The sequence below is a fragment of the Mytilus californianus genome, unplaced genomic scaffold, assembly GCF_021869535.1.
Source record: "Mytilus californianus isolate M0D057914Y unplaced genomic scaffold, xbMytCali1.0.p SCAF_9, whole genome shotgun sequence".
In the NCBI taxonomy this organism is placed as follows: domain Eukaryota; kingdom Metazoa; phylum Mollusca; class Bivalvia; order Mytilida; family Mytilidae; genus Mytilus; species Mytilus californianus.
Window position 1 is genome coordinate 3,298,502 of NW_026262745.1, and position 139,620 is coordinate 3,438,121.

The window sequence follows — 139,620 nt, forward strand, 5'->3', positions numbered from 1 at the left end:
TTTACTCTTTGGTCGGGTTGTTGTCTATTTGACACATTCCCCATTTCCATTCTTAATTTTATTTTTAAAAAAAGTATTTGAGAATCACAATTCATTACTTAAATGTGGCCTCGTAAAGATTACAGCTAAAAGATGCTGCTTCAAAAGTTCATCCATGCACTTTTCAGATGCCTACTTTTGACAATATACGATTTAGTCTTTAACATGTAAAAATTGACTATAGCATCAAATGTTACTACAGAACACAAATATCTGTTTGATTTCACATAATAGGTTAAAAATATTTGTTAGCATATCGTATTTACCTGTATAAGAACGAGTTGTTTTGGGTCGAATCCGTCAATCAAAAAGTTTACGCTTGTTTCACATTCAATGTTGATTTTTTTACCCTTTTAATAACTAAACAAACTTAATTCGTGAGTAACCTATCTCTAGCTAAGGGGTTAAATTGAAGTTCACATGAATACGGATGCAATGAGGTCAAATTATTCACTTGCAAGTGAATTATTCATAAGTGATGTTTCTTAGCTTTTTTGACAAAATTGAACCAAACTGGCTTCTAAAAGCGAATTATCATTTGACTATTTCACTTTCATTAATGATTCAATAAGCCCCTTTAAACTACAAGGTTTACAAATTATATAACACAAAATCAGTTCCTCAGTTTAATTTAAACTGTGTTAAGAAAGGGTTATCCTGATTCTGGTTCAATAGTATATGTTCTTATAAGATAGTTACTCAGCCGGTGTCAAATCAAATGTGTCATGCAAAGGACAATTCGTGTATATAGTGTATTCATTTCCTGAATATCAACAATTCTGTAAAAGGGCACCAATAAGAATCTCATTAATATTTTTTCCCCTTTAATATCAAAACATAATATAATAGTATAACAAAAAGAGAAAAACTGACAAATTAGAGAAAAAATACTCAACAATTTTTGTTAAATTATTTTCCCTGAAATATAACTTTTCCAAGTTTTGCATTTTTGTTGTTATTCGAAAACCGGTAAGAACTAGGTTAAAAGTGTAAACTGCATTTACAAATAATTACTATATTTATGGGCAAGGGACGTTTGCGCTTTTTTCCAGTAACACGATAGGACATTTGCGCATTAAATTGTGATACACCTGTATTAACTTGACCGGTCATTGGCGCTTTTTATCTATAGTCGTCTATCTGTAACCTTAATTAGTTATAATAATTACTTAATAAATTCAAATTATAAATTGTAGTTAGTTAGTTCACATTGACAAAGTCTTAAATGGTACAAAAAAGTATATTTCACGATGGTGTTTTTGTCTTTGAACAACAGTCGGCTATTTAAATTAGAATTCGTTATATTGTTGAAAAGGAACCTCAGTCAAGAATAGAGAAAAAGAAACTGAAATTGTATTTGAAATACCAGTCAGGACAGATTACAAAAGCTTAATTTGTTCATTCAAATATCAAGTAAAAACTGATCAGTGCTATGGAATGACTTTTAACCATAACGAAAAAATTCGACTTTAATTCTTCCGGGTCAAACGTACCGTGCCAAAGACAGAATAAAAAAGGAGAGAAGTCATTAGCAGTAAATATTGTAAATCGCGTATGTCGTAAATAAAAAGCATAATGTCCTATGAATTAAAGCGCACATGTCCTATGTAAAAGCGCAAACGTCCCGCGCCGATATTTATTAATCGGATAGTGTGACAAACAAGAAAACAACTAAAACATAAATATTACAACAAAAAGAGAACGAGAAGATCCCAACACGGTTATTTACTGGAAAGGCAATTCTACATATCTCTTCGATAGCCATTCTTTTGTCAAATAATAAAAAATAATCAGCAAGATATACAAGATATAACTACTCTGAAAATTTGACAACTTGTTTTGGAGTTATAGTCCCTTGAATGTTGATTTTTACTGTTGTTTTTTTAGCTTGCACTGTCTTCTCAAAAATTATGAATATATAGATATATTTTGAATTAGTGAACACTTAAGCTTGATTTTCAAACAACGGCTGTTCATGTTGATATTGAAGAAAATAGTCGAGGTTGTTATATATGAGTTTATTTTCTTCCGCCCTATTTGAAGGTTATCTTTTAACGTTAGGTTTTAAATAAGTTAGGACTTTTTAGTGAATACAACGATTTCCACAAATAATATGGGCTAAGCAGCCATCAAACAGAAAACAAACAATAAATAATCAGAATCATTTCATAGTGTTATAATAAACAATTTGACAAATAATCCTGCAATTTTGTCTTTTATGAAGAGTATCCTTCAACAGCAAACCGTCAACTAGTTGAAAATTTGATATATCAAATGTTCTGTTGATAGACCACAAACGTTTGGTAGCAAAAAGCGCAAATGTCTTGTAGGAAAAGCAAAAATTGCTTATCTTAAAAGAGCGTATTTCTACTTAAAGAAAGATTCAATGTTCAATTAAATAGAGCAAACGTCCCGCGCTGATATTTTTTAATAGAATTTGATGTATTTTATAGAACATTGCAATTGACAAACAACTCTCTAAACAGAACACAAAGACATGGTGGTCTTTTACAATGACAAGAACTTACTGTATATACATTAAATGCCAACCAAATATTTAAGAAAAATCAGTGTTTATTTTGCTTCAAATCATAACTTGTTAATTGGTGTTAATTCCAAATACAAACAAATAAACGGTATAATTATTGATAAAAGAGCGATTTGTTAACAATCATTGATTTGTGAATTACGCCAAGAAATTGTCAGTGTTTGAAATATTATAGAATAAAATACCACTTTTTATTAATTTCTCTTGGTGAAATCATACTTACAAAATAAATCTCAATGACTGCTATTATTTAGTAAAAACAAATATTTATTTGTATGTATGTATATCCTTAAAATGTTGTAGTTCACCGATAGAAAAAAAGGAAAACGGCGTATTAAAGTTGAAGGATCTTAAACTAAAAAAAATGTATTCAATATCATAACTGTATAAAATGATATGGAAGTATAGCATGATTATAATAAAATTCCAAGTGAAAGTTTCTGTACTGAAACCTATTTTAATTTCAATTATTGCGACCTAACAATGGATTAATAAATACCAATTTGGTGATGAAAATTAAGCCAGACAAAAAGATGATTGATTGAATAAATATGACATTAATATTTTAGTTAATCAGTAGAATATATCTATAAAAAAACTGCAAACAAAATTCGAACAAATAAAATTAAAATTGACACGGAAACTGATAAAGTCGGTGAAGATTTTAAGTGCGTTGGAATATCAGAAATGCACAAGTATGGAAGAAATAAGCACACTCAAATACAATTATATATTTACCTATAAATAGAAGAAAAAGCGTCGACAGCATAGCCATATCTACCAGCCAAAGGCAGTTCAGCTAAGTTTTAGCATTTAAATATCTTCATATTATTAATAAAATTGAGAATGGAAATGGGGAATGTGTCAAAGAGACAACAACCCGACCATAGAACAGACAACAGCAGAAGGTCACCAACAGGTCTTCAATGCAGCGAGAAATTCCCGCACCCGGAGGCGTCCTTCAGCTGGCCCCTAAACAAATATATATATATACTAGTTCAGTGATAATGAACGCCATACTAAACTCCAAATTGTACACAAGAAACTAAAATTAAAAATAATACAAGACTAACAAAGGCTAGAGGATCCTGACTTGGGACAGGCGCAAAAATGCGGCGGGGTTAAACATGTTTATGAGATCTCAACCCTCCCCCTATACTTCTAGCCAATGTAGAAAAGTAAACGCATAACAATACGCACATTAAAATTCAGTTCAAGAGAAGTCCGAGTCTGATGTCAGAAGATGTAACCAAAGAAAATAAACAAAATGACAATAATACATAAATAACAACAGACTACTAGCAGTTAACTGACATGCCAGCTCCAGACTTCAATTAAACTGATTGAAAGATTATGACTTCATCATATGAATATCAGGCACAATCCTTCCCGTTAGGGGTTTAGTATCATACCATCATAACATATATGAGAAGAACATAACCCGTGTCATGCCAACAACTGGTTTTTAAATAAATGTGTTTAGTGCCGATGCAAAGACCCTATAAGTGAATCAATATTAACGCCAAAATATGCAATCTTTAATGACCTGACAACAGTATCGTAACTATATCCCTTCTTAATAAGTCTATTTAAAGGTTTTGTTAGCTTCAGAGGTGAATACTGACATTTTTGTGCTTTATAAAGAATATTAAGCTATTTATATATTTATTTGTACTTCCCGTGTAATGATAGTCCTAGAGACAGTCAAATATTTAGACCAACGATTCCATCAGCGATTTAAATAGCAAATAAGGCATTATAACACAAATCAAAACATTGTTATTACAATTCTAAAAAGTCCATTAATGATTATAATTTATGCAAATATAAAGATTCAAAGTATGAAATCTGACAAAAAGTAGTATGTATTTATGAAATGGTAAACTCAAAGTTTCTCTACTTAACTTATATTTGATCTCTAATGGTATAGGTTAACCAATAAAAATAAATAATTTATCCAGAAACTAATTACAAGTACAATGAGTTGATTTTTTGTAAATAATGCCTGGTAGAATAAGATGAAATAGACGGAAGCGTTTTAGCGCCGCACAATTTTTTTTTTTATATTCCTTTTGATGTTTGCGTTATAACGCAAACCTTTGCGAAATAACACAAACCTTTGAAAAATAACGCTTACATTTGTTTTATAAGAAGGGCGAATGATACCAATGGTACAATCAAACTAATAAGTCGAAAATGAATAACAACGCCATAGCTAAAAAATAAAAAGACAAACAGACAAACAATAGTACACAAAACACAACAAAGAAAAACCAAAGACCGAGCAGCACGAGCCCTACCAAAAACTTTCATGTGCTCTTATTTCTTATTTAAGTTTCAAGGGAAGCTACTGTTATAAATCGGGGAGGCTTTATCCATTAAATTTATAACTCTTTTGCAAACTAAAATGCTGGAGTGTTTAGAACATATCATGGCATAATACTGAGAAGGAGAATATTGCAAAGACATTGAGTAAATTGAAGTTATATTGAAGAAAAAAAATCAACCCTGTGAATTGGTTGCTATCTACTTTATTTTTCGTTTATTTTTTTTTGTGGATAGAGCCGTTGATTTTCTCGTTTTGATTATCTTACATTTTGACATGTCGGGTTCTTTTTATAGCTTGATTTACGTTTTTTTTTTAATTCTTGAAGGTAGTAGGATGACCTTTGATTACTACATCATTTGGTCTCCGGGGAATATTTAGTCTAATTGGCAATCAAGCCGCATCTTCTTATGTTCATACAGAATATAATTTGAAATATGTGAACGGACATTGGAGTGCCAGGAGAAAACCGTCGACTTCTCGGCAAAAAACACTATCCTAATCACTTAAAATCTACCGACATTGAACCCATCTGTCAGGTAAGGGACTGAAATCACAATCTCGGTGTTGACATGCTAGTGATACAGTAGAAGAAATACTTAGACCACTCAGCCAACGAAGGTCCTAGATTGGTTATCTTACATTAGGTGTTTCCCTACTACCGGATTGTTCCACGACCTTGATTACCATTAAAGGGAAAATTCGCGATTTTTTACTTTTCATCTTATTATGTTCATAATACCATAAAAAACATATTTACCAAGTTTTATCTGGATATGAACACTAATAAAGAAGAAAATTGGGAATTAATAATTTAATTTATTCCAACTTCCTGACTTATGTGACGTAGTTTAAGTCTTTTTGCATGCCGGGAGTGAATAAATCTCGTTGTAAGTCTTGTTCGTTAATCATCTAATAACGCGATTTAAAGCGCATCGACGACTTTTGGCGTAGCTATTAACCAACTAATAATTAAGAAAGTAAAGTGATCCGCCGTGCAACTTTCAAAATTAAAATGTACAATTTATATTTAAAGGATTTCTGATATCATTATAGTAATAAAAGTAAATCATACAATAGAATATATTTTTTTTCCGACGGATATTTTGAACAAATATATATAACTGATATTGTTTTACAAATGCATGTTTGTATTCTCACCTGAAGGCTTTTACTTCAGTCGAGTACTGTGTAAATACAATGTGTATTGTACTGTGACACTAAGTGACCACCTGTTGAATGCGTGGTTAAATTCAAGGTAATTAAAAGATTAGCATTCTGTAATTCTTTTCTTTTGATCTTCACTCGGTGAATTTTAGCCAACACGGTTCACCGTTACAGGTGTGAACAACATTTCGTATGAATGATAAAAACATTAATTATTTGGGGAGGAATATGGTGGCAAAATACCTGAATCGCCGTTATATACATGTATATCTTTTATATTTTGCGAAAGCTTAATTTTAAAATAGATAGGTGAGTATTTTGTTGTAACATCGAAATTCTGAATTACTTTCAATTAAATAATTTTACAAATAAAAATGGCCCACGAAAACGAGCGTATAAACCAAACACTGTACTTACTTTTTCAAATTATCATGGGTATTAACCGTGAATATTTCAATGTTTAGAGAAAATTATCGCGGTTAAATGATTAATATAGCTTGGTCCGTCCACAGCGATCTACATTTACCTAATCGGGAATGCCCTTATTAAAATATTTAAAATCTCACAACGTATACATACTTTAGCTATTTGACCAACGATGTTTAAAAAAAATAACAGAATCAATCTAACGTCAACTTTCCTTTTTTGAATGGAGACAGACCGGAGGAATCAATTTTCAATGTGCTTTATATCTTGTACCTTTGCAAGACTTATCATTCATTCATAAACCCACTTTATACCAGAGACATATATGTCAGTCTTAACTGACAAGAATACACCTAAAGCGGACAAGCAGTATTTTCTTTAAGTTTCTGTGATTTAATACCAAGAAAGAAAAAAATCCCGAAATTAATTTGATACTTTGATACTCAATATTTTTCCTGGAAAATATTCATATCCTCGTTTGGTCTGAAAATAAGATAAGAATTTGGTATACAGAACATGCAGAAGTGTGAATGTCATAAAACCTTGTTATATCAGAAACCATTATAAATGTGAACCTGTATACGTAAGACCTCATGGGACGTCACCTAACCACATACAGGTAATATACAAGTAGCTCTGTTATACCCGGAAATGTCAAGGTAAATCACTACCGATACAGAATGTACCAATGCAAAGAAAATTCTGATGATTGTGAAGCATGACCATTCATGATTTTAGAGGAGTCTTAGGTGGAAATTGCCGGTACGATTTAAATTCTGACTATATTGTTTTCTCTTAATTTAAATCACTGAACTTAAAAAAAAAGAAACATACGCCCAAGATCAGAATTCTTCATGTAAATTCATAAATACAACGTTCTTATTTTGTAACTTTCGATATACTTCACCCCCAACCACCGCCCCCTCCCAACCTGGGAACAGTATATCTAACATAACAATGTTTGTGTACCTGCCCAAATAAAAAAAAAAAAGATGAAAAAAGAAAGAGATGAACGGTAAGTCACATCAGATTCAAATATTTATATGGTTGATTGTCGTTAACTAGAGATGTAAAGTTACATGTCTCTGCGTTAACTTATAAGAATGACAGGAAAGTATATACTTGAAATAGATTTATGATGAATAATATGCAACTGCAGCACCCCTTTTTATCAAAGTGTACATGCATGTATTTTAATGACTGTCCGTTATTTCGATTAAGAATGACAGTTACCAGTGAGACTTTTTTTTTACCAGATATGCGACTTTTCGTATTTATATTTTCTCTTATATTACTCTCATTTAATATTTTATGCATAAGTGCAATATTAGGAATGGTTTATCCCCCATCCCTATTAAGCTAACTAAATAAATTAATCAACCTTCTAGCTGACCAGACGTTAACACATCTACTATCAGTCAATTCGGAGTGAAGTTTCTTTATTTCTTCATATAAGCTTTTTGGGGATCATTAGTGTACGTCCAGTGGCATATATATTACATGCATGTCGGAACAGGAAAATTGACATGAGGTATAATAGAACCATGTTCACATTATTACATTATTATATATAATACACAACCATTGAGATTTTCTTAAACTGTTCAAAATAATCTTATGGAAATAAAAATCTGTGATTTTACTATGTGCATAACTTTGATGAACCAAAGCAAGTTAGATATACATAAATAAAATAAATAAAATAAATAAAATAAATAAAATAAATAAAATAAATAAAATAAATAAATAATTATTTTATTATAGTGTCACATATTTGATCAAACAATATATATATACAACAATTCATAATAAAAACAGAGATCAAATATCCAGCCTTAGAATAGACTTATGAGACACTTAGATATCGACCTGTATTTAAATCAGATTGGTTTTGGATGTTTCTTTCGTATATTCAATATACATGTATATATTCTAAATTGCGAATATCTATAGTTCCGTAACCGCCTATCTAGGCGTATAATCCAATGATCGACAAGTGCGTACATTTTGTTAAATCAATATTTGTACGTTTCAAAATGTCCATAATTATTGACAACGAGTAATTACTTACATTTTCCCCAATTTACGTTTGGAAAATATGTAAATATATTTTTATTTTATCAAATCTTTTTTTGGAATTATTTAGATTTTCATAAATGTTCTTTACACCATAAATGTTATTTATAAACAAGCGTATGAGTTTAGTCATATATATAATGGCTATTATATCTATGGTTTAGTAAAGACTAGCATATCACTATCGGACACGTAAGACAAAGATGTATATTCACCTGATAGTTTCAAAATGGAAAGTTACAAGTTATCGGCCGTGTACACTTCTCAATACCCTCAGAGGTGAAGTGATGCACGAACTTGCTTTATGTAATTGTGTAATAAGAGTTTAAAAGCCCGACAGGAAATCGCTTGAATACCTGGACGTGTCAACTCACAATACCTCTTGGAACAACTCCTTTAGCAATGCTGGTGATCAGATAAGGGAAGGTCCGAATTTATTTAAATAAGATTATTTACATAAATGAATTATGAACACACTAGATTTCCGAAAACATTTTTACACGGAACACTTAATTTATCACTTTGAACTTTTTAACTAATTTCCATTAACATTTCTTTTTTCAAAAACTTAGTAAAAAAAACCAGTTTCAAAACGACAGACCATAGTAATAGCTATTAAAAAAAAATATATATATAATTACATTTTCCGTATCAAGTTAGTTAGGAAAGGTTGCATGCACAACCATGTCTATTATAATCTTTTTTTGTGACCCGGGAAACTGTTTAGGCTTTCCTTGTCGGGTAAAACAACCGTACGCTTGACAAGATATCGACACTCAATTACGGCTACGTTAGGTTACTGCTTGTTTTGGTCCTTTGTGGTTTATAGATATATCGTGGTTTCTATTCAGGGATGATGTCAAAATGGCCGCACGCGGAGAAGTGATACTCTAAATTTAAAATCGATGGTGATCTCTTATCTAGCAGAATTAAACTTTAATATTTATGAATTTGTGGTTTTTTATACATAATAAACATAATATCAATTTTTCATTTTTTTGCGAAGTTTCCCTTTAAGATTTTGCACGGTCGGCCAAAATGTTTCTCTACTACGAGTTTTGTTCCACGAACTTGATTACCCATAAAGATTTTGCAGGGTCGGCCAAAATATTTCCTCACTACGTGGTTGTTTCACGACCTTGACCTTGATTTCCCATGAAGATTTTGCACGGTCGACTAAAATGTGTCCCTACTACGGGTTTGTTCCACGAACTTGATAATCTATTAAGATTTTGCACAGTCGGCCAAAATGTTTCCCTACAACGGGTTTGTTCCACGACCTTGAGTACTCATTAAGATTTTGCACGGTCGGCCAAAATGTGTCCCTACTACGGGTTTGTTCCATGAACTTGATTACCCATTAAGATTTTGCACGGTCGACCAAAATGTTTCCCTACAACGGGTTTGTTCCACGACCTTGATTACTCATTAAGATTTTGCACGGTCGGCTAAAATGTATCCCTACAACGGGTTTGTTCCACGACCTTGATTACCCATGAAGATTTTGCACGGTCGGCTAAAATGTGTCCCTACTACGGGTTTGTTCCACGAACTTGATAACCTATTAAGATTTTACACGGTCGGCCAAAATGTTTCCCTACAACGGGTTTGTTCCACGACCTTGAGTACTCATTAAGATTTTGCACGGTCGGCCAAAATGTGTCCCTACTAAGGGTTTGTTCCATGAACTTGATTACCCATTAAAATTTTGCACGGTCGGCCAAAATGTTTCCCTACAACGGATTTGTTCCACGACCTTGAATACTCATTAAGATTTTGCACGGTCGGCTAAAATGTATTCCTACAACGGGTTTGCATGTTCCACGACCTTGATTACTCATTAAGATTTTGCACGATCGGCCAAAAAATGAATGTGTCCCTACTACGGATTGTTCTACGAACTTGATTACCCTTTAAGATTTTGCACGGTCGGTCAAAATGTTTCCCTACAACGGGTTTGTTCCACGACCTTGATTACTCATTAAGATTTTGCACGGTCGGCTAAAATGTTGCCCTACTATGGGTTTGTTCCACGACCTTGATTACCCATGAAAATGTTTCACTGTCATAAGAATTCTATCATTCACATTGACAGGCAACATTCACGTAGTGTCTTGAAGTTATGCGTTGACTCCATGACTACGTTATAAAAATCCACATAAATATTGAAAAAAAACTAACTCTTAATTTCCATGGTTTTAACAACTGTAATAATTGAATACACAGTCAAGTTGTTTATAAAAAGTAAGTAGATACCGGACTGTACTATAACTAGTCCATCCCTTACCAAAAGCATAAGGCATTATGAGGAGGGCTAGTTAAGAACTGCGGAATTGATCAAATTATATATTAATTAACCCTCCCTATAGCGTTCTATATGTGTTTTATATGTGTACTGGCAACCAAATAAGAACGTTTCTGTCATATTGAATGTTTTCAGCATAATAACTAAATAATTAAAGAGCAGATATAATTTGAAACCCACAGATACGTTTGGAATAAACATACAACAACATGGTCTACTGAAGAGCAGACGAACAACAGACAACATCACCATCCACAGTAAACTAACGATTCAGTTACAAGAACCCCACCAAAAATAACGCGCCAACTCATGTGATCCAGGTGGACAATGTGTCTATTGTAAATTTGTTCTCCATCGTTCAGCATTTAAACTTAAAATTACTATAATGGCAGTTGAAGCAAAAACGTGCACCAATAACAGGAACGTTCATATTTTTAATATTTCACTGTACCCTCAATATCCACATACGAAATATACAATAATGATTGTCCACTTTCCTTAAACTAACATATTTTTCACGGCAATTTTGAATGATCAATATATCACTCCAAGTCTGGGATCAAAATCTTCTCTACATTCGCAGTTTTGAATTATATTTCTTCTTCTTGGTCACACGACAGGTAGCTGTTACCCTTTTCCAATGTCAGTTTCATTTTCGTCACCTATTTTCCGTTCAAAACGAATTTTAAAATCTACTTTAAATATTCCTATTTATATTTTTTAATCGTTGTTTGAGATAGAAACATTCGGATTTGAACAGGAGACCCTCCACCTTTAACCATTATTCCTTTAGTAAGAAATTTGGATGATAAAGATTCAGGAAACAACATTTAGTAATTGATACTAAAATTTTATTAAAATGTTCAAAAACTAAATTTTAGTCAATTTTATTGATTGTTTGTTCGCGTTGTTACAGGTTATAAACTATGATTTTTTTTCAGAAGCTAATTAAAATCACCACATAGAATGCGATTGGTCGGTGCGAGAGAATCATAAGTTAGCCTAGAATTATCTGATATATTGGTCATTCTTTTTTTTTTTTTTCCTTTCTATTTTGTTTGTTGTGAAGCACTGAATAACGTTTTTCATATCCATGTGCATTGTATGTAACTGTCTGGTAAAGAACATATCAAGTCAAGTATCTAACAATTGACATTTCATATTCAAAACTTTGAGTCGCAATTCATATCAAATTATCGTGTCACACTTAACTATATTAAGTAATGTATCATACAACAATAGAAACCTATATAGTAAATAATACTTTTTAAGTTTGGTGTTATGAAAATTGAACGCGTAAAAGATAAAAAAAAAAAAAAACAATAAATTTTATCGAGTCCTATATTGAACATAAATTCATTCAGTCAGAAATCTTTCTTGATTAATTGCACGTGTGTCATTCAGTATATCGAGAAAAACGATCGTGAAAGAATACCTACCGGTGGTCAAGTATTGCGATTGGATCGTGAAAGCTGTGGTATATGATCTTGAATGAAATCTTATCGAGAATACATTTGCAAGATCAATTACTAATCTTATTTAATGAATTATACGGAAAATTTACAAAAAGATAAAACTGTCTGTCAAAATGGTTCAACATTATGATTAATATCTAAAAAAAATCAAGATTAAAAGTACACCGTTTTTACAAAACTACAAAAGGCAGATTGCTCCTCGACATTTCAATGACATTGAATATGTAAACAAACAAGATTGTTTACATAATTCGAATGACTAAACAACTTTTCTTTGTAAAATGTTTCTCCATTTTAATGATTCAAATGGTTCTTAACGTTAATTTGTCTTTAGTTAGCATAATCAGAAATTTGGCAAAAAATGAAATATTTACTAAAAACTGATTTTTCGGATCGTGAAAGATCGCGTACCACTTTTTGAAGATCGTGAAAACGATCGTGAGAGATCTGATGCTACGATAACGTTCAAATCATTATATAATGATAGGATAATTCATATTTTTATTTGGTACAGCAAATACTGGAATTGCATGACTCATTCCGGTTCTCTTTTATTGGTGAATAGGGCTATAATCGTTCAATGCCATTGGATCTTATTATCTTAATATGTATAATACCTCACCGACTAGGTACCTGAAAGCAATAACACTGTATTGTCCGTTCTTCATACGTTTTGATTTCATATACAAGTTTAAGTTTCGGAATAGAACTTAATCGGCTGAAGTACAGTTTATAATAAGCTTGGCATCATGCACAATCGAAATACATTGAACGGTTATTTCCCCACTAAGTTGGGTACAGTGACGTATAGCTATTGTGAACAGACTGATCAAACAATCAAGTAAAATAATGTTATCTTGGTACCTTTTTAGTTAATGTCAGCGCAGCCACGAAATAAACAATAAATTAGCAAATATTGTCATACTATGTACGCACAAACGACACTCCATATAACTGAAAGTAACAACCCTTACAAAAAAAAAAACAAAAAAAAATGCGTATATATACATATCTATATTTCCAGGGCGGATTCATTAAGCATTATAGATACACATATACTTTTACTTTACGACAATTTACGCTCCTGAAGATCCTTTTATCTTGTACATCTACTTATCTAGACACGTTTTTCGTTATTTTAATAACTTTTAAGGAAAAGTGTTGAAATAAAATAAAAGTGAAAACAAAACGAAAGCATTAATGTTCGTTCTTATGAAAATAATTACACGCTTCAACTAGTTGCAAGTATATCAATTGGTAAAAGAAAAATTGTTTACTGATTATAAAGTCTGTTCCGGCGCGGGACGTTTGCGTGGTTTAAAAATAAAATTTCGGTCTTCACAAATTGAAACAAGCTTTGATGAACTATGATGGCACAGTTCCTCGGACTATTCATGCAACAGAATGGACACAAGAGGAATATAGTTTCCAATTTTAAATCCACTAATTAAGAAGCTAATTGAAGAATTCGGTCAAAATTTGAATGTTCCATCTATAAAAGTTTCGTTTTCTCTATCGCTTACCTAGAAACGTATACTATATTTTTCATGATATGTCTGGTTATCCCAAATATTTTTTTCTGATTTTGTCGTGTGTTCTTTCAAAGAAAATATGTACATCTTTGCATGACTTTGGTAAATTTTCTAAGATTACAGGTTAACTGTTATAAATAAAAAAGGCAAATGTCTTGTCAATTTTGTACAGGTGTATCAAAGTTTATAGCGCAAATGCCCATAGTGTTTGAAGCGCAAATGTCCTTTAGTGTTACCGGTAAAAATGCGCAAACGTCCTGCGCCCGTCTGGTCACGCCTTGTCTTTCACGATCAAGATAATGCGTTGCCCGATCTTTCACGATCAATTTTTATGAAAAATTAAAAAAAATCAATGTTTTCAAAAACAAAACGAACAGATTCAAAGAAAAAAACCTTTCATTTTACTGTACTATCTGACACACCAAAGGTTCAGTTTCAAATATATCACTATATATTGGAATGCGACCATTATAGGTACAAAACGTGATTTTTTTTTAATGAATCCCATAGACTTGTGTTGCGCCTTTTGTGTTTCTCATAAAGTATTGCATATTTTCTTTATCTTATTGCACAGTATTATTGAAAAAGTTGAATCATTTTGACAGACATATTTTTTTTCCTGATTTGTTCCGCGTTTTGAAAGTACAGCAGATTTTTCACAGATTTTGAAGTAAAATTACAATTAACTACATTCACGATCCGATACCAGATCTTTCACGATCTGGTCGCAATGCTTGACCTTGACCACCGTTAGGTATTCTTTCTCGATATACCAAATGACAGCCGTGAATTGAAGTTAAAAATAATAACACAATATGTTAGACATTCTGCTTATTAGCGGATTCTTCTACGACAAGTTTTTCGGGTGCTCCGTCTGGCCGTTGATCTAAGTTACATTGCCGATAGATCTTTATATCGAGTAAGCTATGCAAATATCTCTTGATAGTAATTTATGAAAACATGCCATTAATTTTTAACTATAACCACTTTTCTCCAATTAATTTTTTGAGTTTGTATATTGTATAATGTATTTTATGTTAAATTTGGTTTGATTTGTACTGATTGGTATCTTAATTTGGGAAAGTATCTAATTATATGTTATTTTGTTCAAAACTGGCGTTCAGTTATTGGAAGTACGTTGAGGTTGATACTTCTTATCGCTCAGTAAAAAACACACAAGCGATATTATGTTTACCCCATGTACTCTCGAATACATACGTACACTACTTGTGGTAAAGGGGAGATAATGCATTTGCACCATGATCCATTACTAATACGTCTGATACTTACGTTAAGTGTACATCATTAGGTTGCAATTGACTGCTTCATAGGCTTACATGCAAAACAGCTGATCTTTGAATTTTTTTTTAAAATAAAATGCTACATTGAAAATTTGTTTCATGTGCATATCATGTATGTAGTAATGTGAAATTTTAATTTAATCGAAAAAAGTGGGTCATGCTACGAAGAATGAAAAGTAATGTAACCCTGACTTCAAAACTATATTTTCTACTTTCTGTTTGCTGTTTTTACTAGGCCGCACCACTCCCAGTAAACATGATATCCTTCCATTTTCCTGGTTTGCTATCCCCAAAAAGATTTTTTTTAAATCTAAATATATGTTTCAATTCAGCAAAAACTTTTAAACAAACAGAAAAAAAATGAGTCCAGAAAAATATTCAGAAAAAATGGACAATTTTATTTTACTCCATGTTTTGACATGCACCGGAAACTGGAGTTGTATTACAAGACTGGTACCATTATGAAACTCGATAGAGATTTAAAATAATCTGCCAAAAACGTAGTTAATATCATTTTGTTAGAAAGAATATGATAAAAAGTGTGGGTCGTGTGGCTTTTATCAAGCTACAGGTTGTGAAAAATTGGCAGATTTTGTACAGATTATACATGGAAAACCCAATTTTGTGTGAAAGAAAGAAATTAAACGATAGAATAGGGGCGTCTTAACTTGCAGTGAAATGAGAGTTGTTTTGCTCCGGGTTGAAGTTTTCACTGTGATTTTGAGATGAAGAACAGCAATAAAAGGTGTTTGTGTTTTTTGCTGTGCATATATTGAGTTTGTGTCATAGATGAATACCCCATATCATTTATTTTCTATTATGTATAAGTTAGGTTTCTTTCGTGATTTTCTCTATTACTACTTTATGTGTGATTGCTCTGTTTCTGTTTTTGTACATTTCGTGATTTCACACACAAATATCTAAATGTTTAAGTAGAGGAATCAAACTATCACTAAATCCGTTTTGAAGAATTGAAAAAAAATTAAAATACAAATTCTATTTAAAGTTGAATTGCATCAACATATTAAAAAAGATAAGGCATGTTTTTAAAGATTTTGTCGGATTCACCTACCTACCGTTAAACTTAGATATATATATATATATCTTTATTCTCATCACCAAATACATAGGTACAGAGAAGACATGTAATACATTACATAAAATACATAAATATAAATATACAATATATTCAACAACAACCAAAACAATTTCAATTTATTTAGGAGGACACACCCTTTTGTTTATAATTCGTATAAACTTAAATAAAATTATGAGATCTGTCCTATTTGTAGACAGAATTTCAGTAAATAGTAGAATATTTGGACTTCTATTAAAATTTTGATTTTTGAATTTATTTCTTTCTTCTATAAAATGTGAACAATTTATAATGTAATGAAATTCATCTCCAATGTCTAGATTGCATAAATTACAAATTCTTTTTCCCTTTCTATATTGTACCATCTTCCAAGTTCGACTGGATGTTTATGGTTACATAATTTATTCTAAATTTACATGAAGTCAAAAAATCTTTTTCATCTAAACTATTAAAATATTTTTCAAAACAAAATGATTTCTTAAAAATTGGAAAAAAATTGAAAAAAACACATAATTCAACAGACAATCTCGTTGAAAATCTCACAAATCCTGTTCAGGACTAATAACATCCATACTTTGCATACAAATGAAACGCGTATATAATTTCCAATAAGGATTGTGGTTAATCAGCATAAAACCAAATAAATATGACCGTGAACAAAAAAATAAACTGCAAAGTCTTAAAATATCTATAAAAGAAAACATCATTAAGATAATAAATTATTAGGATATCTTGATCCTCAAATAACAGGTTCGTATTTTGATTAAAATTTAAAAACTAGAGAATGATTTGCAATATACTTCCATAGTGTGTGTAAATGAAATTTGTAAATTGTTTGATTGCAAATGAGTATTTAAAAACAGCGACACTTACAATTATTATAGAATACTCTACTACTACAGTTGTATAATATGTTTGTAGAAGGTAATGGAGAACGCTTGTCTTTTTCTTATTAAATTTTTTTAAACAAAACTTGTTTTCTATATTTATGGTTAATTGGGTATCTTATCTTTGAATGTCAACTAGCAGGAAACAATCCATCCAGGTCTTTAATTAAATGTGCAAATTTTTACAAAAAGGTTGTTTTTCATTTTTAAGACTTTTCATCTGAATGAAAATATTACGTGTTTTATCATATTTTTACGACTGTTTATTTTTTACAAATACCGGATATTTTTTTAAATACTTTTTTTTCAAATTTGCCATATGAGTGTAGATAACTTAAATATTGTAACTTTTATAAAGGAATGTGATATGAATTTACCTATTTTGGTTTTGTCCCGTGACCCCAATTTTTCTCGTTATTTCTTGAAAACACATTATAAGAGCTATCTTCTCATATCTTATCTGAGAATTCTATCGTTTAGTTTTCTTTCTATCACACAAAATTGGGTATTCCATGTATAATCTATACAAAATCTGACAATTTTGCTCAACCTCTAGCGTACAAAAAGCCCCATAACCCATATTTTTTGTTATATTTTTGAAAAAGCATGATAAAAACTACATTTTGGCAAATCATATTCAAAACAATCTATAGGTTTTGATTAAGAACACACCCCTCCCAAATCTTCCCTAATATCAAAATTCTGTCTTTTAGCTTTTTTCGTTGAACTCAAATGTGTCTTCGCCTGTTCATTATTTGGAGCTTGACAATTTTGCACAATTTGTATCTTGAAAAATAGCATGGTAATTGCAAACAAGATAAACAGATGTGTAACAACAATAATGCAAAAAAAAGATATTTTGAAATATATTTAAAGAATACAATCTGACCAATGTGCACCATATTTTTGCAATTACCATGCTATTTTTAAAGTCACATACTGCATGCTAGGAAAAGTTTAAATTTATATTGTTCAATGTTTTAGTGCTGTAGTAGTCTCAGGTTTTACTATTTTAATCTTACATTTAACATATGTCATACAGATAAATTCCAGTTGTCTACCACTGACTCCTCGACGAATAGAACTGTTCTATATTAAGGCGACAGTAGTTTACCGATGTTCACATCAGACTAGAGAGCTGTTCTAATATACTTCATTTAGAAATGTACTGCGGAACATATTCTTACAGATCTACGCTTAAACAGATTTGGATGGCTGTATCCTTTACCAGACTTGGACAGTTGTAGTTGGACCAGTTATACATATACTAATTTACCCTTTTCTCTGTATGTCTCGTAACATATAAGAATTATGAAGCAATTATACATTCTAGTAAAAGAAATATACAATTGCTAACATTGGAATGTTCTGATAAATGTCATTGGTTAGAATTTCACTACTGGAACAATGCCCCGTAGATTAGCCGTGGAAATGTCCGTAAAAATGCTGGTGATTTTTACAGTGTTTGTCACGGTTAATTTTACGGTGGGCCGTGAAAGTTATCCGTGACAATGCCGTGGAATGACTGTCGTGAAAAGGCTGTGAAAAGGTTGTGAAAAGGCCGTGAAGAGGTGCCACCTGAAAACTTGGGTGAAAAGACCGTAGAAACCCTGTGAAAAAAAATGTACATCGTGAAAAAGTCGTGATAATGCATTATGTGCCCATTGTGAAAAGATCCTGAAATGTAGATATAGTACAGTATATGCCTTTATTTGTCGTGAAAAGGCCGTGAAAAGGTGCCAACTGAAAACTTGGGTAAAGAGACCGTAGAAACCCTGTGAAAAACAAAAATGTACACCGTGAAAAAGTCGTGATAAATGATGTGCCCATTGTGAAAAGACCGTGAAATGTACTACTGTGATAAACAGCCATTCTCTGATTGTGAAAACTCCTGTAAAATGTTAAATGTATTTTTCAGGCCATAATTTAACAAAAAAATTAAATGCTGTTTCAATCAAGTGAAGTGAAATGCCTGAAAACCTAGTGTAAACATCTACAGACAACTTATTTAAGTACAATGCAAGTGAGACTATGAAAAACCATATTAAAATGCTGTATTTTTTTTAGTAATAATTGTGACAAAGAATAAAAATATTAATTTTAATAGAACTGTAGTAATTATGTAAAGAAAACATAAAAGCACACAAATGTCAATGTGATTTAAGTATATATACGTAGCTAAAGTCAGCTGTAACATGTATTGTAGAAATTTTGTACATCTCTTGGGTCTGATTTTACCGTGGCCACTTCAGCAATATTTGTCTAATGTAATCCTTCACTTCACTGCCCTTTTGAATAACTATTCCAGAAAAACATTTATAGAAGTTCCTGTTAATTCCCAGGAAATACTTTTAACTGAAAAGCTCTTCTTTCCAACTGGATTCATGAACTATTTTATATAAAGACTGCTATATCCTTTTGCTCTTCATTCCTAGAATAAATAAAGAAACATTACATATATTATACATGTATATAAAAAAACTATTTATATATTCAAATTAATTTTTGGCATTTATATACAAACATGTACTTAAAACAGCTACAATATTATTCCATGCAATACAGGACTTCACGGTTAATGACCCCATACTGAATAGGGGGCAGATTTTCATACTGGAGGTGAAAATGGTATGAAAAATACTAAAAAACATCACTGAAACAGAACAGCCACTTGGAAACATGCATAGGTTTTCCCATATTCTCATACCATTTTCCAGAAAATCGGCCCCTATCCAATATATATGGCATCATTAGTTAACGGAGTTCTGTATTGTCAACTTGTATTATTTTTTTAAGATTTTTTTGAAGACACTTTTAAGACAGACTATTAAATTTAAACGTTTCTTTGAAGTAATAATATGTATGGCTAAAGCCAAACTTGTCTAGACTAAGTGGCGGTAATGAGTCACAGCTATTTATTTTACAGGTAACTTTTACTGCAGGCACATTCGCCATACCAATTATTTTTTAAACACCTCATTGCCATACCAATTATTCTTATGATATGGCACAAACCCTTCTAGAAAGGACATTTTGCCGTACAAATATTAAATACTTTCCCTGCTACACCTCTGATTAATCCCTTTCGAACTATGTGTCCCGACGGCCAAGTCAGAAAATACTTAAATAGCTCCCGACACATTCAAAGGGGGTTACGCCTCTGATTATCAGAGTGAACTCCATTTCAGAGATACTTATTGCTATTATAATCATTTCCAATTATCTATGTCTATGTCTACGTGGTGTACTGTATATAAATGTCATTTTTTTTATGTGGCCAGTGTGGGGAAAAAGGACCCCCCTTTTTTCCCCAAATACATAAACAAAACAAAACCGTAATAGTATTTAAAGGATCCGGTAAGTCTTAGAAAACATTAACCGAAATGATTAAAGGAATCAAGTGCAACAGACTCAAATATAAGTGAATATATCACATGCATGTTTGCGCGGTTTCTGCAAATTCAGTGAAAATCAGTTCAATGTAAATCCTCACAAACGTCATCAACATTTTGGTGATATGATGCATAAAAGAATAAAATATTAATAACTTAACTTACCTCAAACTTGCTGTCACTCGTCTTGCATCTATAAAGTAAATATTAATCGACCTTCGGCGTAGTCTCGATTACCCAGACGCATATATAAATATAGCGTCTGGGTTGATTAACCGGACTGGTCAGATATTTATAGGGGGCGTAACAAACAATTAAATATAGAACATCATCCATAAATAGCACTTCCGTTATCCCCAAAATAATAAAAAAAAAACAAAAAACAGTAAGCAGTGTACTAGTATATCTTTATGTGATTATTAAACTGACATTCTATGTTCTTGTAGCTCACGCAGTGATGCCCAACTTAACAGTGATATGCATTTTTAATAGACATGATGTCAAATAAATAACACGGCTTCAAACACCATTTCACACGTATTCTTGTCTCAGTGGTTTAAAAATATTTATTTAAGATCTATAGTCAAAATAAAGCTTTACACCGCGTACTTATTCAGATTTCGGATATTTTCCGTTGATTAAAAATACTTATAATAAGTTTTCATCATTTTTTTTTGCCATGATTTTTATCTAAAAGACTTTATCATTAACTACTTGTCTAGCTTAAATTTCTACAAAAACGATTAAAAAACTGTAACTAACGGTGACCTTTTTGACCTGAATTTTGTACATGTACATGTTTAAAAAAAAGAAAAAAATGAATTGGTAAATGCTCATACATGATCAGTCCAAGTTTTTCAATATATAACGTGGATGTCTGTTCTAAATGTTATAGCAATCGTGTATAGAAGATACCACGCTCTCTATGCGCTAAGAGAGGGCTTCGTAGGTGGACCGTTGTACTAAAGGCTAAATTTCTGCCCATTCGCAGGTTGCAGTCATTATTTCTCCGACCTGTATCCCGGACGGCCTCTATTACAGGACCTTGGTTTTCTCGTTTGAATTGTTTTACATTTGTGATTTCGGGGCCTTTTATAGCTGACTATCATCGCGGTATGGGCTTTGCTCATTGTTGAAGGCCGTACTGTGACATATAGCTGTTAATTTCTGTGTCATTTGGTCTCTTGTGGACAGTTGTCTCATTTGCAATCATACCACATCTTCTTTTTTTATACTTAATAATAGTTATTATATTTATTGTTAATTTCTGTTCGTCCTGAACATGTATGCAATATATTTACCACTAGACGATAACCAAGCAACCAGCAATCAATGTATTCTTATATTCTAGCACACCACGGTATTCTCTTTTCATACTATAAAGCACCATTATTCTCTATTGTTCATATTATAGCACACCGCTTTTCTCTATTTTTTATATTGTAGCAAACCATTAGTCTCTATTCTTTATTTTGTGGTCCATTTTTCTTAGTTTTTTCCCATTATTCTCATTTCTGAAACTCCTGTTATAATTTATGCTGTCCTTGTTATATATTCTTTCAGATATCTGATACACCTGAGACTACTATATGTGTTATAGCAGTCTCAGGATACACTTACCTTTCAAAAACACACATCTAGTTACTTCTATGTAAAGAAAACTAATACAAATACTAAGAATGCAATGTAAAAAAATTTCCTCAACAGCTATTACTTGCAGATCAGTGAGATCACACAATGAGCCAACTCAATTTTCATTTACAAAATAAACTGCAAACGACAGAATAGTATCGGCTAATCAGGGGCGTAGCTACCTTCTTAATGAAGTGGAATCACAAACTATAGGGCGAAGGGTCTGGGGGCCGCCAGTAGGTCCAGGGCAAAGCCCTGGTAGGAGGGCCAGGAAGCTCCGCATATATAGCGTTTCAAAACAATCACAACCGAAATAAAACTTGGACATTTTTGTTGTGGTTTTTTGGTCAACTATTTGTTTAACTTCGAGTCGAATGAAGACTTAACATTGTCGCTTGCGTTTTTTGTACGTGAAAGCTTTTAAAATCACGGAGATTTGTTCCATATGCTAGTATTTGTATTTAGCAAAGTAGATTTAAAAAAACAAACAATAAACATAAACACAATACTATATGTGGAGTTTCTGTTAGCAAAACATCATGGATACCAAATACTTGGTGGACACATTCTCATATATTTTGCTTAACATATGTATTTAGATGTTTAAAAATTTTGTGGGTGAACTCTACAAGAGCGTGAGAGATGGGAATTTCGAATTTTACGTAGTAAGGCATATTCGAAGTTGAAATTAATGAACTTTTTCAGAGTAAATGGTACTTTGATCACGATCTTTTTCATGATCTGCGGTTTTAATTAGCCAGCTAATTAACAAATGCATATGCATTCGACCAGTTGTATGGCAATATCTAGATGATAACAGTGAAGATACGTGTAATAAAAGTTTGGTGTATCTTTCGAACAAGAATCAGCAGTTTAGTGTCCTACTCGGACAGACAGTTCTTTTTAAAATTGAATGACCTAATAGTCCAGTAAAACGAGTTAGAATTAACAATTTATTTAAATGGTTTTACAATCAACCATTCGTATAGCCTGCCCATATAGAAACGACTTCGAATTATCGAATCTATATAAAAGATTTTTTTGGTAAAATAAATAAAAACGTAAAACATGTACTGGAAAATGTGTACTTTTTTTTTATAATAACAGTAGTTCCAACTTCTCATCTACTAGTATACGGAAACTATTGATTGATTGAATGGTTATTAATGTCCGGTAGCAAATATTACATGCACACAGGACGAGATACGTTGACGTGATGTGAAAAAGAACTATTCGTGTTGTCAAGACCTACATACTTAGTCAATATTGAACTAGTTCACAAGGTTACAGTCATTATTCCCGGATCGATACGAGTTGAAGAGTCTTCATTCTAGTAAGATGTGTGCTTTGGGGCGAAGCGGAAAATAATAATTTTCAAGTTGTTTTGTTAACCCTAGAGGGATTATGTTTTTTTTTACACTCAAAGCGAGTATACGGTATGGTTGTGGTACCAACAACTATGTAGCTGGTATTTTCTAAACAATGCCCGTAATATAAAAAGTTCCTCTAAGTTTACTCCAGTTGTATGTATTTACGTACACATACATGTCTTACAGGATTAAAAATTCCGCTGCATGTGTATTCCTCTTGCTTTTATTCTTTGTGTAGTTTTTAAAATGCATACATAGAAAGACCAATTCCTATATGTTAACTTTGTCCCTCACTCTCTCTCTCTCTCTCTTTTTGTCGAGCCTTTGACTTTTGTCGAAAAAGCGAGACATAGCGATCCTACATTCCGTCGGCGTCGTCGTCGTCGTCGTCGTCGACGGCGGCGTCCACAAATATTCACTCTGTGGTTAAAGTTTTTGAAATTTTAATAACTTTCTTAAACTATCCTGGATTTCTACCAAACTTGGACAGAAGCTTGTTTATGATCATAAGATAATATTCAAAAGTAAATTTTGTAAAAAAAAAATCCATTTTTTCCGTATTTTACTTATAAATGGACTTAGTTTATCTGCCAGGAAACATTACATTCACTCTGTGGTTAAAGTTTTTGAAATTTTAATAACTTTCTTAAACTATCCTGGATTTGTACCAAACTTGGAAAGAAGCTTGTTTATGATCATAAGATAGTATCCAGAAGTAAATTTTGTAAAAAAAAAATCCATTTTTTCCGTATTTTACTTATAAATGGACTTAGTTTTTCTGCCAGTTAACATTACATTCACTCTGTGGTTAAAGTTTTTAAAATTTTAACAACTTTCTTAAACTATCCTCGATTTGTACTAAACTTGGACAGAAGCTTGTTTATGATTAAAAGCTAGTATCTAAAAGGAAATTTTGTTAAAATTTTGTTCCATTTTTTCCGTATTTTACTTATAAATGGACTTAGTTTTTCTTCCAGTTAACATTACATAACAGTCTGCAGTTTAAGTTTTTAAAACATTTATTAGATTCATAAACTATCCTGGATTTTCACCAAACTTGGACAGAAGCTACTTACAATCAAAAGATAGTATAGAGAGGAATATTTATATTAATTTTTTTCCTCATTTTTCTTGAGCCTGTGATTAACAGCAAAAGTAGGCGAGACACTGGGTTCCGCGGAACCCTTACGATTTTTTTTTTTTTTTTTTTTTTTTTTTTTTTTTGTGAAAACGACGTGGATGCACGTGCTGCCGTGCCTCCGGGTAGCTACGCCCCTGGGCTTATCCTTTAGGGAAGAGCAAATTTATGAACCAACCTTCACACAATACCACTGTGCCAGTGTTAGCCCGTGTCCATAGAGGAAATACAGAACTTAACCAGTCATTCATGAAACCCAATACTCTTTGAATGCATGTTTGTATCATACACATGGAGAAGATGGAATAGGATTTATCCCATACTGCATGGTAACTTGTAAAAAGACCAACAACTCAAAAACGTATTCTACTTCTCTAGAGGAATATCCTTATGATTGTTATTAATTAACTGATTTATGTTTCAGATCTCCATCACTTTCCACTATAATTTTAATATCCATCATGTATTAGTATGCAAGAAAGGACAGCTTCACAAGAACAATATCTTCTCTTGTGAACCTTTATATAAAAATAAGGAGATATGGTATGATTGTTAAAGAGGCAACAACCCACCAGAGTTAAAATGACGTGGATATAAGCAAATATAGTCACTGCACGGCCTTCAATATTGATAAACTCCATATCGTATAGTCAACTATAAAAGGGCGTGACATAAAAAATGTGATACAATTCAAACGAGAAAACTAACTGTTTAATTGTTTGTATGATTTTTAATTTGTAAATACAAATTTTAATGCTCTGACATGTCTGACAACAATGCTGTTCTTGATTTTTGTTTTATAGACTTAATATACGTCTGTGTATCTTTTTTGGCTTTGTGGTTGCTGTCAAAATAATGTTTACCCAACATTCTTGGTACTGTGATTTATTTATACTGATTTATACTTCAGTATTTAAAAAAAAATTCTTTGAATCTTATTGTTATAAAATTGAAGCTTTTTAAGCATGATACAATGACTATCCTGAACATTATTTTTTTTTAATTCTTGACATTTATCACATAAAATCTGTGTCCAGAAATCATCATTGATTGTCTACAAAAGAACATAAATATTAAAATCATATCAACTTTGGTCACCAACATAGCATATATATAAAAAAAAAAAATTATTGTTCGAGAAAAAAAACATCATACAAATATATTGTATAAATTAGTGTCAAGGGACAAGCTGAATCCCGCCTCCGGAATGGTGATTTTCTCACTGTTGGAAGGCCATACAGTTGCCTATAATTGCTCACATCCACTTCATTTGAACTTTGGTGGATAGTTGTCTCATTGGCATTCATACCGCATCTCCTTTGCATAACAACGTGTCCCATTTCTAATCTGTATTGTTTAAGCAAAGTGCATATGTTTTTTTTTAAATCCATTATAGAACATTTTGTCCGTTTGGTGTATATACAAAATGGCATCTTCTAGATACACTTTGTCTGTTTTTCTTCTACTTATGGTTTTGGATTGCGTTCCCTCCTTTGAATATGTATATCATTGTGAATCTCTCCTCTCCCCCCCTTTTTTTTTACACATATCAATGCAAACTCCCTTATACAGATAGATACAACAATATAATCTTGAATGAAATTCATATTTCGGCGTCATAGCCCCTTTTCATCAAATATTTATAAAGTTAAAGATACTACATATCAACCCCAAATTGTATTTATAGCATGAACGACTATTCGAGTGGTCCAAGTCAATACAAAATGTGTCATTTAATTGTATAACAATTAACTCGTTTGCATAGCACGGACATGCATGAAAAAATATAACTACTCAATGTATCAGGTTGCATTGAAATTTATGTTACAGTTTGTATTGTTATGACATCTTACCAAGCCCAAGGTTGTCTGTGCTGTTATTTTCCTTCGTGGCCAAGCCATATTGTCTGGTGTTTTCCATGCGTTGTATAACGTCACAAACAAATAAAAATAGCTTTAAACGACGTCATTCGACTAATTCAAACAACAATCGAAACACTCGGACTTTTCAATAATATTATCGTAATGTAATTTCTTCCGAAGTCAATAACCAACTTCTTGGTTATTCGTCTTGGGTATTATCCATTTAAACAAGCTAAAAAAGCCGATACTATTCCGATTGTCATAAATTACCATTTCTATATCACTTGTCATCCAGACGCTTAGTCTCGATCATCCAGCCGCTTTATTTTTCAAAGTATAGCGTCTGGATGACAAATGATATAAAAATGGTAATTTATGACAATCGGAATAGTATCGGCTTTTTTTAGCTTGTTTTTAAGGATAATGTCCAAGACGAATAACCAAGAAGTTGGTTATTGTCTTCGGAAGAAATGACATTACGATAATATTATTGAAAAGCCCGAGTGTATCGATTGTTGTTTAAAGCTATTTATATTTTTTTTTGTGACGAAATACAAGTCATGGAAAACACCAGACAACATGGCTTTCATGGCCGCGAAGAAAAATAACAGCACATCCAACCTTGGTAAGATGATATAATAACACAAACTCTAACATAAATTTCAATGCAACCTGATACATCGAGTAGTTAAATTATTTCATGCATGTCCGTGCTATGCAAATGAGTTAATAATTATATAATAAATGGCAATTGTTGTATTGACTGGGACCACTCGAACAGTCGTACACGCTATAAATACATTTTAGGGTTGATATGTAGTATCTTTAACGTTATAAATTCTTGATGGAAAAGTGCTATGACGCCGAAATATGACCTTCAAGATTAGTTTGTTGTATCTATCTGTATAAGGGAGTTTGCATCTTGATTTGTGTAAAAAGGGGGAGGAGAGATACACAATGATGTACACATTCAAAGGAGGGAACGCAATCCAAAACCATAAGTGAAAGAAAAACAAACAAAGTGTATCTAGAAGATGCCATTTTGTACATACACCAAACGGTCAAAATGTTTTATACTCGATTTTTTTTTCAACAAATGCATTTAGCTTATACAATACAGATAAGAAGTGGGACACGTTGTTATGCAAAGTAATTTCGTTTAACTCATATTTCACTATCTAAAAATCTAAATATACAGTTTGGACCGGTCAACTTAAAATAGAAAAATACATTTTTTGCACTTTTATTGCACTATTAAAAGGCGTTTTTTTCACACACAAAAAGTTCATAAATGAATAAAAATGTTGCAAGTGGCTATCTAAACCTGTATTTTTTTTAATACTGAACAAAACCATGGCACGAGAAAAACAATGAAAATAAAACAATAGATTCAGTATCAATGAAATGAGGTGTCAATGAAGCAGCAACCGGTGAACCCAATGACATAAATTACAAAAAGTAGATATCAACATGATCAAGAGGTCATCACGTAGACTAAAACAAAAAGTGAAGATAAAAGTACCAAAATGTCAACATTATACAAATAAGGTGATGCGGTATGAATTCCAATGAGACAACTATCCACCCAACTTCAAATGAAGTGGATGTGAGCAATTATAGGCAACTGTGTGGCCTTCAACAATGCAAAAAACCCATGCATGGTTTGGATAGAGAATAGAAACAGGGAATGTGTCAAAGAGACACCAACCCGACCAAAGAGCAGGAAAAAGCCCAATGTCACCAATGGGTCTTCAACGCAGCGAGAAAATCTCGCACTCCGAGGCAGGATTCAGCTTGCCCCAGTACAATAATTTATACAATATATTTCTATGGTGTTTTTTTTCAAACAATTTGTTTTTCATATATGCTATGCAGGTGATCAAAAATTATAATGATTTTAATATTTACTTTCTTTTGTAGACAAACCAATGATGATTTCTGGACACAGATTTTATGTGAAAAATGTGAAGAATTAAAAAAATATATAATGTTCAGGATTTTCATTGTATCATGCTTAAACAACTTCAATTTTATAAGAACAAGATTCAAAGATTTTTTTTAAATACTGAAGCATCAATCAGTATAAATAAATCACAGAACCAAAAATGTTGGATAAACATTATTTTGGTAGCAACCACAAAGGGAAAAAAGGTACACAGACGTATATTAAGTAAACAAAACAAAAATCAAGAAACACATTATTGTCAGATATGTCAGAGAATTAAGATTTGTATTAACAAATTAAAATCATATAAACAATAAAACAGTTAGTTTTCAGGTTTGAATTATATCTCATTTTCATGTCGAGGCCCTTTTATCGTGACTATATGGTATGGACTTTTTTTAATATTGAAGGCCGTGCAGTGACTATATTTGCTTATATCCACGTCATTTGAACTCTGCTGGGTTGTTGCCTCGTTAGCAATCATACCAATCTCCTTATTTTTATATAAAGGTTCACAGGAGAAGTTATTGTTCTTGTGAAGCTGTCCTTTATTGCATGCTAATACATGATGGATATTATAATAGTTGGAGAAGTAGAATACACTTTTGAGTTATTGTTTTTTTTACAAGTTACCATGCAGTATGGGATAAATCCCTTTCCATCTTCTCCATGTGCATGATACAAACATGCATTTAAAGAGTATTGGGTTTCATGAATGACTGGTTAAGTTCTGTATTTCCTTCATAGACACGGGGTAACACTGGCAAAGTGGTATTGTGTGAAGGTAAATAATTTCTTCCAAAAGGATTAGATGATATAGATTATTGGTGTAACAGCTAAGAAACATTCAGACTATTCTGTCGTTTGCAGTTAAGATCAGTTAATTTTGTAAATGAAAATTGAGTTGGCTTATTGTGTGATCTCACTAACCTGCCGGTAATAGTTGTTAAGGAAGTTTTTCTACTTGCAATCTTAGTATTTGTGTGAGTTGTTTTTCTTTACATAGTCGTAACTTGGTGTGTGCTTTTTTGTAAGGTAAGTGTATCAGATATCTGAAGGAATATATAAAAAGGACAGCATAAATTATAACAGAAATTTACAGAATGAGAATAATGAGACAAAACTAAGAAAAATGGATAAAAAAAAAAGAATAGAGACTTATGGTGTGATACAATATGAAGAACAGAGAATAGTGGGGTGCTATAATATGAAAAATAGAGAATAATGGTATTTTATTGTACGAAGATAAGAAAATAACGTGGTGTGCTATAATATAAGAATAGATTGATTGAGGGTTGCTTGGTTATCGTCTTGTGGTAAATAGTGGTAATGTTCAGGACGAAAAGAAATTAACAATAAATATAAAAAGGAGGTCCTGAATTAAAGGCCGTTCGGGATACAGGTCGGAGAAGTTATGACTCACTAGAAAATCAGAGTTTTTTGTATTGGGGCACACATTTAGCTTTAAGTACAACTGTCCACCTATACGGACCCCTCTCTTAGCGCGCAGAGGGCGTGGTATCCTCAATACACGAGCAGTGGCGGATCCAGAACTTGTTATAAGGGGGAGGGGGCCGCTACAGTCATGCTTCAGTGATTCCCTATATTATCAACCAAATTTTTCCCACGAAAAGGGGGGGGGGGGACTGGATCCGCCTATGACGAGAGCTATAACATTTAGACAGGGCCGTAACTAGGCCTCAGAATTAGACGAGGCAGGTGTTTGGGTGCCGCCGACTGAGGCACCCAGTTAAAGGGGAACCAGGGGGCACACCCCACCCTCCCGGCCGATAATTGCAATATTAGGGGTCAACGAAAATATCATACCTTGTTACATCCGTTTTTGTATCATATTTACCATTTTTGTTTCATATTTACCGTAACGAAGAACTGCATTAGGCTATCAGAGCAGATTGACACATACTTGCCTCGAATCTTGTTCCATCAAACATGTATCCATTTACAGAAGAAGTTCATGTGTGAAAGTAGAAAAAGCGGGACAAGTGTGTGTGGTCAACGCTTCATTAAAACACAAATTTTCAATAACACTTTATAAAGCCCAAAGAGTGGAACCTAGTCACTGTCTGTGAATGCTAGTTCGACCTTTCTTTACCAATTCATTTTTTCTTTTAAAAAAAAATGTACATGTACAAAATTCAGGTAAAAAAGAACACCGTTAATTACAGTTTGTAATCGTTTTTTTTAGAAATTTAAGCTCGAAAAGTAGTTTATGATAAAGTCTTAGATAAAAATCATGAAAAAAAAAACTTATAAGTACTTTTAATCAACGAAAAAAATGTCCGAAATCTGTAAGTACAGCCAAAAGCTTTATTTTGACTAGAGTTCTCTATTACATGTTTATAAATCACTGAGACAAGAATACGTGTGAAATGGTATTTGAAGCCGTTTTATTTATTTGACATCACGTCTCTATTAAAAGTGCCCATCATCAAGTTGGGCAAAATAGGGTGAGCTACAAGTCTTAGAATGTCAGTTTTAATAATCACATATACATATACTAGTACACTGCTTACTGTTTTTTTTAAATTATTTTGGAGATAACGGAAGTGTTATTTATAAATAAGTTCTATATTTAATTATTTGTTACGCCCCCTATAAATATCTGACCAGTCTGGTTAATCACCCCAGACGCTATATTTATATATGCGTCTGGGTAATCGAGACTACCAGACGCTATACTTTGAAAAATAAAGCGGCTAGATGATCGAGACTACCTTCGGCGTCTTTCAAATTTCCAAATGCAACCTTGCGGAAATGTTACAATTACTCTAAAAGAAACACGAATCCGGATACGGCCTGATATTCCGGAAAGTTCTCGTTTTTACATGTTTCGGTTCCAATTAAAATTAATATTTACATTGTTTATAATAATGTACAGACGAGAAGCAAAATACTTTTCTTTAAATAAAAAATATTAATTGTCACAAAGTCATTAATTATAACAATGAATGGTTCCATTTAAAAGTCAGTCCTGTACAGTAGTATTGCATATAATAATATTTAAACAGACATATATTTATAATGAAAAGTTTATAGGATATTTGGAAAAATGTGTGTGGAAATAATTAGACCATATTACAATAATCACATGGGATGTTTTAAATCTGAATTAGGATAAGAAAAAATTGACATGAAAAAATATCACGGCCTTTTCACTGGTTTCAACAACCAGTGAAAAGGCCGTGATATTTTTTATTAAGCATGAAAGGACAAATTATCACGGCATTTTCACGGGATATTGAAATTTCACGGTCTTTTACTTACATCAAATATTTTTCACGGCCTTTAGAAATATTTTTTTTACAAAAGTCACAGGGTATTGTCACGGGGTTTTCACGGCCCTGTGATATTTCACAGACATTTCACGGCCTTTTCATGGGCTGTTGTTACAGTAGTGTTTCCTGACAAATAATGAGTTTAATATTTATTATTGTGGCATCAGCAAAAGCTCAATACAATTGGTTTCCTCGAGCTCACAAAAGCAGTAAAGACGTTCTTTATTGAATGGTATAAAATTTGCTTTGCTTTAATGATATTCATTGAGATACACTTTCTAAGATATTGCCATGTGTAAAGTCTGACTAAAAGATAAGACTATTATTGTGAGTAAAACTATAAAGTAAGATGATGGTGGTGTATTTTATTGTTTGGTTGTTTGATTTCGGTTCAGTTTGTCATATGAATATCTTTTTTCAGGCTAGTATCTGTTAAAAAATAGGCATAAGATATATACAACATAGACCATTAAAAGTCAGAAGTCGAAGAAAAACCAACAATGGCAAGACATAGGAAAAACGACGAACAAACAAACAACTATAAAAATACATGTGGTAATGAAAACCCCATAAGAAAATGTGGAGGATGTTACAAACTGTTATTAAATGGTTTTGGATTATACTTGAAACCAAATATTGACAATCACTTTTTTAATATATACCATAATATTAATCAATATTCCCTTTATCATTGCCAATAAGTATATGAAATTGCATTTGTTATTGAAGGAAAAATATGCGTTGATTACACATTAAGAAATAACCATTTATTTTTCATCGTGCAACTTAAACTAAGAATTTAATTATTTTTTTATTTTTTATTTTGTCTCACAAAAATTCTTAAAGAGGAGTATATTTTCTGCAAAGGAAATACAGATATTTCAGGACAACACTTCAATAAGTCAGCAACCCATAGACAAAAAATTGAAAAAGACATCTTAGATGAAAAACGCAGTCTTCATTAAAATATATGTTCAATATGTCAAAGCTCAAAGTCGACCCAATTAAAGAAAAAGTTATCAATAAATTTAACGGAGACTACTCAAGATCTACCTAAACCTCAAAATAGGCATATGAATGTGTTGTGGGGTATGGGGAGGGGCGCACAACCTCCTCTTTTAATCTCATTAAATTAGTAGAATTACAAAAGATAAAAAGAATAACATATTAATTTATATACTTCATAGTGTAGTGCAGTATCAATATTAATATTTTTAGAACATTTTGAAAAATGTACAACTACCTTACTTTCAAGCTGGTAGATGTTCTTATTATGGGAACATTGTTATTCGGAGTTCTGGCAACCAATTCGCTAGTAGCCGTCAAACAGAACACCGGTATCTATTCTATTGTCTATAATAGCCTTTCATGACACCCTTACTATTATCTTTGGTGCGTCCAATGTTATAGCTTCCTACATAGGAGGAAGTTTACTCAGCGTGAAGGCATGTTACGTGGTTATTACGACATCTATCCTGGCGTTTGTATTTCATTCCCTGTCCATCCTAAGTAGAACGTATCTTGCAATTCAGGTGCGTTATTTGTGCTTTCCCATTTTTGGGACCACGAATTTTTGGACTAAAGACAACAACGATATGCGTCATTGTATCGTTTGTATCAATGATAGCGTTAAAGATGCCAGATCTTTTGTTTTATGATATCGATGGCATCATCCATATATTTGATGATAACACAACTGCATTTAACAGTAAGGTTAACAACATTCTAAATGATGAAACGGTTTTGGAACTTCCTGAAATATATATGTATATAAGATTTTTTGCCCTACACCTTGTTCCTGGATGCATAGTGTCATTTTGCATGGTCGTCTGTTTGACTAGTTAACCGGAAGACAATGGCAACGAGTCAGTCCTCAGACCAACAACGCATAAGGACAAGAACAACACTAATGCTGGTTCTTATTATGTTTGTATTTATATTAGGGGAATTGCCGACAACTATCAGTGTATTCCACAGAGCATTTTTCCCAGGTGAACCAATATGGCTGACAACATCGACCGGAAATTAGTTTTGTAAATTTCTCTGGTTACATCGTATACTGTTAACATATGGTTTTATATTGCCATGCCAAAAAGATTTCGACAAAGTCCTTTGATGATGTTTTGTAGCGCTAGCAGAGCTGTGACATCCAACACCAGCAACACAGCGTAGCAGATAACTATAAATTAACAAATTGATCAACATCATCATTCAATAAATGATAACCTCAGCATTACAGGATTGTAGCATTTTCAGTGTTAAGATTCATGCATATTTAAAACAAAGAAAACTAATTGGATTTTAATTGCCTGTATGTTGCTATCTGCTTTTCCTGTGTGATTTTTTTTTGTGCGTTGTCGGGTTGTTGTCACATTTAAGTAAAGCTATATCTTCTTTTATTTATACAATAATTGATTTTGATTGTCAGTTTAGTATTAGAAATCTTTGAAGTCAATTTACATTGTTGTATACTTGATAAGCTATTATAAATGTATTGCGCAAGGTCATGTTTTTCTCACTGTTAATGACGTCTTTACACTAAATCCATTGGATGTTGGATGTGTACTGATTGATATTTTAGTCTTACGTACATGATTTTTTATTAGTTGTTATTGGCTTTGAACTAGCTGTCAGTAACTGCGAGTACTCTCAGATCTGTACTTTGTGTGTCTTTTTGTTGTTAGGGATGTATACATACCATGCCATGTCCGGTCTGTGTTTGTTAGATGTCTTTCTGTCTTGTATCGATCTGACGAGATAAGCCCTTTTCAACTGATTTTTATAGTTTGTTCTAATGTTGTGCTATAACACCACTGTCCCAGGTTAGGGGAGGGTTGAGCGCTCACAAACATATTTTAACCCCGCCACGTTCTTTATGTGCCTGTCCCAGGCCAGGAGCCTGCAGTTCAGTGGTTGTCGTTGGTTCATGTCTGTCATATTTGTTGTTCGTAAATTGGTTTGTTATAAATTAGGCCGTTAGTGTTCTCAATTGAATTGTTTCATATTTTGCATAGCCGACTATACTGTAATGGTTTTTCTCATTGTTGAAGGCCGTACGGTTGCCTATAATTGCTTACATCCACTTCATGTAAACTTTGGTGGATAGTTGTCTCATTGGCAATCATATCACATCTTATTTTACATTAATGTATTTTGGAAAGAACTTAATAATGTAAGTTTTTCTTATTTTCTCTATGTAGATTTAAGTAATGCCTTATTAAAATATTTCCATTAACAGTCTTTATAAATTCCGACCTTGGAATTGTATTTGTTAATGTTGTTTTAAAAAAATAATCAAAATAAATTGATTGCGATGTCATGACATTTCATTTATGAAGGTCTGTCTGTATGGGGTTTACAGAATAGAGAATAAAGGGCCAATAATAGAAAATAATGGAGTGCTAAAATATAAAGAATAGAGAACAATGGGCAAAATTTATAAAGAATAGAGAAAAATGGTCCAATGAATTAAAGAATACAGAAATGAAGAACCCCCCATCGTTATGAATTATCTTCACATACGAATTGTTACTCAAAACAATATCATGTGATTCCACTGAAAGCTCTTTGTGAAGTATTGTGTATATAATAACATCATTTTTAAGAAATTTGTCCGTATTATGCATTGTATCTAATCTGCTTTTTTTGTAATTAAACATGGTCAATCAGCTAGTGTCGTTTTGTTTGTTATTTATGATTACTAACATGTTGAAATTTCAGCTAAAATCAGCACGTTTTCATATTCGGTTTTCCATAACCAAATTGTCTTTATTAGGACTCATATCATCATTCATTACATATTTGGCGTGAGGAATACTGTTGGGGAGCAACATAAAGACAGCGTAGAATGTCCGGCAATGAAATCAAAAGTCACACAGATAACTTGACTAAACATGGTGTATGATTAGAGCAAACAATTCAAATGAACTCCATAACTTTTTTAATGAATGAACAGAAATATTAGAAAAGTGAAGTAGTGTAGAATCATCAGTGTTTGACTATATATGACTGTGGGTGTGGCTTCAATAGTTTATTGTTTTCAATCGCAACTGCTACATGTGGAGCAGGGACTGCTTACACTTCTGGAGCACCTGAGATCACCCCCAGATTTTTGGTGGGGTTCGTGTTGCTCAGTTTTTAGTTTTCTATGTTGTGTTTTGTGGACTGTTGTTTGTCTTTTGGTCCTTTTCTTTTTTTTTGCCATGGCGTTGTCAGTTTATTTTCGCCTTATGAATTTGAATGTCCCTTTGGTAACTTTCGCACCTCTTTTACTTCGATGGCGTCTAGTCTAAAATACACAGCAAATGCTGACTTATTTTAACGAGTCCATACATCGGTAATTGTTTCGTTTGGAGTTTTTTACAATTTAGATAAACGTTTTAGTATGTTATAAATCAAATATGAGATTTTGTGTCAAATCGGGGAACATAGAGTAGAGGCAAGCTGTTATACCTAACATAATTAGTAATATGAAATTGGGTGCTTCATTTTCATTTTTCAGACAGGTCAAACTGTATTCATTTCATTCTTCATATTTCAATTTTTACGCTCTCTGTGTTATTTTTCAAATACCGAAAATATTTCAAAAAACGACATCAAGCAGATTATAAATAGAAGGTGGACGATTCGGAGTAAACTGTTTCACAGAATAAGCTATGAGTCAAACTTTTATTCACATCCTCTTAAGACTTGGTGTTTGTATCACTTTTTAATTTGTATTGTATTGGTACTATATATCTCGAAAGCTTTAATTCTTAATTTGTTTAAGAATCTTAAGCAGGATGGTATTAAAATTTAAGCGTTTTGCACCCATTTTTTTTAAGAGAAAAAAACTAAACCATGGATAAATTTATGACCAGGAGAAATACCAAAACCTCGGTTCACACCCTTTTCGGCAGAGTATTACATGTCGTTTGATATGCTGAGACATATTCTTATACATTCTTACTTCAACAATATAAAACTCTTTAAAATAAAGTACTTGAAAAACGTATAATTATTTTGTAATCATAAATATATAGATATTTACCATATTCAGAAATGGAAGTCAACTCTACCTATGTTGAGTTCGAAACTTACTGATGCTGATTCTGAAATTTTCTAATGTTAAGATCAATACTCACTAATGGTGAGTTCGAAACTTATCAGTTCGATGCGCTTTTTCTGATGAAAATTTAACAGGAACGGAAAGTCAAAATTTTTGAAATCCAAAGACTAGTATGTTTAACAACTTATAGATTTATTGAAAAAAACATTATGAGACATACGGTAGGTCAAAATTAATTTGAATCATTGTACGATTACCGTGATTATCATGTATTCTCATCGCCTGTGCTTTGCTTTTGCGCCAATGTGCATGTCATTTGCGCCACAAACCATATTTCATTTGCACCACAAAACATATTTCATTTGCGCCACAAACCATATTTCATTTGCGCCACAAACCATATTTCATTTGCGCTAAAATAATACATTTCATTTGCGCCAATGATATGGGTAAATTTTATAAATAAAAGATCTATACTTAAAGAGACTTTTAATTATGAATGTTACAACATCGTTTTAATAGCATAATATAACATATATATCATAAATCACATTCATTAATAAACCAAAATGAAAACATTAAACCCTGATTATATTTTGTAAATGCTGAGATTGTACGTTTTGCTGGTCTAAACCGTGGTTGACTGCATCACAGTCATAGGAAAACTGTTGATACACAATTTTATCCAGTACAAATACAGTTCTTCAAAGTCGATCAAGTTTTCTGAATGTGCGTTATTGATTATAAGTGCAAAGGAAAAACGTTTTGATAAAGAGTAATCATGAAAATTAAAAAAGAAAATAGAAATCAGTATACAGAATTATCATATAAATAAATGTTATCATATTCCGTTAGATATAACAATGCGAAGAAAATAACAAGTGATAGGTCTTGAATTCAAATAAAAATGCAAACAAAATTAAATGATATGGAACACAAATTAAGATGTTTGAAATAAAGTGATGCAGGTAAATTCAATGGGACGTTCTTCGAACAAAACATTTAGTGCAAATAAACCTTGAAGACCGCATATATATGCGCAATACTCGATAAAATATTATATAAATAACACAGAGCTAAGAGGGTGATAGAGCAGATTGTTACTCCGAGAAAACATTGTCAACTGAGGCGAAGCCAAGGTTGACAGTGTCTTTTCGAGGGGTAACAATCTGCTCTATCACACTCTCAGATATGTGTTATTCAATTTATTATACTGAATGTTCTATTATTACTGTCTATTAAATTTCAAATTCAAAGTAATAAACTATGTCGTCTTGTACATAACAATCATCCGTATTTATTAAAGCGCACACTTGAGCATGCGTCTCCGTGAAGGATAATAGAGTATTTGCCATGGGATAGAGTAAATTGTCTCCCTCGTATTAACCAATCAAAATCTGACATTTTGACATGAAGTATAATAAAAACTAATATTTTATCATTGTTCAAATTGGTTCAATTATTTTTTTTTGGGGGGGGGGGGGATAATCATTTGTGTAAATATGAGTTTCTTTCACTTTTTTTTTTACCTGAACGCATATATGTTACATTACGTAAATTTCATATGTCAAAACTAATGAAATTGAAAATGATGAATTTTATCTACTGTTGAAACGACCCTTTTGCCTATATCATTATGTTCACAGGGGTTATATATCATGTAAATCTATAATCCAAAATGATGGATGTATTAGACAAGTTCATAGCATTAGACAATATTTTGAAAATATGATCATAAGCCACAGTTTTACACTATAAAATTGAGAATGGAAACGGGGAATGTGTAAAAGAGACAACAACCCGACCAAAGAGCAGAAAACAGCCCAAGGCCACCAATGGGTCTTCAACACAGCGAGAAAATCCTGCACCATAGATCGTTTCATACCAATATTCTTCTCTTTCGTTTTGTACATATGATTTATGGATGTTTTCGTCAGTCCTCTAGACAACGTACACAACCAACAGTAAGATAGCGTTTAAATATATGTATATCTCAGTAGCATGAGTTCGAATCCCGGCCAGGGAAGAACAAAAAAAATTTACAGATCTAACACTGTTGGTCTGCATGTTATTAAGACGAATTATATATACAGAATGTGTTTTCAGCCTTGTATCACCATCACTTGTGATCCGATGGATAAAATCTGTTGTAGAGTCGTCACTGGTTCAGACGTACTTAAAATATAATTATTTCTGTGACTGCATCTTACATAAATTTGTTGGATCCTTTACAATAGATAATTCAGCTGATCTGTAACAATTCCATCTTCATGCCCTATATATCAAGTACTGTGATACGACGCTAGATTAAAACTGACAAGGAAAGGTAACACCCGGCCACCGAAAGCTTTATTATTGTAGAGCCTAGGTGGTCGAGTGGTCTAGCGCGTCGGGCACAGATAAAGATAAAAAAAAATTCTCAAATTTACTTGTCTTTGTAAATTGTGTCACTAGTTGACTGTTTATTCCAAAGGGTTAAACCTGCATGTAGTCAATGTTTGAACTGTTCGATAATTATAAAGTAAAATTTTTATAACTTTGTGTTTTACAAAATAAGTTGCAACAGCCAAAGACGAAGCAAAATTTGAAGACCCATTGGTGGCCTTGGGCTGTTTTCTGCTCTTTGGTCGTTTTGTTGTCTCTTTGACACATTCCCTTTTTTTCATTCTCTATTCTAGACCTAGTATGGTTTCCTTTTAGTTTTAAAGATCAGTATGTTATGCTATTTTGTTTTAAATGCGTACTTACAGTTTTTTCTTGAACAACCTGCAGTTTGAAATGCAAGATATTATCATACAGTGTATAATATCAGGCCACACTACAGTTTCTATAATGAGGTGTCTTTACGGCAAGGATTTCATTACACCAGTTAACACAAGTATATGTAGGAATTTGTATGCATGTACAAATATGTGGTGATATTTTCATATATGACTTCAAAAGTGTCATCAAATATTAAGGTTGGGAATTACAAATGTATTAGTCTCTATGGTAGATTTAAAAAAAAAATACTGTCTGTATATACAAGCTATTTATAAGTAAATTGTCTTTTAAGATTAATTATCGGAAGAATTATTCATAAATATATGACTTGGTACCCTTTTGAAATGGAAGGTCAAACTAGGCGATACGACGCATCAACCTTTAAAATATGTATGACAGTAATTCACACTTCCAATGCTTTTTACGGCTTGGTTATGTCGTTTGTCATGTAAAATCCCGTTTGAAGATTCATTATGAATACCATAAACAGTACTTAGTTCTTTTGAGAGTCTATGAAATTTGTTTTGTAATTATTTCACTTGTGATCTTTTCCTAACTAGATCATTAAAAGCTATTTTTGTTAAAGAAAACAAGCAACAATATGTAATCTATCAAAGGCTTCATTATGTTCACTTATCCAGTATTTTTATTGGTGGATGAATAGCATTAACCTCAAAAGATGTTTTTGTTGGTTCATTTCCGTAAAAACACAGTAATAAGAAAGATAAAACAAGGTTTTGTTTTAAAGAAATAAAATAAATCATTCCGTTATCATGTTTAGGTTGTTTCCTCGATGCTAGGATACATTTGATTCTGAGTCAATTTTTTTTTTACAATTATGCTATGGTCTCACTGTGCGAAGGAAGGATATTTTAATTGTATAGGTATATCAAAATTATTACATCCTAAAGTATAAAAAGTGAGCATATGTCTATTAGATACAAATGGTCTAAACAAATTTCGATCAAAATAATTTAATTGAAAATTTAGCAAAAAAATCATTTTTATTTTAATTAGTCACTGGTTGATGAGTTTGGGTATTTGGTGTCATTTAAAAAAAAAAGCGTATTCAAAGTAACTTATATAATTTGCCATGTTTTTTTTCTAGGAAAAATTACAAATGTAGTTCAAAGTTCTTTTTTATACGTCGTATGTCTGTTCAGGAGTCAAATACCTAATTCGGTCCTCTCCATTGACGAGTGTTCAACCTGGAAAGAATTGCAATGTGTGTTAAACAACCATGGCAACAACTTTTTACAAAAGGGCTTTATGTGGTTTATTAGAGGTTATATTTTAAACTTGTGGGACTTTTACATCCTATTTCTCCAGTTTCCTTGGAAATTAAATTATTAACTTGTGGGGCTTCCGCATCCTATTTCTCTAGGTTTCTTTGGAAATTAGATGTTTAACGCATAGGATCTCTACACCGTGTTTCCAAGTACAGAATAATGTTGACTTACACGTTGTGTTAATAATCAAACTTGGGCCTGATTTTAGTGAACTAGTTGTCATTTTTGAACTGAAACAGCCATTTTCATCTGAACGGCTCTTAAAAGACTGAACAATAAACAATGTATTCATATTTCAGTTAAACCGATCTATCCACTGTGGGTATTTCAATGCTGTTCAAACAATTCGCTTGCAGTCAATTAATGTATGTTCAGTCTACATTCCGACTGGTCAGTAGGTTGTGTTTACCTGTACAAAACAACAACAAAAATGAATTGTCTGAAAAGCTACTAAACAGTACGTGATTGTTTGAACAGTACAAAATTTACAACAAGAGAATATCATAGCAACCCTTAACGATTTTAGGCCGTATAAGACCTAATAAGACTTAGAGTCATTTACTAGTGGTTGCTTTCGTAGTTTTACTTGATAGTTTGGATTATGTTTTATTCTATTTCGGAAAAATGGTAACTGGTATGTCCTAAAAGGTTGTGTTACAAATTGAAGGAATGACTTTGTTTATTCTCCTGTTTTACATTGAAATTGTCTGTGCAAAATGAACAAAAATGTTAGTTCTTTTTTGTTGCTTCGTGTCAATCGAATGAATCAAACGATTTCCAACAGTAAATGATATAAATGGTATGAAATAAAGGAGATTTGTTTCACTGAAGTTTACTTTGTGTCGTGTATACTTCATATAATAAATTTCAAACGTTAAAATGCAATTTAAAACTAAATAGTCATGTTTTGTTTGCTGCTTTCTGATTCCGATATTTAAATGATGCCATCGTCATCATGGTACAAATTTTGTCCTCTCTTTATAATGTCTCAGTGTCATATGGACTATGGATGTTTGATGTTGGTAAAGTCTGTTGGAACTTTCCAATGTGTTGTTTTTTTTTTATGTATTTTATGTATTTCATTCTTATTATTCTTTTATATGCCTTTGGTTTTATGTATTTTTTTTTATAAATCAGCTCGCTTAAATTCGTACTATATTCAATAGGTAAAATGATAAGCGTTTACCTTTTTCCTCGGTTGTTTTTATTCGTTCTGTTGGTTGATAAAGTCTAACGTTTAATTTTGTCAGATTTATTGGACTTCCCCTTTTTTTAATTTACCCTGGAGTTAGATAATTTTGTTATATTTTTTATCATGCACAAATTTCGTATATACTAAATGATATATTTTGATTAAAAACTTTTGAATGAATGAGCAAGTTTTATACGAAGATGGGTAATTTTGTCACACATAAATGTCAAATCAATCACATCCGGGATAATGAGTAGATCAATTGTGAGTTACTTCCCTTTGGTAACCAAATTCAAGGTTTTAATTTTCGTTATGATTTACATAAACGTTGATAAATTCTAAGAAAACTACTTATCTAATGACGCGTTCACATCAAAGAAGTCGGAGACACTTTTTAAGTGCATTGACAACCTTTTCTGATATAATATATATAATTATATTGATTACAATTGCAAATATTTTGTTTATATTGTAAGGTTTGGAAGATTTTCAAAGTTATCAACAAAAATATCTGGTATAAGACATATTTGAATCTTTTGATCCACATAATTGTCTTAATAAAAAGAATCTTAACAAAGTTCAATTTAGAACCAACAAACACATCATTCTGTCCTTTGATGACAATGTTGTATTTGAGCATTAGCACTGAAGTCTATATTTCTCATAAATGTTCGTTTTGAGTGGGACATAATGAAGATAAGTTGGCAATTCTAACAAAAATTTCAAACAATTAGCATGAATAATTTAAGCGCTTCCTTGAATTTCGCTTCAAATTTAGGTACTTTGGTGCGTATTATCGTAGTATAATGCAAAATGATTTAACAGTATTTATTTTTAAGACACTCTCGATAACACAGGTAAACAAAGCCTAAAGAAGAATAGACAGTTGTATCATTTTTTATCGTTAACAGTTCATGGTTAGATTTTGAAGCTGATCGCATCTATCCCACTGAACTTAAAAAAGTAATTGCAAAGTTACAGCTAGGTTTGTTCATTCCTTTTTTCAATCGACAGTGATAACCAATATGTAAGAGACATTGGGTCTCAATTTTACAACAGCACTTGCATATCGATATATAATATATAGGGATGCCACTTATAAGGAACCAAGCACCCTAAATGGTATATCTGAATTTTCTTTCCGAAAACTGTAAGGTCGACAACATGACTTGGTTGATTGTTAAGGAATTAATATATAATAGATAGTCATGGCTATATATCAATCAAACCAATAAATGTACTTTAACATGTCAACATGGGGTGCACAACGACAGACAAGTGTTCAAACCATTTAACTATTAAAGGTGGCCACGGTAGTTTACCTATGTTCAAATCTCATAAATCGATTAGGAAGAGACAAAACCCTAATCGTCTCGATTGTATATCTACTCATCGGTGAGTACCAAAGACGTATCAACAACCCCAAGGTTCGAAATGTACAAATGACAAATGCCCTGCAGCTTTTGTAATGAATGATAGCTCCAAGACAGCGGTCCCTATTGATACTCATTAAGAGGCAAATATCACAAAGTGAATGTTTTGTCACATCCAACTAGGTAAGACATCACGTGACTTTGGTGACGTAGCGAGCCGCCATTTCGTGTCATTTTGTCCCATATAAAATGCATAGGTGCTTCAATAAAGTTCAATTTTCTCATTAATCTGACCAGTTTTCTAACTTTTGCAGTTTTATCCTTGGTATTCGAACATAAGTCTACCTAAAAATGTTGGTCCTGACAGTGTAATTTATGATTAAATTACGTCCAAGGAGATTCGTAAAAATTGTACTTTTTCTCATCATTTCCCAGTTGACTCAATGGTAAATCTAGCGACCCAATGTCTACTTGTACATCAAATTTACAAATTCCGCAGAAAAAGTAATACTTTGCAGCTATATTGAAAATATCAACACATATATCTATCAAAAAAGGCTGCTTTTAACAGTTTAAATCGAGGGGAAATTACGTCACACATCGATTTAAAAAAGTAAATTTTCCGGGATTTTTCAAAATGGCGGATGTGTTTGGAAGTGTCGCATGTATTTTTATACATCTTGTATTTTTCATAAAGAATTTGTGCTGTTTCTGTTATTTTCTTCGTTGATATTCTGATATGTTTGATTTCTAAATTTTTTCTTGATAAAAAAATTAATTATTCTAGGTGTGAAGTGAAAATAATAGTTACCACTGAAATTTATAAGAAAAAGATTTTTCATTTTTTTAAAGATTTTTTCCCTTTTTCTGTATAATTTATCTTTATATTGAAAAATAATATAAAGAACTTTAAGAAAATATGAATTTTATGAACAATTCTTTGATAAGTTGATTTTTGCTGAAAAAAAACCAAATATTAATATTTCACGATAATTGTTTAAAGAAAACAACTCTAATTCAAATTTTATATTTAATAGATTTTTTTTTATTTCATAGAAAATTAAACGAGACTTCATTGAATATAACTTTTGTCATTTATTTTTTTAATTCAATGTTTTAAGCAAAATCCAGGCATTAAACGCATTCAATATTGAAATTTTAACTTTTGTACAAAAATATGTTATTGCATACATTTCAACATTGTATACCCGCCAATATTTATCGACAGAGTTATCGGTCCTGAATAGGACTGATATAGTTGGGTACGGTATTCGATACTTGCCTTTCTAAGTTAAGCCAACAAAAAAATCAACTCAAGTTTTCTTCCAGCTTTAGCGTTATGAAAGTTATTGTAGAAAAAGTCTCTCTCAATCTGAAGCAATGATAAAAATGTCAGACTGAACAACAATTTCAACACAATGCTTAAAATAAACATTGCTGATATTGAACATGAATATCGTTTGAACAGCAATCTTGGATATATCTCTTATCTAATTAATGGAAATCTTATGTTACCGGTCAGGTGATAGTTAAGACGATATAATAAATTTTCTTGGAAACACTTGAAAGGTTTTTTTTTCTTCATTTTTTTAGGAAATCATTACAATTAAAAAATTCACTAGAATAATACATTTATTGAATAACTATATATAAATGTATTTGAGATATTCAGGGTTGCTAACAGTCGCAGATCAAGGACATTTCGATTTCCATTATGTGTTGCTATTATTAAACGAAAAATAATAAAACAACTTAAAAAATGAAATAAAACCAAAAAAGATATGTAGTTAATACATACAAAGGAACTGAATTAAATTACTACGCCGTGAGAGTGATGAACGCACATTTGTCTCTCTGACAAACTATCTAAAATCAATAAACGAATATTGAGTCTAGAGCTGTCAGATACATGCCATTGGTCAGAATTTCATTACAAACTTGTCAGTTATTTTTGTACTTTAATGATGTCTTTCTGAATCCATAAACTAATAAAGCAATTTAATTGGTTTTCTGACAGAGGCAGCGATGATGTCCTAAACGAAATTGTATAAAAAGTTAATTTTCAATTTATGACATTCATTGAGCCACTTGTTTTGTAGACGCAGTCATCAGTAATTGTTTATCCCGTTTGAAAGGTAAGTCAAATATTTCAGATTTCTAAGCATACCTTTACATGTAAATTGCTGAGATGTATCTAGATATAAAATGATAGCCGAAATTGTTTTTGATATCATAATTGCTATAAGTTCCCTACTCGCATCCTCTACAAGGGTAACGCAATAGATCTTACACTTTTCTAAAACAAAATAGAGATATGCAAGTATGATCAGACTATTTGCTGGCCTACCAAATGAAGATTCAAGTCGGTATGTAGTTTAACAATTTAATAAATTACCCAACATGATTATAAACGATGTTACAATATTGAGTCCGGTGTAAACAGTTAGAGTACCTTTCCAAAATTGAATATAAATATTTTTTAAGAAGTATTTAAAACATAAAAATAAAGAAATACATGTAACTGGATTAAGCAATTATTTTCCATTGTTAAGATAATCTGCATAAAACTGTCTTTGGCACGTTGATACGAGGTCCATTATCGGATTAGAAGAAACATACATTTTAAACCAAAAGATGATTATATAGGACAATTTGAGCTATAGATGACAATTAAAAGATATAAAAACTTTTAAAAGTCCAAAGGATAATAAATAGTCCAAATAATTGACATGCTTTTCGTCCGGTCATATAAGTATTCAAATCTTCCTTTTCTTTCTTTAAATTTAGATCCCTCGAGGGTTACTGGGGAATAAAGATATGGTCCTAGTCTTCTTTCGACCGGCAGTAAAACCCTTGCCAAAGTGTGGCGTCTGTTTGGCTGTATGGGATGTACAAGTACGTAGTCACGTCCGGTCAGAATGGGTGACGTTAAATCCGATGCCTCCTGTAGAGAGAGTGCCACGCTCTGCACGTTAAGAACCCTTGCAACAACTGCTTGAGGGGTCCGTAGATGGCCTGTTGCAAGTCAACATTTCTGTCCCTATCCAATTTAGCCTCATTTTCCCGTGGCAGTCTAAATTTCCACGACCTTCATCCCGGACGAATTACAGGACCTACCTATTGTATTTATTGTTAATTTGTTCTCGTCCTGAACATGCATGAGATATTTGCCACTGGACGTTAAGCAACCAACAATTAATCAGTTAATTCAAATTTGGAAGCAAACTTGATCTAATTGATATGTGTATAATGGTTCTTGATAAGTGTTGAAGATTACATAGAATGCATTGTAAAAATAAATTTCTTTTGTTCCATTTGCCGTAACCACAATCCTGTCCTCTTTCCCTCGATACTGACTTCACTGAATGCGATTTATCACCGAAGTGTTGTTTACAATAAGTAACACGACGGGTGTCACTTGTTGTGCAGTAGTGCTCTCTTTTCCGGAGCATATTAGTTTACCCCCAGTATGTGTTGTGTTTCGTGGTGTTCACTCATTTTTTCATTTGTAGTATTTTGTGGACTGATGTTAGTCATTTCGATGTTTTTTGGGGGTCACGGTGCTTCCAATTTTTATAAGATTTACACTTTTTTTATCGCCGACTTTGTATCTCTCACTCCTTTTTTTAATTAAATGAATTATTCATTTATTTATGATTATGGAAAACGTCAAACGCACGACCAAGGACATCAATATAACGATACACTTTCAGTTGAACGGGATAGTTAAAATCAATGCGTTCACAAAATTGATATTAAACTGACAAAAAGGGTCTTTTATCAACCCCTTTGGCATAACATAAACTTATTGGCTTATGAAAAATGTCCAATAAACTCTATTCGTATGACAAGCCTTAATGAAAAATAATAAGTACTGTTGGTTAGGAATTTTTTACCCAATAGTAGAAGTATCGAAACCTTAGGACACTTTTTTATCGCTACAGGACGTAAACCTATCCGTTTCAAAGTTTGCCCTTGATTTTAAACAAAAAAGCTTTATTTCAAATGCATCATCAAGGACATCAATAAAACGATACACTTTCAGTTTGAACGGGATAATCCAAAAGCAATGTTTTTACAAAATTGATATTAAAATTACAACAAGGGTCTTATTTTAACCCCTTTTTCAGAACATAAACTTATTGGCTTATGAATAAATTTCCAATAATCTCTATTCGTATGACAAGGCTTAATGGAAAACAATAAGTACTGTTGGTTGTGATTACCAATAGGTATAGGTTTAAATAAAGAATGCAATTACTTGCAAAGCTAGTTTCGTTAGGATTAAAAGCTCAATTCTGGACTCAGATAGATCCACGCTCATTCATAAATCTGACCTCATGACATTTCACACTTTTCTTCATTCAAATTGAACAACTATTATCTAAAAAGTATTGTTTTAATTACGTTTAATTGAGTTTTAACCTCAAACTGCAATATTTCTTCACATGCTATATAACGTTAGACCGATAACGAATGAACTTATTTTCTTAAAACCAGGTTTAATCCACCATTTTCTACATAAGGAAATGCCTGTACCAAGTCAGGAATATGACAGTTGTTTTCCATTCGTTTGATGCGTTTGAGCTTTTGATGTTGCCAATTGTTATGGGACTTTCCGTTTTGAATTTTCCTTGGAGTTCGGTATCTTTGTTATAATACTTTTTTTATCTAAACCACCTTCAAATGATACTTTTATACTGTCCCATTCGTTTATAGAATTTATAGAATTAAAAAATTAATGAACATTTTCACATATTCTTAAAATTAGATACGTACAATATACTATGATTACGTGTATGCATTCCATTTCAAAAGCTTTTAACTTGAACGGAATTTCCTAATATATGAGAGAATGTGATTATAAAGTAACCAAAAGGTATAAAGTATGATTTAAGGATTCATTACGTCTATAATTTGACGAGTATTTATCTAGTACAAATCACATTTAATGTCTTTAAAAAAAAATAATTGAGTAAAACCAATTACAAATATTTTTTTTTAATTACTGGTACCTCAATCTGCTTTGTATTTATTATTGGTTCGACCAAAAGACATGGCTGAACTAGCTAATTTGTAGTAGTAGCGATCAAATCTTGACTTAGCTTTCGTTAAAGTGTGCCGCCTCTCATTTGTTTGTTCTACACGCAATCCTCGACACCCTGCATACGTTTCAGACCTCAGTGATTTGCTCTTTTACGCCGTATCTTGCTTATTTCTTCTTCTCTCGTAATTCCCTCCTGTTTAGGAGCACTCGGATGAGACCGATAAATTATAACAGCTTATTTGTTTTTCAGTTGCATCGGTTAAGATTTTGTTTACTCTGTGTTTGATTCTTAATTCCTTTTAATGTCGTTGATCCAGGTTTTTACCCGTTCGTTATTAGCTCACAACACTTAGTTATACATGTATTACAAATATTATGTGCTTAATAAAACATTTGTTCACTTTTTAAAAAGTTTTCTACCATGGGCCAGGAAATCGTTATGTATAGTAATAGAATATATGTTAATTTCAATAATAAAAAAAACAAGATAAAAAACAACATTTTATATACTGCCATTTAAAAGACAAAAACCTTTTTACACATCTACGTATTTCCCTTTTTTGCTTTAGTTTTTCGCTTGTATGAATTAATGATCGAATCTGATTATATTTCATAAATTTGCTCTATACATTTATTTATTTCAGTATTTGTTTTCTTTTCAGAATATCAATAAAATGTACAATTACCTCAATTCGACGCTTGGAAATGTACTTCTTATTGTATTATTGTTGCTGGTAGTTTTAGTCACCAATTCGTTTGTAGCTATTGTATGGTTATCACCGTCTAACCGAACGCCCGTTTCTATTCTTCTGTCCATCATAGCCTTGCACGACACGCTTACTATTATCTGTGCAACTGCCAACACTGTAGCATCCTATATAGGTGGACGATTACTCAGCGTAAACGCATGTTATGTGGTGATGGCGTCATCGACACTGGCTTTTGTTTTCCATTCCTTGTCAATCATTAGCACAACTTATCTTGCAATCCAGAGATGTGTTATTTGTGCCTTCCCATTTTCTGGACCTCGAATTTGTGGACTAAGAACAAGCACAATATTTTCTATCGTTTCGTTTGTGTCTATGGTCGCTTTAAAGATGCCAGATCTTTTAATTTCTGACATAGAAGGCGTCATCAATATATTGGATGATAACACATCTGTATTGTACTGCAAAGTTGACTACATGATTAATGATGAGGCGATTTCTGTACTCCCGAAAATTTACATGTATATAAGATTCTTTGCTCTTCACCTTATTCCGGCATGCATAGTCTCATTTTGCATGGTATTCTGTTTGCTTATTGTAAACCGAAAGAAAATGGCGACGAGTGAGTCCTCAGGCCAACATCGCACCAAGACAAGAACAACACTCATGCTGACTTTTATTATGTTCATATTCATACTTGGGGAATTCCCAACAACAATCAGTGTATTCTTCAGAGCTTTCTTTCCTAGAGAACCAATATGGCTGACAACAACCACCGGAAATCGGTTTTGTAACATTACGTTAATTATATCGTACATGGTTAACATATGGGTATATATTGCCATGTCAAAACAATTTCGTGACAGTCTCCTGTCTATGTTTTGTAATAGAGTCGTATCATCAAATAGGAGTAAGGCAATGAACGAGTCTAAATTGACCAATGTATCAACGGTATCTTGTAGAAATTCTTAAACATGGCTACAAAATCTGTTATGCTGTTAATGAAATCTAAAATAGATATAGTTAATTAAATTTATTCTATCAGATTTGTAGAAGAAGCCCTTAATTGTAGACTGTACATTATAAGATAAAAATTAGCGTTATATATATATATATATATATATATATATGTGTGTGTGTATATGCAGTTATGTAACCTATAATTACTAAATACAAATATTTTCTGGTGTCTTGAAAATTGTGAATGTTTTTGTAATAAAGTGTTTTCAATTGTTTTTTTTTTTTTTTTGAGTAATTTCCTTTTTTACTTTACGTTTGTAACCTTCGTATGATGAAGACATAATCTTTCAATCAGTTTAATTTAGGTCTGGAGCTAGCATGTCAGTAACTGCTAGTAGTCCTTTGTTAATTTATGTATCATTGTCATTTTGCATAGTTCCTTCTGTTACCTATTCTAACATCGGACTCGGACTTCTTTTTAAACTGAGTTGTACTGTGCGTATTGCTGTGTATTTGTTTATTTTACATTGGCTAAAGGTATAGGGGAAGGGTTGATCGCGATCTCACAAAACATGTTTAACCCCGCCGCATTTTTGCGCCTGTCCCAAGTCCGGAGCTCTGGCCTTTGTTAGTCTATTATTCTTTTTGTTTTATTTTGGTTCATTTATATGTTTCGGAGTTTAGTGTGACGTCCATTTTCGCTGAACTAGTACACTTTTTTGTTTAGGGGCCAGCTGAATCCCGCCTCCGGGTGCGGGATTTTCTCGCTGTGTTGAAGACCCATCGGGTTGTTGTCTCTTTGACACATTCCCCGTTTCCATTCTTTTTACCATATAGGAGAAAGAACTGAAATCACAAAAAAAAAAGATGCATCGTCGTGTGCGGATTTTGCATAAAAACTAGGAGATTGTATGAGTAATATATACGAATACGTGTAAGAATATCAGTTCATCTGAAATTAAGAGACACCAAAACAAAAGAAAACAAATAGAAACACTTTTAAAAACTGTCCAAAGTCAACTTCGTCCGTAGGGTTTGAATCATGCAGGTGGTAGTACAATTGTAGCCGATATTTTTTCAATAGAGATAAAACATTTAAATCTTCAAAGAACTGAGGACTGGTTCCTGGGCGAATGATATCCGAAGGTGTCTATGTTGTGCATATCAATATAAAAATAAGAAGATGTAGTATGATTGTCAATGAGACAACTCTCCACCAGAGACCAAATGACATAGAAGTTGGTCTTACTGAAATAGTGATTTTCGTATCAAAATAAAAATCTTTTATACATGTTATAGTTATAGTAATATGCATTTAGAAAATTATTAGAAAGAGATGTTTGTACCTTGATTCATATTCGTGCTATTTCTCATTATTGTCTATTTGCAGCCAATTTCGTACAAAATAGATAGACACAGCGAATTTTAATTGAATTTATTCTAAACGGAAATACATTTCTATTTTTACCTTATTAAATACTATAAAATGATGTGTTAACAAATAATAAGAAAACATGCAAGGATAACAAATGTGTTTTTTTTTTTGTGCAATTAACTTACATCTGTAACGTTCATGCATTTAAGTCATATAATTCAACATAAAAAAATTGCGAGAAAAATGTTTTGAAAATCCTAACATAGGATTTACCATATTTTTTGAAAATCCCAACATAGGATTTACCATATTTTTACCTTTAAAAAGGATAGGGTGATAAGGAATACCGGCTAATTAAACAAATTAAGAATAGGCTACTTTTGTGCAATTAATTTACACGAATCAAATTATGGTATTTATACTTTGTTTTTGAAGCAAACTCAAACATGCCGGAAAAGAAAGAAAATAACAAACAACAGCAATACCAAAATTCGATTGATATGACTATATTTGTACGCGATATGTTTCTGGAATAACCTTTAACAGGTGAATTCACTCTCTGTAATACTCAGTTTCACATATTTCACACTTGTTTATATAATATCTTATAAAACAAAACAAATCCAGTAGCGATTAATGTTCATTTATATAAGTAATGGTCTTCTTATATTGTGTGCAGACTACAATTGTTTGAAGTTATTTCAGCATATAGCAGATATTCAAAGAACTATTATCGGTGGAAGTTTTCCTGAATAATGCAAAAAATCTACTAAAATAATTCTGAAATCGCTCAAGGCTTGTTTCCAATATAAGAAAAGTACATTTTTTTTAACAAAGGTGAACATGCCGATGTATGTGTCTCGACCGCTTCGCTTGGTATGATTGAATCGTATGTAAAAATACCATAACCTAACATTATTAATGATCCTTTAAAATGAGGTCAAAGTCAGATGAACTCTGCAAGACGTACGTGAACACCTTACAACAAATATATTTAAAAGAGGGACGAAAGGTACCAGAGGGACATTCAAACTCACAGATCGAAAACAGACTGACAACGCCATGGCCAAAAATTAAAAGGCAAACAAACAAATAATAGTACAGATGACACAACATAGAAAACTAAAGACTAAGCAACACGAACCCCACCAAAAACTGGTGGTGATCTCAGGTGCTCCGGAAGTACCTATTTCTTTTATTTGAGAAACGGAACTAACCACGAAAACTTAACATTGAAAAATGATCAATGGAAATAAAGTAAAGGTCAGAGGAATCTTGTCAGACACACATGTACACCTTACAACAATTACATGCACCAAATATAGTTGACCTATTTCTTATAAATCTCAAAAATCTTTAAATTGACACAGGATCAATAAAAATGATGTTAATGTAAAAGAAACCCCGCAAGACGGACCTGTACACATTACAATCAGTCAATTCACCAAATATATTTGACCAACTACTTATAGTATCTTAAAAACAGACCTCGTCATGAAAACTTTAAAATTTACCAATGAACATTTACCAATGAACAATGGAAATGAGGTCAATGTCAGTCGAATCTTGTCAGACGGACGGACATGTACACATTGCAATCATTCCATGCACAAAATATGGTTGACATATTGCTTACATAATATCATATAAACTCATCATAGATACCAGGATTAAAATTTTGTACGCCAGACGCGCGTTTCGTCTTCAAAAAAGCCAAATATAGTAGGAAGTTGACCAATAGCATTGAAAACCCAGATTTCCGAAAGGTTTTGCCAAATACAGCTAGGGAAATCTATTCCTAGGGTAGAAAATACTTAGTATTTCAAAAAATTCTAAGTTATGTAAATATTTAATTTATAATTATGACCATATCAATGATAATTCGTGTCAACATAGAAGTACTATCATGTTTTTCTCGGACAGTTAACGCCGTCTTTACGTCTCCTACAAACGGGTCTAATCACGAAAACTAATCTTTGGTCAATGATCCATGAAATGAGGTGAATGTCAAACTTATCAGCTGTTTCTGAAATCTCTCAATAGCACGGACTTAGCGTGATGGACACAATAAAATAGTTAGTTCGTCCAAAGGTCTGACGATTTAAAAACGTTCTGGCCACTCACAAAGCTACAGTAGTTCTTAGGGAGCACATTTTGACCTTGCTTTTCAAATTTTGTGCCGCTTTTAATTTCTTTGTTCTAGTCAGTGGTCAACCTGTTGAATGTTGTAGCTGCTCTGTGCATGCAGGACTTTCTATAATTGTTTGCTTTAGTTTAACAACAAATGTTCTAGAAAGGTTAGGGTGTTATGTGGAGTTGACTGGTTTGACCACAAAAAAGATTGTAAGCCTGTAAGTCTTGCTATCAGAACCACGTGTTGTTCGTTGTTGTTTGTCTTTGTTTGTATGTCTAGATTTTTTCTTCGGAGAAGGGTTTTGGTGGTTCTGTTATTTCTATTTAATATGTTATGTCGTTTATAAGGAAAGTTTTTTGTAGGCGAACCAGTAGTGTGAACCTTTCGTTACCTCTTTTGTAAGTGAACCAGGTGTGTGAACTGTTAGTTTCCTCTTTTGTAAGTGAACTAGGAGTGTAAACTGTTTGTAACCTCTCTTGTACGTGAACCAGGTGTGTGAACTATATGTTACCTCTTTTGTAAGTGAACCCGAAGTGTAAACTGTTTGTTACCTCTCTTGTACGTGAACCAGGTGTGTGAACTGTTTGTTTCCTCTTTTGTAAGTGAACTAGGAGTGTAATCAGTTTGTTACATCTTTTGTAAGTGAACCAGGTGTGTGAACAGTTTGTTTCCTCTTTTGTAAGTGAACCAGGTGTGTGAACTGTTTGTTACCTCTTTTGTAAGTAAACTAGGAGTGTAAACTGTTTGTTACCTCTTTTGTACGTGAACCAGGTGTGTGAACTGTTTGTTATCTCTTCTGTAAGTGAACAAGGTGTGTGAATTGTTTGTTACCTCTTTTGTAAGTAAACTAGGAGTGTAAACTGTTTGTTTCCTCTTTTGTAAGTAAACCAGGTTTGTGAACTGTTTGTTATCTCTTTTGTAAGTGAACTAGGAGTGTAAACTGTTTGTTGCCTCTTTAATAAGTGAACCAGGTGTGTGAACTATATGTTACCTCTTTTGTAAGTGAACCAGTAGTGTGAACTGTTAGTTACCTCTTTTGTAAGTGAACCAGGTGTGTGAACTGTTTACCTCTTTTTTACGTGAACCAGGTGCGTGAACTATATGTTACCTCTTTTGTACGTGAACTGATGTGTAAACAGTTTGTTTCCTCTTTTGTACGTGAATCAGGTGTGTGAACTGTTTGTCACCTCTACTCTTACTAAGTTTGTAAGACAAATAGGAATGTGTACAGTCTGATCTCTCTACTGTGTGTTTTCTATTATGTAAGTGAATAAGTAATGTGTAATGTTAGTTCTATCTATTGTAAGTGAACAAGGAGTGTGTTCTGTCTGTTCTGTCTATTGTAAGTGAACTAGGAGTGTGTTCTCTCTGTTCTATTTATCGTAAGTGAACAAGGAGTGTGTTATGTCTGTTCTATCTATTGTAAGTGAACAAGGAGTGTGTTCTATCTGTTCTCTCTAATGTTAGTGAACAAGGAATGTGTTCTGTCTCTGTTCTATCTATTGTAAGTGAACAAGGATAGTGTTCTGGCTCTATTCTATCTATTGTAAGTGAACAAGGAGTGTGTTCTGTCTGCTCTCTCTAATGTAAGTGAACAAGGAGTGTGTTCTGTCTGCTCTCTCTAATGTAAGTGAACAAGGAGTGTGTTCTGTCTGTTCTCTCTAATGTAAGTGAACAAGGAGTGTGTTCTGTCTGTTCTCTCTAATGTTAGTGAACAAGGAGTGTGTTCTGTCTGTTCTGTCTATTGTAAGTGAACTAGGAGTGTGTTCTCTCTGTTCTATTTATCGTAAGTGAACAAGGAGTGTGTTATGTCTGTTCTATCTATTGTAAGTGAACAAGGAGTGTGTTCTATCTGTTCTCTCTAATGTTAGTGAACAAGGAATGTGTTCTGTCTCTGTTCTATCTATTGTAAGTGAACAAGGATAGTGTTCTGGCTCTATTCTATCTATTGTAAGTGAACAAGGAGTGTGTTCTGTTTGCTCTCTGTAATGTTAGTGAACAAGGAGTATGTTCTGTCTGTTCTATCTATCGTAAGTGAACAAGGAGTGTGTTCTATTCTATCTATTGTAAGTGAACAAGGAATGTGTTCTGTCTGTTATCTCTAATGTAAGTGAACAAGGAGTGTGTTCTGTCTGCTCTCTCTAATGTAAGTGAACAAGGAGTGTGTTCTGTCTGCTCTCTCTAATGTAAGTGAACAAGGAGTGTGTTCTGTCTGTTCTCTCTAATGTAAGTGAACAAGGAGTGTGTTCTGTCTGTTCTCTCTAATGTTAGTGAACAAGGAGTGTGTTCTGTCTGTTTTCTCTAATGTTAGTGAACCCAGATTGTGTTTTGCCTGTTCTTTCTATTTTATATCAAACAATAAAATAAATACAATGTGTTTGCTATGGGGTAATTATTACTTAAAGTACAAGATTATGTCTCACCAACTTCAAACAATGTTAAAGTTTTAAATTATCCCTTTTATTAGTGTTTTGGTCAGATTTTAAGGTTCACTGAACATGAATAAGTTACAGTGGTGTGAGTGAAGCATAGTGTCATATAGGCTTAATTTTTGTTTGTTTTCTTTTGTTTTGGTGTTTGAGGGCATTTCTTCTATGCATATTATTTCTTTTTTTTATATATAAATCCATAAACAAGAGTGCAAATGCTGACATGTCTCCCCTGCTTTATTTATGATTGAATTTATGTTGAAAGTTTGTAATATGAAGGTTTTACTACAAATATCACATAAACTTTACATTATCAATGTTCTATGAAAAAGAGGTCATGCTAAGATAAACCATGTCAGACAGATATTACAATCATTCCATACACCAAATATAATTGACATATTGTTTATAGCATATGATAAACTGACAAAACCACAAAACTTATCATTGACCAATGAACCACGAAAATGTGGTCAAGGACAATGGACATATGACTGACTGAATCTTCATAACATAAGTTATCTGCATACAAGGTATGAAGCATCCAGGTCTTCAACCTTCTGAAATATAAAGCTTTAAACAAATAGTTTATGCTGGCGCATGAATGTAATCCCTATGTCTCGCATTCTGCGACTTTCATTGCAGGCAAGACAACAGGCAAGACTAAAACTCTGCCAAATCATTAGTTATTAATCTTATATTGTAAAAAATCATGAGCCTTGGAATTAACATATTGCTGTGGGGATGTGTGTGGGTGTGTGTTGGGCTTCTTAAATTGCTGAGATTCTTTTTTCAAATTTTATTGAAAATATTAAAAACAAAAACAATTCATATATATAGTACATATAAAATACAATAAATATCACAATATCAAAAAGTTTATTCCTTCTTCTTTTTATATGGCGCAAAGGGATCTGACCACACCTTCATATCTGAAAAAATAAACAAATAAATCTCAATTTACATTTAAATTCACATCATCAAAACTATTAATCTATTCACATTCTCGTACATGCTCACAAAATATTTTTTGGGTTCATAACTACATTTTGCAAGAATGCATGAAAAAAATATCTGTCATTGTAACATATGCTTACAGAAAGTAGCAATAGTATACCTGAGCAAGCTTCAGTCAACATTTGGCATAAATGGCATAGGCCAAAACATCTCAGTTTACAGCAAAAAGAGAAGAAACATATGAATTCTGGTGGTAAAACATTACATGGTCATTTTGGTTAATTAAGGAATATACATTTCAATGAAAAAAAAAAAATCTGCCACAAAGTTCTTTATTTCTGGTCATCATACAAGCTTAAAAACTTGTGCATCTGCCATCATACAGAAAATCATGGATTCTCCAGGCCAATCTGCTGGTGACATCCATGGATATTTCAATTTATTTTAACTGAATTTGGTTTATTTCAAATAATCATAAATGAATAATAGAAGCTCTTAAATGCCCTTAATGTATACAACAGTCAGAGATATAACTTAAACAAGAAACTTTTAAAGATAACCTATACGACTTACTGTAAACCAACTAATTTTCACGAGCGATTTATTTTCGTGACTTTTGCAAGTAGAAAAATAACGCGAATATAAATCGTCGCAAATATGTAAAACTTGGATTTTTCTTTTTTTTATCTACATCAAGTAAATTTGAAAATCACGAAATTAAATTGCCGTGAAATAGGCTAGAAAGAGATAAACGTGAAATAAAGTATCCGCGAAAATAAGTTGGTTTACAGTATGTTGAAAAAGAGGCTCTTTTAAATATTACTTATATAAGTTTCTTTTGTAAATATCATTTTACAGAGGTGTCAATTCACACATATTTTTCTAGCATACACAAATCGTGTCAGACACATGGTCATTTTCCCCATAAAGTATAGAAACTAATCCTCCTGAAACACTATTAGTGCCTTCCAAACACACTTACACTTAATATTGACCCTTCTGGGTCAAAATATTAAAACTACACTTCATAAATTTATGTGTCCAATGTGCTTTTCTTGATTTACATTTTTGTACCTTCATAAGAGATGCTCACAGCCAATTGTTTGAAAACCAAAAATGTATAAGAACCTAAACAGTTGTAGAGCTATATGACCATAAAGGTCTATTGGGACTTTTAAAATATAAGGAGTTTACTAATGATTTCAGTCATCTAGACTTATTTGTAGATCCTATTCTGCTCAGTTTTTAAATGTTTATATTTTTTTCTATATCTACAATAGGTAACTATTTCAACAAAAAATAACACTAAAATGAATAAATTTGTCATTCAAGGGCAATAACATCTATTTGAAAGAGCTGACTGACAATTTTGACCATGTTGTAGATCTTGTCAGGCTGATTATTCTTCATTTTTGTAGATCTTGTCAGGCTGATCATTTTGCAATTGACAGTTTAACTATATTTATTATTGCTTTAAAGAATAAAGCCAATTTGCAAACAAATTGTAACAAGCATTCTGACGGTATTGCATGGCAATACATAGTCCCCTACCGGATAAAAATTCATTGTACTTGAACAAAATGATAACTAGATCTATAACATGTCATGGTGTAAACTTTAAAACAAATATCAAATTAATATCTTCAAGCATAACAAAATAAACTGCTTCGCTGAGCACAGCTGGATACGCCCACAGAGGTCCAACCCTGAACAGTTGGGGCAAAAATGGACACAATATTCAAGTTTGATACAGGTCTGAATTTGGATTGTAATTTAATATTTGACATATTATAGGTTTCTGAATAAATGTAGTCAAAGAACTTGAAATTGGTTATATGAATTGAATTTATTTTCAATTAAAGATTTCTTGCTGTTGTGCAATACTTAGTAAATCTGTTGTCAGACTATAAACAAATAAAGTTCAATTTCTTCTCAATGTCATATTTGAAATTTATGAAAATCAATAGGGAGATTACATCAATAGCTATAAATAATTCACCAAAGTTTCATGAGAACTGCTGAAAGCATTTTTGAGTTATTGTCCAAAAACTGGAAAATCCCCGCTTTTTTAATGAATAAACCCCATAACTCAGAAATGTAAAATCTAAAATTTATAAAATTCTAAAGGGAGCTTAAATCAACAGATATAAACAATTCACCAAAGTTTCATCAGAACTGCTGAAAGCATTTTTGAGTTATTTTCCGAAAACTGGAAAATCCCCCTTTTTTAATGAATAAAACCCTGTAACTGGGAAACGTAAAATCTAAAATTTATAAAAACTAGAGGCTCTCAAGAGCCTGTGTCGCTCACCTGACTCTACTTTGGTTTTAGAAATCATGTAAAGATAGATAAAAATCATAACAGATACCTAAATAATGATTGAGGCCAAATTTTGATTAATATTGGTCCCGTTATTTAATAAAATATCCTGGTGGCCATCTTGAACAGTAAATCGGCAACAAAGTAGCAACACTTGGTCAGCACTTCATAAGGAACATTCATGCCATGTTTGGTTCATTCCATTCAGTGGTACTCTAAAAGAAGACATTTGTATGTATTTCCAATAGGGTCCTATGTTAAACTAAGCCCCCCCCCCTTAGCGGCCATCTTGGATGATGGATCAACTGCAAAGTAACAACACTTGGTCTGCAACTCATAAGGAACATTCATGCCATGTTTGGTTCAATTCCATTCAGTGGTTCTCTAAAAGAAGACAATTGTATGTATTTCCCATAGGGTCCTATGTTAAACTAAGTCCCCCGCTGGCGGCCATCTTGGATGATGGATCAGCTGCAAAGTAACAACACTTGGTCAACATCTCATAAGGAACATTCATGCCATGTTTGGTTCCATTCCATTTATTGGTTCTCTAAAAGAAGACATTTTTATGTATTTCCCAAAGGGTCCTATGTAAAACTAAGTCCCCCGCTGGCGGCCATCTTGGATGATGGATCGGCTACAAAGTAACAACACTTGGTCAGCATCTCATAAGGAAGATTCATGCCATGTTTGGTTTCATTCCATTCAGTGGTTCTCTAAAAGAAGACATTTGTATGTATTTCCCATTGGTCCTTTGTTAAACTAAGTCCCCTGCTGTCGGCCATCTTGGATGATGGATCGGCTACAAAGTAACAACACTTGGTCAGCACCTCATAAGGAACATTCATGCCATGTTTGGTTTCATTCCATTCAGTGGTTCTCTAAAAGAAGTCATTTGTATGCATTTCCCATAGGGTCCTATGTTAAACTAAGTCCCCCGCTGGCGGCCATCTTGGATGATGGATCGGCTACAAAGTAACAACACTTGGTCAGCACCTCATAAGAACATTCATGCCATGTTTGGTTTCGTTCCATTCAGTGGTTCTCTAAAAGAAGACATTTGTATGTATTTCCCATAGGGTCCTATGTTAAACTAAGTCCCCCGCTGGCGGCCATCTTGGATGATGGACCGACTGCAAAGTAACAACACTTGGTAAGCATCTCATAAGGAACATTCATGCCATGTTTGGTTCCATTCCATTCAGTGGTTCTCTAAAAGAAGACATTTTTATGTATTTCCCATAGGGTCCTATGTTAAACTAAGTCCCCCGCTGGCGGCCATCTTGGATGATGGATAGGCTACAAAGTAACAACACTTGGTCAGCACCTCATAAGGAACATTCATGCCATGTTTGGTTTCATTCCATTCAGTGGTTCTCTAAAAGAAGACATTTGTATGTATTTCCCATAGGGTCCTATGTTAAACTAAGTTCCCAGATGGCAGCCATCTTGGATGATGGATCGGCTACAAAGTAACAACACATGGTCAGCACCTCATAAGGAACATTCATGCCATGTTTGGTTTTATTCCATTCAGTGGTTCTCTAAAAGAAGTCATTTGTATGCATTTCCCATAGGGTCCTATGTTAAACTAAGTCCCCCGCTGGCGGCCATCTTGGATGATGGATCGGCTACAAAGTAACAACACTTGGTCAGCACCTCATAAGGAACATTCATGCCATGTTTGGTTTCATTCCATTCAGTGGTTCTCTAAAAGAAGTCATTTGTATGCATTTCCCATAGGGTCCTATGTTAAACTAAGTCCCCCGCTGGCGGCCATCTTGGATGATGGATCGGCTACAAAGTAACAACACTTGGTCAGCACCTCATAAGAACATTCATGCCATGTTTGGTTTCATTCCATTCAGTGGTTCTCTAGAAGAAGTTCAAAATGTAAAAAGTTAACGCCGAGGACGGACGACGGACGCCAAGTGATGAGAAAAGCTCACTTGGCCCTACGGGCCAGGTGAGCTTATAAAAAGGGAGCTCATGTCAATAGATATAAACAATTCACCAAAATTCCTTGCAAGTTGGTGAAAGCATTTTTGAGTTATTGTCGGAAAACTGGAAAATCCCCTGTTTTTTAATGAATAAAACTCCAAAACTCGGAAACAGTAAATCTGAAATTTAAAAAAAAACGAAAGGGAGCTCACATCAATAGATATAAACAATTCACCAAAGTTTCATGCATATTGGTTAAAGCTTTTTTGAGTTAATGTCCGACATGTTGACGACAGACGGACGGACGGTCACAGTATACCATAATACGTCCCGTAAACGGGCGTATAAAAAAGTATGGGGAGATTATTCAAATCTTGAAGTGAAAATTAAAATCTTACTTCTACAAGTAAATATTACTTAAATCTTTATGTAAATGAAGATCATTGCTGCAAAAAAATTGTATTACTGTAAATTCAGAATTTATTGCTAGGTTTTTGTCGAGCCTTCGACTTTTTGTCGAAAAAGCGAGACATGGCGATCCTACATTCTGTCAGCGGCGGCAGTGTCCACAAATATTCACTCTGTGGTTAAAGTTTTTGAAATTTTAATAACTTTCTTAAACTATCCTGGATTTCTACCAAACTTGGACAGAAGCTTGTTTATGATCATAAGATAGTATCCAGAAGTAAATTTTGTAAAAAAACTAGAGGCTCTCAAGAGCCTGTGTCGCTCACCTGACTCTACTTTGGTTTTAGAAATCATGTAAAGATAGATAAAAATTATAACAGATACCCAAATAATGATTGAGGCCAAATTTGGTTTAATATTGGTCCCGTTATTTGATAAAATATCCTGGTGGCCATCTTGAACATTAAATCGGCAACAAAGTAGCAACACTTGGTCAGCACCTCATAAGGAACATTCATGCCAAGTTTGGTTTCATTCCATTCAGTGGTTAACTCTAAAAGAAGACATTTGTATGTATTTCCCATAGGGTCCTATGTTAAATTAAGTCCCCCCCTGGCGGCCATCTTGGATGATGGACTGACTGCAAAGTAACAACACTTGGTCAGCACCTCATAAGGAACATTCATACCATGTTTTGTTTCATTCCATTCAGTGGTTCTCTAAAAGAAGACATTTGTATGTATTTCCCATAGGGTCCTATGTGAAACTAAGTCCCCCGCTGGCGGCCATCTTGGATGATGGATTGACTACAAAGTAACAACACTTGATCAACACCTCATAAGGAACATTCATGCCATGTTTGGTTCCATTCCATTCAGTGGTTCTCTAAATGAAGACATTTGTATGTATTTCCCATAGGGTCCTATGTTAAACTAGGTCCCCCCACTGGCGGCCATCTTGGATGATGGACCGACTGCAAAGTAACAACATTTGGTCAGCACCTCATAAAGAACATTCATGCCATGTTTGGTTTCATTCCATTCAGTGGTTAACTCTAAAAGAAGACATTTGTATGTATTTCCCATAGGGTCCTATGTTAAACTAAGTCCCCCCCCTGGCGGCCATCTTGGATGATGGACTGACTGCAAAGTAACAACACTTGGTCAGCATCTCATAAGGAACATTCATGCCATGTTTTATTTCATTCCATTCAGTGGTTCTCTAAAAGAAGACATTTGTATGTATTTCCCATAGGGTCCTATGTGAAACTAAGTCCCCCGCTGGCGGCCATCTTGGATGATGGATTGACTACAAAGTAACAACACTTGATCAACACCTCATAAGAACATTCATGTCCTGTTTGGTTCCATTCCATTCAGTGGTTCTCTAAATGAAGACATTTGTATGTATTTCCCATAGGGTCCTATGTTAAACTAAGTCCCCCCGCTGGCGGCCATCTTGGATGATGGATTGACTACAAAGTAACAACACTTGATCAACACCTCATAAGGAACATTCATGTCCTGTTTGGTTCCATTCCATTCAGTGGTTCTCTAAATGAAGACATTTGTATGTATTTCCCATAGGGTCCTATGTTAAACTAAGTCCCCCCACTGGCGGCCATCTTGGATGATGGACCGACTGAAAAGTAACAACATTTGGTCAGCACCTCATAAGGAACATTCATGCCATGTTTGGTTTCATTCCATTCACTGGTTCTCTAAAAGAAGACATTTGTATGTATTTCCCATAGGGTCCTATGTTAAACTAAGTCCCCCGCTGGTGGCCATCTTGGATGATGGACCGACTGCAAAGTAACAACACTTGGTCAGCACCTCATAAGGAACATTCATGCCATGTTTGGTTCCATTCCATTCAGTGGTTCTCTAAAAGAAGACATTTGTATGTATTTCCCATAGGGTCCTATGTTAAACTAAGTCCCCTGCTGGCGGCCATCTTGGATGATTGACCGACTGAAAAGTAACAACACTTGGTCAGCACCTCATAAGGAACATTCATGCCATGTTTTGTTTCATTCCATTCAGTGGTTCTCTAAAAGAAGACATTTGTATGTATTTCCCATAGGGTCCTATGTTAAACTAAGTCCCCCGCTGGGGGCCATCTTGGATGATGGACCAACTGCAAAGTAACAACACTTGGTCAGCACCTCATAAGGGACATTCATACCATGTTTGGTTTCATTCCATTCACTGGTTCTCTAAAAGAAGACATTTGTATGTATTTCCCATAGGGTCCTATCTTAATCTAAGTCCCCCGCTGGCGGCCATCTTGGATGATGGATCGGCTACAAAGTAACAACACTTGGTCAGCACCTCATAAGGAACATTCATGTCATGTTTGTTTTCATTCCATTCAGTGGTTCTCTAGAAGAAGTTCAAAACGTAAAAAGTTAACGAAGACGCCGGACGCCAAGTGATGAGAAAAGCTCACTTGGCCCTTTGGACCAGGTGAGCTAAAAATCATATTTTTCCGTATTTTACTTATAAATGGACTTAGTTTTTCTGCCAGGAAACATTACATTCACTCCGTGGTTAAAGTTTTTAAAATTTTAATAACTTTTTAAAACTATCCTTGATTTCTACCAAACTTGGACAGAAGCTTGGTTATCATGGTTATGATCATAAGATAGTATTCAGAAGTAAATTTAAAAAAAAAAAATTCCTGTTTTTCCAAATTTTACTTATAAATGGACATAGTTTTTCTGCCAGGAAACATTACATTCACTCTGTGGTTAAAGTTTTTAAAATTTTAAAAACTTTCTTAAACTATCCTGGATTTGTACCAAACATGGACAGAAGTTTGTTTATGATCAAAAGCTAGTATCTAGAAGGAAATTATTATTAAAATTTTGTACTTGTTTATCCATATTTTACTTATAAATGGACTTAGTTTTTCTTCCAGTTAACATTACATACAGTCTGCAGTTAAATTTTTTAAAACATTTATTAGATTCATAAACTATCCTGGATTTTTACCAAACTTGGACAGAAGCTTCTTACAATAAAAATTTGTAAGGGTTCCGCGGACCCCAGTGTCTCGCCTACTTTTTCTGTTAATCGCAGGCTCAACAAAAATGAGGAAGTAAATCAATAAAAATATTCCACTTGATACTATCTTTTAATTGCAAGAAGCTTCTGTCCAAGTTTGGTAAAAATCCAGGATAGTTTATGAATCTAATAAATGTTTAAATCTTTAACTGCAGACTGAATGTAATGTTAACTGGAAGAAAACAAAATTTCCTTCTAGATACTAGCATTTGATCATAAACAAGCTTCTGTCCAAGTTTGGTACAAATCCAAAATAGTATAAGAAAGTTATTAAAATTTTAAAAACTTTAACCACAGAGTGAATGTGTTGTTTCCTGGCAGAAAATCCAAGTCCATTTAAAAGTAAAATACAGAAAAAATGGATTTATTTTTTTACAAAATTTACTTCTGGATACTATCTTATGATCATAAACAAGCTTCTGTCCAAGTTTGGTACAAACCCAGGATAGCTTAAGAAAGTTATTAAAATTTTAAAAACTTAAACCACAGAGTGAATGTAATATTTCCCGGCAGAAAAACTAAGTCCATTTATAAGTAAAATACGGAAAAAATGGAATTTTATTTTTACAAAATTTACTTCTGGATACTATCTTATGATCATAAACAAGCTTCTGTCCAAGTTTGGTAGAAATCCAGGATAGTTTAAGAAAGTTATTAAAATTTCAAAAACTTTAACCACAGAGTGAATATTTGTGGACGCTGCCGACGACAACGACGACGGAATGTAGGATCGCTATGTCTCGCTTTTTCGACTAAAGTCGAAGGCTCGACAAAAATTGTATCAAGAGGAATATTTTTATTAAATTTTTTCCTCATCTCATTTTTGTTGAGCCTGCGATTAACAGCAAAAGTAGGCGAGACACTGGGTTCCGCGGAACCCTTACAAATTTTTATTAATGCGAATAATGGGACCAACTGAGGATTGGAATAATAAGAACTTACATTCTGAAATCTGATACATGTACATATATCTGTAAGAAGCTTTTCCTGAAATCACTTTCAAGCAATATAGCATCAAAATCATTATGATAATTCAAGGCCCTAGGAAGAAAACTGCTATTTATAACAGTTTTAATTTAAAGACAAAGGACAATATTTTTTTATTTTACCTGATGTTCTATTTTCAGCCTTGGCATCCATGTTGATTCATCCGACACATCTTTTTGCTAGATACCCAGAGGATGATAGTGGTCAAGTTTGGTTACAATTGTACAAGTAGTTTCAGAGAAGAATTCTGTAAAAGTTTATAGACAAAGACCCAAAGATAAAGGACACCAAGTGGAGAGAGAAGCTCACATGTCATGTTTGGGCCAAGTGAGCTAAAAAGGCAGACTTTGTCATGTTTGTACAGATACCAGTACATATACCAAACAAAAAATACTTTGTTATTGAAATATCTGTTTAATAGCCTACCTGCTGGTTGTATAGCTTCAATATCCAAACCAGCTCTTCCTTTTTTCTGTAATTCTTCTGAAATTCAAACAAAATGTTTTTTTTAAAAAGACAATATACATGTAACTGGTCAGTATAGCAGGATAAAAGACTATAGAATATAGTACCTGACTGATTTGGGTCTGTTCACAGACCTCAATCAGTGACTAATTTATTTTTTTGATTTTGCCATTTGATTTGGGACTTTCCTTTTTGAATTTTCCTCGGAGTTCAGTATTTTTGTGATTTTACTTTTTATCATGAGGAGTTTTAGTTATGACAAAAATATAATTTTCATTAGAAATTTTGAGGGTAGCGAGATGTTAATCAGTGTAACACAATAATACATATGATGTTATTGACACTTTTAAGTTTATAATATTTGACACAAAACAAATTTCAAGCTACATGTAGCTATAAAACCAGCTTTAATCCACCATTTTCTACATAAGGAAATGCCTGTACCAAGTCAGGAAAATGACAGTTGTTTTCCATTCGTTTGATGTGTTTGAGCTTTTGATTTTGCCATTTGTAAAGGGACTTTCTGTTTTGAATTTTCCTTGGAAATCAGTATTTTTGTTATTTTACTTTTTACCTGATTGTTAATTTTTCACAGATGTATAAAATTAAAATATATTTCATGTATTTGATTTTTTTATTTTTGGTGTTTTAGCGCCACTTTTTAGCACCGCTTTTGGGCTATTTCGTGGCGGCCAGTTTTTATTGGTGGAGGAAGCCGGAGTGCCTGGAGAAAACTACAAACCTTCGATAGGAAAACTGACAATCCTAGTCAATTAAGATTGGAGTCGAGTGCACCCGCACGAGCGGGGTTAGAACTCACAACCTCAGTGTTGACTGGCTAGTGATTTCAGTAGTAACTACTTAGACCACTCGGCCACCGAGGCCCCAAATTAAAATATAGACTCATATAGAAGTAAGATTTCTGCAATTATTTTATCTGACCTTTTAATTATATGTACTCTTTAATAAATTCCTAATTTTATGTCATCTTGACCTTGGACTCATTGATGTATTGAGCTAAAAGTCAACAAAAATCCCTCTCCCTTAAGACATATACATTTATGTATGTTACCATTCAATATTGTTTTTCAATCCCATGTAAGTTTCTTGAGTCATCATCAGGACACCCTTTTCTGCACTTATTTTGTTTAACTATAAGTGAAATAAATATCACCATGAAGTATTGAACTCAGATATGACAAAATATAACAATAGGTGTCAGACCACCAATTCAAAATCCCTATCTATTTAACCAAATTTTGCAATTTTCACAGCTTTTTAATATTTTACCTCAAGTTTAACTTCATAGAAACCAGGTATATCCTGAATTGTACATGTATCACCTTTCTACATGTAAATTTTCAACCCATGCTTAAAGTCTTCTAAGAAAGAACTGCCTTTCGGAAGTCAAGTACTAGTAAAAATAACCCTTGGTTTTCCGGAAATCATAAATTAGTATACTATGGAGCACATTAATCCTAAATTTTTAATGAAATCTCATAGACAAGTAAATTTTGGCTCAAAATGGTCTAAATATATTTCTCTTTCACCAAAAGTTTCATTTCTGCAAATTTGTTGGTTAAAGTAAACAATGACATCAAAAGCACTATTTTGTGCCAGTGTAGGGCTACTTTTACATACGTTCTAAATTGGAGGGAGTGAATTGGTGGTCTGACACCAATATGAGGGGAGGTCTGAGGGGTCCTGATCCCGAAATCCAGGGCTTAAAAAAAATAATTCCTGAGGTCCTGAATTTAAAGAAATTGAAATCCAGATATCCCTAAATTCGAAAAAAGAATTCCCGGATCCCGAAAGGATCAATCCTGAAATCCCGAGCTTAAAAACACCCGTTCCCGGAGTCCCGATAAAGGTCCGACCCCCCCTCCAATGTGACAGAATCTATAGGTATCTTCCTCTCAATATACCTGAAATATGCATGACCATCTGAGGTTCAGATGTATTATCTGTAAACCTCCTTCCACACTTATTTCAGATATATATTTTAGTAGCTAAAATTTTAAACCAATATAGATTCTCCTCTCATTATTATCTAGCATTTGGTCTCGGGTGGATAAATTTGTATTTGTGTCATAGGAAATCATACCATATCACCTTATTTTATATACAAAGTATACATGTATGTGTATTATTTACTTGGCAAAGAGAGATAACTCATGTTATTTGATTCTCATTTCAACAAGTAAGATTGATTCTTATTTCAACAACATGAACAAGTAAGATTGATTCTCATACCAACAACATGAACAAGTAAGATTGATTTTTACTTCAACAACATGAACAAAGATAAAGAAATTTAAAAGCAGATTTCACTAGTAGATTTTTTTTAAGGATTTGCTACTACATAAATATTTATATCTTTAGTGACTGGTCATTACAATTATGTTCCTGTTTAATTCATTTTAAACTTGTTTTAAACTGGGGATGGTTTATTGTTAAGATGCCTGTCTATTATTGAAGATCATTTGTTTCATTTTCTTACTTTTGATATTAAAAAAGCAGTACTTGATATAATAATGCAAAACAAGCAGCACTTTTCCGTTTCTATTTGTTTTTAAATTTCTCATTCATGTCATTTGGGGTCTATTATAGCTTACTATGCGGTATGGGTTTTGCTCATTGTTAAAGGATGTATGGTGACCTATATAGTTGTTAACTTCTTTGTTATTTGGTCTCTGGTGGAGAGTTGTCTCAATGGCAATCATACCACATCTTCTTATTTTCAAATTCGATTATTTCCATAATAATGGAAAAGAATCTTAATTGATTTTCTTGATCTTGATGGAATAAGATTTCACGTCCTTGGTCATGCTGGACATTACTGCATTTACGTGTGTCAAGGTTAACAACTTACATGTACTTACAACATGGGACCCCCGTTACAATTTCTTAGCTTGTTCTTCCACAAATACATAAATGTAGCATCTTGGTGATGATACAAATGTATCAGGAGGTACATGTAGGAGGTTCCAATCTTTAAATTGTATTTGGTAAGAATCTGAATTTCAAGGTGTCTGTCTTGGCTGGAATTCTGAGAAAGTGTTAACTATGCATGTTCTTTGCTATAAATTCAAGTTATTACCATAACAATTTTAGGATTCAAATCTAAAAGGAATTTGTTTTTATAGCAACTATAAGATTGGTTACCATGTGTGGTTACTTTTGTCTGTCATACATTATGATGTACATATGTATGAGAATAATCAAATGCTAACATTGGCATGTCTATTCAGCAGGATTAAACTCTATTACATGCAAGTAAATCTGTTAGTGGGGCCATGAGGTGAGTTGGCAGGTCTATATAGTTTCAGTGGGAATTAACTTCTTTTGATTAATTGGACAAGTTGGCTGGTCTATTCAGCAGGATTTCTACTGGAGTATTAGTCCAAATAATTATGACGTCTTGAAAGGCTATTATATTTTTTTGCTTTGACGCATAATTATTTGGACTACTTGAGTCTAGGAATGCCCTTTACTGTCAGGCGTCAAACGGTCAATTTCAGTTACTGTTAGCATCAAATTGGTTAAAATTTTACTGTGATTCGTCAAAATATTCTTAGCATGATTCGTCAGAGCAGAGACATATCTGGTCAGAGGTCTCAAATAATTATCGTTACCGTTAATTTTGGAAAAAATCTAAGTGATTCGTCAAAATCAGTTGATTTTTTAATCGCCTAAAAGAAAGTGTACATTTTATCGTCATGCACCAACAATTACCGTTAACGTCACTTGGCAAGAATTTTTACCGTTATTCGTCATGAAGGTACCCCCCCCCCCCCCCCCCCCATTAAGACCCTCCTACTTCAGATTCGTTAGTGGAGCCAGCTGGTAGTTGGTGCGAGATGCTTGTGTTACTTCATACTGGGCCAACCGGCGTAACTCATTCATAAAAGTTGACTCGACATTTTGTCTATGGCCATCTTACATAAACTAACTATATTTATCTACGTTCATCATTGGGTAAATGGCAACTGCATACATGAAACCTCCAATTGAACCGACAAAGACACCCCAAAATGCTGCCAGACGCCAACCCGTCATCGAAACTGTTTTAGGTTGACGAAACATTGCGTTTAATGTTATTTTTCAACCTCGTGTAATTTGTCTTTGGCAACCGGATGTTGACATTTCCCCAAAAAAAAAGGATTTCGGAAAGTCTCGGTTTTCTTCTTAATTACTTGGTTTTTTTTAACTTTTTGTTTAAATTTAATAGATTATCCATATTTCTCCTAGTCACAACTTTGATCTTTCAACCAATGTCAGTTCATTTAAAAGTTCGTCTTTTTTATCATGTTTATTGAGTGAAATATTTTTTTGTATGACGAACTATTTTGTATACTAATTTTCAAGTGAAATAAATAAACGGACGACTTTGTTTGTTTTCCGTACAATAAAATGGGATGTATTTTTTTTAAAAGGCAAGCAATTTCTTGAGTTGAGACTTTGATATTCTTATTACTAAACATTACCGCGATAGGTTTTAACTAAGTAAATCACATTTTCATCGTTTTTCGTTTTTTGCTATTGTGTTGTGACTAGTAACTGTTAGAAGATACATATGAATTGATAAATTACAAAATATACTATATATATTAAATAGCAGATTTTACCACGACATATTCTTTCATCGGACTATATCTGTGAGCTTGTAGACATCGAAAATGACACTGAGTCGATATTTATTAAAATATCACTACATAACAACAAATCGCTCATCATTGGTAGTATATATACAGACCACCTAGCAGTGACAATAACTACATGGAGAACCGTGACTAAACTTACAGTGGATAACTTGATTAGAAAGAACAGATCATCAGTAGTTTGGTTTGTACTTTCCTCGACCTAGGACAAGACAATCACCTGGAACAGGTAGTCAATTTTCCCAAAAGAAAAAAAAAAACCACGCTAGACCTATTTCTAACAAACCCATGCCAAGAAATTGCCTCCGTTGAAATTTTGCAAACATCCAATAGAGCAAATTACACGGATGATTAATATTGACCATTTGGTATATGGCTGTGTTCTAAGCGACACGTATATGCAGGTCATAAATTAATTTGTTGAATGAAATCAAATCTTTAACTACTAATGGGTGCCGTAGGAGGTCGACCGGAATTTTTAGCGAGGATTTCTTGGCATGCGACCTTCATTAGTGAATCGATGCGAGCCATTACCGGCATTGGCGACCATGACATCATATACATCGACACTGATATAACAGCTAAATTCAGAAAACCCGGGAAGAGAAAAATATTTATTTGGAAAATGGCAGATGCTATAGAACAAGGTGAAAAAGCTAGGCCTTGAAATTAAATGCAAACTTTAAAGAGAATGTCAGCAAACCTGTGAAGAGAAAAATATTTATTTGGAAAAAGGCAGATGCTATAGAACAAGGTGAAAAAACTAGGAAATTAAATGCAAACTTTAAAGAGAAATTTAACAAGGACAGCCCTATAACTGAAATGTGGAAATTTCTTAAATCAAACTTACTTAATTACCATACTTGAAGAAACAGTACCATCGAAAATGTCATCTTCAAGATTCAACCAACCATGGATAAACCAAGAAAATAAAAAACTAACAAGACAGAAAAGGAGGAGCTTTGAAAAAACAAGAAAGACCAAAAGAAAATCTGATCTTGACAGATACCATCGACTGAAAAGCTTAAATGACAACACAGAAAGAATATAGGAAGGCGTATAGAGACTACATTAACGACATCACTGATCCTGAATTATCAGCAAATCCTGAAAGATTCTGGGGATTTATTAAACGTAAGAAATGCGAATCTGTTGGAGAATGCGAATCTCTCAAAGATACAGATGTACTCGCATACTCAGAAAGTGAAAAAAAAGGCAAATATTTTAAACGACCAATTTTCCATAATATTCAACACCAGTGAGGATATCAATACCATTCCTGATAAAGGAGAGAGTCCACATCCAACAATGAACAAAATACATGTAACTGAAAATGGTGTATTAAAATGGTTAAGTAACTTGGATATCCACAAAGCAGCTGGTCCAGATGAGATTCCAACAAGACTTCCAAAAGAGCTTGCACCATGGTACCTGGCAGCAACATTTACCACGTTCTTTCAAGCATCAATCAATCAAGGCGCCATACCTCCAGATTGAAAAGAAGTCTTTGTTGTACCAAGGCCTATTTTCAATACTTTACTGATAACCAAAAAAAAAATATTACCTTTAGCTCGATCAGTAAGGTTTAAGACGAGGTCATTCTTGTCAAACCACTCTGATGACGAATGCATGGTTAAAGTTTTAGACAATGGAGAAAATTATAGTTGGTGCTGTGTATTTTATTTAGAAGGCTTCTCATCTTATCAACCATGCCATATGTTATTCAAATAAATTAGAAAATTTGCAATTGGAAGCCGCAAGAATTGTAACAGGTCTACCAATCTTCACTAAAACTGATACTCTGTACTCTGAGGTTGGCTGGGAATCTTTATATGAAAGACGAAGAAGAAGAAAATTACAGATGTTTTATAATATAAATAAAAAAACATGCACCACAGTACCTGTGTAATCTTGTTCCCCCATGTATACAAAGTACAACCAACTATCCGTTGCGAAACGGTCAAAATATCATTGTTCCATTTTGTAGACTTTCCCTTACCACTGAATCTTTTATTCCATCCACAATACGAGAATGGAATAAGCTTGACTTAAAAATTCGAAACACCGACTCTATATCTAAATTTAAGAGAGAATTGAAAAATGAAAGTGTTCAGAGTAGAGTTGCGTCGTATTATATGTACGGTCCGAGGAAACTGAATATCATTTTAACTCAATTGCGATGTTACGCTTCAATTCTGAACTCTGACCTTTTCAAAGCTAACATTATACTGGATCCTTCGTGTCAGTGTGGGTCTGATATTGAGGATGTTCATCATTTTCTTTTAGTTTGCCCAAAATACACTACATGTAGAGAAATTTTACTTAACAATCTTAATTGGCTTACTGAAAACTTTATTATTGATACTAAACTATTAACTTGCGGAGATCTTGAACTTTCGAATGAACAAAATCTCCTAATTTTCAAACATGTTCAAGATTTTATTAAAAGGTCTAACAGATTTCTAGTACCTTCATAAAATATTATTGCTACCGGCACGGATGATCATCACCATCAAACCTAAGTCAACATCACAGAAAATATAATTTGCTTCTTTTTTTTTTCTTCCTTTTCCATTCTTCTTGTTCTTTTTTTCTTTTTATTTATAGTTCGTATAATATTTAATGAATTTGTTAGCTTTACATGCATGCTCATAATGTTATTATTGTATATATACTTGTATTGTAATATGGAGAAGACTTCATAAGTATGATTTACTTGTGTCTCATCCATTTTGCTGATATTTAGCAAATAAAATATGTTTAAACTAAACCATGCCATACTTTTAGAACATCTCAGATTTGATAATTTCGGAGATCATATGGTAAATTCATGTTTTTCTAAGAGGCAACAAGAATTTCAATACGTGAATATTAAATCTGATAGAAAGTTTGGGAACTGGAATGCCTCATTATACTCTATTTTATTTGTAATTTATATCAATGATTTACCACCACATGGATTTAAAAAGACTCTAAACAACTTCTGGAAATTTTTCAAAACTCTGTCATTCTCTGAAAATGATTTTATAAAACCTTTGATTTATTTTACCCTGTTAACCAAAATACCACATGAAAAATTGAAAACCTGCGTAAAAGAAATAATCCACAATGATTTTCTCCGTAAAAAGTGTACTGCATACGTTACAAATGTATTGTTTTGGAATACAATTCGGCATATTTTGTTAAAAAAGAAGAGGATAAAACATGCTACACCAAAGAACAAGTGATCAGCATGCTGGAGTTTATGATTGATAATTTAACTTATTTGTTGGCATTCTTATGGGAACCAATTCAGTCTGTGTCTCTTTTTGCCGACCTTTTCTTATTTTTAAAAATGATTCGTAGTTTCGTCAGACACTTGTTAAAAACAAGAAGACCAAAGGAGCTAGATAACATATTTTTAATACACATACAGGTATAGATCGATGATGTTCTTTCCTTCAACCAAACTTTTCTGATTGTGTCCCTTTAATATATCCCCACACTGAACTAGTTAGTCGGAGACCAAATGATTATTTTATATCATGAAAACGGAATTTTATGTATCAACAACATATATTTTTTTTTAAGAAAAATCTACGGATTTGAAATTGAGATTTGATGATTTTAAGAAAAATTTGAAAACGTTTTCCGCCGATTTTATGTGCTTTCTACACACATGTTCACCTAGTACATGTAGAAAGAATTCAAATTGGTAATATTTTTTCGATTTCAGTTATAGTTCAACGAGCCAAAGTTGTATGCAAAGTTCTAGAAAAGTCTGTAACGTAGCCAATTTACTGTTACTAGACCTTAAAGTAAGTTCCTTTGGGTAAATGTCGGCAATACATTACTTAACGAAAAAATCTCGTCAAGACAACGGTAAGTGTTGTAACAGTTGAATTTATCAATTAAGTGGAATTGAGACGGATCTCTACTGAGTTTGGCAATAAACTGATTCATAAAAAAAAAACCAATACAGCAACAAGTCTGCTATTAAAGGGACACATCTGGTGTCCATAGGAATACCTACTACCTCTCGATAAACTTTATTGCCGAAGCGTACATAAATGTTGTCAAAAGGAGGAGAAAATTTACAGCTTTAATTATCTCATCACACCTCCAGTAAGATCCAGTAAGTATATCCAGCATATTTACCTTTCTCATTAGAGAAGAAGTACTCCTTTATATGAATTTCAGCAAATAAATTTGCAATCAGATTTTTCAACGACCATTTAATCAAAACCCCGCACCCACCCGGTTTGATTAGATTGTCATGGAAGTGTAATATAAAGAGTTGAAAAGTAAAAACTGTCAACCGAATTAAAAGGACTATCAAAACCTTTTAATTTATCTACGGCATCCAATGATTTTTTTACACTCTAAAAATATTAAATTCCGCTATTTCCATATGTTTTATTACAAAAGATGATAAGTCCTTTGATAATGGTTAAGGAACTAGTTAAAAGCACTGAACGATTAGTTGTAGAACACTTACTAGAGGTCGAGATGAAACGATATTTTGTGTGTTTCTTGTGTAGTTTAGGTAACCACTATATAGAAGGAACCTTCAAATGTTCAGAAGAGGGCTGCCTTAAGCTGAGATGTGGTAATGACTATGATTGTTTACTATATGACTCTCTGTGTAGCGCACGGGCCCGAAGTTAGAACTATTTGCCTAAACACGAGGGCCTGGATGGGGTTTACAGAATAGAGAATAATGGGCAAAATGTGCAGAATAATGGGCAAAATGTGCAGAATAATGGGCAAAATGTGCAGAATAAAGGGCTAAAGAATAGTGAAAAATAGGTCTAAAGAATAGATAATAATAGGGTGCTAAAATATAAAGAATAGAGAATAATGGTCTAAAAAACTAAAGAATACAGAAATGAAGGACCCCGGTCCTCCTCACCCGCATACATGTAGAGTACAGCCCTTGCCCGCTACATACACATACGACAATTCTTTTATAATGTTCTACGTACGGTAACCATACATATACGATTGTAGTTCAATATTTTGGGGGAAGTTTATCACCGTATGATTCTGATTATATTCAGATAGAATCATGATATTTTCGAAAAGAGCAGCAAGATGTATACTGAGATATTTAACTACAATACATAAGATCTATAGAGCTTTTAACTGAATGCATACAAACATATATAACAATATAAAAAGCATAATCATGCAAGCAAACTAAAAATAGAGAAGCACATAAAAGTAAGCAAAACACAAGCATATAACTTACGATATGTCTCAAATAACGATTTATTTGTACAATGACCAAATACTCACGATTTTTTATAAGAAAACTTTTCATTGGTTTGCAATCAGTTAAGATATGGTCTTTGGAATGATTTACCATTCACAATAACAAGAAATATCGTATGAATGTAAAAATATTCAAGCTGAAACAGTGTTGCAATCTTTTTCTTTGAAAGGCAATATACGTAAGGCATATCAAATCAAATGATATTTCTATATTTGGTTAGAATATAAAAACTATATTTTGATGTATGAATATTTTGTATATTATATCAGAGAGTCTCTGATTATATATATTTTGTATTTTGCTGTTGAATGTTTACTCAGGAATGTAAAAAAGATATGTCTTCTTATTATTATTTGTTATTTATTAGTCGTCGTTGTTCTCCTCCCCTCCTCATCATTATTGCAACACATATGATCATAGAGCTTGGTGTATTATAGGGCTTATTCTCTACTGCTTGGCTATCAAATGCACATCAAAATAAATATATCTTTAGTATATATAAATAAGAAGATGTGGTATGAATGCCAATGAGACAACTCTATATCCAAGTCACAATGTATAAAAAGTTAACAATTATAGCATGTATAGGTCAAAGTACCTCCTTCAACACGGAGCCTTGGCTCACACCGAACAGCAAGCTATAAAGGGCCCCAAAACGACTAGTGTAAAACAATTCAAACAGGAAAACCATCGGTCTAATCTATATAGAAAACGAGAAACGAGAAACACTTATGAACCACATCAACAAACGACAACCACCGAACAACAGGTTCCTGGCTTAGGACAGGTGCATAAAAATTGAGCGGGTTTAAACGTTTTAACAGGCGCCAACCTTCACCCTAACCTGAAACAGTAGTGTAACATTACAACATAAAAAGACACACTAGTCTATAAAATATCAATTGAAATGGCTTAAATCGATCAAAAAGACATTTAAACTAAAACAAGTAAACTTACACTGAACGAATATGTATTTTTTTCTATAAGATTTTAGTCACTCTCAGGGGCGGATCCAGGAATTTGGAAAGGGGGGGCGATGTTTCTAAAGATTGCCGAGCGGAGCGAGGCGAAAAATATTTGTGACCTTTTTTGGGCTAAAAAACATAAAATAAGTGTAAAATGCACTTTTTAAACGGTTCCTGGCGAGGGGCATGTATATTCTATAGTTGCTGTAAAGTGTAAGGGTTGGACATGTTTTATGCTGTATTCTCCCTATTGATTGTCTATCATAAAATGATAGTATGGATCCAAAGCTATGTACTGATATATTTGATGTGGGACTTGTTAGTAAAAAATAGACATGGAAAATTCTCGTTTGTTGTATGTTAAGTTAGCATAACCTCACAGATTTCTTGTTGTAAACAAGAAATACGCCGGGCTATTCGATGAAATTTACAATACGACCGACACGAGTTGAAAAAGTCAAACAAGCAATTTTTATCCAAATGTTTGGTTGATATGTTTCACCCAACAAAATTAAGGGAGGTGAGGGGTTCCAAATCAACCAAAGGCTACGAATGAGTCTGAAATGACAACGAATTTATGAATGACGGTCGACAAATGGAGACATAAAGGCCACACTCAGCAGTCAGGTTGCAGTCTGGTCTTGAAAAAGTATTCAATATATCAGTTCGGCGAAACAGACATTCCGGTCAGACATGCAAACCCTGGCCTCAAAAAAATACGCCCGTTTTTTATTCATCATGTTCATTTAATGCTAAATAATTCTGTTGGAAATTTTCGTTTCTAATAGCAAAAAAAGTGGACAAGATTATTGTTTTCAATCCAGATACGGCCAGAATTTTTATTTAATGCAAAAATAAGAGTCAGATTGGTTTCTCTCAAATACCTTAGACTGCCTCCTCAAATCAAATGGTTCGTACCTTAGACTTTAAATCTATCTAGAGCTTATACTGACTGGGGATCATTATTCAGCTTTCATGTTATTTTTAAATAGGCTGGGGCGTTTGGGGTTAAACATGTTTTCGTAGGTAAATAATATTGCTGTGGATGTTTTTTTCATGAGAGTGTAATATAGTATTACTTTCTGTTTGGTTGAATTGTGAATTAGAAGTCACTACGTTCTTGCTCAATCCTGTGTCGCTTTGAAGGTATCATGGTTGTCATCCTCAGCCTAAGCAATGTAATTTACTGTAATTTGAATTTCAAAATGACTGAGTGACGTTTTTGACGCACTGGTCAACTCCACCATAGCGTATCACATGACTTTGACATAATCAGTAAATACCAGCGAAAAATATCTTTATAAGTAAAGAATTGTCGCATAAAAATTAAATACACGGGAAATGGCAAAGTTCACGAAGTCTAGTCTGATTAATCTTTTTACATAAAAAAAAAAGTCCAAGCAAAGGGGGGGCGTACGCCCTCTACGCCCCCCTCTGGATCCGCCACTGACTCTACTTCTCTTCTTCTTCTATTGGATATCCACCCTATTTGCAAGGGTCACCGCATTAGAATATATACGTTTATCTTAAAAAATAATTTACCTTGTGAGTAAAGTTATAAATGTTAAGGTAAAACGGTAAAAGGAGAGAGAACATGTATTCATGTAACATTGTTTTGATTCCGCCAGTGTACTTTATCCGGAGGATGAAAATTCCTAGTGTGTTTTAGTCCTTTGTTAATTTATGTATCATTGTCATTTTGCCTAGTTTCTTTTGTTACCTATTCTGACATCGGACTCGGACTTCTTTTAAACTGAGTTTTACTGTGCGTATCGCTGTGTGTTTCTTTATTCTACATTGGCTAGAGGTATAGGGGAGGGTTGAGATCTCACAAAACATGTTTAATCCCGCCGCATTTTTGCGGGTGCGGGATTTTCTCGCTGCGTTGAAGACCCATGTGTGGCCTTCGGCTGTTATCTGCTCTTTAGCCGGGTTGTTGTCTCTTTGACATATTCCCCATTTCCAGTCTCAATTTTATTTATCCACCAACAAAAATTCACTAGGTTTTTTAATCCGGGTCCAGTATAAAATATCCACCACTCATCATAAGATTCTAAAGAGAGTTTTTGAAGGGGAAATATATAAAAAATTGGGCTTGGTATTTTTTGGGGGGTATTTGAATTAACTAAAACTTGCATAGTTGATTTATGTAAAAATGGACAAAGTAAACTAGTGTGTTTCATCAAAGGAATGTTCACACAAGTGTTTTGAACCAGGAATGATTACACTAGTGATTTTGAATCAGGAATGATTACACTAGTGATTTTGAATCAGGAATGATTACACTAGTGATTTTATACCTGGAATGATTGCACTGGTTATTTTGAACCGGGATTTATTACACTAGTGTTTAGATCCATACCTTGATGAAGTGTTTTTTGTACTCATTTTGAACACACGATAATAATGCTTTATTTACGAATTAAATTTTAATAATTTTTCTATGAAAATCCATCAAATCATATGCTTTCAAATTGTCACTATTTGTAATATTCATATATCATGTGTATATACTGGATTGCCGAAGTTTTTCTGTGCATTTGCGTTTTGGTCGACTTGGAGATAAGATCATATCTTTTATGTCAATATCTATTAATTAAACTGGTTCCTTGAAAATTATTCTAATTTTAACCTATTAATTTATGTAAACAATAAACCGGTCAAATATAAACAACGATATCAAGATCGACCTTTCACCGTGACTATTTACATCCAATATTCTCTAGTGAAAAACAGTTACTCAGAATAAAAACACGGTGGAATGAAATTACGCTTACATTTACACTGTACACATCCGTCTGACAAGAAATTATAAAACTTATATTATTTGAAAAATGGATAAAACTCCTTGCAAAGACTTTGGTTAGATTACAGTACAGTTAACTTTTTGAAATGTCCATTTGTTATAATAAAAGTATTCATGGTTTTTCATTGTCTGGACCAATGGATTGGGCCTTTTATATCGCATGGGAACCCTCATATTTGACTGAATTAAAATCTAATATTTTAAAATTTTAAATATAAATTTTAATTTAAAAAATCTGAGTTTATACGATTTTAAAATTTAAGAAGTAAACTTTTTCTTCAGGATGTCCACCCTATTTGCAGGATCACCCCTTACTGAAAAAATCAGCCTCCTGCAAACATTTGCTGTAGACTTGCAGCGAACACAGAGTCTGTATTTGCGGCATGTTTGCTGCAAATACGCTGCAGGTCTGCTGCAAACAATTTACCATGCAAATGAGTGTTTGCTGCAGACCTGCTGCAAACATTTATATGCAAATGAGTGTTTGCTGCAGACCTGCTGCAAACATTTTATGCAAATTAATCTTTCTCCTGCGTGTTTGCTGCAGACCTGCGGCAAACATTTATATTCAAATTAATCTTTCTCCTGCGTTTTTGCTGCAAACTTGCAGGAACTACATATACATTATACAATTAACCAATGTCATATGTTGTGTGCACATCACATTATCTATATTACACAGCAAATTATGAAAAAGTTAGGCTACATACATACATACAATAATTCAAACACTTTATCATTTGCAAAATTATCATAGCATAAGTTAATACCCTTTAAAATTTAATTTAAAGCTTTTTTGTTGTTCAAATTCGTGCTCAAATGAATTGCATGCATAAATATCTAAAATACAAAAAAAAGGTTTATTTGAAATGTATTTTGTGCATATATACAGCTTGTTAAATTAATATTGTCACAAAATTCAACTTGACTTATTACAACATAATATTTAATAAGCTACAATCTCCAAACATATTAGAGAGTACTGTATACTGGTTACATGTTAGAAAATGTTTTTCAAACCTTCATACAGGTAATTGTGAAGGGGACGAATTTCATAAGTTTACGCTTCTATGAAAAATTTGTACTTACAAATAATTAATGTGTTTAAAAAACTTAACATCTCTTTTCCAACCTAAAATGCCTCCCTGAACACTAATATATAAAAGAGGGACGAAAGGTACCAGAGTGACAGTCAAACTCATAGATCGAAAACAAACTGACAACGCCATGGCCAAAAATAAAAAGACAAACAGACAAATAATAGTACAGATGACACAACATAGAAAACAAAAGATTAAGCAACACGAACCCACCAAAAACTGGGGGTGATATAACATGACTCAAACGCCATCAACATTTTCAAATTTCAAATCTTTCAGGAAATTACCAATAGGCATGCTCAGTCATTTTATGTAATTCTTGCAATGCTCTTGCAAACATATAGAATTGTCAAAGATTGCTGCAATCTAGCTGCGAACATCCCTTATATTCTAGTTTTTCCTGCAATCTTACTGCAAACATAATTGTTTCTGCAAACTTGCCGCAAGCTTCAGCAAAAAGCTGCAATGTTTGCAGGAGGTTTGCAGCTAGCTGCAAACATCTGCAAACATTATTTAAGGGTTCCTGCAAGGTTTTTGTTTGCAGCAAACCTGCAGCAAGTCTGCTGCAAATCTGCAGCAAACATTTAAGTTTTGTAAGGGAATGCATTTAAAAAAAAATGTTTATTTTTAAAAATGCGTTAATTATTAAAAATTTTTGTTAATTTTTTTTTTTTTTTTTTTATGTTTTAGTTAAAATTTAAATAATAATAGCTAACAGAGTTAGAATAGGACAAAATTAAAAAAAAACAGGAACTTGTATTTACACTATACATACTCAGACTGACGTGAGCTTACAAAATTTTACATATACTTTAAAATGGATAAAATACTAGCTTATCAGAAGCTCAATGTAGTTTGTTTGTAAAATTCTCTTAGAAAAAAGAAAGTGTTATGAATTACTATTCAGTATTAATAATGGGTAAAATTATGTACTTGTGTGGTTTCATATATAGTTTATATGTTCTTAAAATCTAAAATGGTAAAAAAATCTATAAAGATTAGTTTTAAAAACAGTAGTGGTCATTATCACAATTTAAGATCTACAAGGTTATTTACAAGGGTCAACATATTTATAGAGATTGCCGTTACATGACAGAACCAATACTGTGCTTCTCCGTCATCCAGTTTACCGAATTATAATTATAATATTAGTGCGCCAACGGAAATAAACTGTTAAGTTTTACCTGAAGACATTAATTTACAAATAAAACTTATTTTTATAAACAATTCTCTCAGCTGTCCAAATTAAGTACAAAGAAATGTCTTGATATTCCAAAACGGGTCATGCTTCAAATAGCCGTTGGCGGAATGTTTACGTTTAGAACGGTAAATCGCCAAAGGGGAAATTAAATGAAAATAGAAACAGCACAACAGTAATGCCAACATTGTTTTAGTGGAAAATTCCTTAAATTCACATTGTATTAATGTAATCACTAATTAAGTATACAAAGTAAGTTTTGTATCGTCTTCTGTGCAACATAAAAACATAAATAAATACATTTAACTTCTTAGAACCGTGTGATATATATTACATACATGTATGCTCTACTGGCTCGTACTTGTCATGTGTACGAGTTACTGCAGCCAAGGCATGTTTTTATGTACAATAACTTGCCCTATTGGGCGAAAGCAGTGTTGTCCACGAGACTGCTAAAGCTGTATATACCTTAATGATTGTAACTGTCTTTTAGTAACTGATAAGTGAAGGTCAATTGGTTACCCAGGTACCATTATTACCATTAAAATTGGTAAACTTGATTTTTCTGACCAGTTATGGCAAATATATCCAAACTTACATTTTTCCTAGAAATTGTTGCTTTGTGGCCAAGTGGTTAAGACCAACAATGCTGAAGGTCCAGGGTTTTCGGTCATTAAACCTGACTCAGTACTTCTACTACTTGCATTTGGAGTACAAAATATGCCCTCGAAACACCAAATCCAGTATTTTGATTGGTTGATTTCTGAGTCTGTCTACGCTAATGGTGCTTGAAATTTTTATGACTGCAGGCCCTGACTCAGGTTGCTGGAAATTGCAGTACATTAGTAGGGTGATTTTCATCCTACTACACAGATCTCTGGTACAGAGCCCTGAGTTTAAACTAGAATGGGTACTTTGTGAGTCTTGGTTGGTCAAAGTGGCCCCTGATATTGTCCTCGTGATCAATCTTCAATTATCTCTTCCTTTTGTCGGTTCCCGACTAGGAGCCCAGTGGTTCTTTCCTAGTACTTCGGCTTCCTCCACCATAATAACAGACTTACTGGTGTCCTAACATTCCCTTTGTATTGGGTTGGGGTTTGTCCTTGGTGTAAGTATGTTAATGTATGTATATTATAAGTTGTATATAAGTTAGTGACACATTAATCTTAAAAGGGAGTGTACACTGATTCCACTGTACCCTCACAGCTCTCATAGGTGCTTCGAATAACGGGCGGGGGGGGGGGGGGATCTACTAAACTGTACATACATACATACATTAGTCCAAATACTTACTTTTGTGGTCATCAAATTTTAGAGGTTAACCTTTTCCATGCCATCATGGCCATATGGCCTATCCAGAATATAAAAAAACACTGATGTTGAGAGCCACACCATAGATTCAAAGGCAAACCGAAATTTGATGTTATGTTATAGTGCTGGGTTGGGAGATTTGGCGGAAGAAATTTTTTTTGACAACTCTAAATCTCATCTGTATTTGCAATTAAAAGATCTAAAAAAATATTAGCAAACATTTAAAGTCACCCGTTCAGTTAGCTATATAAATAGATTGTCAGAATGTGATTCCATAAAAATTGTTAACTTAATAGACTGCTCTCAATAGAATAAAACAAACACCTTGTAAGACAAACAACCAAATACATGTAACAGGAAAATGCTGCAATTTGTTTTAGCTTTACATTTGTTTATCATTGAAAGTGACTTATTTGTGTTTACAATAAAGACAACTAAAGCTGTAGAGGATGATTTTTTTGTGTCTTGTTCTATTTTACAATAAAAAATTCTCTAATCTTTACTGTTCAGTTAACAAAAGTGATCACCTGCCAATATGCTAATTAAGCCTTAATAGTTGTGAAATATCAATTCATATGATCATATATATAAAATATCAAAATATTGACTTTATTTGTATGGTGTAAGGCTTAGAAACAGGTAAAATGCGATTTTTTGCATAGAATATAGTTATTCTTTTTATACTGCAACTCTTACAACTGGTCCAAATGTTGAATTTGAATCAACAATGTAAAACTTCTGTGTACCTGTATTCATTATTGATGTCATATTAAACAAGAAAACAGATGGCTGGATTTATGTACAAAACAATAAACAAAAAACAAATATGATTTACAGCAACAAACCACAACCACTGAATTACAGGCTCCTGACTTGAAACAGGCACATAAAGAATGTGACAGGGTTAAACATGTTTGTGGGTGTCCATCTGTCTTGACTCTCCTCTAACCTAGGACAGTGGTGTAACAGCACAACATAAGAACAAACTGTAAAATTCAGATGAATGGTTTGACTCATCAGACCTATACAAAGCACATAAAACAACTAACAAAAAGACTAAAAGATGCAAAGTATTGATCTAAGAGTACTCAGAGTTACTTAAATCTAGTTGAAAGCCTATAACAGCAAATTAAAAAATCATATTATCAAGACAACATATAAGTTCACATCCAATCCAACCCTTGCATTCATAAACATTCAAAGGTAACCAATTTACAAACAAAAACAAACATGTATACAATCATTAAAATGTACAACATGTACATGGATTTTAAAATTTATATATATCCAAAAATCATTAAATGAACTTAAAAAAAATATATCTTGAACTTAGAAACTATTTACCATAAATAATTTCAAAGATAATTAGCCATTCGGTTTAGGAGTGCATAAATTTGAGTTTTTACCATTGAAAAAATAATTAAAAAAATGATTTATGAAAAAAAAAATTTCCTCATTATTTACAAGACCAAAAATTAAAGACATGAAAGATGTGGAAATACAAAATGTACTTGGATGACTACTTCTTTTTTGAAAAAAAACCCCACAAAAACATGGAAAGAAAAAACCCCTCAAAAACATGAAAAGAAAAAAACCCACAAAAACATGGAAAGAAAATAACCCACATAAACATGAAAAGAAAAAAACCCACAAAAACATGGAAAGAAAAAAACCCACATAAACATGAAAAGAAAAAAACCTACAAAAACATGGAAAGAAAAAAAAACCCACAAAAACAACATACCTCATGTAGCTTTGTTTTTTATAATTATGTACAAGAGTCTGAAATGTGGATCATTTCAATAGCACACTATTTTTTTGCTGGCAATCTAAACAGAAACTAAGCTTTCTACATGTTGCTATGTGTTCATATACAGTAGCAACCAAAACAGAAACTAAGCTTCTACAGGTGCTATGTCATGTATGTGTTCATATAGCATTCAAAACAGAAACTAGGCTTTCTACAAATGGACATCATATATATTTTCTATGTGTTCATATAGCAATCAAAACAGAAACTTTACTTTCTTCATGTTCTTTGTTCATCATGTTCATATAGCAATCAAAACAGAAACTTTACTTTCTACATGTTCTATGTGTTCAAATAGCAATCAAAACAGAAACTTTACTTTCTACATGTTCTTTGTTCATCATGTTCATATAGCAATCAAAACAGAAACTTTACTTTCTACATATTCTATGTGTTCATATAGCAATCAAAACAGAAACTTTACTTCCTACATGTTCTATGTGTTCATATAGCAATCAAAACAGAAACTTTACTTTCTTCATGTTCTTTGTTCATCATGTTCATATAGCAATCAAAACAGAAACTTTACTTTCTACATGTTCTATGTGTTCATATAGCAATCAAAACAGAAACTTAACTCTATATGTTCTGTGTGTTCATATAGCATTCAAAACAGAAACTTTACTTTCTACATGTTCTTTGTTCATCATGTTCATATAGCAATCAAAACAGAAACTTTACTTTCTACATGTTCTATGTGTTCATATAGCAATCAAAACAGAAACTTTACTTTCTACATGTTCTTTGTTCATCATGTTCATATAGCAATCAAAACAGAAACTAAGCTTTCTACATGTTCTATGTGTTCATATAGCAATCAAAACAGGAACTAAGCTTTCTACACGTTCTATGTGTTCATATAGCGATCAAAACAGAAACTAAGCTTTTTTTCATGTTCATTGTGTTCATATAGCAATCAAAAATCATATATAAGCATACAAATAAATTGCCACGGGAGTTAAAGCAAACAATCACAGACATGACAGATTAATAAAGCTAGAACCAAATATTTCGTTTAAAGAAGATGATACTGATTGAGTGTAGAAAACATCATTGCTAAAGTCATTTTCTGCAAAATTTTTCCTCTGTAGATGTTTTAAGAGCTTTGTCAAATTTCTTTAACTGACAGTTATCACTGGTTATATCATTGATTTGGATAACAGTAGGTAGAATAGCAGCCATGACAGCTGTCAAACAAAAAAATACTCAAACAAAAAATTGTTTGAATCCAGAAACCAGTCATGCCAGTTGCAGTTTAAAAATACAAATCAGTTTGTAAGATTACTTGATTATGTCATTTTTACATTTGTGCACTTATCGACTGTACAAAATGTATGAGACCTATCATGTCTATGAAAGATTAAAGCAGATTCTTTGAAATTTTGCATTTTAATGTACAAATTTTCTTGACTTATATTTATTCATCATTTTAACTGCACACATTGTACTGTGATTAATAATACTTATGAGATTTACGTTGTTTGAATTTTTCAGATAAACAATGGGTCAGACTTTGTCTGAACCTGTAACGACAAAGTTAACAGCATCATGTCAGAATTCATTTGCTAAAGTTGGCTCTTCTTGTATGCAGGGATGGAGAATAAGTATCCTTTACTATCATGACTATTTATCATTTATATATTACATTTGTATACAAGTACATGTATGTTGTATTGGCAGAATTTTGTTTTAATGACAAGTCAATCTATTTTAGTCCTGATGGTATGATCAACCTTGTCATGTTGTAGTCTGTGCTTCAAACTAGCCATCATTTATAACGGTCATTATAAACATTTAATAAATTTCACGTCATTGCCAGGGATAAGTTATGTAACTTTTACGAAAAGAAAACTAAAAAAACCTTTATAGTCCCTCAGACAAAGTTTAATGTGCACATGTTCATATATATAACTGTATATTCCTTTTAACATTTAACATCCTTTTAGTATTTTACTTCACCATATTTGGCTGTCCACTCTTATGACATTAGATTGTTCTTGTGAACTTAAAACAGTATTTGTTGTACATATCCAATCACTCTTACATAAATTTATATTTCATTGATACATATGACATGTACAAATGTAGTTGTCACTTCCCAGTTCATTTCACAGATTATAGTTGAATTATATTTCAGTTCTTTTCACCTTGAAGTTTTTTCCCCCTTTAATCATGATAAAGTTATTATAAGGAGATGCCACTGGGCAATCTGACATGAAATATAACCCTCACTGTTAATTTCTACTTTAAAGTAAAGATACTAGACAGATCTGAACCTGTAAGTACATGTTGTATTGGTTTATCAAGTCAATTTTGGAAATGAGATGAATATTTTATGTTGAACATATTGAATAACCTATGTTTATAGTAGAAGTTCTACTGTGAATTCAGAAATTATTGCGTGCATTTATTATTGCGATTTTGTCATTTGAGACTAAAATGCGATTTTAATTTTTGCGATATTGAGAAAAATCCTGTTTAATTCATATAAAATATTTCAAAATGCGAGTTTAAATTATTGCGATTATAACCCTGTCGCATTTTTCGCAATAATAAAAACATCGCAATAATTTCTGAATTTACAGTATTTGTTTCCTTAACATAAACAGATATGGAAGATGCTCACACAGAATTACTGTCAATGCCAGGAGATAAAGATACACATTTCTTTGGTGTCTATGATGGCCATGGAGGTATGTAACTATTAACTGTTTGATAGCTTTGACTAGTCTTGATGATAACTGATAAATGAGTCAGAATTTATTACCCATTCTGAATTCAGGAGTAATTTGCTTAGTGGTCTCACTGTGGTATGCTGTGCCTGAGTATACATGGTATAGGAGGTTTTGAGTTTGTTTTTCAGCAGAGTTTGATTTAAGACTGTTATTGTATTTGTTCAATCTCTGCCATAGAGACAAGATTTAAGAATAAGCAGTCAGGGAAATTACTTATACATGTGATATTAAAATGATTAATTTTTTACAAAAATCCTGTTGAAAAGGAATAATCAGGTCAATGTATTTAAAAAAACAATGCCCAGTGTGCATATTTTGTACTTCTTTCTGAGCATCGTTGCATTTTATATATTTTTTTATAGGTCTACAGACTTGACAGAAGTTTATCAGAATTTTCCGAACTTTTTCAGTATTTTTTCTGAAAACTTTAATATTTTAGCTTGGAGATCATTCAATGAAAAAGTAGTTTTCTCTGGTTAAAATTACAGTGTTCTCAGGTGGTGAATCTATTCACATTCAGTTTTAAAAATGGTTGTAAATACTGCTTTAAAAGAAGTGAAATTATCATATTCTACTAAAATCAGTGATTTTAACTTTAAGATCCAGATAACAGTAAATGTTTATTAACTAAACATGCTAAATGATAATATAAAAGTTTATTGTCCCTCGCACAACGCGTTGTGGGGGACATAGAAATAATGGGGATCTGTCTGTCTGTCCGGTATTGTTAGCACTCTGGTGTACAACTCTTGCCAGATTTTTATGAAACTTTTATTGTACAATGTTGTACAATGTTGTAGGTTTATATCAGCAATGTCTCGGACTAGTTCAAAGATCAGTGCTGATCAGCTATTTTTAAAAGAGTTATGCACGTTGGAACATTAATTATATGGAAAATTGCAGCGTTAGCACTCTCATGTGTACAATTCTTGTCAGTTTTTTATGAAACTTATATTGTAGGTTTATATCAGCACTGTCTCGGACGAGTTCGAAAATCAGTGCCGATCAACTATTTATAAAAGCGTTATATAAAAAAGAAGATGTGGTATGATTGCCAATGAGACAACTCTCCACAAGAGGAAAGTTATGCCACTTTGAACATAAATTATATGGAAAATTGCATCGTTAGCGCTCATGTGTACAATTCAGTGCCCATCAACTATTTTTCGCTCACCGAGCCAGAAGGGCCCCATGTTAGCTTATGCAGTCATTTGGCATTCGTCGTCGTCGTAAACTATTTCAAGAATCTTCTCTGAAACTACTGGGCCAAATACCTTTAAACTTTAACTGAATGTTCCTTAGGGTATTTAATTTGTAAATTGTAAATGAGGTTTTTGATCCATCAACAAACATGGCAGCCATGGCTAAAAATAGAATATAGGGGTCAAATGCAGTTTTTGGCTTATATCTCGTAAACTAAAGCATTTAGAGCAAATCTGACGGGGGGGGGGGTAAAAATGTTCAATAGGTCAAGATCTATCAGCCCTGAAATTTTCAGACTAACCGAACAACCCATTGTTGGGTTGCTGCTACTAAATTGGTAATTTTAAGAAAATTTTGCAGTTTTTGGTTATCTTGAATATTATTGAAGATTAAGATAAAATGTAAACAGCAAAAACGTTCAGCAAAGTAATATCTACAAAAAAGTTAATATGACCAAAATTGTCAATTGACCCCTTAAGAAGTTATTGCCCTTTAAAGACAATTTTAAACTATTTATTCATTATGTTTGTTAACATTTAAAAATCTTCTCCGCTGAAACTACTGGGCCTAATACTTCTAAACTTTAACTGATGTTCCTTAGGGTAACTGGTTTATAAACTGTATCCGAAGTTTTGATCCATTAACAAACATGGCCGCCATGGCTAAAATAGAACATAGGGGTCAAATGCAGTTTTGTCTTTTATCTCAAAAACTATAGCAGTTAGAGCAAAAATGACGGAGTTAAAGTGATGTATAAGTCAAGATCTATCTGCTATGAAATTTTCAGACCAATACACCTTATCGCTATTCCCGCTTGACCCGAGAATCTGTCCCGCTCGAACTTTTGACGTCATACAACAATCACTTTTCCATTGTGGCGTCAGACATTTTCTATTATGACGTCAAAATTTTACGGGAACTTGTGTGATGTCCAGTAATGGCGGACAAATAGCGATAAGGTGTATTGGACCACCCATTGTAGGGTTACTGTTGGAAATAGTTTATTTTTATGAAATTTTACTGTTTATGGTTGTTATCTTTAATATTATAATAGATAGAGAGAAAGTGTAAATGGCAAAAATAATAAGCTAAGTAGGATCTACCAATAAGTCAAATGATCAAAATAGTCAATTGACTCCTTAAGGAGTTATTGCCCTTGAAACGTTTATTTTTTACATTTTTTCATGCGTCTATTACTTTTTCAAAAATCTTCTTCTCTGTAACTGCTGGGACAAATACTTCCAAACTTTAACTGAATGTTTCTTAGGGTATCTTGTTTATAATTTGTATCCGAAGTTTTGATCCATCAACAAACATGGCAGCCATGACTAAAAATAGAACATAGGGGAAAAAAGCAGTTTTTGGCTTAAATCTCAAAAACTACAGCAGTTAGAGCAAAAGTGAAAGGGAATTAAAGTGATAAATGTGTCATGATCTATCTGTTATGAAATTTTCAGACAAGTTTGACAAACCATTGTTGGGTTACTGTTGGAAATAGTTTATTTTTATTAAATTTTTCTGTTTTTGGTTATTTTCTTTAATATTATAATAGATAGAGAGAAAGTATAAATGGCAATAAATATTCAGCTAAGTAAGAGAGCTACAAATAAGTCAACATGATCAAAATAGTCAATTGACCCCTTGAGGAGTTGTTGCCCTTAAAATGTTTTTTTTTTTACATTTTTGATGAAAGTCTAATTACTTTTTCAAAAATCTTCTTCTCTGAAACTACTTGGCCAAATACTTAAAAACTTGAATTGAATGTTCCTTAGGGTATCTAGTTTATAGATTGTATTCTGGGATTTGATCCATTCAAAAACATGGCGGCAGTTTTTAAAAATAGAACATAGGCGTCAAATGAAGTTTTTGGCTTTCATCTCAAAAACTAAAGCAGTAAGAGCAAAACTGACATAGGTAAAAGTGTTAAACAGGTTTAGATCTACCTTTCAAGTAATCTTCAGACCAATAGGACAACTTATTGTTGGGTTACTGTCCAGAAATAGTTAAATTTTAGGAAATTTTACAGTTTTGGGTTATGTATTATCTATAATATTATTATAGAATAAGAGAAAGTGTAAATGACAAAATTGTTCAGCAAATTAAGATCTACAAATTTAAGTCAAATGCCTGAAACTGAAATTACAGGTGAGCGATATCAGGCTCTCATGTTAAAAGAGTTATATGCACCTTATATTAGGAATAAGAATTATATGGAAATTTGCATTGTAAGAGCTCTCACATGTACAATTTTTGCCTGATTTTCATCAAATTCATATCAAAGGTATATAATAGCAATGTCTTGGACAATTTCGAAAATATTCTTAATGAGATTCCCTTAGACATGTTAGAAATATTAAATATATCGAAAATTGCTCTCAAGTGTTTGTCTTCAACTTATCAACATATCAAGTAAGATAATTTTAAAAAGTTTAAAGAACAAAAATATTTTTTTTTAGTTATTGCCCTTGGACAGAACAGATCAAATATGTGCAACATGGGGGACATTGGAACTCTGTTCTTTTATTTGTTTATCTCTGTTATATTCTTAATCACAATACCTAGTTGAGGAAAAGGTAACTATATAGAATCACTCCTTGTACTATGTACATTAAATGTACTACTCAATTAGGTCATTTTTTAGGGATTTGAAATAAAGGTAGATATAACTCCTATTTTCAATAATTCTGGAAAAAACTTATAAAACTGAAACAAAGATTTTAAAATCACTTTATTCAAGTAGTGTTTTGAAACTGCTACATATAACTGATGTAAGAGGAAAGACTGGTCACCTCATGTCACCTCATAGGTGAGGAATAAAATGTATAGGTGGGTCGCATTTCTTCCTGTGAACTCTTTTATTGTTTATTGTTGGGAGTCCGCATAGTCAATTTTTGCTTACTAGTGTGTCCATGTAGTTTAAATCAAGGTCATTTTCAAATGAAATGAAAGATTTCTCTTTCTGAACATTGCTGAGGCTTAGTTAAGCTTGGTAAATATATGTGTATTTGTCCTCTAGTTCAACTTGGTTAGGCTTGGTACCAGAAATGCCAGATAGGTACTCTGTTCTCTATCTTTTGTGTCCCATCAGATATACTGTAAGAATCAGAGAAACCTTCGACAAATATTCCTTTGTTGTTTCATTATAGAAACCATCCCTCGGTTGGTTGGAGGTTTTGAACATCTTGCACAGCACCTTAATTGTCTCGCCTTGACAGAGTCAAAAATGCGAGACATAGGTATGCTGTTTCCGGCGGCGGCGTCAACAATGTATTAGTTTGTGATTAGGTCTAGTTCATGGTGAACCACTAGTGGTAGGTCAATGATATTTGGTATGCAGTTGTATTAGCATTGGCACATCTCATTACCATGGAGATTATTTGGCCCCGCCCCCTCAGTCAAGGTCTATTGACTTTGAAACTTTTCATAGTTTACAAGTATTAGTTTGTGATTAGGTCAATTTATGGGGAACCACTAGTGGTAGGTCAATGATATTTGGTATGCAGTTGTATAAGCATTGGCATATCTCATTTCCATGGAGATAATTTGGCTCCACCCCCTTAGTCATGGTCTATAGACTTTTGCTAAGTTAACATGTATTATTTGTGATTAGGTCAGTTCAAGGGGAACCATTAGTGGTAGGCCAATGTTAATTGGTGTTTAGTTGTTTAAGCATTAGCACATCTCATTTCCATGGAGAATATTTGGCCCCGCCCCCTCAGTCATGGTCTATTTACTTTGAAACTTTTGCTTAGTTTACATGTATTAGTTTGTGATTAGATCAGTTTAAGATGAACTGTTAATGTTAAGTCAATGATATTTGGTATGCAAACTTATTGGCATTTGCATGTATCGTTTCCATGGAGATTATATAGCCCCACCCCTGATCATGGTTCATTGACTTTGAATCTTTTACATAGTTTACAAGTTAATGTTTGTGTTTAGGTTTGTTTAAAGGGAACGACTTATAATTAGTCAATGGTATTTGGTATGCAATTGTATTAGCATTGGCACATCTCATTCCATGGAGATTGTTTAGCCATGTACCTTCAGTCATGGTTCATCGACTTTGAATATTTGCATAACTTACATGTTAAAGTATTGCTATTTTAATTTCAACATTTGCATTATCAAAATTACAAAAAGGCGAGACATATCTCTGTGATAACAGTTTATGTGTGATGTAAATTGTTGTGTTGTTGTAACTCTTTCTGTCAGATGCAAATAGAGAGAATCCATGTGCTGAATTTATCCACAAATGTTCTAAAACTATTTCGGGGCCTTTTATAGCTGACTATCCAGTATGGGTTTTGCTCATTCTTGAATGCCATTTGATGACCTTTAGTTGCTAACTTCTAAGTCATTTGGTCTCTGGTGGAGTGTTGTCTCGTTAACAATTATACAACATCTTATTATTTTTACAAAGCATGGCTACTATACACTGAACCTTGGTTACATGGATAATTCAGTTACCTTGGTAATAAAGGAGATGACCAGACTAATACCAGCCAACTTATATACCACTGCTCCAAAGTTAAACATGTCAAGGGAGTGGTTTACTGCTAACGTCAACTTATATACCACTGCTCCAAAGTTAAACATGCCAAGGGAGTGGTTTACTGCTAACATCAACTAATATTCCACTGCTCCAAAGTTAAACATGCCAAGGGAGGAGTTTTACTGCTAACGTCAACTTATATACCACTGCTCCAAAGTTAAACATGCCAAGGGAGGGGTTTACTGTTAACGTCAACTTATATACCACTGCTGCAAAGTTAAACATGCCAAGGGAGGAGTTTTACTGCTAACGTCAACTTATATACCACTGTTCCAAAGTTGAACATGCCAAGGGAGTGTTTTACTGCTAATGCCAAATTATATACCAATGCTCCAAAGTTAAACATGCCAAGGGAGTGGTTTACTGCTAACATCAACTACCGGTAATATACCACTGCTCCAAATTAAACATGCCAAGGGAGGGGTTTACTGCTAATGTCAACTTATATACCACTGCTCTAAAGTTAAACATGCCAAGGGAGTGGTTTTACTGCTAATGCCAACTTATATACCACTGCTCCAAAGTTAAACATGCCATGGGAGGTGTTTTACTGCTAACTTTTTTTTTCAGTCGATATGTCTGTCTTTCAAATTCTGTCCCATGGATTTTCATCACATTTTTCCCAGGATATATGCATCAGAACTTTGTAAGATTTGTTACAAAGTTTCATGTGGGCATTTACCATTTTTTTGCATTTTCATATCCACACATTGTAGAACTTTTTATTGTGTTTTAAACCTGAAGGATAAGTATATATGCACTGTTGCCGTTAAGCACAGCAGAGTATTTTTATGCCCCCTCCGCAGCGAAGGAGGCATTAAGTGTTACTCTTGTCCGTCTGTCCGTACATACATATTGAAATTGGTTTTAGTTCTCTAACTTTAGTTTGCCTCAACCAAATGTTATGAAACTTATACACATTTGAATTTTTCCCTTTTTGAATGAAATGGCTGTTTAATGAATATTATCGAAAGCATTTTGTGCCATCATATTGTTAGAACTTATTACAATGCTATTCATATTGAAATTTTATAGAAAATGCTTAGCCTCTCCCTTTAAAAATTTGTACTCTTATATATTTGACAATTTGGTACTTTATAGATAGAGGATTGCAGTGCTAGCAATAATCAGATGCAGGTCCAGGATTTTGAAAGGGGGCACCAACAAAGCAACCCCAACCTAATAATACACCTTCTAAACTTAAATGACTTAGCATGAGGTTTTTTTTATTGTAACAAAGGTTGTCAATTTTAATTAGATTGATATTTCAATAAGTTGAGTGAACTTAAAAGTTTTCGGCCCACTTTTTACAAGTACTACTGAACAGAATGACTTCATAATTAATCTGAAACAGCTTTGCAGTGATGAGCTATTTTCAGATCTTTCAGACACCTACTTCCTGTTTTCTGATAACTTTGAATTACGAGTAGGGGTATTCTTATTACTACAATGTGTGCAATTTCTGGTTTGGTTTTAATCTTGGATTGCATTGACTTCTTTGGTGTCCCATAGCTTAGCAGGTGTTCCTAATTATGTCATGTATGATCAGGAAGAGGCCACACATTTGTTGTTGACAGTTTCTTGAAATTTGGTTGGTGACCTGGGCGGGGAATATGAGCCCATAAACCCTGTTAACATATAGGAAGATCAGAATGGTAATAAATGTTGAAATCGGGGAACTCCAGTATAATGTACAAATGTTATTTGGGCTTCACGGCAAATATGGACTTGTGCATTTTTTGTCTGTGTCCTATATCTCCTATGTCTGATGTATCAGGGGACATTGCCAGTCTTGTCTGTGTCCTATATCTCCTATGTCTGATGTATCAGGGAACACCGCCAGACCATATATTATCTGTGAAAATTCCAATTATAATGTCTTTTGACATGACTTGACAGAAAAGAGGTAACGAAAGTGAAGTGTTTTCACCTACATGTATAGTACATGGCCATAAGTATTCATCATATTCAAGTTTTTGCTGTATATTATGTTCATATAAAGGCACATTTTTTTGAAAAATTATTTTAAAGGCATTCATTGGTTGGATTTTAACACTCAAACTATCATGTTGAAAGACGCAGAATTGTCTGACATTTTATTGTTTATTTGGTCATAATTTTTTCCTAATTTGTTTTTATTTCCTCTTGGTGTGAACAGGTATACATGGTATAAGAAATTTTTAAAATTTAGTTTGGTTAAAATATATAACAAATTTCCAGACAAAAAAATATTACTTGTGTTAATGTCATCAGGAAATGAGAACACTTTGTAACATATAGATGACGTGAAATAAATCTGTGACAATTTTGCTTCTATTGGTACCAAGTTGATTAAAATCCAACCACAAATGACACCACAATAATTTTTTGTAAAGAATAGTTTTATATGAAATATATAGCAAAAAAAATGGTTAGTGTCAAATACTTATGTCCATGCACTGTAGATTTCTTAGGCTTCCTGTAACCAAATAGGTTTTCATAGTGATTCAAAAGGTAGCAGTCCTGCCACTTTAAGTAATCTTTAAAATCCACAACTACTTCAATTGTTATCACATTTGTTTTTTTTGGGTTCTAGGGTTTTCTATAAACATGATAAAAGAAATAATGTGACACATATCTCTCATAGATCATTCACATCTAAGTGTACCGAATACTTGTACTGATATTACTATGATTAGTTGTGCAATATTATTTTTTGTTGCTTAATGAGTGATGCTGTATGTAATAAGTTGTAATTATAAGAGTTCAGTATCCTGTTTTTATTTATCCTATAATTGAAATATTGATTTAGCTTGTATCATTGTCTCTAATGTTAATTCATCTGGAATACCAAGTACATATTATGCTTTTCAGTATTCATAATGAAAATTTTCTAATAACGACAAACTGTAAAATAGGTTTATAGAAAAATCGATATGTTAAGATATACAAACATTAACAGGTAAATCTTGTGTCAAATCCTTACAAGTCATGAAAGTGTTATTCTTGGTAAAAAAAATTTTTTAATATATCATCAATACCTGAGAGCTTCAATGGCTTGGGAGTATTATGAGCATGATAAGCGTCTTCTAGTATGACGACAGAAAACTGATGATTGTGAAAAGGGATAAAAACTGGGTATACATGAGATAAAAATAAAACCCTTCATTTTGATGTTATTTATAAAGAATAATGAAAATTAGCCACAGGATTTTCTCGCACCATAGATTTTCACAGGCATGTTATGGAAATAGTTACTTTATTTTAACTGATAAACATCAGAATCATCGTCTGGAGTTCATTTTTTTGTGTTAACACTTTTAAAAACCTTTTTTAAAAACAGATCTTTAGTGGCCCACAATCATCCTTATGATGTTGGAAAATTGAACATTAGATCTAATTAACTACAAAGAATAGAAGTTTATTCATGACAATTTACAATCTTTTGAAACTTGCCATAATTAAATATATATATGTTCCTTAAGTATACTATGGTAGTGAAAATTCTAACTTCTCTGCTAAAGTTTGAAAGTTGTATTTATTTGTTCAAAACTTCTTAGCAAAATGATGATTATGATGAATAAGTATATTTCATGCTTAGGTTGCTTAGGTAGTAATTTGTTGTATAGAAACCAGAGCTTTAATGTCTTTATATCATCCTGAATAGAGAAATCAATATCTAATTAATACTGTGGCCATTTCTTTACCATGCTGTTAACACAAAGTAAAAGGTCTTTAATTGTAGCAAGGTTCCCAATCGACTGCCAATAACTGGAGTATAGATTTAAAAACTTTATCAATCTTACATAAGAATTAAACACAGGTAGGATCCTATCCATCAGTAGTTTGGAATAATGATCGATTGATTATTTACATCCTTTAAACAAGATTTTAGTAAAGATGGAAGTGTTGATGTATTAGCAGGTGTAGAAATCTTCTAAAGCTAATTAAATTACAAAGTATGATTTACTTTCTGTGTAATCATGGTAATGGATTACCTGACACTGATATTCCTATCATCTTCGTTACAACACCTGTAGTATAACTTCCATACTTCTTGATGTAATGATGTAATGATATATCCAAAGCTTAATGAAGAAAAAAGATGAAGTGAATCTTTTAAAGAGATGGTGGGGGGATTTGTTTTTTCCATTATGATCTTTTAAGTTCCTTCTCAGTCTTAATACCATGAAATATGATAATTCAATGAGCAAAAAAGCATAATAGAAAAAACCTGAAAGTTCAAGTTACAGATTGTTTTGGTTAAACATGTTAAAAAGTGATGCATAAAGTCTTTCAAAGTTTTGTCATTTTTTATTTTTACAGGTGCCAAAGTTGCTCAGTACGCAAGTCAACACTTACATAAGAAAATATTAGCACAACCTTATTATTGTAAGTACACTTACTTGTGAAAGCCTTTTTTTCAATATTATATCCTCAAAATGAAAAAAAAATTTCAAGAACCTTTTATTTTTTTCAGAGCAATTATAAAGTACTTACTGAGTTTTTTTATATAAACATTTTAACTTTCAAGAATTTATGAGTTCAGTTTTGACACACAAGTGTTGTATAATCTGATGGCAGAATCTAAGTACAGAGTACCTATATACATTCTGTAGTTCAGGTCCCCTTCAACGTTGAGATCAGATAGAGAAGTCTCAAGAATAACTTCTTTACACTATAAAAATTAAGAGTTGGACTGCTTTAATTTGATAAAGATTATTATTTTTTTCCATCAAATTTAGTTTTATATACCTAGTAAATGGATAGTTGTTTTGCAGACATCAAATATTTGATATATGGTCATGATCAGTAGATTTAAGTTTTACACGATGAATGTATACTGGGGTAATGTTAATTCATAATGTCTCTTCTGTTTAAAGCTCAGGGAAACATTAGTGATTCAATACGAAGGGGCTTTTTAGCTCTGGACGAGGAAATGATGAAAGATGATTTAATGAAAGATGAGTTGGCAGGTACAACAGCTGTGATAGCTATCCTTAAAGGCAGTGATATTTATTGTGTAAGTTAATAGTCTGAAAAGGTAGTCATGTTTGTTTTAACAGTCACAGAATGCAAGACATAGTGATGCAAAGGATCAAGGTCAGTAAGGCTCATATTTGGCCCCAAATATTAAGCCTATATTGTTTGAAGATAAAAAAAATTTCAAGTGGATGAAAAGACCAGTACGAAAGTGAAATAGAACTTTTTTCGTGAAATAGAACTTTTTTCATGTAGCTTTTCTTAAAAAGCCTTAATATATACAACCAAAATAGATCAAAAGTAGAGATTTGATGAAAATTGACAGAATTGTATGGATTTCTACCAAAGGAGAAGGTCAGGTAAGGACTAATTTCGGCCTAAATTTCAAAGTACATCTGAAGAAAAGTTTTTTTACCTTTTTTTAACACCCAAGTGTCTATTTCAGTCGATTCAATTAATTTATGTTAAAGATTTGAACTGATTTGGTCATTAAAGATGCTCAAATTCAAGCTTAGATATGAAAAATCTATCAAATATGCTTAAAACGCCAATTTCCAAATGGTTTTCGTCTATAATGGAAGTGGCCGCATTCGTGTTCAGTCTCAACATTTATATATGTTATGTAAAATCATTAAATACAACATATATTTAAATATTAAGACTGAACACAAGTGCGGCCACTTCCATTTTAAACAAAAAACGTCTTAAAATAAGCACAAATGCTAAAATTGTGAAGATTTCAGTATTTTTGCATGAAGTAATGATGCTAGTACATGATGCATGTCTGTTTTATTGTCAAAAACAGCCCATATTTATGTATCAAAAGTATTCTACTTTCCAATAAATAGCTAAAAGTGACATTTTAACCTACTTTGTAAAAACACTATATTTTGGGGCCAAAAAGGGGTCTTACCGGGCCTACTCCTTTAGGCCTAGGAAACTTAGAGCCCAGGCTTCGTCAAACTAAATATTCAGTTGTTTAATGTGTAACTCAGATACTATAAGCAATAGGTCAACTATATTAAATGTATGGTATGATTGCAATGTGCATATGTTTGTCTGGCAGGGTTCATCTGAGCTTGACCTCATTTACATTTACATGGATCACTTAAAATGTTGTTTATGTGAAGCATGTACCTGTACAGTAGTAATATCTTGTAAAATCAGTATTAACAAAAATATCAAACTCTCAAGGTAAATTCAGAAAGGGGAAGTCCATAAAACCTGAAAAAACCAAACGCTGGACTATCAACCAACAAAATATTCCTGACTTGGTACATACATCTTAAAAGGGGTTAACAAATAGTTAAACCTGGTAATAAATAAAATTGAGAATGGAAATGGGGAATGTGTCAAAGAGACAACAACCCGACCATAGAGCAGACAACAGCCGAAGGCCACCAATGGGTCTTCAATGCAGCGAGAAACTCCCGCACCCGGAGGCGTCCTTCAGCTGGCCCCTAAACAAATATGTATACTAGTTCAGTGATAATGGAAGCCATACTAAATAAAGACCATCAACATAAATTCAATCATGATTTCAGTGTGTGCACTCTTGTATCAAACAAGATATGTCCTGGTAAAGACCTAATGATCTAATAGTTTACAGATACTTTGTTAATCTGGTTCCTGTCATTTTGCCATAATATGTTTCACAAGGAAAAATAACAACAAAAAACGTAAAAATAAAGAGCTGTTTACTATTATACTACCACTCAGATAGAGGGGTATACCATTTTACCCCTGTTTGCCTGTTAATCTGATAAAATAATTCTCAGGAACTACAGATTAGAGCTTCCTGAAATTTGTTATCAGACTTCATGTGAACATGCTATACTGTGTGATGCATCGTTCCTCAACTTCCTGTTTACTGAATACTTATATATTCTAACACATTATTCCCATTTATGAAAAAATTCGTATTATTTTTCTAGGGAACATCAAACACGATCTTTCTTTAATTTGTTATATTTCAAATGAATCAGGATAATTTGTTTGTCTGATTTCATATTTGTGTACTGCCCAAGCAATGTTTCCCTGTACATGCTGTCGGCAAAGCTATTAAAATATTTACTCTTACTGTGTAGGGTTGACAGTAAAGATCAGTAAGATGTATTTTTCAAAGTGTTATTATTATCAAAGAATTAGTGTAAGCAAGGCTATTTCTGTTTTTATATGAGTTTACAAAAGTTTACCTAAGCCATTGTAATTTAGAAAAGAAATTCTGTAAAAGTTCCTCTATATGAATAGTAACAAGTTTGGATATAGGATTCATTATCATATATATTTAAAGATCTTTTAGCGAAAGGAGAAAAGTTAGACCTGAAGCAGTATACTATTGACTATATTTTGCTCTTATTAATAATAAAAGCATACCACAGCTGAAATCCTGTCTTAGAAATATGTAGATGATGCATTTTCATCTTGTGATCACAGCAATGAACCTATTAGTCCAAATAATTGTTATTTCAGGGAAACGTTGGTGATTCTCGTGCTGTAGCCAGTGTACGAGGTGTAGTGGAACAATTATCATACGATCATAAACCAAGCAATGAGTTAGAAGCTCGACGTATAACAGCAGCTGGAGGCTTTGTGGAATTCAACAGAGTCAATGGTACAAACATCAATTCTTTTTAAAAACAATTTTGTTTTATATGTAAAACTTATTTTGAACAAAGTTGGCTCTCTTTTATATTATCCTTGAAATTAAAGTGGTAGATAGGCACTTCAATTATATTTTTCCTGAATTTTGCTGTCAGAGAGAGATAGCACATGTCTACAGTAAAAATTAAGTTTAAGAAATGCAAGTGCTGAAAGACATGAAAGAGTTAAAATATGTTTGCAATAAAAATTCAGTTTAAGAAATGTAAGCGCTGAAAAAGTTAAAATATGTTTGCAATAAGAATTCATTTTAACAAAGGTTATAAGTCACTATAATTATTTATGAGAGATATGAGGTTTTAACAGTGTTCCAGCTTGAATCTCAGGGCATAAGGGTGCTAGTTGTCTGAAAGGGCACTTTAGTGTTATAACCCAGATTTTAAGGGCACTGTTAGACAGTGTATAAATTACCTTGAATATTGCTAGTCTCAGCTGGAGAACATTAGTTGTATTTAAACCATATTCATAAATTAATGTGTTCTTGATGTTGGTTCCAGTAAGAATTTTTTTTCATCAAATTATCATACCATGAAGCAAAGCATATCATTTTGTTGTTAATCTAAACAAACTTGTACATTTGGTAAGCAAATAATCATCAGAAATTTCAATGTTTTTTAACTTATACCAGTCTATAAAAATAAACAAGTAGTTTTGAAAGATGGAATTATTCATGCAAAATTTAATGTTTAATGTAATTAAATTATCTACATTTAAATTACTTGTTCAAACATATAAAATTGAGAATGGAAATGGGGAATGTGTCAAAGAGACAACAACCCGACCATAGAGCAGATAGTATATATGTTATTGAGAGTTATTTATTATCATTTGAATTGTTACAAAAAAGTATTTTTAAGTGCACACCAAAGTGCTCCTCAGTAAGGAGTTTTATGAATATACCAGCTGAGACAGGAGATGATCATATTTTATTGATGCAATAATATATTGCAGAAGGTATAAACAGTTACTTTTTTCTCCATCATTGTTAAAAATAAATTTGTTGTGCTCGTATGTCAGGAGGATTATAAAATACAAGAAGTAAAACAGGAAGTGAATCTTGTTATGTTCAGACAAAGTACAAATTTATTTGATTCTTCTTTAAATTTCATACTCGTGGTTATGAAACAAAACATTTTTTACCAATTAAGTCAAAACTATGTATGCCTTTAAAATTCTGTAAAAGATTTTTATTTTTTATGTTATGCCTACTGAAATAAATTTTTTCAGGTGTACATGCTGTACATAAACATTACAAATGGATAACATGTGGACATTTCATTCTGTATTAAATATCTAGTATTTGTTCAATTATCTTAAATCCACTAATAAGCAGTAAACAATCATTAACAAAGGTGATAGAACTGCCAAAGCATTAGGTATTTAACTTAATCCCATTGTCAGTTAATTAGTGTTACACAATTAGGTAACAATTTTACCGGAAACACCGGTAGGCATGAAATTTGGAAATTTAATTTTTTTTGAAAAGGCAGAGGGGTGCATTCTTTTACTTTGGAGGGCAGAAGGGCAGGGGTAAGGGCACCATAGGGTGGGCCGCCCTTCTATTTAGGGCAGGCGGGAACACTGTTTAAGATAGAACAAATATTAAAGATTATATACGGAAACACTTCTTTGGGGAATGAAACAAAACATATCTATATTAATTGGTTATTTTTCGAAGATCATTATTAAGATCAGTTGCTTTCAGGAAGAAAAAGAAACATGGGTTTCAAATTTCGTTTTTCTTTCTATTTCATAAAATAGGTCCAGTTTAATTATCTGCCCTTATATGTACACATTCCAGCAAAAGTTATCTCCCCTGCCAAAATTATGACTAAGTTATTGTAATTTGTTTTTTAAAATTTAAAAGAGTAAGGAAAAAAGATTTAACTAAGAAAATGATAATTATTTTGAATGTAAGGAAATAGAAAAAAATATATAATACTGAATTATAAATCAAACAACAAATCTAAGATAATGCTCCATAAGTGTTAATGGAAAGCTCAGTATAAAGGTTCTCATATGAGGAAAGGAATATTTATGGTGTTGAATCTTATATTCTCATTTGTAAAGAAAATTCTCATTTACAATATCCTATATTTAAAGGTAATTTAGCTTTATCAAGAGCATTAGGAGATTTTGTCTTCAAGAAAAATGAAACCAAAAGACCAGAGGAACAAATAGTAACCGGTATGTATACAGATAACTGTCAAAAACATTGAGGCATCTTTATCTTGTTGTGTAAATAAAGAAAACTTAATATATTTCAGTTTGTTGTATGCAATATAAGTTGCTGACCTCTTTTTTCATGGTTCAATTAATGTTCTAAATTTTTTGTGATACTTCAGTTTATTTAAAAGGTAGAATGCAGACAACATTTTGCTTTCTGATGCTTTATTGTTATTAGGGGTCATAACATATTAAAATTTCTATGAACATGACGAAACAACAAATCAATCTGTAGATCAATTAAAACTAAAGTACTATTTCACGAAGTAATTTTTAGACAGTTGTGTTTAATATATGTACATGTACATGATGTAGTAAGGAAAATAGTTTAAACTTGTACAATATGAATTTTTTTTTTAATGTGAATACATTTTTTTTTTTAGAATTTAATGGGTATTATTTTGATCAACATTTGTGAATGAAGGAAAAAGAGAATGTTTTGACAATTCATAGTCTTGATATTAAAAATTACCCATTCCTTATGAAAACTGGTTAAATACAGTCTGATTATCTCCCTTGACAGTATAGGAAAAAAAATATTGTTAAATAGAAAAACAAAGGAAATGGGGTATCCATTCATGACACAAAATCAGTAAATGCACTGCAAAAAAGCAAAGAAACCGTGCTTTTATTGCTGTTCTTCTTCTGAAAGTCACAGTGAGGCTTTAGCACATAGCAAAGAAAAAAAAAACCTCTCACCTCACTGCAAGTTTAAGACTGCCCCTAGCACCGGTTTGAGTGGAATTCTTTGCAAAATGATTTGAATAGACTTTGTAAGATGTAACACCACCAAATCCATCCGGTCAAAAAAGAACATACTGGAAAGTAGTACATATTCAAAACAGAATAGTTCCTATGCATAGGTGTAAATATAAAACTATATAGAATATATTTTAGTGATTAAGGTATCAAACAAAAGGTGTAGAACTGGTTATTCTTTTAGAAGACATATTGACTGATAATTTTGAATAATACAAAAATTTATGAATGAATTCTAAAATTGAGGGCATATATTGCCTGTTTCTAAGATATGAAGTACCTGGTTTGATGTGTCCAATTTTCCAGTAACTATTCCGGTCTGATGTATTAATAACAGTATATTGGTCCGGCCCCCCCCCATAAAATGTTTGGAAGTGAAAAATTTAATGTGGATAGGAATGAGGGCCAAGAACATTTGGTTTGCGTCTTATTAAAATTTTAGTCCATAAACTGGCCTAAAACTTAGAGAATGATGTGGCACACATAAGAGAAGTTATCTCAAGTCAAGAATAGATGCACCATAACTTTAAAAATACAGAAGAGCATACATATCAAGCACGGGGAAACTTTCTCATTTTAACAGTATCAGTTACTGTCTATAGTAATCTGTAAAAAAAGAATGTCAACAGGAACAGAACTCAAATTTGATCTTTAACTTATCGTTATGTGATTATAGATTTAAAGCATACATCAAGTTAAGAGAAATAGTGACAAAAATCTAACTATTATATATTGGAAGGACCTACAAAGGTGAAACTATTTATTATAGAGCCATTGAGTGGTGGAGGACAAAAATTGTAGTAAAACTATCTGTATGTAGTCTTGTTTGATGCAAAAGAAAGGATATGGTAGGAAATTGTTATGCTTATATATGTATACTTATAGCTTATCCTGATGTTGTACAGAAACGTATAACCTCTGACCATGAGTTTATTGTTCTTGCCTGTGATGGTATCTGGGATGTTTTAACTAACCAGGAAGTTGTCACATTTGTCAGGAGCAGGATTGCTCAGGGAATGCAACCAGATATTGTAAGTACCATTTATTATATCTACTTTTCTGAAGAAAAAAAAACATAACATAAAATATGACCATTTCTTGGAATATGGCAATTTTACAAAAAGTGATTATTTACTTTTTGTAAAGATACACAAGGGGAAAAAATGGAGATAATTGTTAAGAGTATTTAAGATATGCTCTGTTGAAATTTTTAGCAAGATACATCAAAATACAAGGGATATAAAAATGAAAAATCAGCATGTATATTTTCCAAGATGTGACATTAAAAATTATATAATGTTTTTGCAGATTTGTAAAAAAGACTGTTATTAACACCAGAATGCATGGTATGAGGACAAACTTAAGTTACAGTAATATTTTCAAATTTATGAGGGGGGTAAATAACACAATGTTCAACATCAGATCATAATTTTAAGAGATATCCGAATATTTTCTAATTTCTAATGAATTAATTTAATGATATGATGTGTAGCAACAGATTATAATGGAGGAGATGAAAAGTGATAGATTGGAAAATAGCACTTTATGTCTTTTCTGTGCAATTACTTTACTTATGAACCATTTTGATATGCTGTTACTTTTATTTTTGATGTTCAGGAGTTGTGATCCTTGATAAATTGAAAATTAGGCATAGAATGTGGCAGGTCAAAAAAGCCTGAAATCACCTCTCAAAACACAGAAAACCTGGTTTGCTGTTAATTTGACAGCTCATTCCTTGTCAGATTTGTAATGAGTTAATGACTTGTTTAGCACCAGATTGTAATGTGAGGAGATATTTCATATACACAGATTTGTGAAGAATTAATGATTATGTTTAGCACCAGATCGATATTTTATATTTTCAGTTCTATGAAAAGTGAACTATCAATTTTTAGCACCAGATTGTGCTGTGAGGAGATATTTTATATTTTCAGATTTGTAATGAGTAAATGACTCAATGTTAAGCCTCAGATGCTTATGTGAACAACTATTTTATATTTTCAGATTTGTGAAGAATTAATGACTCAGTGTTAAGTCTCAGACATTGTCAGATGCTTATGTGAGGAAATATTTTATATTTTCAGATTTGTGAAGAATTAATGACTCAATGTTAAGCCTCAGATGTTTATGTGAGGAACTATTTTATGTTTTCAGATTTGTGAAGAATTAATAACTCAATGTTTAGCACCTGATTGTGATGCCATGAGATATTTATATTTTCAGATTTGTGAAGAATTAATGACTCGATGTTTAGCACCTGATTGTGAGATGGGAGGTTTAGGCTGTGATAATATGACTGTCATTATCGTGTGTTTTCTCAGTGGAGGAACATACGACGACCTCGTCAGACGTTGTCAACGACCTAGTCCTGCTGGTCCTGTAACAAATATGACAAAGTACTAAAAAAATTGTTATGTAGAGAATTTTATTTTATTTATTATTTATATTCACTGTTGATTTTCCAAAAGTCACTTGGAGATATGTAAAAAAATAAATGTTATTTATTTCCAAAAAAACTGACTGTATCAGGGCTTGTTTGTCACAGGGCAATGAAAGTCTTGACTGTAGAAATTTATTGTATAAATTTAGAAAAGGCTATTGTTTGTAGGGAGATTTTAACAATTGATACAACATACCCAGAATAACACGGGTTAATGGCAGCTATACAAGCCCTGATTTACCAGCCAGAGAACTTGTTGGAAGTATTATATTACCCAGTGAATGTTTTGTGTCACTGGTCAGTTGTTTGTATCTCAGTGTTTGTTTGTTAACAGTTGTTTATTTATTTACATTTGTTATGCAAGACTATAGGTCATCCTTGGTAGTGTTCATCAAAATGAAAGTACAAGACTAGAATTAACTACATAGAAACTCTCAGACACATCCCTCCCTGTTTTCCCTTCTAATTAAACCATTGTTCAACACAACTTTGACGTCTTGCTACACTGTTTTCTGTTAAACAATTGTTACTTGAGTATTAAGTGTGTTCTAGCCTAGAAATGTATAAAGTACACATAAATCTCCTGGAGCATGCTTTTATAACCAAGATCTTCACAGTTTCATACATAAACTAGTAGACATATTTTTATGTAAGAAAAGTCTTCAAATATTATAGTATATTGTATAATTTTAGTTTTAACTTAATCATTATTAAAATAGAAATGATTTATTAACTGAAATAAATAAGGTTTCTCATATACTTTTATGGAGTAGTATAACACTATATTTTGTAGTATTAATAGGGTTACTGTAAACCAACTAATTTTAGCGAGCGATTTATTTTTCGTGACTTTCGCAGGTAGAAAAATAACGCGAATATAAATCGTTGCGAATATGTAAAACTTGGATTTTTCCATATTTAACTACATCAAGTAAATTTGAGAATCCTGAAATTAAATCGCCCCGAAATGGACAAGAAAGGGCTAATCGCGAAATAAAGTATCCGTGAAAATAAGTCGGTTTACAGTATTCTATTTAGACCTAACTTTCACACACATAAGGCAAATAATTTCTTATGTAGAATCATTAGTAGAGTGACAAGCCACTTTAAATATGTGGTATATAGTAAGGCTAATGTTGATAAATAATTCTTAGAGGTAGGCATTAAAGTGATTTTGTGGTGCCCTCTCGAGGGGAGGGTTACTATACAATGGAATAGCCATAAATCAACAAGTTAAATGTCTCATTTAGGGGTGATATTATGGTATTGGTCTGATTTAAGCATTGAAAGATAAGCTTACACCATTGGGAGAAAAAAAAGTAAATATATGAATTTTATACTATGAATAGTGAAACATGTTTTTGGGAGTTTGGGACCATAATTTCAAAGCAATAAAAGATGAGTTTGTTGAAAACCTAGAATTTTTTGTTTGTGGATTGTTTGATATTTTTGAAAGAGCTACAGATACCTGAGACTTTATATATGAATATGTAATTAGTAGGCTTAATAACACGATCTTGTGTCACCTTATATTGTGGAGAGGTCTCTGTGAAAAATGATAAAGCATTATTCTATTAAAATAATGCCAAACTTATACTTACCGGGGTAAATAAGACACTTACAATAAATTTAGATCGGTTGTTGTTATTGGAATCTTCATTTTACTTGTGATCTAAATGTGACTGTATAATATTGACATAAGACAGATGGAGTAAACTTTCAGCTGACATAGAGTGCATGATTGATGTCCATGTGACATATTTTCTTTTGTTTCAGTGTACGTCGGGGTAGAGACCAACTATGATAAGTGTGTATGTTAGTTAATCACTTTAAAAAAAAAAGTGGGTAAAATTGTTCACCTGTATATCTATTTTGCTGTGTGCACTTGATGTTAATCTCTTTTTTGATACTTTAGTACACAACTTTAGTATAATTTCAAATCATGTTGTACCTTTTGTTTCATTTTTAACTTTTATTTATGGATCGAAGAAAGGCCAAAGAATGCTCTTTTATATGATAATGACTTATGAACTTATATACATTATTTTGTAAGAAAATACATGAAAATATCACTGTAAAATATTGTTATATATTTCCTGTAATGAATTAGTATTTGTGAAAATGTCAGATGGGCAATGCAGTCTGTAAAATAAGGCATATTTTTGTACTGAATAATTTAATATTTAAGATACACCTTCCTTGTTGGATTAATGCACAGCAATTTAAACACCTCATTTAATTCTTTTTTATATTCTTCATCTTCACATAAAATAGAGTTAAAGTTATATGTCAATATGACATGAATGACAGCTATTCCAATTTAATAGGTTCATCATGTCAGAACATGTTTATGTTGGATCAGATTGTTTTTCCATTCATCAACGTTTTATCAAATGATCATGAAAAAATTAAAAATGTTTTCATTGTGGCAGTCATCTAACTTTCAGAAAATAATAACTGAGTCAACGTTGAGTGGGGCTGCATTGATCTTTCAGTAGGGAGTAATCTAATAAGTTCTTTGCAAGAACTCAAACTACAAATACGAAAAACAGCAATAGATTTGCTTAACCTGTGCTATTATGGTTCTTTTCTAATATTTCATTTTATTAGACACCCAGTCTTTTCCAACATTTGCTGCTGAACATATTTTTAAATGGCACAGCATGTAATACATAAAATGATGCATTTAAGTGACCACAGAATATATTTCTTCATGGTGAAATTTTGTGCACCTGTTGTGTTCATTTAGTGATTATTGGAACATTAACATTTGAGTAACTATATATACTAATGTATGAGTTATTAAAAAGCACTGTGTCATCATAATTATATTCTATAAATATGTTTTACACCTAAACAGATGTTAATTCCTTGATAGGTAGTATGACAACTTCTTGTTTCGCACCATGTTTTAAGTTTGATTCAATTTTTATTATACACATTCTGATGAAATAAGGCATATTTTAATTTCTGAATATGATCATGTAAAATTAATTCTTCTGCAGTTTAAATGCTACAATGACTGTATTTGTAATGTAATTGTGTTGATAGAGAAATAGACTAGATAAAAGTTGATTGATGTTCTTTAAGATCAGTTTGCAAAATTTCTAGAAATATATGTCCAATTCAAAATCTTATTTATGAAATAACAGTTATTCAATTTATGCAAAATCATATAAGTTATAACTGATAAAATTTAAGGAATAATTTTCTAGTTCTTGTTTGCTGAATATTTCATGTATATTTAGGATGAATAAAATCACCCAATGTTACATTAAACATGTTAAATTTGGTTATTTTATTTTATTGCAGGGGTTTTGTTGTTAAATCAAGTCCAAAGAACAAAGTATTCTACAGAACCTTTTATAACAGACAATTACATTAATATATGACAAAGCTGATATATGCAATGAAATCCTCTTCTTTAAGTCTAGATAATACCCTTTTCATTTTGATTACATGTTACAGGTAGTTTTTCAAGGCTTTGCTGAAAATTCTCAATGCAATCTATTTGTGTACATTATATCCAAAATTAGTTTTATTCACCCCTTTTTGAAAACCATCGGGTCAGTTCATACTTAGGGCATTTAGATTTATGTCCAACATGGACATAATGGACAATATAACTATAAAAACACTTATGTCATGAAAATATCAGTAAATGGACGATTTATTTTAATTGTAAGATTTTGCATCCACCCACATGATTAACCGAGGCAACATTTCTTCCTTTCCTCAAACATTTGTTCTGTATAAAGCCTTACAGTAAAGTTGTAAATAGACAATATTCTTTGAATCTATTTGTTGAGATGAATAAAGAGGACGTGGGGTATACATCAACCAGACAGCATCCTAACAATGCAAAATAAAAACAAACCAAAAACACATCTTAAGTTGGTGACAACCTTAATGATCCTGAAGTGCTTTTTAAAACTCTGTATTAAGTGTTTTTTTTTCTAATGTAGATTGAATTTACAATGTTGAAGGCTGTTCTATTATTTTATATTGCTCAGATCTCCTCATGTTGTTTCTGGTTGAAAAAAAAATATAGAAAACATATTGCATAATTGAATTTATATTTGCACATTTCATCTCTTTTAAAGTTTATGCATATTTCATATTTGAGTAGCATATATGAGAGAAAAATACCAGTACTATAGATACAGTAACCAATTTCGTGCTGAACGAGATAAGCATTTGCTATCGTGGAAAAAAAACTCTTTATTAATTTTTCAGAAATTGAATATAATTAGCTTTAAGTGTTGCTTTTATCCAATCTTCATTAAACTGGCATAGCACTTGGTCATGAATTAACATAAAAGAATTTGAAATCAAACATAAAATTCGTGTTTTTTGTGTACACAAATTTTCAGAACAAGATGACTTGAGTCGAAATGTCTAAAATATTGGATTTACCATGAACAGCTAGTATGCTCCTGTTTTATATTGGCAAAATGTATTTAAGTATTTGTTTGAATATCAGAAGGAGGCAAATGTTCCATATCTAAGTAAGACAAACTGAACGTTTCAACTTCTTTATGTATATCATGTGTCATTGTGCAAATTTGGAATAACATTTCCGATTTGTTATTTTTAAGAGGTCCCAATAAAATGTAATATTTCTATGAGTTGTATATATATTACGTATCATCTTACAGCACCAAAGAACTGTCCCATTTCTAAGATAATGTAAATAAGAATTTTATGATATATATATTTATTTATTAAACCTGTTATGGCATGGATATAGTATACTAAATTATTAGTTTTTATTTTCTTGCATTTTCACAAAGGCTTTTGAACAGTACCTCAGAACTGATGATTTGTCTTTCAAGCCATGATCTCTGTTACACATAGTTCTTCTTTTTGTACACATTGTAAATATCAACTGCCAAACATAACTCTTGTAATCTAAACTAAATAGGATTTATGCAAAATATCCGCATATCATCATGCTTGTTACTTTACATATATTTAAATGTTTACTTCTGTTACAAAATATTTTCCAAAATCCCTAAAGGTAGATAGATCGGCAACACAAATTTTAGGCTTAAAGGGATAAAAAAAAAAAAGTGGTTCTGAATATTTTAACCTTTGAAATTTTCAAAAATAAGAGCAGTTCGTTTATTGTCAGATATATTCTAGAAGTGCTTAGACTTTATAAGGACAGATTTATGTCCCGTCATCCTTTGTAAATTATTTCATTGTTTTATTTTTACTTTTCATATATCCATGTAATGGCTCTATGTTTAAATACACTATTAATTTTGAATTAATTTAATGTAGAAACACTTGCACATACTAGATAACTCGTTAACAGATTTTCCACACTGATACAGGAAAACAATAGTTTTTCTGGAATAAATTATTATGTATTTTAAAATATCCAGTTTTTTATTGTGAAAAGTACATGTAATAAGAATCTTAGATGTTATAGAAATTATCGTGAACAATAATGATGATAAAAATATAGAAAACAGGCTATATGCCAGGATTGGAGGTTTTCCTCAATTTCAGTAGATTTTTATTAATAAAGTGAATGATCTTGCTGTGACCTTATGAGAGTTAACATTTTTCCTATTATTTCTTGCTAACTAATATCAAATTCACTTGATAAGTCTAAAGGGAAATACAGACTTTATATCATAGGAAATGTATTGCTTTGCTAATTCTTGTTAACCTAAAATCAAGATTAAAATCAGTAAATTATCTCGGCTGTCTTTACTGCAATTATATTTTGTTCCTATTTTTGTGATCCTGTGATCCTGTCCTTACACAAGCTTAACCTAACGCATTTTGTCTAGAATTATATTTAGATTTTTTTTTTTATGTTTAGTTAATGTTCATTTAAGCATGAAAATGAAAATTTTGATAAGTAAGTAGCTATACTATGATGTAAACAGTCAGTAAATCCAGCTCCAATGTGTCATTAGGTGAAACTTATTTATAGCTTTTGACATTTCATTGTAAATCTAAGTTGTATGAAGTATGTTTTACAATTACAGGTGTGATAGTTAATGTTTTATGGAATGATATTTCTAGGGATTTATTTTTCAACTTACAATATAAATTGTGTTTTAATGGTTAAAACTACGAACAAAATCACAATAAAGGGGCCATTTTAGAAATAAAGTGTCAATACAGTTCTCATTTCCTGCCCTTCATCCTTGTCCGACTTATTTGCAAAACATATCTATTGTATTAACTAATTTTTTCAGGCACTGAATATTCATGAGATATTTGCCACTGGATGTGAATGCTAGCAATTATAAATCAATGAATCCTTGAAATTGTACCTGTTAAGTATATTTCTTCCATTACTGCAAAACCAGAAAATGTTATTTATGGCTGTGAAAAATCGTGTGGAAAAGTTGACATATGTGGAAAATAAACATGACATTTATTACAACAAATATGAAAATGGCAAGGTAGAAAAATTGAAAATAAAATTTTAGCAGCACATTATGAAATATCGGGAGACAAAAATTAACTGCTTTACTCTTGATTTTTTTTACGGGTTTATTAAAAAGAAAAGTCCTTTTTATATCTTAAATGGTCCCTTGTAAGGCTGTTATCTTCATCTTTGTCTTGAAGTGATTCACAAATTAGTTATATAACAATGACCGCCAAACATACAGAATTTGTTAGATAGTTTTTGTTAAAAATTCTGTATTTGTACGTAGTGCTCATAAGGTGAAAAATACACCTAGTTTTGTTGTGAAATAAAAACAAAATGTTTGATAGATTGTCTGTTTTTATTTTATTTATGCCATTATGAATTTGTAATGCCACATTGAAGTGTTGATTACTGGTTTGGATTCATGTATGTCTTGGATGTAATTTGATTCTGATCAAGTCAGACTAGAGTCTTTAAAGTTGGCATTTGTTGCTTCTCAAAGAAGGATACATCATTTAGAATCAATTGTAGAACCTTGTTGTCAGAGTCTAAGAAGAATGCCAGTGTTCACAGTTTTTCTTTCAAAGAAGGATATGATACAATTATAGCCTTTGTATGAGGTCGATACAAGGTTACATCGACCTAAGAGAAGCATAATGACTGAGGAGGAAGTCCAAGGTCCATATGCTTCTCTAGGTCGATATAACATCATATTGACCTCAACTAAAAGCTACAATTGTTATATTATTAATCAACAACTATTGCACGAACAATGTAAAATTGGGGATTTCTAGAATGTATTTTTAGTAACATGCTGTATGCCCTGTGCAATATACTGTTTTTGACCTACGAAAAGCTAAACACAACATTATTGGCATGCAAACTGAGTAAATAAAAATGTACATATGATCAAGTTTTAACGAATCACAAATCCTTAAAAATATTTGATTAATATTATATCCATATATCCTTATAATTAACTTTATGCAAAGTAGGATATATCCATATATATAATTATTATATAAACCTGTCAGCCTTATGCAAAGTAGGATATATCCAAATAAATAATTAGGGCCCCGCCAAATGGAGGACGCCCTATTGTGATCAGTCTGTCCGTCCGTACGTGTCCACTCTATATCTTGAGAACCATTATGATTTCAAAGTTTATACTTGACATGTATATAAACCAACACCACAGGGTGTGTCATAATTTATGTACAACTTCCTAGGTCAAAGGTCAAGGTCAAAAACTTTGGTTTCAGTTGACAACCCCATGTCCAATGAAAAGGATACAAATTTTTTACCACACATTATTCACAGCGGGGCCCACAAAGATGGCTCCCATCTCAATGATATCTAGATATTATATAAACCTGCTCAAATCCAGAATAAGGTTGAACATTGCCACTGGTTGTGTTAAAACTAGTTTTTCAGTACATGAAACCTTAATTGAAAAACAAGACAGGCATGAAAGTCTTACTATCATTCCATACACCAAATGAAGTTAACCTATTGCTTATAGTATCTGAGAGTGGACTTTACCATGAAAATTTAACATTGACCAATGAACCATGAAAATGAGGTCACGGGCAGATGAACTTTGCAAGACAGAGACAGAGTCTGACACTGTACATCTTACAATCATTCCATACACCAAATATATTTAACCTCTTGCGTATAGTATCTGAGAAATGAATTTAACCATGAAAACATAACATTGACCTATGAACCATGAACATGAGGATTTTCCAGACTCTGAAACCAAGTCTTTTTGAGCAAAATTTACAAAAGATGGTACCAGTTTTGTGTAATCAACTCCTTAGTACAATTTTCTACCCTGATCCCTGAAACTTCACAGAAAGGGTGCACTCTGTGACTCATGTAGAAGTTGTGCACCTGCTATTATGGAATTGTTGGATGCATTTTTTCCATGTGAACTTGTGCTTATCATTATTCAACAAAATTTACACAAGGTAGTTCCAATTTTTGTGTAATCAGCTACAATTTTCAACCCAGACCTCCTTAACTTCACCAAAAGAAAGCACACATGTTTGCAGTTGTGCACCTGCTGTTAATGAGTTGTAGGATTTTTTTCCCATTTGTTTCTGAATTTGTGAACTTAGTAATTTTTCAGCTAAAGTTACAAAAACCAGTACCTATCTTGTGTAATCAACTTCAACCATAGTTATCAAACCGCATCCGTTAATCAGAATTAGAGCACACTATATTGCAGTCGTTCCCCTTTTTCCAGACTTGGAAACTATGTAATTTCTTCGGCATAATTTTCAAAAGACTTTTTTTATCAAGATCTAGATATTTTCATGTTTAAAAGAGAGGCGAAAGATACCAAAGGGACATTCAAACTCATAGGTCAAAAATAAACAACACCATAGCTAAAAAAGAAAAAGACCAACAGACCAACAAAAGTACACATAACACAAACATAGAAAACCAAAGACTGAGCAACATGAACCTCACCAAAAACTGGGGGTGATCTTAAGTGCTACGGAAGGGTAAGCAGATCCTGCTCCACATGTGGGACCCCTGTCGTGTTGCTCATGTTATTACAAACCTGGTAGTAAGTCTAATTCGGTAGGTCACATTCGGGTGGAAAAAAGGGGGAACAGGATTGTAGTTACAACAATTGGAACATATTGGCTGTAATCTGTGAAACGGATATTCCATAACGGTCAACCAACTTGTGATGGCATCCTTAAATTTAAGAAGGAATGATTTCAACTTCACCACTTGGAACTCTTGGTTTAATAGCTTCCTTGTGAGCAGCAACCCTCTATTAAGGAAATCATGATAGGAAATACAAGCCCTGGAATATATCAACTGGGAGATATATACTCTGTATGCAGGTTTAAATGTTCAATAAAGACCATTCTCCATTGTTTAAGAAACATTCTGCACAACCAGGCCATTTGAATCTTTGATCCATTTATATGTATCTCTATTACATATATAACTAAGAAAATAATTAAAATATTGTAAGAATCTTTAATTACCTTGTCATGACATGAAGGTTGCTCCATTTTATTAAAAATCTGTACATATTATTGAAGATAATATGTTCACCTTTTTTGTTGGGTTGCCATCTCAATGAATAAATGTTTCACATCTCCTTTTATTAATCTGTATGTAATGGTCAATAAAGCCAATGCCTCAGTAGGTTTAATGTGTCAACATGTGACATATAAACAAATCATTGGTTTTGGACATGATCAGAGAATGAAATTGAGAATGGAAACAGGGAATGTGTCAAAGAGACAACAACCCGACCAAAAAGCAGAAAAACAGCCCAAGGCCACCAGGTCTTCAAAACAGCGAGAAAATCCTGCACCTGGGGGTGGGCTTCAGCTGGCCCCTAAACAATAATGTATACTAGTTCAGTGATAATGGATGCCACACTTAACTCCAAATCATCTAAATGAACTAAAATTAAAAACATACAAGACTACCAGAGGCCAGAGGTTCCTGACTAAAGACAGGTGCAAAAATGCAATGGGGTTAAATGTTTAGTGAGATCTCAACACTCCACCTATACCTCTAGTCAATGTGGAATAAACAAACACACAGCAATACACAGTCAAACTCAGTTTAAAAGAAGTCTGATTCTGATGTTAGAATAGGTTACTGAGGTAGCAGAAGAAACTAAGCAAAATGATAATGATCAACACAAATTAACAAAGGACTACTGGAATAAATCTATTTATTTCCAATGCAAAGACCCTATAAGTGAATCAATATTAATTCCAAAAAATACCATCTTTAATGACTAAACAGTATGGTTACTATATCCCTTCTGAATGAGTCCGTTTAAAGGTTTTGTTAGCTTTTGAGGTGAATGACGACATTTTTGTGGTTTATATAGAATATTACCATAAATGATGGGATGTGAAATTCCTGAACGTATAAGATGTCTGCATATTGATTTATATTTACGAATAATGTCCTCATTATCTTATTTATATTGTACCAATGATAAAATTTAGTAAATGTTTTGAAAGTTTGTGATATCTAAAACCCTGGTGTAATAATTTTTCAGTAATGCAGAGATTTCTTTCTTCAAAATCAAGTACGTTGTTACATACATGAGTGAATCAAACAAGTTGAGATATATAAACACCATGAGCTGGTACCAAGGGAACGTCACCATCTAAAAATGGATAATTAACAATAGAAAAAGAAAAATCATATCTTTTATCGTAAATCTTAGTATTAAGCTTCCATTTAAAGATATAGATATCAAGATTCAGGAAAGGGCATTGTTAGTTGTTAGTATTAGCTTTATTTAAAGTCAGTTCAACAGGATAAATCTCTTTAGTGTACATACTAAAGTCATCATTATTGAGAGCCAATATATCATCCAAATATCTATAAGTGTTATTTAATTTTTGTATCAGATGTTCTTTTGATGGGTTGTTGCTGATTTTAGTCATAAATTGTAATTCGTAACAATACAGAAACAGGTCTGCAATACTGGTGCACAGTTAGTCCCCATTGGAATTCAGATAACTTGACGATGTATGAGATTTCCATAGCGAACAAAATTTTATCAAGTAAAAATTCAAGTGCAGTTATCGTATCAAAATGGACTACATGATCCATTTATTTATTCTGAATATAATTCATAGCTTTTGTATGCTTTTAATAATGAATTGTATTTTCTCTTAATAGTAAATACACATGTACATCATTTCTGTACATCATAAATTCTGCAATAACATCAGTTCTATCTATCGATGTTGTGTTTTAATGTCCTACACAGCAACTGAATGCTCTTAGTCAGACTACTATATATAGATCAGTTGAAACATATTTGATGATATTTTATTTTGATAAATTAATACAAACAGTGAAACAATACAAATAACAATACATCAGCACTTTTGGAAATTATTACATTTATTTTCCCTTGATGTGAAGTGATACTAGTTTTTGGCACTGCAGAGCATGGGCGAGAAATAAAACAGAAAATCATTTATCTTTATGAACAAACACTTTTACATACTGTTTGATTACAAGTACTGTAAAATCAGAAATTATTGAGATGTTTTTATTAATTTGAAAATGCTACATCATCAGGTTGGCAATATTATAAAAACTTGCACTTATAATTTCAGTAATAATTTTTTCCTTCACAATATTTTTTGCAATCTCATTATTTAGATCTCACATTTTGAAATTTTTAATAGTCACAAATATCACATAGAAATGGAGGTTTATATCCATGACTATAATTTGAAAAAAACTAGTACTATTTCTAATATGAAAGGGAGATAATTAAATATAACTATAATTCTTTTAAAATTCAGATTCATAATTCTATGAGATGGCTTTCCTAGGTATTATTCAATATACATATAATAAATGGCAGTGAAAAATAACTGTGATCAATTTTCACACTATCTTTTAGAAGTAAAATAAGCTGAACTCTTTTGCATAAAAAATCATTATGATAAACATTTTACAAAACTCAACTACAATGTCATTTCTCAGGAGTATATTTTTGTTTGCACAATCCCCATTTCCTGATATATCTATAAGTCTAAAACACAGTAATCACAACAGAGCATTAGTCAAGTATGCATTATTGAAAGCAGAATGTGATTTACAATCTCCAAACTAAACTATGAATATAGCTCCCATTTGTTTAGATATGCAAAGTCTAATTTTCTAAATGAACCGTTAAGTCATCAGGATTAATAAATGTGCTTGTGGGCACTGAAGGGTAAAGATAATTGCTTCCATTTGAAATAAATGTGAACTTTAAATTAAACATCAATTAAAAATATTTTGAATTGAATTGGAGTTATCTTCCTTTACCAACAATTGTAGTTGACCATATTTTAGTGTCATGAAAAATAGAAGTTCCTTCATAATATGAGCTCCAAATGGAAGAAATATTCTGAAATATTATTACTTCTGGAAAAAAATATTACAGTAATTGTTCATGATGGAATAAAGATTATAGAATAGTTTTTCCAACAGGAACAGATATTTTGGCATTGTTTATAACAAAGTTTCCATTGGAACTTCTGTTTAATAGGTGGAACAAATATAGGTTGACATTAGAACAGATAGATTACTTATGTCATTTCCAAAAAAATGTTTTTCTTAACAAGTATGGTTATACACATCAATTTATGACTTGAATATCTGAGTATATATTATTAACAATAATTGTTCGACATGGACATGGAAAGGATCTACAGAATATTCACCTCACTGCAAATGCACCATGTGTGTTCTTTCAAAAGTAGAGATTAGGTCTAAAAAGTACAGCTATTAAGAATGAGACAATAAGGTTTTGATTGCATTTAATGCAATATTTACCCCAAAAAAATAAAAATATAAACTAACAATAGCATAAGATACTGAAGATTCTGTAAAAAGTTTCATTGAAATCCAGTCTGTAGTTTTATAAGTAGAGTTGCAGATATATGATGCTGACCCCCTTTTATCATGTTCATAGATATATATGACAAGTTTCTGTTTTGCTATTCAGATTTATTCAAAAGTGTGAAACAAAAAAATTGCTTAAAATAAATATTATCTTTAAAGTACTGTAAATTAAGAAATTATTGCGAGGATTCTATTAATGCGAATAATGCGACTTGGTGATTATCACAATAATATATCTGATACAGATATCTATATGAGTATTTTTCTGAAATAGCAATAATTAACTCACATTTTTGTCCATTCTTAAAAAGTTGCAATAATAAATGAATGCAATAATTTCTGAAATTACAGTATTATTACAGTATTATCTTTAAAGAATTCAAAATGAAATAAGATTTGAAGTGAATGTCAGTGAGGCAGCAAGTCAAACAAAAGAGAATTCATTTTTTGTGGAAATCTTGTTTAGATAGAAACACAAAACATGAAAAACTGTAATGTATAAATACATCAAATAAACAACTTCTTTATGATTGTTAATCACAATGCTTTGGCAGTTAAAATAAATAGGATTAAAAATATGAACAGTATCACAATCTCCAATAAGTCTTTAACATCTTATATCATATCACATTTTTCATCATAAATGCTGCAGCCTCTTTAGTTTTGACAACCCTTGGTATTTTGTATTGATTAGCTGAGGCCTGTGTAGTCTCTATGGCAAACTGTCTAAGTCCCTGAAACGTTCCCGGTTTGACCATGTTCACCTTCATTTTCTGTATACTTCCTTTCTTCCTAAAGGATCCATACACATAGGAGAGGCTACACAAAGTCTCGTCAATCTGAAACAAGTACATCATAGTAGTGTGCATATTGTAAAAATAAATGGGAGTGGATATCCCTTTTAAGTAATTCTAAAGCCTACATCGATCATAATGAATGTGTGTCCTTAGCTTCAAATTAATGTGACCACAACTTTATGTTAAACTACCTTAAAAAAACTAAAACTTTACCCCGATCCTTTTTTATGTTGAGTAATGCTAGTCAATCCTGATATCTTGATCAAAACTCTAATTTGGCATAAATTTATTAAAGCCCATATCATAATGAACATTTGTGCTAAGTTTCAAGTTGATGTGACCACAACTTAATGGTTGAATAACTTAAACCAAAAATTGAACTTACTGCAGGACTGAAGTTAACAGATGATTTGACAAATTGGATGAACAGAAAACAGATGGACTAACACACCAGAAAATGTAGTGTCTGTTACTATAGAAATTAGGGCATAAAAATGATCTTAATGAATTAAAATTGCAAATTACTCAGGATTCCACCATGGTTTTTTTTCTATTCTGAGACAACCATTATACATATAACAGGTAACCAGAAGTTTCAACTGAGCATAAATTATAAATAAATCCAAATTTGCAACACAGGTTTTCTTAGACTTGTAAAAATGTTGCAATCATTTTACTCCTGTAAAATTGGCATAAAATTGTTTGGTGTTTTATGATACATGTAGTCTAATTTTTTACTACTAAAACTTGAACTTGTACTAAGTTATGAAATAGTAAAAGTACATGTTTGACATATAAATTTGTTTTTTTCTATGGAATTGAATTAAAAGGATTATTTATTGTGCTTTAATTTGCATAGCCCCTGTTGAAAATTTATTATAATAATAATATGTGTCCTTAGGACACCTTTCCCCACTCACACTATCAGTGAACCATTAAATAAGGTTAAAAAGGTTTCCCATATATATGTTTAAAAGTTCATGTCATAATGAACATGTGTACTTTGATCTGTGTTAAAACAGAATGAGGAGTTGATTACACAAATTAGGCACCCACTTCTACCCATCGGCCCGACATAATCATACTCTACTGCTGGATTTGGAATTTGTCCAACCCTGCATAAAGTTGCATTTCCTTGCTCAAGAGCATTGACCAAGTTGGATCTTGATACATTTTTAAATTCAAATTAATAAATTTTGGAAATTGAGTCAGTCATTTGTATTTAAATCTGTCAGAATTGATAAGGATGCCTGTTTCTGGAATCTAGTTGCCTTTACCTGATTTTTCTGTTCCTCAGTCAGCATAGCATCTCCATCTGTTGAATCAAATTCCAAAAATACATAATAAAATGGGGCATAGTCCTTCTTCTCTCCTGCAAGTATAACAGATATCTATTATCAAACTTCCAACATGTCGAATACATTTTATCTTTATACTATGTCAGAGTAATATATCAATTGCTTAGAGTGACAAAATAATAATATAACTTTTGCATGTTTCATAAATAATCATGTTCAGGATAAAAAATAAAAACAAGGACTAGTTATCATTGTATATATTCACCAAGCTATATAAAAATAAGGAGATGTGGTACGATTGCCAATGAGACAACTATCCACCAAAGTTCAAATGAAGTGGATGTAAGCAATTATAGGCAACCCTATGGCCTTCAACAATTAAAAACCTGTATGTTGATATTTTAACTGTCATTGTGAGCACATATTTTAATTAAGGGATGTGTCCCTTCAAAATTTCTTAACAAAGGCTGATTGATTGATTTTTGGTCTTTGTAAGATAGTATGTCCTTGCCTTCTTCACTTATCAATAAACTCTCAGAACAACAATAATCTGTTAACTTCAATCCTTCCCAGTTAGAGACTGCCTTCATCAATGCATTATAGAATGTCTTTTCTGATGTCTTCTCACCTCTTACATTCAGGAACTGTCCTTGTCTGTAATGATAACAATAATATTTTCATCACTACTGTGAACATAGAATAATGGATGTCAACTTCTACATATTTAAGATCAAATTAAATTATGTCAACTTCTACATATTTAAGATTAAATCAAATTTTCTTTTCATATTTTGTATATTTAGAATTTGCATGTTTCCATCGATACATTGTAGTATCTGTTCAATTTATTCACAATTAAGACCTTTTTGTGACTTATTGCTTGTCCATCTTTATGGCAGTAAGATGGATGTCTATTGTCTATTTTAGTGATCTATTCATTTGTTTAAACCTGTTTATTTACTTTTGACTTTAATTATTTATCCCTTGTAATTTTTTGATTAACTGTGTATTTGCATTCAGGTGTCACAGGTCAAATCTATTCGTTCATTGTGTGTTAATTTACGTTTTTTGATTGAGTTAAGCCTTCCAATTGATATTTTATAGTGTGTTTTTCTATGTTGTGATGTTATACTATTGGTTCAGAAAAGGGAGAAGGTTGGTACCATTAAAACGTTTAATCCCGCTGCAAATGTTTGCACCTGTCCTAAGTCAGGAATCTGATTACAGTAGTTGTCGTCTGTTTATGTAGTTCATACGTGTTTCTCGTTTCTTGTTTTTATATAGACTAGACCGTTGGTTTTTCCCTTTGAATGGTTTTACACTAGTAATTTTTTGGGGCCCTTTATAGCTTGCTGTTCGGTGTGAGCCAATGCTCCGTGTTGAAGGCCGTACCTTGACCTATAATGGTTTACTTTTATAAATTGTAACTTGGATGGAGAGTTGTCTCATTGGCACATCTTCCTATATCTATGGAATTCCTCTTTATCCCTTTTTGACTTCTTTCATTCGGACCAAATTTATAATGTCTGTCTTATCATCCATGATATATTTAAAATAGAGTAAGAGATTGAAAGGATGCAGATTCAATATCATCCATGATATATTTAAAATAGAGTAAGAGATCAGGGTTCATACTACTTCAGAATTATAGGGAGAAGTGACTTCTCTTTTTGAAACTGATAGGGAGAAGTGTTGAGATTTGAACGAGAAGTGCTCCTTTGCGTGCTGCGCTAAAATGTTTTGATTTTACTATACTATAAAGGGTCATATGTAAATAATGTTCTTTTTATATTGTTCAATTCATATCTGAGTATACAATTAAATTAACAGTTCAAATTCAAAGTTGTTTAAGTTTAGGTTCTTGTGAGAAACTACCAACTAAATACATGTATCTAGCACTAAAAAGAATTTTTTTTATGTCAAAAAGGTAAAGATATTATAATAAATGAATTACAATTCAATTAAAAACTATCTTGTTTATCATGTTTATGAAATTCAGTGTTTCTCATCAAAAGATATATAAAGTTAAGCTGGGCCATAATATATTGATATTAGTAGTTAAGCAACTTTAATCAATATTTTGAATTAATCAATATAAATTATATGGAATTATATACATTAATCAATTAGATCTAACCGAAAGTCTGTTAATGCATGTGGAATGTGTAATTTTTCCTTTTGGGATCAATATTCTTCTGTCAGCTGTTCCATTCATGCGTCCGTAGTTATTATTGTAAAAATATGGATTTCGGTCATAGCTAGTCCGGTTCCAATCCGTAGTTAGTAAACGGTTAATGGCGGACGAAGAAAATTTACATAAATAAACGATGTTTGACAAGCTATTTGGAAAGGAATATGACGTTTTTAATGCAATAAATGGATTAAACATTTACTGGAGGCAACTTTTATCACTTTCAAATGAAGTAACAAACTTATTTTGCCGCCGAAAGTTAGATTGATGTACGCTCTCTGAGTAACAAGTACCGGAAGTGCATGCAGTGATAAAAAGTTGTCTTTTTATGTAATTACCTGCTACACACTGTAAAGTCAATGCTTAAACCTCTTTTCTTAAGAAAATGAATCGTTTATGTCTGAATTTCTTTAATAATCAATAAAAAATTGATGTTTTATCAACTTTGTAAAAATTGAAAATGTCTGATGACGAAAGCGACTGAAAGCGAGTATCGTAAACAACAGGGCGACTTGTTTTCGCTTTTGAGGGTGAGGCAAAGCGAAGTGACGGACGGGAAAGCGACTTCTTCGCCCTATCATCCATGATATATTTAAAATAGAGTAAGAGATGGAAAGGATGCAGATTCAATATCATCCATGATATATTTAAAATAGAGTAAGAGATTGAAAGGATGCAGATTCAATATCATATCTGAATGAACAGTTAAAAAAACACTGAGTGGTTTAAAGTGCTGTACCTATACATAAATTCAATAATTGGACATTGGTGATGAAATCCTGCAATCTTCACTACATCCCCAAATCTATATCTGTACAGACCACCTGCATTTGTTATCACTAATTCATACTCTTTACCAAGCTCAACCTGGAAAATATAATATATATACATGTCATAATATGTTTATGTAAATGTTTGAATCCCTTAACTTTTAAACAGAATAGTTAATTATAGGTATCAGTTATAATAAAAATACTAATATGGTTCCATTGGAAAAGTTCTGAAAGACCTCTGTCACTGTAACAATTGTGGCCTTTTGTTCAAATTTACCTTGCTTAAAAATCCATGTACTAGACTTTAGAATAGCTACATGTTGATATTCTTTGTTATTATGTTAAAATATTAATTGTGTTTTTGAATTACTCAGAATGGGATTGAGTATTGTAAATTCAGACATTTTTGTGTGCATTTATATGCCAGATTTATTATTGCGATTTAAGGAATTAATGCTATCGAAATTCCAAATCCCAGTTTTTATTTTTGAGAAACATGTCCCGTAGCAATTTTCGCAATAATTTCTGAATTTACAGTAGGAAAAAATAATATTTATTACAATTGGAAATTAATGTAAATACATTTACATCAAAATGATGCAGAAACAACAAACACCACTTTGTCGACATCGTTGGTTTCCCCACAATTCACAAAATCTATTGTACACAAGTTAAAATTCAGAAATGAATGTATTTTTGCTATCACAGTGAATAAATACATATAAATGTAACATGAAAAAATAAAATGCGTCGCTGAGCGCTGCCTGATACGACCTCAGAGGTCGAACCCTGAACAGTTTGGGCAAATTTGGACATAATATTCAAGCTTGATACTGTCTGAATTTGGATTGTGATCAAATTTTTGACATAACATAGGTTTCTGACACAAAAAAATACTGTGCAATTGAAAATTTCTTCTTGAAACTTTTCAAAAAAATCGAAATTTGAAAAATTTTGAAAAAAAAATATGAATCCCTTAAAAAAATTGGGAAACCCCCCCCCCTCCCCCTTTCGAAGCAATAACCCCAAAACTCAATCCCAGCCTTTCCTTTGTAGTATGGAACATTGAAGTACAATTTCAGAGAGATCCATACACTTAAACACAAGTTATTGTCTGGAAACTAGAAAAATGCTTGTTTTTGGCCCTTTTATGGCCCTTAATTCCTACATATTTGGGGCAATTAACCCCAAACTCAATCCCAGCCTTCCCTTTGTTATATGGAACCTTGTGGTACAATGTCAGAGAGATCCATACACATACACACAAGTTATTGTCTGGAAACTAGAAAAATGCTTGTTTTTGGCCCCTTTTTGGCCCTTAATTCCTAAACTGTTGGCCCCAAAACCCCTAAAATGAATCCCAACCTTGAATTATGATATGTTATCGAGTGGCAAAATATGAAAATAGATTTTAATGAGCATGTGTCGCTCACCTTGGTCTATATGCATATTCAACAAAGGACACTCTCCAACACTGTAGGCGAGAATAGAATTCATGACAAAAATCTTGGTTTAGTTGATCTTGTATTGCTGATCTTTTAGTCTGTTTAGTTTCTCTCTATCTTCTTTAGTTTTTGCTCAAAACACAAAAGAGGGTTAAAAAAAAAAACCTAATTTAAGGGCAATCACTCCTATAAAGAGTGACAGTCTATATACTAACTATATCGACAAAATTTGAATTGTTAGTAGATCTTATCTGATTTAAGTTTCTATCCATCTATTATAATTTTAATCATATAACTTTAAAGGCAAAATGCAAAAAAAATGGAAAAAATCGTCAGTAAAGGGCAATAACTCCAATAAGGAGTCGTTGGGACAATTTTCACCATATTGTCTTAATTGTAGATTTTGTCTTGCTGATTGATTTTGCTTATTTAAGTTTCTTTCTATCTATCTAAATTTTTAAAATATATAAGGCAAAAACGCAAAAAATTGGTAAAAATCGTCATCAAAGGGCAAAAACTCTACTTAGATGTCGACTGATGATTTCAACCATAAGACTTATTTGTAGAACTTGTCTTGCTGATCATTTTTACAATTTAATGTTTCTCTTATATCTATTATAGATTTCAAGATAATAGGCAAAAATGAAGAAAAAAAGGTAAAATTTGTCATTTAAGGACAATAACTCCTATCAGTATTGACGTAAATGGACAATTGGTAGAGCTCAACATTCTGAACGTTTCTGTCATATTTTCTCTATTTATAACGGTTTTCAAAATAATAGACAAAACTTGCATTTTACCCCTATGTTCTATTTTTAGCCATGTCAGACATCTTGGTTGGCAGGCGGGGTCATTGGACACATTTTTTAAACTAGATACCCCAATGATGATTGTGGCCAAGTTTGGTTAAATTTGGCCCAGTAGTTTCAGTGGAGAAGATTTTTGTAAAAGTTAACAGAAGATGACTACTGAAGCCAAGTGATGAGGAAAGCTCACTTGGCCCTTTGGGCCAGGTGAAATAAAAAGGTGAGAAAAACAATTTCCTTCCAGTGTGGTGCATATGGAGCAGAAATATGTAATTTAAAATATAAATATACCTGATCTAAGAACAGTGTTTGTGGTTGATCTTCATCACAATGTTGTACTGGTATAAATTCAAAGAACATATAACCAGGAACCAGCATGTATTTACTTGGTTTATCCTCCGGCCAGATATTGACTCCTAGCAATCCTTCTGATGCTGCATACAATGGAGAATACATAGGTATACCTTTGCAATAGGTTTCCAGTAGGATACTGGCAGGCAAAGTAAAGACACCAGTGTCAGCAGCAAGAATTAAATGACATGAAGGCCAGACACGTTTAACTAATCCGGCAGCACCTCCTTTGAATGCTTCTCGTAGTTCATTGGCACGGTTTTTATCAGGGGATAAAAGTTTGTTCAATTCATTTCTTGTTTCATCAGTGATTTTTAGATCTGGATTAATTCTTCCTAGTTCGATGTCCTCTATAAGACTTTTATATTGCATTTCTAGTGCTTGGAAAGCTATGAGAACAATTGAGGCAAAATTGGCTTCTACCATCCCAAGATATTTGTCCTTCAGACCAAACAATAAATGGATGTACAATGCTTCTGGCTCTGAAAGGACTTCAAACCCGGGTTTTGGTGTTGAGTATATACTAAGCAAGGCCTTGGAATTTGTTGGAGAGGAAGAATTTGGTCCAATAGGAAGACCTCCAGCTGATTCCCTCCATCGTGGAGTATAAAATAATTTCAAACTTTTCTGAATACATTTGTTCTCTGGTAAAGATTGAAGTAAACTATTGAACACTACAGCTATGCCATGAGTAAAAAATGCCAGTCTTTGTTCACCTGTCATAGGTAATATACTACTCTTACCTGAGGTTCCTGATGTCACAGCAAACTGAATCGGCTTTTTATGTGTCAAAATGTTTTCACATTCTTTTGTTTCCAACATTTTTTGTATATATGGCTCGTAATGAGAAATTCTTGTCAATGGATGTTTTCTAACATATTCCTCCCTGTCTTTTATTTCTCCAAATTGATATTCTTTCCCATACAATGTTTCAGCATTATCTTTAAGTCTCTGTAATAACAGTTCATCCTGTGCCTGCTTTACATTTTTTGTTGCTTTTTCTAATTTCCGTCTCATGTACCAACCGACCCATGACAAGGATGAGATGGCAATATAATGATCTATTGAAGTTCTAATTGTATGATTTGGTGTCACATTTCTTCTGTAGAAATCATAACAGACATAGCCAGTGGCACTAAACACTGGTATTAAAATCCCTGTAAAAAAGTGTGTAAAAAAGACAGATTTTCTTAGATTAAATAAATATAGATAGTTGATGCATGTTTAAAGGATATTTTTGGAAATAGGAATACCATATCCCAAAAAATGATAGCATTTTAAAAAAAAAAAGCCTAGATGTGTACGATTTGTACTGGTTTTCAATAATTCTGATAAGGCAAAAAGAAAGTAACACTTGTATATCTGCTATCATGCTAAAAAAATAAAGCTTGGTAAATTTTGGCAAATTTATTTACTTTTTTACCTAGCTTTATAAGCTTCCATATATATACAGATGTCAGAACCAGAGATAACATTCTTTTAAAAGAAATTATATAAATGTTCTGAATGAAAAAATAACATACAAAATCATGTAGAAAGTCATTCCTGTCTTAACTGTAGAACTTGGATATTCTTTTTTAAAATCAAGTGATTTTTTTTTTTTAAACAAAATCTCAACTGAGCAAGGTAGAATAATTATTTGAATGGGTTCTTGAGGACTATACTTGAATATTGTTTGAAAAAAAATATAAATATATTATCTATAAACTCTTGTAGATTCATTATTATTTATTGGAAACCAATTTTTGAGGATTTCGTGGGTAAAGGTGAACCACAAATCTAAATGTTCAACGAAATGCACATTTTCTATAGGTTTGTAGGCAGACTTGGCAAAACCATGTAAACAAAGATCCACCAAAATACCATTTTTCCTCAATCTACTAAAATTGGTATCCATCGAAAATAAATGAAACAACAGTAACTAAAAAGTTATATTCAAATATCTGTCTTGATATACTTCCATGTATAATACTAAAATTTATAAAATTACCACCTCTGTTTTTCAAGTGAGAAAAGTATTTTGATACTAATCAGATTTCAGAAGTTACAACAGCCCTAGACAATTATGTTAATCTTGTTAATACAACAGACCAATCAAGTTCAAAGAGAAAAGACCCTTTATGCAAACTAAATACTTTAATAACTACATGATCTTGCAATCCAACACCAAATACACAATGGGTTATACAATACAATTTCTAGCAATCCTACACCAAAAAATCTTGAGCAATTGAGTATCTAGCAAGTAAATTAAAATCATTAGACTTCAAAATATGTTAGTGGTGGCCTTCGGTTGTTGTCTGCTCTTTGGTCGGGTTGTTGTCTCTTTAACATATTCCCCATTTCCATTCTCAATTTTAGTGTTTGTACTATAACATGTATGTCAGAGGTTCGTGTATGTAGATGTACTTATATTCATCTTGATTATATTTAAGAGATTATAAAAATAATATTATGAAGGTAAACCTTTTGATACACACAAATTCTGCAAAGAAATCTTCCCTTCAGAGATTAATGTATATCTAAATGTTTAGAACATGTAAGACATTTTCAGAAATTATTTGTGCAATTTGTGCAATGAGTTAAACTAATACAAATGTGGTATTTTATTTTGTCAGTACATACATGTATCAATGAGATTAGATCTTGATGTGACTAAGTGTTTGCTGCAGAAATCACATGACTCTCGAAGGACAGGGTGTGATAAGGACCTTATTTGGCCTAATCTTTTACTGAAATTTAACTTTTAATTTAAGATTTCCATTTACCTGTATGTGAGTTTAAAAGTTGAATTAATGCAAATTTTAAAACAGTAGTTTTCAATGCATGACTTCACAATAAATGCAGTTGTGACATCACAAAAATAAAAAAATTGCACACCTCCATCCTTAACTACTGTAAATTCAGAAATTATTGCGTGCATTTATTATTGCGATTTTGTCATTTTAGACTAAAATGCGATTTTAATTTTTGCGATATTGAGAAAAATCCTGTTTATTTCATATAAAAAATTTCAAAATGCGAGTTTAAATTATTGCGATTATAACCCTGTCGCATTTTTCGCAATAATAAAAACATTGCATTAATTTCTGAATTTACAGTATCCAAATCTCCTAAATATTATTTGTTAAAAAAAATCTATAAAATATGACATGTACAATTCAATCTTTTATAACTCACATAATTGTCATATGATAGTTGCAGCAAACCTTACAGAAATGTAAGAAGAAGGAATAACAAAGTTTTTGCATTTAACAATACTGATTTATCAATGTTTACATAATTTTACTTTCCCCTCAATAGTAATTATAACATTATTTCAGGGGCATTACTACAACAACTATAGGTAACCAATATTAATTCTATAATCCATTAAAAGTATCTTTACCATAATCAAATTCAATAGGGCTATTCAAACCCCTCCAATCCCCCAAATATATTTTTTTCTGGAATAGCCCTTATTAATTTAAAGATGATAACCAAATATGCTACAAGTGAAAAAAAAAACATCTTTAGTTTAAAGGGCAATAACTTCAATAAGGAAAATTGATCAAAGTCTTTCGTATAAGGAAATAATCTCATATCAGGAGTTGATAAAATTAAACTACAATCATTTTTTTTATTAAAAAATATAAGGACAATCAGAGAGACAGATGCCAGGCATGGCCACAGCACTTCCCATACCCTCCCTATTTTTTGGCAAAAGATTGCAAAAATAACAATTAAAATTGCAAAAAGTACACAGTAACATTATTCCTTCTTCTTAAACATAAATGTGCTATCTAGCTTACATGACCATAAATGTTCTAGAAGTCCATCTAAGCCATTACGAACAGTTAGTAGGTAGTGAGAATAGTGAAGGAGGTACACCACAAAAGTAAAGGATAACACAGATATCACCAAACTCCACGCCATTCTGTCTGTCTCCAGTTACATACCTACAATGTAAAATAAGGAATGATTACTGAAGGATTCACCACAAAAGTAAAGGATAACACAGATATCACCAAACTCCAGGCCATTCTGTCAGTCTCCAGTTACATACCTACAATGTAAAATAAGGAATGATTACTGAAGGATTCACCACAAAAGTAAAGGATAACACAGATATCACCAAACTCCAGGCCATTCTGTCTGTCTCCAGTTACATACCTACAATGTAAAATAAGGAATGATTACTGAAGCATTCACCACAAAAGTAAAGGATAACACAGATATCACCAATCTCCAGGCCATTCTGTCAGTCTCCAGTTACATACCTACAATGTAAAATAAGGAATGATTACTGAAGGATTCACCATAACAGTAAAGGATAACACAGATATCACCAAACTCCAGGCCATTCTGTCTGTCTCCAGTTACATACCTACAATGTAAAATAAGGAATGATTACTGAAGGATTCACCACAAAAGTAAAGGATAACACAGATATCACCAAACTCCAGGCCATTCTGTCTGTCTCCAGTTACATACCTAAAATGTAAAATAAGGAATGATTACTGAAGGATTCACCATAATGGAGGGGGTGGACAACACAGATATCACCAAACTCCATGCCATTCTGTCTGTCTCCAGTTACATACCTACAATGTAAAATAAGGAATGATTACTGAAGGATTCACCATAATGTTCAATGAAGGATAACACAGATATCACCAAGTTCATATCTACAGTGAAAAACAATTAAATCTATACAAATGTAGAGTAAAGAGACACACTAAAATGGTGAATAATAATGCAGTTAGTCCCAAGCTCCTGGCCATTGTCTCTATTAATCCATGCATACAAAATTAATTTTTTAAAGGTAGCTGAACATGTGTTTTTGTTTACAACATGTCATAATACATGTGGGTGTGTATGATAAGGTGTTTTGATTAGCTGATGAAGTAACATGAGTAAGGACAATACAACAGATATAAGATATCTTTGTTTGTTGATTGGATGAATTAAGACTGCAATGCAGTATATTCATTATAATCTGACTAATAATAGAATCATATTGTTATGTAAATAGCACGAAATTTAATTTCGCCCGAAACATTTTCTTATTAAATGTTTTTATTTGTATTGATTATTTGAAGCTCTACATTCGTGCAGCAAAGTTTGCTGCATCTCTTATCGAGCTGATCCCATATATACAAAAGTTTGTTTTCTTTAAAACACTCCAGGGAACAGGTTTTCCGATTTAGTTAATAAATGCTTTATGTTTGTTTGAATCTTCAACGAATTAGAACATAACAAGGAATAGTTAATGGTGAAAGAAATACTCAACTAATACTGAGGAGTAACACAGATACACCAAAGTCCTGGTCACCGTCTCTGTCCACTATTTATACAGTAGAACACTATCATAGTTACTGTAAATTCAGAAATTATTGCGTGCATTAATTATTGCGATTTTGTCATTTTAGACTAAAATGCGATTTGAATTTTTGCGATATTGAGAAAAATCCTGTTTAATTCATGTAAAAAATTTCAAAATGCGAGTTTAATTAAATTATTGCGATTATAATCCTGTCGCATTTTTCGCAATAATATAAACATCGCAATAATTTCTGAATTTACAGTAATTACATTGTTAATGGTGACAAAAATACCATATAGTGAAATTAAGGGTGATGGATTACACAGATAAACACCAAAGTTAGGTCCAATCTTAGTTGAAGATTAACCACATTACAATGGTAAAGAAAGTAAAAAATATCAAAATCAATTCATGTTGGAGGAAATAAATAAAATTCAATAGAGAAAGTCAATTTAGGATTGCACTGAACTTAAGTTCATTAAAATTCAGAAAGTATCCAAATGTCAACTGGTAACAAATGGTTGATGCTGTTACTGCAATCAGTAATCAATTGACTTTATCATGTTTATCATGGATAATTTACATAAATCTAAAGACGAACACATTGTATCTGTCTGCTTAAAACTTATCAGTTCTGAAAGTTTATTCAAATACATGCATTCTCATGAAAAGATTCACATTGAATAGGAAAATGTAGCAACAAATCTATAAATAATAGTCATAAATTTTGTGAAAATACTTAAATTTTACCTACTATTACATTGTAAAATAATCCTAATAACCATGTGATATCATTGATCATAAAAACATGAAATTTAATCATCACACGTAAATGTTAATACTTCCTAATTGAACAATGAAGTCCAACTTCCATACTTAACGTACTTATAAACTTCATGATTTTTTAACATAATTAATTGTACAAACCAGTGTAACAGTACAAGTATCTATGTCTATTAATAAATTACTGAAATGGTTATCATAATTTCATGATAATAATGGTGATTTATTCAACCAAGGCCAAATAGAAAAAAATAATAGATTCTCATTCACCTCTCTTCCATACATACATACTTTTAACATTCCATAAATACATGTATAAATATCTTATGTTTCACAAAATTCCTGTTGCGCTTTTGAAATGAATAGTAATTCATTTTTTTCTAACCTCTTTTATTTAAATCTCTGTTATCATGGTTATGGAATATCCGAGTCAAAAATGATGACTACACAATGTGAGCCACTATAGAGTAGATGGAAGAGAACTGCATACTCTTGAAGAGTTTGTGAGTTAAGGAGACCCTGGTTATTTGGTGGGGTAAAAAATTAATATTTTGATTGGTCAATCACTCAAACGTGAAACAATATCAGATTTATTTTCTTATATACTAACATTAGGAATTATTTGAATCTGGAATAATTTTGAATTCTGGAAAATTGATAAGAAATGTATGATGAAAACTAACCCAACTAAATAGGGTCATCAATGCGCACATGGCTAAGGTTTAGTTTACTTTCACTAATATTTCAGTATGAACTAACTAACCCCATTTGCATGGCTAATGCTCCTAAATTGGGTTAGTTTTTCTTTCTTTTTTTTTTCACTTAGTATGGTGCTTAGTGTAATATTTTGTAACATGTTTGTTTGTATCTAATATTTGTACTGATTTTGTCAGAAACAAGTCCTTTATCATGTGTTTATTGACAATAAATGCTATCTTATATATATACCCAATGTACATGTTCTCCCCATGGCCTTTTAGCATCATGGTAATGTGATGCTATATTTCTTGAATGTGATGCTATCTGAATTGATTTTCTTATAGTATGCGTTATGGATGTGATGCTATAATTTTGAATAACAAGATGGTATTTCAAATTTCTCTGTTTACCAGGATGCTACATGAAATATCTAGGGAGAACACTGATATACATAACTCTGTTAAACTTATTTAATATTCATAAAATTAATCTACACTAGTATTGTTATCTATGAACCATTCTAATTGCCACCTATATGTTAAATTTGTCATAGATTCAATTTGTATCTATCATGTCTCATGTGTCTGTAGCCCTGTGATAGCTAACTATACTAGTTAACTTTTCTAGCTGAATAGAACTATCCATAAATTTCAATTCTGTTCATGTTATGCAGTAACTTTAATTTCTTCTTTTCATGCTTTTAATCGATAATTTACATCGGTTTAATGTGCATCAATGACTTTTCAGAATATCTAACACATAGCAAATTCAGATTTTTTGCTAATGATAGCATGACAGAGAAATTAAGTCTCAAGAAGAATGCCATAAATTACAACAAGATCCAGACACTGCACCCAGGTTGGAAGCAGATTGGCTTAAATGCTTTCTACCCAGACATATAATATCTCATAAAAATAAACCATATTTACATGATTACATCGAACATAACCACATTCTTAAACATAACCACATTACAATTAAATCTAACATGGAACCAACATAATGATAACATTATATCGAAATGAATTAAACCCTAAAGGATTACTTAAAAGAAATCTAAAAATATTAAACCGGATATCAAAACCAGAGCATACCAAGCAATAGTATAGTAAGACCTAAACTAGAATACAGTTGCAGTTTATGGGACCCTCACACTAAAAGATGGTACACAACAAATTTATAGAAATAGTTCAGAGACCAGCAACTACATTTTGTAGATATATTTGTAATAGCTATTTATAACTAAAATAACACCAGTTACCAATATGATAAATAGCTTAATAATACCTTCATTATCTGAACACCACCTTTAAGAAGGGCTCATATTTCAGAAAGTTATTCACAGCCTTATTGCCATACCATATGAGATACTTTTATCAACTGACACTGACAACACAAAACCAAACACATACTTAAATGCAGACATATACAAACCACTATTGGGCATTTTAATACCATGTTTACATGGAAAAATAACTTTTTGTAAATACCATGCATGCTCAAACAACAAGCTATCTCCAGTATCCTTAAGTTTTATTGTACAACTGAAGAAGAAAAATTATTAAAAGTAAAGTTTGGCTACATATCATATTGTTGTATTATACTGAATTGACCTCTTTATCATGTGTATTGTTGCCAAACTCTGATATATATATATTTTGCTTTGTTGGACATATTTTTTTAAAACTCTAGAGCTCTTTTGACAGTCAGGGGTACTACTTGTACAAGTTATTTTCATTTAGTTGAAGAAGTAAATAATAATATACCTATATAAGTAAATTTGTTATATTCATATTTTCTTACAAAGTTTGAATAATCTCCCCTTAATTTTCTCAAAAAAATTACATGTACAAGTAATTTTTTTTTACAATCCCGAAAATTCTCAAGTTTTGGGATGTAAAATCATGCCTTAAACAATTTTTCTCTGGTTAGCTCATAATTTATTATTAGAGTTAAATGTATCATCTCATTAATTCAACAGAGAAACTAATTGCGCAAAGATCCTAAGTATTATTGTGCAAGGCCTTCAAAAATTGCCCCTTGGAGGCTTATAAATAAATGAGCAGTGTTTTGAAGATAACAGACAAATGAGATTTTCAATGTCCATGAAATTACACTTCAATGATTAGTAAAGACATCTGCAAAGGACAGACAATTAAAAATTCTATTAGAGCAAAGAAGTCCTGAGAAATGCTGAGAAAATCAAGAAAAGAAGATAGTATGACTTTTTACTTGTATACAGTAAGTAAAAAAATCTGAATGTCTAAGGGACGTAACTAAGCCATTAAATAATATACCTATACATGCAAGTAAATAAAAATAACTTGTACAAGTAGTACCCCTGACTATTTGAAATGCATCTGTTGAACCTGCTTTCTAGGCATACATGCATAGTATGGTATCAGGTTGTTCCCGCCTAAAACTAATCCAATCCCAAGTAGATCCAGCCCTCTAGTTAAATAATGATTAAATACTATAAAAATCAGAGGGTTTTGTGACATATATGTGATTCATGGAAAGTGGAATTTGCCCATAAAAAATTTGTGCAAATTTCACCGACGATCCGAGGACTTATATATAATTTATAGGAAACACATCTAATGATTAATGACATTTGGCATTACTGCCGCAAGTCTAACAATGTTTCTGAAATTGAGAAGTTTATATAAAATCTATAAAAAAAAAAACAAAGTTTGTATGCATCAGCTGTCTACACTCCCTATCAAGATTAATGGAGAATTATTAATCTTTTGCATAGTCTTCTTTCTTGTACATGTTGTAGTGTTGGCCAGTTTAATGAATTTATGATATCATGTAGGACTACTGATGAGATGGTACCTGTTAAAGACATATCTGGCAGCTTGTCATTGGACAGAATTCATTTAAAATATTGCAGGCCATTTTTCTTTTGACAGTTTTGCCTGTGAAATATGCTTTCCTAAATACATATACATATGTGTCAAAGCTAAACATGAATACACAATGCAAACAAAGCAGTCATGGCAGTAATGGAATTCCACTTCAGGCTACTCTCTCCTGGAGGAAGAAATAACTTTTGCCTCTCTAAAATCCTAGATTAAGCATGGGATGATTATACTTTAGATTTTATAATCGTCCCAGATTAAGCTCTGGAATTTCTTTTTGAACAACACAACTAGTAGTAGTCATGGTAATATTAGGAACTGATTGAGAATCTTTTCTTCACCCATTTTTTTTACCATGGCTCAATCTTTAGATTTCTGTGGACTTTTTGTTGTTATTTGTTATTCTTCTTATCCTTTTCTTCTCTAGGTACAGAAAACCATCAACGTTTTGAGGATTACTTTCCAGCACATGCCTGAGTGAGGTTGCACTGAAGTTACAGTAATTACAATTTTCCTTTTATCTATATCTAGTTATTATATACTGTCATGACTGTACACATACATTTTTTATTTTAACATTCTTATATATTTTTTTTCATATTAAGATAAACAAGCATTCTGAGAGTATTGCATGGCAATACATAGTCCCCTTCCGGGTAAAAATTCATTATACTGGAACAAAATGCTAACTTATATAACTTGCCATGGTGTAAACAAAAAGTAAATATCATGTCAATATCTTCAAGCATGACTAAAAACAGTGTGGAAAACTGATTATATGAGTGAATTTTTCAAGTCCAAGGACCATAACTCTGCACAAAATTATTAGACCAAAACAAAAATTTGAACTTGATCTGTAACTTGTCATGATAAAACTATATATATACCAATTATCAATCAACATCGTATAAGCATGATGAAAAAACATTAGATATGATTAATAGAACTTCTCTAAAATTAGATATGAAGTAATACAGTGTATATCTATTTTCAAATTATAATCAAATATAATTAATATTTCCAAATATTTTTTCTTTCATTTGTCACAAACTAATATAGATTTGTAACTTATCTATAAAATGTCAACAACTTTTATCTACACAATGTAATGTATTGAAATATATACATAATAAAAATAGATTATTATCTAATTAAAGGATTTCTCTTCATAATTTTTTTTTATATATATAGCATTCAGAAAATTAGTTTATACTAAATAACTAACAAACCTGCCAAAAAATTCTTCAAAAAATTGAACAAAGAATGTCTTTTAAAAAAATAGTTATCTCCCTTTGTACAGAAATATGGTTTAACATAGTACTCTAACATTAAATATGGTCCAGAGTTATGGTCCATAACTCTGGATTAAATCATCAGACCGGAACAAAATTTGAACTTGATCTATAACTTGTCATGATAAAACTATATACCAAATATCAAATCAATATCTTCAAGAACGAAGAAAAAAAGTGTGGAAAGCTGATTTGCCGGACTGACAGAAGGACAGACGGACAGACAGACAGAGGGACGGAGTGCAAACCTAAAGTCCCCTTCGACTTCGTCGGTAGGGGACTAAAAAGATAGTCTCATTTAGTTAAGGTGAGAGAATGTTTTAAGGAGGACTTCATGAGTGAGATTGGTCTCATTGGGGTGTAAGCCTGATCGGGATTGGCATGATTTTTTTGTAAGCGTAACACATGAAATGAAGTAGGCTAGGAAACGTGAAATTATTACAATGCTAAGTGGGATATGGGATTCTGATAAAACAATAATTGGGATCCGAGATCAGAACCCCCAAATACTAAGACTATTCAATGAGACCCCAAGTGAGTGCATCCTTACAGTTGTCTGTGGTGGTTTGGTTTATGGTAATTTATCCCAATCTAATCTTTGATTGTTTGGCTTAAGAATGAGAATTTAAAACTGTCTTTGTTACATTGAGACCCAGAGTGGGTAGGCCTTGGCTTTAGCATCGCATTCCTGTGCTACTCCCCCTTTTTTCTTATAATGTTATGACAATTATAATATATAATGTTCCATTATTTCTCACATAAAACTATGCTAAATTCCAATATTCAATTTTGTATATACAAAACACTTGAAATACACATTGATGTTAATGCTGTAATTTCACCAATTTTCTACCTTTGAATACTATTTTCATCCTCATTTTCTTTTCGTCAAGGATTGGTTATTGCCCCTGAATTTTCTCCACATGAAAGTAATGCAACACGTGAACCCTAGAAAAAAACTGACAGTTTAAAATTGCAGTCACGCGCCGGCACACATAATCTACCGGAAATTGTATCATTCTTGTATATTGTATATTTTATTAGATAATAAGCGAAATTTCTATATAATAAGCATAATAATGTCAAAGTCAGATCTGTGAAAAGTTGAGTTTATAGCTTAGAGCTAACGTGAGGGTACCCAAATTGCACCTATTTTGACAGTTTTTTCACCTACGTTTCAAGCCAAAAGTTACCATTCTTTGTTTATTTTGTAGATGTATCCTTTTAACTGTATAGTTACACCAATTTAATTTTGAATCCATAGTGATTCATAGAAAAATGGGTTTG

General features: G+C 32.3%; 2 protein-coding genes and 4 long non-coding RNA genes across 13 annotated transcripts; 2 read left to right on the forward strand and 4 right to left on the reverse strand.

Annotated features, from left to right (window-relative positions):
• Positions 1-19,367: 19,367 nt before the first annotated feature.
• Positions 19,368-31,323, reverse strand: LOC127714886 (uncharacterized). Its single transcript, XR_007987979.1, has 3 exons — positions 31,253-31,323; positions 20,736-20,786; positions 19,368-19,609 (listed from the first exon to the last, which is right to left on the reverse strand). It is a non-coding gene; the product is annotated as an uncharacterized LOC127714886 (long non-coding RNA).
• LOC127714887 (uncharacterized) lies at positions 26,873-28,849 on the forward strand. Its single transcript, XR_007987980.1, has 2 exons — positions 26,873-27,197; positions 28,493-28,849. It is a non-coding gene; the product is annotated as an uncharacterized LOC127714887 (long non-coding RNA).
• A 25,590-nt stretch (positions 31,324-56,913) lies between the features above and the next one.
• LOC127714882 (uncharacterized) lies at positions 56,914-70,440 on the reverse strand. Its single transcript, XR_007987971.1, has 3 exons — positions 70,229-70,440; positions 66,237-66,293; positions 56,914-57,061 (listed from the first exon to the last, which is right to left on the reverse strand). It is a non-coding gene; the product is annotated as an uncharacterized LOC127714882 (long non-coding RNA).
• LOC127714883 (uncharacterized) lies at positions 58,748-64,232 on the reverse strand. Of its 4 annotated transcripts, XR_007987973.1 has the most exons (4): positions 63,425-64,232; positions 62,590-63,091; positions 62,256-62,423; positions 58,748-61,231 (listed from the first exon to the last, which is right to left on the reverse strand). It is a non-coding gene; the product is annotated as an uncharacterized LOC127714883 (long non-coding RNA). The 4 variants fall into 4 exon arrangements; XR_007987975.1 differs by having other exon boundaries at positions 62,256-63,091; positions 63,591-64,232; XR_007987974.1 differs by lacking the exon at positions 62,590-63,091.
• An 11,954-nt stretch (positions 70,441-82,394) lies between the features above and the next one.
• On the forward strand, positions 82,395-113,664 carry LOC127714878 (probable protein phosphatase 2C T23F11.1). 4 transcript variants are annotated; one of them, XM_052220917.1, is made up of 11 exons: positions 82,395-82,511; positions 86,875-86,984; positions 87,990-88,073; positions 98,179-98,244; positions 98,736-98,875; positions 101,308-101,449; positions 103,600-103,683; positions 105,367-105,512; positions 106,705-106,877; positions 108,698-108,762; positions 110,234-113,664. In XM_052220917.1, exons 2-10 carry the CDS (start codon positions 86,882-86,884, stop codon positions 108,723-108,725), a joined length of 966 nt encoding a protein of 321 aa, XP_052076877.1. In that variant the 5' UTR covers positions 82,395-82,511; positions 86,875-86,881; the 3' UTR covers positions 108,726-108,762; positions 110,234-113,664. The 4 variants fall into 4 exon arrangements, with proteins under 4 accessions (XP_052076877.1, XP_052076878.1, XP_052076876.1 ...); XM_052220918.1 differs by having other exon boundaries at positions 108,698-108,732; XM_052220916.1 differs by having other exon boundaries at positions 108,698-113,664.
• A 4,474-nt stretch (positions 113,665-118,138) lies between these two features.
• LOC127714869 (GH3 domain-containing protein-like) lies at positions 118,139-139,235 on the reverse strand. 2 transcript variants are annotated; one of them, XM_052220903.1, is made up of 7 exons: positions 139,187-139,231; positions 131,182-131,328; positions 127,331-128,547; positions 124,755-124,882; positions 122,336-122,478; positions 121,804-121,898; positions 118,139-120,568 (listed from the first exon to the last, which is right to left on the reverse strand). In XM_052220903.1, the coding sequence occupies exons 2-7, from the start codon at positions 131,303-131,305 to the stop codon at positions 120,350-120,352; spliced, it is 1,926 nt and encodes a 641-aa protein (XP_052076863.1). In that variant the 5' UTR covers positions 131,306-131,328; positions 139,187-139,231; the 3' UTR covers positions 118,139-120,349. The 2 variants fall into 2 exon arrangements, with proteins under 2 accessions (XP_052076863.1, XP_052076864.1); XM_052220904.1 differs by lacking the exon at positions 131,182-131,328 and having other exon boundaries at positions 139,187-139,235.
• Positions 139,236-139,620: the final 385 nt, after the last annotated feature.

Coding starts and splice junctions, on each gene's coding strand:
- LOC127714878 (XM_052220915.1), top strand. CDS start 86,882: ATGGGTCAGACTTTGTCTGAACCTGTAACGACAAAGTTAACAGCATCA. Junction 86,985..87,989: donor TATGCAGGGATGGAGAATAA/GTATCCTTTACT, acceptor TAACATAAACAG/ATATGGAAGATGCTCACACA. Junction 101,450..103,599: donor GGAATTCAACAGAGTCAATG/GTACAAACATCA, acceptor CTATATTTAAAG/GTAATTTAGCTTTATCAAGA.
- LOC127714869 (XM_052220903.1), bottom strand. CDS start 131,305: ATGGCGTGGAGTTTGGTGATATCTGTGTTATCCTTTACTTTTGTGGTG. Junction 128,548..131,181: donor TCTAGAACATTTATGGTCAT/GTAAGCTAGATA, acceptor ACTTTTTTACAG/GGATTTTAATACCAGTGTTT. Junction 121,899..122,335: donor TTTATTGATAAGTGAAGAAG/GCAAGGACATAC, acceptor TTATACTTGCAG/GAGAGAAGAAGGACTATGCC.